General features: G+C 42.0%; 3 protein-coding genes across 4 annotated transcripts; 1 reads left to right on the forward strand and 2 right to left on the reverse strand.

Annotated features, from left to right (window-relative positions):
• Positions 1-1,723: 1,723 nt before the first annotated feature.
• SNAP29 (synaptosome associated protein 29) lies at positions 1,724-11,799 on the reverse strand. The gene is made up of 6 exons (XM_035340142.1): positions 11,691-11,799; positions 11,406-11,634; positions 9,852-10,048; positions 8,835-8,920; positions 7,659-7,763; positions 1,724-6,008 (listed from the first exon to the last, which is right to left on the reverse strand). Exons 2-6 carry the CDS (start codon positions 11,601-11,603, stop codon positions 5,851-5,853), a joined length of 744 nt encoding a protein of 247 aa, XP_035196033.1. The 5' UTR covers positions 11,604-11,634; positions 11,691-11,799; the 3' UTR covers positions 1,724-5,850.
• Positions 11,800-11,932: 133 nt separating this feature from the next.
• Positions 11,933-72,084, forward strand: PI4KA (phosphatidylinositol 4-kinase alpha). The gene is made up of 55 exons (XM_035340129.1): positions 11,933-12,194; positions 13,733-13,849; positions 15,373-15,466; positions 16,123-16,211; positions 16,716-16,788; positions 17,136-17,395; positions 18,103-18,169; positions 19,953-20,101; positions 20,689-20,754; positions 21,652-21,748; positions 22,050-22,241; positions 23,011-23,111; positions 23,824-23,953; positions 25,451-25,583; positions 26,226-26,321; positions 26,808-26,991; positions 27,634-27,737; positions 28,435-28,603; positions 31,363-31,413; positions 44,217-44,325; positions 44,768-44,904; positions 45,518-45,651; positions 46,739-46,821; positions 47,089-47,159; positions 47,259-47,383; positions 47,827-47,908; positions 48,648-48,731; positions 49,150-49,239; positions 50,378-50,497; positions 51,457-51,549; positions 51,898-52,054; positions 52,299-52,426; positions 53,561-53,719; positions 54,011-54,162; positions 54,673-54,780; positions 55,513-55,640; positions 55,721-55,840; positions 56,467-56,546; positions 56,693-56,886; positions 57,622-57,712; positions 58,492-58,659; positions 59,206-59,259; positions 60,494-60,614; positions 60,921-61,050; positions 62,662-62,732; positions 63,529-63,601; positions 63,714-63,784; positions 64,351-64,460; positions 65,110-65,214; positions 65,685-65,810; positions 66,114-66,234; positions 66,723-66,882; positions 68,211-68,300; positions 69,140-69,223; positions 71,331-72,084. Exons 1-55 carry the CDS (start codon positions 11,976-11,978, stop codon positions 71,380-71,382), a joined length of 6,372 nt encoding a protein of 2,123 aa, XP_035196020.1. The 5' UTR covers positions 11,933-11,975; the 3' UTR covers positions 71,383-72,084.
• On the reverse strand, positions 32,701-42,754 carry SERPIND1 (serpin family D member 1). 2 transcript variants are annotated; one of them, XM_035340138.1, is made up of 5 exons: positions 42,602-42,754; positions 39,762-40,649; positions 36,166-36,439; positions 35,094-35,238; positions 32,701-34,709 (listed from the first exon to the last, which is right to left on the reverse strand). In XM_035340138.1, exons 2-5 carry the CDS (start codon positions 40,615-40,617, stop codon positions 34,518-34,520), a joined length of 1,467 nt encoding a protein of 488 aa, XP_035196029.1. In that variant the 5' UTR covers positions 40,618-40,649; positions 42,602-42,754; the 3' UTR covers positions 32,701-34,517. The 2 variants fall into 2 exon arrangements, with proteins under 2 accessions (XP_035196029.1, XP_035196030.1); XM_035340139.1 differs by having other exon boundaries at positions 39,762-40,633; positions 42,602-42,732.
• Positions 72,085-143,110: the final 71,026 nt, after the last annotated feature.

The raw sequence follows: 143,110 nt of genomic DNA on the forward strand, positions 1-143,110 counted from the left end.
TATTATCTTTCTACACTGAAGGGTTAATGAATATGGCATGGCCTCACTGGCACTCTTCATACTCTCGCTGCCCTAGCTGGCCTTGGAAGGTTGTGAGACTGAAGCCAGGCAAAGGTTTCTTCTAAGCAATAGGAAATCTAGCAGTTTTTCAGAGTACTGATCTACAGGCAGAGCTTGTCTTTGGCAAATGACTGCTATCTGTTAGAAAGAACAGATTTACAATTAATATAGAGGAAAATGAAGGATCAACTAGAATCCAGATGCCAAGGAAGACAGTTATTTTCCCAAAGACATTCACAGAGAGAGCTGGAATGCCATTTTCTAGAAGGTTCTGCCTCACTAACAACAAAGTCACAATCCATCTAGACTTTTTATAGCTGAGGCAGGGCTCCAGGGTCACTCTATTTAGAAAACTCTGCCTGGCCCCCCTCCAGGGGTCTTCCCAATTTGGCAGACTGTTTATTGTGGGGGCACCTCCCTGCTTTCTTTCAAGTAAGCTTTATCAGCCCATCAGTTCTGGATCCACAGATCCCTGGATCTCAGAGATACATATTTAGAAGCAATGTACAATATACAATGTACAAAACCAAAATGCGAATTGTAGGACTCCCTCCTTTAAAACTAAACCAAACCAAGCTGCTTTTCAGATGCAGGGAAAAAAAAAAAAAGAGAGAGAGACAGAGACAGGCAGAAGCACAGCACCTGCTCTTCCCATTTTTTCATACTTGCACGAGCATCTTTTTTACCTCCCCCTTCCTCTCATTTCCCAGAAAGTCAGGGACTGCATTGTAAGAAAGGAAGTCCTTGAGAAAACACAAAAGGGTTGAAATGCCAGACCAGCCATAAACTAATTAGTGTGAAATACTCTCTTCTGACTGTCCGATTCTCCACGCAAGTAAAGCTAGCTAAGAGTATTTCTAGCAGAGACTCAGAATTCACTGCACCACTCCATTGTCTACCATCCTCCCCTGTACTGTTGGCATTGTTTTGATTTTTCTATATGCAACAATAAGGTGCAGAGATGGAAGAGCTCTCAGTTCCCGTCTGTTGCGGAACTCTCAGCACAAGGGCAGGAAAACAGTTCTTTGAATCTTAAAAACCTGTCAATCTCTCTAGCATTCTGACTGTCTCTTTTCAGAGCTTCTTGTAGTAGCACTTCTGTGGCTTCATGGTATCCAAGAAAATTATCTCTGTTATGAAGAAGAAAAAAGAAATTCAGAAGCCAAGTTCCTCTTCTCACATACAGATAAGAACCTAGCTAAAGGTCAAGACATTCTGAGGACTTAAACAGCAAATTTGGGACCACACTGTTGCTTTTAAGTTTCCAAGACTGTACAATTGTTTTTGCCTTATTCCCATCTTGCCTGCATTCTTCACGTATATATATCCAGTTTATGATATTCCAGATGATAACAAGCACTACGGCAAGATTACTTTTCAAGCAGCATCTCAGATTTTGTCTGCACAAGCTAAGGTTTTGCAGAAATGAATGCTTGTCTGCATTTCTTTCAGGATCTGGGAGAACCTACTTCAAGAGCCACCTAATAAGGTAATGCCTTTCATTTATTTCAAGAAAAATAAACGCACCAGCTGCAAACTATTTTCTATTTTGACACAAAATTAACAGAATATGCCCAGCATTTTAACAGATCTTATTATGGGACAGAAGCATCAATGAAATTGTAATAAAAGAATTATGGGAAATAAATGCAAGAACTCTCCATTAACAATAAGCACCTTTATTGACCATCTTACCATTCAACACTTACTTAATTTCCTAAATTGATGAAGTACAGTCCAGTTTAGCATTTAAATAAAAGAAAAAGCAAATGTTATACCTGGGTGGTATAGAACTAAAGTACTGTTAAAAAAAGCTGTAGACACAACTAACACTGCCTGTGATTCTAAAAATGAATCCCCACATATTTCAGAGTCAAACTTAATACATCTCCTCCACATGACGTTATGCCTCAAAAAATGCCAGTGAAAGTCTGTCTGTTTAGAAGGCAGAGTGGTTAGTAGGCATTTTCTATTTCACACATCATAAAAAATACTAGGCAGCCATATATTTCAGATAAGTTTTACAAATTAAAAAACAGAACAACAACTGTAAAACCTTCTTCAGGGAAAGGCCAGCTGATTACAGACAGCATTTGTTTATAAACCAAATAAAGGCAATAGTTTTTATTAGAAATTTTGGATGGCAGCCTTGCTATGTCCTCATAGGACACAATATAGCGTCCCAGTGATTTCAGTAAGACAAAAGAGTTCAGCACAGCAACAAATCTTTGCAGTACAGATGACAATTCAGCTATGCATCATTTGTTACAGTATGTAATTCAACACTCAAGCAATTTATAATCATATACACTGAGTAACCAAGTATCTGGTTATTCCCACTTTTTTCCCCTCTTTGTTTTTAGAACGTATCTTACTACGTTTCCAGTATTTAACACTTCTTCAAAATTTATTAGCAAATTTTGAGAAGCAAGAAAATACCCTTTTATAAAGAAGATTTAAAAGATTTTTTTGATCTCTCATGCTGACCTTAGTATTAAACTTCTACTCAAGCCAGTAAGCATAAAATTAATCAGAGCTATATGGCTGCAAGGACACATGAATGCCAACATGAATATTTAGACAAAACAATTTATTTAGCTTATCAAGTTAGCACTGGTGTCTTCTGAAAGTTCTAAACCCTACACAAGGTAAGTATCCAAGAAGAAATAAAATTGTATGTCTTATCAGGAACTTGTAAGAAAAGTCGCAAAAAGTCCTTCAAAACATATATAAAGTCAGTGACATTTCCTGGAAAGGAAAAGCTTTTTTTTTTTTTTTTTTTCCTCCTTTAAATCTCTCTTCCCTGCAGGATAGAAAGTTACTCTAATGAGAAAAAAAAAACAACGCTATTACAAGATAGAGTTGTCGCTTCACATCAATTAAACTTCTTTATCAGCAGAAAGTATAAAGCATCTTTATGAAAGTTGTGAAAGCAAATTCATTTTGTAGCAGATACCCATTTATACCCTTGCACAATCTTCCCCCCCCCCCCCCCCCCAATGAAAGCTCGATGTGGGAAACAGTCCTTTAAAACAAGGCTATTAAGCAAAACAAAAATAGATAGAGCAGGAAAGCCTAACTAGCAAGAAAACAAATGTTTTCTCAAACAAACAAATAAATAAATAGCACAGGAAAGCCTCCATAGCAAGAAAACAAAGACCTATGTTACTGAGACTGTGAATGGAACTGTTAGAAGAGATGAAATGTTAGGCCTCTAACCTCCACATGGCTGAGATCTTGGTTTTCTAGTCTGCTTGGATCATGAGGTTCTCAAAGCAGAAATAGGATTTATTGTTTTATTCCTCTTTTTTGCCTTTGTTTTCAAAGGCATCAAGAGATATCCAGAATGCAGGAAACATTTAGTAAGGCTGATACAAATAAACTGTTGACCAAAAAAATTGAGTCTGTTCCATGAAACAATTCAGAATGAAAGAAGGAAGAGCTTACGTCAGAAAGATAACATACTTTTAAATCAATTGAAATTTTTGCTTGGATTCAAGCTCCACATTTCTTATTACACATAACATAACTAGATCTTCCAGATACATTTTTCCTTCATTAACCATAACTTAGTGGAGAAAACCTCAGCCTACAACCTAGTTACCGAAGTCTAACTTTGGAAAAAATGTAATTGTGAAATAGCTGCATACAGATAAAGGCAGATTTCGAACTAAAACAAATGTTTTTAATTACTGTGCTTTTTTTTTTTTTTTTAATATCCTCTATTCTCAACAGACTTTTCATTTTAAGGTTCAAATATTACTATTAATTACTTTTAATAAAAAGGGGAGAGTCAAATACAAAATTAAAACAGGTACACTCAATTTCAATATTCCTTCACCCAGGTACTTAGAGATTGTGAAAACTAATGATTGGCACCATTTCCTAAATAAATCTATTGACCTTCCTGAGACATTAAATCATATGATTCTTGAATATTCTAACAGAGTAAAAGAAAATTAATTATGATATACACTCACAAAAGTAGATAAGTTGTCATTAATAAGGTTTTCCAAGCTTCCTCATAAATGTAAGTGACATGTAAAATGAAAGTTGAAAAGCAAATAAAGATGCTAATAGCTCACAAAGTTTTAAGTCTCTAGGAGGCATATATTTTTTAGGGACCAAAACCAATGACAGTAGTAAGTTAAAGGCTCACTTTCAATCTAATTCACAATTGTGCTTTGCTAGTAAGCGCAGGAATATATGCCTATTTTTTCATAATACTATGCTCAAGAAGTGTAGCTTTTTTTTAGTGATTTATTTTTCTACAAGTGAACTCTCAGGAGACACTGTACAACAAGAAAGGCTTCAGTTTTCCTGTGCTTCCTTAACAAACAAGGTACGCTTTATAGCAAGTCAGCTCAAGGTAACAATTCCTTTTACAAAAGAAAGGAGAAGCTGTGAATGTGATATTCATGAAGGATGCAAGCTTGACGGTCCTGAACATCAAGGTTTTAATTTACTTCATAACATGGTAGCAGCTCAAAGAAGTGACAGCGTCTTAGTCACTCATTGTCATTTGTGATATTTAAGTGCTGCAATGCTGACAGGGGTCTTCTCCAAACTGAAATAGCTTATTTGTTTTCAAGACATCTAGTTCTCCCTGTCATGTCTTCAGGTTGGAGTAGAGCTGTAATTATTTCATTCTACAGTGATACTTACTGTAACAAAGAACAAAACAAATTGGAAGGCTCAACATTTATCTGGAAGACTCAAACTTTTTAAACATTTCTTAATCTGCAGAAGCTTTTTAATACCTGCTAAGCCTATGTAGAAGTATGCCAATCATAGTTGTGCATCTTAAGACCAGTCACATTACCAAGGAGGTCACAGCACCTACTTGCTCCCTCATCACCTTTATCTGAACTAAAGGTTAAATTAAGGAATGATCTATGATCTGTTCGCACAGTATCAGACCAATTCTTAATTTCTGAAATGGAAACTACTTTCAAATAACCACCTACCTGAATAAGCTGAGAAAGGGAAGGAAAAAAAAAAAAAAAAAAAAAAAATCAGACGATGACAATATGTTACCCAAACCTTTTCGGTTTCTGTCAGTCAGTCAAGATTTTGTGTAAACCATAATATACCCCTGTAGTTCTTTACTGATAATAGCATAAAGGTGATAGCATTCACAGTCTCAGTCATAACCACTACTGTTCATCTACCTCTTGGGAAAAGTCATCTTTGGAAAGGGAAAAAGCAGAGGATTTTATCATTCCTGCATGACACCCTTGATAGTTAACAATTTACAACTTCCATGGAACAGTTTGTTCCTTAAGCCCCAGAAATGCCAGAGTCACTTACAATTATTTTTACAGCTGGAAATCAGCATTTTTTCAGCATTTTAAATAGCTGTAGGTAAACAGAATTAGCAACATTTGCTCTGAACAAAGAAGTACATTCTGTTCCCCCTGACCCCTCCCCAAAACAGAGGCAAAAATGTAGTTACTTTTCTCATCACAGCTTTCAGGCCAAGGACACTGAAGCTTTGTAGACTCCAAATTCCTTCACACATACAACTCACAGTAATGCAATTGAGAAAGGTATCCAGCACAAAAGAATTAACAGAGTGCTGAGAGATTTTACTCAGCGTGCACTTTTCCTATTTACATTATAAGGAAAATTAAGGTATTATGCTGCACTTAAGATTATGCAATTTTAATGGCAACAAAATCAATAACATACCAGAAAAAAATTAATAGATATTGTCCAAGTTTTTAAGAGATCTGTTCAGATAAGACATCCAAGAAGAACTAATGCTGGACAAAAATTTCTATAAGCTCTTTAAAGTTGTCGGATTTTTTTATCAGTGCTTTTAATATTGACATCCAGTGTCTCTACTTTTTTGGTTAGCCGATCCAGCATATCATCTTGCTCCTCTATTTCTGTCTGCAGACCAAGAGCTAGGTTTTTCAGACGACTCAACCCAGAAGACATCTCATCTGTCAACAGAGAGATTGACCATAAGGATTCAAAGCAGTATAAAGCACACTGTTGAAACAGATGCTACCAGGACTCCCTCTTCTCCAAAACCTGGAGTTAGGAAACATTAGTTAAGACTGCTCAAGTCCAAGTATTCTCTAATAGTGGAAGCAGCAATATTTTGACATGGCTACTGAATTACCATCAGAAAGTAATCACTTCCTTCCCATTAAAAGTTAAACACTTAAAACCAAATTGTATCCTTATAAAATGAGGTATCCTGCAATACAGTTTCCACTATTAAAAACATTTTGTAGAAGGCTGGGATACATCTTTTCTGAGGTCGATATACACAATATGCTCACTAACTTTTTTTTTCCCTTTTAAAACGATCTTCATGCAGAGTATCATCAATACACTGAAAATTTAAGATTTAAGCAGTTAATTATTTAACAGATGCAAAAAATCAATTTCCGCATTTCCTAATTTGGCTACAAGGAAACTATTGCATGATTGATTGGTACAAATGCTTCTGAGGCTAGTACGTTTTTGCATGGCTTGGGAGTACAACAAATGTGCTTCCACTAACTCTTATACTTGATTACTTCTCTTTGATCTATTCCTTTCTGATTTCCTTCCAATCTCTTCTTTCTAGGTCAGTTAAACAGTGACACATGTAAGCAAAGAGGCACTTTTTATGGAAGTTAAAAAAATGCAGCAAATTCACATGTGAAATATTTAGTGCCTTCTGATTGTTCTATTTTCTGCAATTTTTTTTCAAAGTTGCACACAGTTGTAAATTCTTTGGGTTCAAACTGATGTACAATTTAATATCTCGGTTTTAACTGTCAGTGAGATGTGTTGAATGCATCTCTCAAAACAGGTGGTAAGCTTTATATAATGAGTTAACAAGAATCCATACTGGTCTAATCTGGCTGTCAATATGAGGCATTATTTCCTTCTTAATATTACTAATATCTGTTTAATGATTTATTTTTTTTTCAGAATGTAAGAATTAGCCTGCCTGTCCCAGTTCCAGTCACTTACAGGATGATTCCAAGAAATATTTTCTTATCCTGAGTACGAGCGTTATGGGATACATCAGCACCATTTTCTCATTCAAGTAACAGAAACTTGCTAGCATATTCCCATTTAGTAAGACTGTTTTTCTTATGGTCAATCTATGATCGAAGAGGACTCATGCTTTGGCTGTAGTTTATTTCTCCCAGTTTCTCTGTTCAGGGGCAGTTCAAAATCTAATAGTTTTAAAGCGCAAGCATGTAGAATAGTTAAAATAATGATGCCAATAGGGTTTTGGTTTCCGTAAGAGATTTATACTATTCCAGGCATCCTACCCAGTTTGTTTCTAGCTGGTTTCATGTGAAAGGTATTTCTAACTCAGATTTGTTATTAGTATGTGCTGGTAGTTGACCCACAGACATCCCACAGCATAGAACTATTCAAATAACACATGCCTCAATGAAATGTTGGATTCTGTCATGGTTATAGTTCTGAAAGAGTCTACAGGTAAATGCTGTTATTCTCAAAGCTCGTATGTGAGCTATACAAAAAACAAAAGTGCTTCTTGAGAACATATTGCTTAGAAATTCTCTGTCTTGAGAACCAAAAATTAAAAATTTTATTACATCAGTTTCAATTTTCTCACTTACCTAAGTTGTTATCAATTTTCTGGTGGTAAGCTCGCAGATGTTGATTCTTTGGATAGGCATCCCGTTGCACTGAAGTAACTAAATCTATGTTGCTGAAATCACTGTCTGTCAAGAGTATAAAATACATAGTATTATATAATAGAAAGACAGAAAATTCAAGTTTTAGAAGGGCTATTAAAAATTAGTCAGACTACAGATGCCATGTAATCATATCACCTATTAGAGTATCAGGAGCAGTCCAACTTCTCTATCTATAGGACATGCTTAAGACTAACAGTTATTAAGCTATAATTACTCTCTTCTGAATTGCCTTTTGTAGTTCTGCTGGGTAGTTGAGAGAGAAAAAAACAAAAACCCCACAACCAACCAAACAGGCTTACCTGCTTTCTATCTGCATTTAGCCTTCCCTCAGGTAAACCCACCAGAGAGTTAGTTCTGCCCTCTGTTGGTCAGACAGAGTGGAATTATACGGAGTGGAATGGAGATTGATGTTACCAAAAAGCATTTCTTGCCTTACAGAGCTACAGCTATAAAGATAACCTGCAGCTTTCTCACTCTCACTAAACTAAATAATTAGACTTCACTTTAAGAAGTAACAGTTACTTTGTACATAAAGTAATCCGAAGTTAACTCCTAAGAATGGGGAACAAGATCAAACCCTGTATGCTTCCTTGTGTGAATGAAGGACTTCATTGTGAAGGGTTATAGTTCACATTGCAAATAACAAGGAGAACATGTACTTTGAGGTTCTTCTTAACCATGCTCTGCAATAGATTTTGTATAAGTCAACATTTTGGCAAATGTAGGACAAGGCTGGCTGTACGTTATGTGGATTCTTGGCCAAAGTCTCCTCCGTGCAGATGTAAGCACTAGATGTCTTTACACCTGTAGATGCACTACAGTCTTTACTACATATAGCATAAATCCCCTGCAGGAAGGGCTAGATAAAATCCACGTGCAAGTAAAAGTTTTCACGTCTTCAGGATGGGTATAAACAGACTTAGGGGCAGACAGTTCCCTAGAGTTGAAAGTCACAAACGCTGGGATACAATCTCCAGAAGTTGGGTAGCAATCCAAGTCAGCAGTTGGGCAGGCTAAAGGGTCTCTGCCTTCACCACTGTGCAAGTTCCATCCACTTTGATAACAGACATTCGGTATAAAATAAAGTTAACAAACCTGAATTATCTAGCCGCCTTAAATTTGGATGACTTTCCTGGTATTTTGACTCTTGTTCTTTACTAGACATCATTGCTTCTTTTAATCTGGTAATAAAGAGAATAAAATTAGAACACTTATGGACCACAGGCTTCATTCTATATCCATTAAACAAGAATGGGCATCAAAATTATCCAAGAAAATATTTCTTTAGATTTAATCCAACAAGTCCCTTTACAATAAATTATTGTATTCAGTGAAAGCAGAATTGGTTGAAAGCAGAATAGCGTAAGCTTTGATATTAAGAACAAAACCATATCTTCAGTCTTGGATGCAATCTGTTCATTCTCTCTAATGGAAGATGAGGCCAGGAAAGAAAAAAGATAGTAACAATTAAAAGTCCATGCAGCATTACCAGGCTTTACACAAATTTCTCAGTTGAAGAGAGACAAGTACTGTGAGACATGGTACTTTCACAGCAATTCATTTCTGTTTACAGCTTTTAATAAAACTACTGAAATATACAAAATATTTAAACTAGAAGCACTACAAATATAAAGGGATGCAAAAATATTTTTCTCAGAGTTAAAGAAAAAGGGAACCAGACACTACCTCAGGACTTTACAGAATCAACAGATCTGTAATTGATTTTCTGGTGACATTTCAGAGATGATGTGAGAAATGTCTCAGAAAAAAAAAAAAAGTTAAAAAGGTTAAATGGACTAGGTGAGGAGTTTAGGGGAAAGATATACGAGTGAAACTGGTGACACTGGGAGGAAACCCTCTCCCCAGGAGTCTGGTACTTGGAGGGACCAAGTAACAGAAGTGTGCATGCACACAGGAGGCATCCAAGACTCTGATAACAGAATAAACATTCACAAATTACTGTGGAGAAAAAGGTTGCACTTTAAGAATTACTTCAGGAAAACAGTTCTAGATCCAGAATCATCTTTCAGAACATTTCTGATGACAGACAGATCTCCTGTTTGAACCCAAGAAAGCACTATCATTCCCAAGCGAAACGTTTATTTTCCTTACCTACTGTTAGCATAATATTCAGGAGTTCCATTCTGCTCTGGCTTGCTCTCTGGAGGTTTGGGTTTGAAGTAGTTAACCAGCCCCCCAAAAACACTCTTAATGCTATTTATGTGTCTTTGACTGGTCTTCAAATCCTGGTCCATTTTATCTACCATCTGTTCTGTGCGCTTCAGTGACTCTCCTTGACGTACAAGCTCCTAATAGATATTGACAGATAAAAGGAAGCTAGTAAAGCCAAGATAAACTGAAACATCAAATACTTCTAACAGACATTTGAAGAAAAATAAGAATTCCTTCAATCTATGTAGATGACTTCTAAGGGAGTGCAGCCTTTTCACTCACTCCTGTTTCTTCAGGGCATTTCAATCAAGAGCTGCTAGTCAGCTGTAGCATTTACCAGCTATAAAATCCTCATCAACACGATGCCAGTTTCCTGACAGGTACTACAAGGGGGAGCCAGGAATGTTCTGTGTTGGCTGCTTGTCAGGTTGATGTTTATATCTGTTCTCCGTGGGCAAAGTAGTGAAAACGCAAAGGTTTGAGGCGGTGAAACGAGAACTACTACTCGTTGTGAATGACAACTTCGTTAACAAGGGAGGCTATTTTCACGTACTCGGGTGTTCCAGATAATTTATAAGCAGAATAACTGAAGAAAATAAACCCAACTAGAGTTTTCCCATACTGCAGGAATAATTTTTTTAGCTAGCAGTGGAAGGTTTAGAAATTCTGATATACACAGCTGTGTATTTTCTATTTCAGTGGCACAAATACTATTCCAAAGTAATCCAAATATTAATTTTGAGATAATTTTGGCAGATGAGTTGCCCACAGCCAACACTAGCTGCAAAACAAAGGACCTGTGTTCATAGTCTGTCCAAAGCTGGGGGAATTCTTGTTAAGTGTGCTTGTTTTCTCCCTCAAGAAGCAGCAAGCCCTCAGAATTTCTGTTTTACCATTACCCCTGCGTTAAGACGAAGTTCTCAATTCCTCATTTAGGCTGTTTTTAACAAGTCACGAGGCAGGGAGCTCCCCGAAGCGCTGAGCGCAGCCCTGACCGCTCGCAGCCGCTGCGCTCCCCCGGGCAGGTGACTCCAGGGCAGGACACAGCCCGTCCCGTCCTCCGGAACGAGCCCGTGAGCACGAAGGAAGTGATTAATCGGGATGAAACTGAGCGCCTGGTAAACAACTAAGCGAGTTCACGGCTCAATTAATTAGAGACCAGCTAAAAGTTTTCTAGTTAGATAGGCATAAATGCCACTAATAAGACTTGGTAAGGAGTTGAGCACAGCCGAGCTCTGCTCTCGGCGCTGTGGGGATAAAGGGGGACCCAAGGGAGGTTTTTGATGTAAAACCCGAGCCTCCTTCACCCACGAAGCCGCTCCTGGCTGACACACCGCCCTGAAACGCCGCCCAGCTGCCAGCCGGTGACAGCGCCGGGCCCGCGGGGCAGAACAGCAGGGGCTTCCCCGCCCTCACTGAAAGCCAAAACAAAACAAAACAAAACACCGGAAGGAAAATCGCCCCGCCGGTCACCCCCCGGCGCCCGGGACCCACCTCGGAGGCGGCCACGCCGATCCGCTCCGACTCGTAGAGGAGCGACAGGGAGCGGGCGGTGCTGTCGGCGGTGGCGGCGGAGCGCCGCAGGACCTCCCGCTGCAGGTAGCGCTGCCGGTCGGCGCCGCCCGCCTCCTCCTCCGCAACCTCCTCATCCTCCTCGGCGAAGGGGTTGTAGCTCCTCGGGGGGGCCGACATGGCGCCGCCGGGCGGCCTCGGGCACCGCCGCCGCCGCCGCCGCCGCTCCTCAGGCCCAGGCCCAGGCCCAGGCCCCGGCCGCGCAGCTCCTTCCCCACACAGGCACCGGGCGGCCCCGCCCCTCCCCGTCCCGCCCCTCCCCTCCCCGTCCCGCACCGGGCGCTGCGCTGAGGCGGGCGGTGGCTGGGACCGCCCACCGCCGGGGATAGGGGGAGCTGGGCGAGCCCATTGCTGAGGGGTCGGAGGTGTGTGTGTGGGGGGGGTGACTGGCAGTGAAGCCGCAGAGGGCGCCGCCATTTTGTTGACGCGCGGGGCGGTCCGAGGGAACGCCGTCCCGCGAGAGGGGCCCCGCCCGCGGGGCTCCCTCCCAACATGGCGGCCGCGGCGGTGGCGGCGGCAGCGGCGGCCGCAGCAACGGCGGCGGCGGCGGCCGCGGCGGGCACCTCCGCCACCACGCCGGCGGCTGCCGCGGCTCCCTCGGCGGGCACGGGGCGGGGGAGCAGCGCGGGCACCGCGCGCGGCTTCTACTTCAACACGGTGCTGTCGCTGGCGCGCTCGTTGGCGGTGCAGAACCCGGCGCCGCTGGAGAAGGTGAGTGAGGGGCTCGCCGTGACGGGAGGCTCCTCCCCGGAGTGCCGGCAGCTCTGAGGGGCCCCGTGGGGTCCTGAGGGGGTGTCCGGGTGCCCCGTGGGGCCCTGTCACGCGTGGCAGGCGGCGGGGCTCGGCCGTGTCCCCTCCGGGGGGTGCTGAGGGGAGCAGAAGGCCGAGGTCCGGCCCTGAAGCTTGTGAGGTGTAATTAGTGCCAGCCTAATGAGGGCTGGTTGATTTATCCCGTGTATCTGGTGAAATCAAAGTGACTGAATCAGCTCAAGGTTAAAAAAGCAGAATGAAAAAAAAAGGGAGAATTCGGTGAAGATAAGCACCTAGTGACTGTGTAATTAAATAGGAGAATTTTTGCCTTGCGAGGGTTTTCGCCGTGGGTCCCGCTGCTGGCGGGGGCCGGCTGGCTGTGTGAGTTCCCGTGGCTGATCCTCGTGTGTCAGTGCCTGTGCTGGAAGGGGCCGAGCTTTCGAATCGCTTCGTGCCTTAATGAGAAGTGACTAAATTGGTGAAAAGCACAGCTCTGCGTTGGCGAAAATCATAGCGTGTGACTTATTGTTGGCCAGCTGTTGCAGGTGTCTTTGCTTAGTTCTTGTTCTGGAAATCTGTCATTGCTCTGACAGCCCCCTGTAAATGTTTTCTTTAATGTCTTGCTGTTGGTTTGCTCTTATCCAGTGTTTATTTTTTTTTCTTTGAGAGAGTCCAAGTAGGAGTTAAATGATATCAACAGGTCATATCTAGCTACAATTACGTTATTCCACGTACCAATCTGATGTGGAACACATATTAGAAGTTATTTCAAAGTTCATGTTTCCTCTGCTGTATTTCACGCTAATCAAGAGGATTACTTGTGTCGTATTACAGGTCTTGTAGTTGTTTTAATCCTCTAGGAAAACAGTTTCTTAGTTTATAAATTTCAAGGTAGAATGTTTAAAGTTTGCTATGTAAATGGGAAGTAGCTTGACATTCAAACATAGGTGTTGTCCCTTTTTGCTACTCCTTATTAGCATCAAGAAGATCTATAGAGGTCCATCTGCTTGTTGCTTTTCCTTTTTTTTTTTTTTTTTTTTAATAACAGGTCTGTAGGCAAACAGCATTTCAGAGGCTTGAAATATTCTTTAGTTGTGCGTTTGCTGGGTATGCAGTGAACTGATAGGTAAGCTGTAGGGAAATAAGTTCTGGAAACTTAATGTGTTAGAAGAATCAGAGCAAAAGTCAAACTCAGCTAAGCAGCAGCATTCATTCAGGGCTGTTCATGAGGAGGGCACTGGTGCAGTTGTAACACTACTTCAAACACTGGAGGTCTGAATGAATCTTGAAAACCGCAGCCTGTCAGCTTGTTTCTCTGTTATGAACATATTTGCAGCTGCCTTAGTACTACCCAGGTCTATTACTTGGCATGCTCTAGGGCATGGACATGACGGCTACATCTATTCCTTAAACAAAAAGCTGGGACCTATTTGCATTGCTTTCCTTGTTTTGATGCTTTTGGTCTTGTTCTCCCATCCTTTCCCATCACTGTTTTTCAGGTACAAAAGCTGCTCTGTATGTGTCCAGTGGATTTCCATGGGATTTTCCAGTTAGATGAACGTCGAAGAGATGCTGTAATTGCTTTGGGAATCTTTCTAATTGAATCTGACCTTCAGGTATTTTTCCTCCCTTGGGATATTTTACTAGAAAGATGTTGGATTAGTTGTTCAGTGAGTGAAAAACTGGTATTTAATATTCATTTGAATTACTGTAACGTGGGGAAAATGAAATTTGTGAATGCTTTACACGTATGGTACCATATTCACGTCCTTGCTCTAAAGAGCTGACTAGATAAAAGATCAGACGTAACAGATGGATGCAGGCAGGGGAGCACAAGAAAACAAGGGCGGTACTGATGACAGAAATCGTGGTACTGCCACGACCAAGCTGCTGTCATGTTTCTTGGTCATTGCAGCTTAAGGAGGGACAGGAAAGCTTAAATTGTTTTACAGAGGTTTTTTTTGGGGTGGTAACCAACACAAAGGCACTTGTTTGTAGGTTTTTACAAGGTAGCTGATGGATTGGCCCTGTGGCATTGAATTTGAGGTAGTAAAGGAGGGAAGTGTTTTTTAAGAGGAAGCATGAAGTGTAGAAGTTTTATTGTTAGAGTATATGTTGGCTGAATGTGGAAGTGCAAGAAGTCTATATAGGTGTGGGCAAACTGTTTAGTGCAATTTGCTCAATGTGTCATTGCTTGTCCTGCCCTCACCAGCTTCTAAACAACAGGTATGTTTCAGGAGCAAACACGCTCCTGAATGTCAGGTTTGTAACAGCCTTTTTATGCCTGGGTATTAGCTAGGGTAAAAAGACAAACAGTGTGGATAGGTTGCATTGTATACAAATATCCCTTTTGTATCTGTCAGCTTGTTTCTGACAAGCTGGTTCTCTTCAAACTCTGGGGGTGGTATTGTTTCTTGCAGAAGAAAGGAAGGATATATGGAGTCCTGGTTTCAAAGACATTCACATCACTTCAAGTCTTTTACTGTTGCTGGGGTTTGGATTGAGCCTGGATTTCTTCCTCTTTGGTGCCTGTTTGCTATGATACAGCTTGCATACACAGTATTAACTACTTTGTCCTATTTGCATTTTGTTAGTATGAACTTTAAGGCAATTGTATTCATTTTTCTTCGCGTTTTTGTGAAGTTTTCAAAACCATCAGATTTAATTAATCCAGCTCTGTGGGGAAGGAAGATAATATCCTTGGTTTTGCAGGTTTAGCTAAGGTGTTAAATGGGTGTGCTAAGTGATTTGCTTAAGGCCTTGGGATGGATCTCTAACATTGAATTGGGTCTGGCATTTCTAAATATCTAGCTGCCTTAAAATTATTTTGTACTTTGGTGCAAACTGATAAATGAATTGGAGGAAAAAGATACAAAACTTTAATTAATCCCAAGTTTTATAGAGAATGAACAGTTGCCCAGAATGAAATGCTTGGGTTTATAGAACTGAGTTAACTTGTTTACTTTCCTTTGCCTGTGTTGAAATAAATTTTGCAATATTCAAGAAGCCAGTGGAGTAATCATTAGAAAAAGTGTGTTCTGTGTTTGTTTAATGTAGTGTTTCCATGCCTCTAAAATACCTTCAGCAGATATTTTTCGGCATTTTGCTTCCATTTTAAATAGAGTATTTTCCTCTTTAGCACAAAGATAATGTGGTTCCTTACCTTCTCCGGCTTCTGAAGGGACTTCCCAAAGTCCAGTGGATAGAAGAAAGCAACGCACGGAAAGGCAGAGGTGATGTTTGTTGTTGTGTGTGTCCTTATTATTCTCATAAAACGGTAGACAAGAAATAGAAAGAGCAAAGCCTATTCAGGATGTGGTATAAAGAGAGGTGGGAAAGGGCCTCTTAGGTCCTCAGCTCTTGACTTGACAGTGATTAATACTGCTTGCTCTTTAGAAGCAAAGAGGGAGTTGAATACCTCCCAGCTTTCCTGCTTGACATCTTTATGATAAATTGTACTTGCAAATAATTCTGTGATCAATCTATTTCAGGACTACATTGGAAAAGTTTGCATGGCAGTTAGATCAGGAGTGTGGAACCTGAGATTTTTATGATCTGCTTTTAGTTAGATACTTAGCTGCTATGAAACCACTTAATTTCTTGCTCCCTTAATACCACTTAAAATGAATATAAGAATACTTCTGTTTCACAAAGTGTATTACATTATATTATTTATTTATTTGAAAACCTGGAAAGGTTTTTACAAATTTAAAAATAGGCTTTTAACCCTTCACACTGAAATTATGATGGTTAGAAAGTACTTCTACGTTATGTATGTAGGACTATCCACAGTCCGTCTCAGAAGTGTACCGTATGTGAATCAGTTGTTTTCTTTATTATTATTTTCTCTGATGTACATCTCTAACAGTACTTCTCTCTTACTTTGCAGGGTTGCTTCCAGTAGCAGAGAACTTCAGCTTCTGCTTGGTAACATTGTTATCAGATGTTGCTTACAGGGATGCCTCTCTCAGGGAGCAGGTAGAGTTCAATTTTGTGCTTACCTTGTACCCGATTCTCCCGTGGTGTAACTGACAAATGCCTAGGCAAGAGTACATCACAGCTGCCTTCCTTCTTCCTTGACAAGGGATTGGTTGCTTTGACATGTATACTGCCGCGCTACTTTGCTTCAGTTAATGAAGTCAGGTACACAGAAGAAGTTCTTAAATCTGTTTTTGCTTCTGGATGTCAAGGCATGACAATCATTGAGTCCGGAGTTCTAGAATTCAAGCTTGGTACTAAGATCAGGGCTGCTGCAGTTTTATTCTGTTGTACACAGCAGTTAGCTGAAGGCTTTACAAAGGAAGCTCTGTAAGCTGGATGAGACCAATATACTTTTGTAGTCACACAGCATTAAAAACATCTTGTTTACAGAGATGCTTGCATTCATAAGTAAGTGTCATATGTGTTGTAGCGATCTTTATATATGATGATAAAACCTCTTTACCAACATCTGTTTTTGTATGTCTGTCGTGATTGCTTTAGATTTTGGATGCAATTCTACAAGTTATGCAGTTCCTGTTGGGAATGTGCCAGACCCCACAAATGCATGATAAAGGTACTTTTAAAATAACTCTTTATATTGTTACTGTATCCGAACTCATTCTCTGAAATTCTTGTATTTTCAAACTATCAGGATTGCTCCTGAGAAATGAGAAGCTTTTCTCTGACTTCTCTTAGCATGTGTTTACTCTGTTGCTGTAAATGAAATACAGAAGCTAGAGATGTATATTAATTTAAGATTACATTGTGATTTTTCCTCTGCTTTTGAACAAATCTTTGTAAAGCACTTTAGGCTGAAGCATTTTTTTGAACTGGTAGAACTACCCCACCTCAGTTTTGCTAAGTTACTGTTAATATATTCTTATATCCTTTTTTGTTTGTTTGTTTCCCCTCCCTCCCCAGAATATTTATGCAAGTATGCAGTGCCCTGCCTGATAGGAATTTCTCGAGCCTTTGGTCGCTACAGCAATTCAGAAGAGGCTCTCCTTTCAAAGCTTTTTCCAAAAATTCCCCCACATTCCCTGAGAGTTCCAGAAGAGCTTGAAGGAATTCGTCGACGATCCTTTAATGATTTCAGATCCATTCTTCCCAGTTCTCTGCTCACTGTTTGCCAAGAAGGAACACTAAAGAGAAAGGCTAGCAGTGTATCTAGCATCTCACAGGTCTGTATGACTTGCCATGTGTTGGAATCGGTGCTACAATGACATTGTGGTCTTGATGTGATTAAGGCAGCCTTAAGCCTGGATACGTAGACTGTCTCTTCACACGTTATTTGACCACATTCAGAAATCTTTATTTTGGTTCTGTGGCTGACCTTCAAAATGATTTTATAGCTTCTGAGCTACAAAATAATTAGTGACAGTTAAACTAATTACTGTACCAATAAATCCTGATAATAAATTGCTGCCCAGTTCTATTCATAATTTTGTATTATGTATCATGTTATTCTCATATATATATATATATAATGTTTATTGGAAAATTTGGGAAACTGTCAGTTGATGACTAGAGCTTTCAGAAGTGCTGAGCCTGTAGTACCTCTTGCTGGCTTTACTGGCAGCTGTGCATATTCATTGTCATAGGGGAAAAATGCGTTCAGGTGCCTTTTTGGAAACCATGGATTGTTATTAGCATAACTACGCGCAGTACAGGAGTTGTCATTCTGATCTGTTGCCTTTAACCAAAACTACTGAACTAGCCTTTTTTAACTTCCCATTTTTTGGTTGTAATTGAGCAGTTAGGCCTGTCAATACATTGTTCTGGTAGTTTCACTTGAAGCTGCGTTTCACTATAAAGTGTGTGAACACACTGATGAGTATTTCTCTTTAGTTTTCGAAAGTATGGTTTTAAAAAGTGTGTGATTTTTCAGGTTAGTCCTGAACGTGGAATTCCCCCACCCAGCTCTCCTGGAGGGTCTGCAATCCATTACTTTGAAGGTAAATTCTTTTGCAAATGAATAATGTGTGATTCTTTTATTTTTATTTCTCTTTAGAAAAAATTGAGAACCCAAATCCTTTTGACCTCTTTCTCTGCCTTCCGGGATCCTTACAGTAATTCTCAGGCACATGCCTGCTAGGTTTCTGAAAAGGTGTGGAGGGTGAAGACAGCAGGAAGTAGTCCTTATTAATGCTACTGATCTCCAGGGTCAGTTGTTCTGGCAGGCTTCTGAGAGACATGATTTCCCGATGCTAGGCAGTGCCTAGTACTGAAGGGCTTAATTCAACTAAGCCAAAAATATTTGGGAAGATTAGGCTGAGTCACTTTCAGAAACAAGTGTTAATACCAAACTTCACTAAACAAGTACATTGGTGGACTAGTGTCTAGCATGTACCACAAAGGTCTCAAAATTCTAGGATTCTAAAACAACAGCTCCATTTGAAGTAAATTTGGTACGGGTCACTGTTTAAGGACCTAGTAATTTGCTGAAGTGAAAAATAATAAAGGAGACACTGAAGTTGTCTCTTAGCCACTGGGTTTTGGTACAGCTCTAGCTTTGAGTTTTTGTGCAGTGACATGTAGAAGCAGGGCTTGAAAATAAACCGTATTTGCACAAGTTCGGTGGTAAATAATTCCGCATCTGAGGTGTTTTGGTGTCTTTGGTTTTGTCTGGGCCTTTGAAGTCTTTAATGGTTTGGACATTCTCAGTTTCTGTGTTCCTTCTGTCTCTGAAGCCCTGGTTTAAGATGATTTCTCCCATGCTACATTTTCTGTTTTCTTCATGTTACTATTTATAGAGGCATCTGTCTTCCTTCCTCATATCACTAGGATGTAGGGTAATTCATCATAAGCGGCCAAGTAAGAAAAATAAGCTGTCCTCTGTCTACTCTGTTGAACCACCCTATACAGTTCTTCAGCTTTAGGTTCTTGAAGTTTTGAGTGTTAAAAACAAAAAATCCCATCAGGTTAAAGAGACAATAACAAAATGCAAAGCATAATTAAAGCCTGTAGGTAAGCCTTATATTTTTTCTCATAGTATAGTTTGTGATAATCATATTTAGAAAATAAGACTAATGGTCTTGTTTTTTTTTCTGGCTAAGGGTTTAGGGGAAAAAAAAAAAGAATGATTTTTTTTATTGTTAGTAAACAGTGCTGCTTGGAAGTCTATTAATTGCAAGAACACTACTTTAGCACAGGCAGCTAAGTACTTTAAAAAGGCAAAGATGTAACTTCTAAACTGCAAGCAGTACCCAGAGCAGTATGATTTGCAGGCTATTTGCTTAATGGAATATTTGAATCTGAAAAAATAATTTTGTCTTTATCTTTGAATTGCAATAATGAATTGGCTCTTCTAAAATTAAAGCTAGGCCCCATGTTCTTTCGCTCTAATATAAGGAAAACTCTCACAAGATAGTTTTGACTTAGCCTGTTTTTTGTATCTCTGTGCTCAATACTAAAATGGCATTTACAGAAATAATTTCAGGTAAAGGGACATCAGTAGTATGGTAAGAGTTGTTGTCAGCAGTGTCTATGACATGAACATAAGCTAAAATCAATTCCTCACACAGGATTGTTGCTTTTTGATGAACAAATGTGTTTTTCATTGTAGTTTTGTCTTGATTTACCAGTAGATTAGCTGAATTGAGCCTCTTGATAACTTGGTAAAGACTGCACCCATATTGGAAATAACTCTTTAGTGGTGATTAAACATTACCATTAAACAAAATCTGTGTCCTTTCTCTCCCCAGAATTTTTTCTCATACTTCTTTATTTTTTGATCAGGTTCATATCTTCCTGATGGGAGTGCACTGGATCCTGATTATTACTTCACTACGATCAGCTCCAGCTTTTCAGTTTCTCCTCTCTTTAATGGCATTAATAATAAAGAGTTTAACATCCCACTGGAAATGCTTCGCCAGCTTTTGAACATGGTATGTGATAGATTGCTATGAAGGTTGCCGCAATTTCCATACTAGAGGAAGATGCAAATTATTTAAGCTTTTAGAAGTGCAAATAAAAAGACTGTGTTTCTTTCAAGCTTTGTGTAATGTTATTTTTATTGCATTTAACATCATGTTTCAATAGTCTTCCTGAAATGCAAAGTTGAAATGTGAATGTGATAAATTTCACAGTGAAGTTGGAATATCAAGTAAGTTTGTCAGATTCTTTCTTTTGATGTGTCTCAGACCACGTGGTTCTTGCGTATTGACAGTTGCTGAAGTAGAATGTTTTTTGCTGTGAGAATAAGGCCCTCTTCCAGAAGAGCGTTGTTGCTGTGAATTCATGCAGAGTGGTGGAGGCTACTGGCCGTGGCTGCTTCACGTACCAGCTATTTTGGAGTATTGCACAGAGGCTGAAATATATTAAATCTTGTTGCAACTAAAAATTCTTGTAGCATTAATTTCATCTTACACTTTGCAGTAGTGATGGGTGTTGTCCTTGCATGTGCAAAATTGTATCATCTTCCTATCTAGAGTCATGAACATAAACCATCCTTTTTTTCTTTTTTCCTCTGTAGGTAAAACAGATTGTTGGGGATTCTCTGCTAAAGACTTTAGATGCAGTTCTAGCTGAAGTTGCGGAGGTACGTTCTTAAAATCCCTTTCTCTTGACTTGAATGCTTTGTCTTAATACTTGTTAATTAGCTTTTTTTACTATCTAAGGTATGCCTTGTCTTCGTAAAATGAAACTCGTTTCATTTTTGATATGTTCTTTAAGTTTTTTAAATCTAGTCCTGGGCTGTGTTAAAAAGAGGGGAGAGAATATTTTTCACTAACAAAAAAGGAAGTAATTATTTTATTTAATTATTCAGCTACCTGAGCTCTGTTATTCTGCTAAATTACAGCATTGGTTGCCCAAACTGGTCTACTGTAGGCTCAGACTGTAGAATTGTTGCTTATTTCAGTAACACTCTTGTCTTTTTTTCATGTAGTTAAATGTGGTGTATTTTGTTTTTTCTCGTTTCTTCTGGCTTGGAAATCACTGCTGCTCTTGTAGGTATCATTTCAAGAAATGTCATAGTATTACAGTTCTTGGACCTTCACTTTCAGAGGTGGCATACATGTTCCTGTACCACATATTATGGAGTTAACCCCATTTCATTGGAGGTGTAAAGCTGTCATAAAAGGAGAATGTTCAGTTGTGTGGGAATACAAGTGCTGTTCTCTCCAGGCATCTTTCAAGTTCTGCCATATTTGAAATGCAGGCCTAAGTGGAGACAGCTTCAGTTACTCCTGTGCTGCCTCAGTAAAATGATCAATCTGATTTTTATTTATCATTATTAAAATACTGAGAACACGTATGAGCTTTTCAAATCAAAAGACTGGCTGAATCTTATTTAATGGTGGTTGTAAAGTTGTTAAAGTGCTTGGGCTTGTACAGTGTGGGGTAAAAACTGTGACTTGAATGAGAAGATGTATTTATTCATGTTATGGAAAATACTGCATTTTTAATCTGGATGGTTGTTTCTTTTCTTTTGCAGACAGGTGCTAACACAGATCTCTATTATAAAACATTCAGTGATCCTCTTTATCTTGCGCAATTTAAAATGCTGAGAGACACATTATACTATATGAAAGGTATAGTGTTTATTTGTTTATTTTTTGCCATGTAATTTCTGATGTATTTTGAAATGATTCCATGTAAAGGTGCTAGGGAAATAGAGAAAAAAAATTCTTATGACATCACTGAAATGATTAACAGAAGGCATTTTAATTGTCTGGTTACTGGTGGACTTTGCTACAAAATTTATCTTTCTAGGTAGGGCATAAACTTCATGAAATCATTCATGACATTGGCAATTAATTTCACAACTGCTTTCATTCTGATACACTGTCTCCCTTTCTTCTACTATAATGCTATTTCCTTTTATTTCTTTAGATCTTCCCAATTCATTTGTGAAGGAAATCCATGATTTTGTGCTTGAACAATTCAACACCAGTCAATCAGAACTTCAGAAGATACTTCATGATGTAGACCGACTGCACAATGAGCTGAGTCCTCTAAAACTGCGTTGTCAGGCTAATGCTGCCTGTGTGGATCTCATGGTGTGGGCTGTGAAAGATGAGCAAGGTGAAAAATGCTTTTCTGTCCCTGGAATGTCTGGTTTATATTTTATTTTTAACTTGTAGGAATACTTATAAGCTCTTTGAAAGCTCAGAGAAATATAAATAAACTAAAGTTGAATGCTTCCGGTTATTGGAATTCACACCTTGAACTTTCATCAAGAAGTTAATGAATTAGTTGGCCAGGTAGTTAGACATCTCTACAGAAATGAAATCAGAAACTTCCTATTGGCTCACTTAGAAGGGACAGTACAATTGCTGCATTTTGCTCTTTACTTCCTAGTTTGTTTTATGTTTTCAATTACTGCTTTTCGTGTCTTAAAAGTTTCTTAGTGATTCATTAAAGGAAATGTTTTTTCTTCATTGCTATCAGTATTGGTAAACTTTCTCACTCTTTCTCAAATTTCTTTCTTGCTTGTGTTATTCTTACACATCCTCTGGGTACACGTAGCATTTTTTTCCTTTGACTCTTGCAAAAATTCATTTCTGTCAGATGTGAGGTACCCTCAAAATCAACTTGAAGTACTGTCATTCTTTCCATCATAGTGTTAGACAGGGCTGGTTAGTGCAGATGCTATGATTTTGTGTTAACTCTAACACAACTTCTTTTTTTTTTTTTCTTCAGAAAAAGTACTAAATCTCTTTGAGGAATTGTAGTACAAAGGGAGTGAAGCTGATACATTTTTTTCATGTTTTAGGCACTCCAATAACATTGAGCTGCCTAATAACAAGTCTGACAAACTTATTTTTTTTTCTGTTGGATTTTTGGTATTAAGGTGCAGAAAACCTGTGCATCAAGTTATCAGAGAAGCTGCAGTCAAAAACTTCCAGCAAAGTCATCATTGCTCATTTGCCACTTCTAATTTGCTGTTTGCAGGTCTGTTTTTACTGTATTTGGCATGCCTATATTGGGGAGGGAGTTGCAGGTTGCTAGAAGAGCATTTTATATCTCCTGTTTGTATTACTTTCCATCAATGTGTTCTTCATTTGGATTTTAGAGATTTGGTCTTGCAAGTGGATCTGCATAAGAGTAATGCTTTCAAAATTTACTTAGCTCAGCTAAGTAAATTCTTGAAGAATAATACTGATGAATGTTTTTAACCCGTATTTCATTTCTGAAATATTTAATGTTATAGCCTATTACATGAACAGCTAAGCTGGGACTGGCAGATCACTGACATCGAAGACTAGAACTTGGTTATTCTAATTTTTGTCATCTTGTTGGACACAGTCTTACAGATGTGGTACTTTGCAAAATTAGGATACTAAATTATCAGGATTCTGTATGCATTGGAACTTGTCCAGTAAGTTCATTTTTAGACTGTGCAGTTCATTTCATATACCTCCTGTGAAATTAACTCTGAAGAAAACAGGAAGGCTTGAGTAGCATGCCAAATTGGAGGATAATCTAAAAGAATTAGAGCCTTTAAATGCCTTCAGTCGTACACTAAATATTGAGTCCCTCAGAACTATCTTTGGCTTTAGTGTTCAGATGAAGTTGCAAGCTTACAGTTGAATATAGCAGCATAGTTTTTATTTCAAATGATGCATGTTACCTAAATGATTTTTTTTCCTATTTTTGCTTTTAGGGTCTAGGTCGTTTATGTGAGAGGTTCCCTGTTGTGGTTCATTCTGTCAATCCATCTTTGAGAGACTTCCTTGTGATACCTTCCCCAGTGCTTGTGAAGCTTTACAAGTATCATAGCCAGTATCACACAGGTAACTGGGGGGTGGTGTCGTGTTCCAAAGGATATGCTAGCGGTCATTTTGCAGCTGTTGTGGCTTTTTGATGCTTTTAGATGTTCTGCGATGATGGATCTGTAGGGAGAAAATGGAGATGAATTTGAATTTTAGAGTGGAGAGGAGGAATGCAAATCAAGGTAGAAGTATATCTCTGTGCTAGAAGTGTATGTAGAGCTACGTTTTATTCTAGGAGCAATATTGCTGTGCTTGTATGCTGAAACTGAGATAGTCGTATCTCAAGCACTTTTCTCCTGAGTGAGATCACCAGCGACTGCAGTGTGATGCTGCGTTATTGAAGGTTTTATTATTTGTGTCTTACGACAAACTTACTGGCAATGTCAGCTTATTTAGCTTTAAGTAGAACTAACGTATGTTTTTCTAGTTCCAGAAAAGCGGGTGCTTTTTCCTTCAGGGAGTTGAAATAGTGTCCCATTGTGTAGAATGTGCAGCATGTGTGGATAAGTAGAGAATGGTTACTTTCAGTTTGCAGGTTGAATATTAGATTTATATTAGCATGTTACCAGGATAAGGTGGATGAAAAAGTGTGCTTTTTTTGTTTGCTTTATAAGGCAATTCTTACATGGGTTGGCAAACGGGTGGCTGCACTTTGGTACCTTTTGGCCACTCTTAGTGGGTCACCATCTGTGTGCAGAAGGGTGTGCTAACATGCACAATGGGGTGAGCAAGTGTTGTGAATCAACTTCCTAATCTTTAGAAATGCAAGCCTTAAAGCTTGTTTTCTGTCCAACGTTAATCTTGGAAAAAGTGGCTATCAGTATACTGTTCCTTTTTTATTTAGTGATTTCAGTTTGCCATGGAAAATTTTGGTTTTCCTGACTTGACAGCCTTGTAGAATCTTCTTGCTCAGGACAGCAAAGACAGAATGGTGGCATTAAAATTCTGCAAGAAAATTTTGTTAATAATGACCAATGTGGAGTAGAATTTCCTGCGCAGTGTGAAGGAAAGAAAATGAGTAGATAGGATATGCAGATTCAATGTGTTTAGGAGGCTTCATAATTTTACACTATACAATCTCTATTATATTATAGCTCAAATTTTACAACAGAGTTCTTCAGTCTTCTGTCTGTTTTGGTGTCACCCAGCAATTCTTTTGTTATTGTTTTTGAATTGTATTGTTGAGTTATGATTTCCCAAAAGAAAATGTTCCATGTAAATCACTTGCTAATGCAAAAGCAGTATCATAATGCTAAGGCAGAATAGAGAAAAATGAAAACTGTAGGTGACTAAATTTAGGAATAATTGTATTTAATTATTATTAATTTATAATTGTGTTAAGTGATATCTCACAAAAGTACTGACAACATAAGCAATTTCAAAGTTCTTCAGCTTAACTATCTGACCTGTAAGGTATCCTCTTTTACATTTGCCAGATGTAGCTCTGCCTGTGTACTCTCAACTTGGGGAGGGGGAAACGTTTTGAAAGGTGCTGATTTCTGTACTCTGTATTCTTAGTAGGTGGTAATGACATCAAGATCAGTGTAACCAATGAGCATTCAGAGTCCACTCTAAACGTAATGCCTGGCAAGAAAAGTCAGCCATCCATGTATGAACAGCTCCGTGACATTGCCATAGACAATATCTGCAGGTGAGAGATGTGTGGTAACAGAGGAGGCTTGCAGCATTGTGGAATCCATGTTCTGTTTCCCTAGCAGAAAAGTATTGTGACCATTTAGAAGGCGCTCCTCTGTGTTATAGAGGCTTTGTGCCTTTTTTATTTTGTGACCTTGTTTTTCTTCAGACAATCCCTTGGTTTTATGTCCTAGTCTTAAAATACTCATTTAGTTTAATTGTTTTTGCTTCCCACGTGGGTAATTCATGCTAGTCACATTTTGGTATGCAGCAGGTTTTATTTTTTTTATTATTATTATTATTTTTTTTGTAATGATTATTCTTCCCTTCTACAGCTCTGTGCAGCTGTCTAGGGAAGACAAATAGTTGGTGAGTAGAGGCAAGGAGTTAAGGCTTCTAAAGGAATGGATTCTAAACTTGACTTACTGCATATTCCCATCTTTAGTGTTGCTGGAAGAAGCAGCAGTAGAAACTTCACTTACTTTTTTAATACATCTGTGGTGTTCTAGGCAATTGGTTCTTAGACTTCAGTGTAAATTCTTTTTCCTTATACTTGGTGTGCATTTACGGTTGTACAATGTGAAATGTTTAATTCATGGGACTCTGTTGTGTTGTGTCTTTCCTTTGACTGTTCTAGCATGTTTTCTGTTCGTTCCAGGTGCTTGAAAGCTGGCTTGACGATAGATTCTGTGATTGTTGAGGCCTTTCTTGCCAGTTTGTCTAACCGTCTGTACATCTCACAGGAGAGTGATAAGTAAGCTGTTAATTGTGAAAACTCATTTTCCTTTGCTCAGTGAACATGAAGCTTATTCTAAAACTTAATTAGTGACAGCATTATTTCAGAACTAAATATCACTGAGATTAGTGAGGGGAAGTGCTACAGTAGCTGGCCAGACTGTTGTGTCAAGATTTTGCAGATCACATTTACTTCTTTCCACTGTTGTTTACAGAGCAGTTTGCACACAGATTAGCATGAGTTTCTTGGGCAGTGTGCTTGTGGGTTCTGGCTTCTATTTTGTTTTGCTTTTTTCTTTTTACCTATGCATGTACATCTCTAATGCTAATGTTTGGAGTAGATAGGTGTGTAGAGGGGCAATAGTAAAGTTTAGTGATACTTAAATTTAGTTGATGAATTGTTTCCTATGTGAAATGTAACATACTTTGAGGTTTTGTTAACTACTGTACAGTTAAATGTATTAAATGTATTTTGTTTTTTTTGTTTGTTTGTTTGTTTTAACAGGGAAGCTCATTTGATTCCTGACCACACAATTCGTGCTCTAGGGCACATCGCAGTGGCACTGAGGGACACCCCTAAAATGATGGAACCCATCCTACAGATCTTACAGCAGAAGTTCTGCCAGCCACCTTCTAATCTTGATGTACTCATCATTGACCAGCTGGGCTGCTTGGTCATCACTGGAAATGTAAGGAAAGAACTGTCCAAGAGATTTTCAGTTCATAACTTTTTTCCTTTTAGTTAAAAGGAAAGTCTGTATTTTAAAAACTGCATCTGCAGACTTTTTTTGAAGTATTTTACATATCTTACTTGTTCACACTCATACAATCCTTGTCTCAATGACATCAGAAAATAAAAGCTAATTAATAATGTGTAAAATGCTGTCCCCATAAAGGAGATTAGTCCCCACAGAAAATAATAAAAGTTTAGAAAACCAACCCCATGTTTTCAAAAGTTAAATAGTTCCTAAGCCTGGCCTGTATGCCCAAAAGATGTGCATTATCACTTTTTGTATCAGTAATCAGTTTAGAAGTCTTGTAGGTCCATATACTTAAAAGTAGAAGTTGCCTTGAATGATGCAAACATTGACTCTGCCTTTTCCAAATGTAACTTGTTTTTCTGAGCAAGCAATTAAGAATTGCCAGAAGTCAAAAACCTGGAGAAAAAGATGGATGAAAGCACTTCCACTGTGTGGTTCTTGGAAGCTGAAACTATAGCTCAGGGTACGAGTACATAGCTAAAGAACTCTCTAACAATTTATTTTATAAGGTCATTCTTCAGTGAAATAGTATTCAATAAACTCTATTTAGTGTGTTTGTTTTTTTCACAGCAATATATTTACCAGGAGGTGTGGAATCTATTTCAGCAAATCAGTGTTAAAGCAAGCTCAGTTGTTTACTCTGCCACAAAGGATTATAAGGATCATGGATACAGGTAAGATTTATCCATACACTTAAGGGACACCACTATTTTATTGAATATTCTTTAGTCTACATTGTGGATTTTTCTGTCTTTTCCAGTGCAGGTTTTCAAATGATGTTGTAAATAATGCTGTTCTTTTCTTAGTAAATGAAGTATAATTTTAACAGGGTCTGAAGTGCAAAGATAATCACTGACTTCATTAGTACTTGGGCTAAGCTGGGTATATTTTAATGTAGTATTTGAGTAACTATTAGGACTCTTCCTGTCTCTGTTTTTGCATACTCTGACCCAGTGTGATCCCAGCTTTAATAACAACTGATACTAGTTCTGATTCTTCTGCTCAAGACCTTTCCCATTCCAGAAACAAAGCCATTTGCTGTTCTTCTCTCTGTATCCATATCTGATACAGGAAAGTAATTTCCTCTTGGCAATGACAACATCATCAATAAAACATCATTCACCGGCAGAGTTGACAAATAATTTTTTACTTAAATATTGATTGCAATAAAAATTCAATTCTCGTTAAAAATGATTTATCAGTATTCATAGAAACAAAAAAAGTTCTGAGCGCAAACCCCCCCACGCCCCAAAAAACCTGATGTCAGCGACCCTGCTAAAAGCATTGCTGTTCAGCATTACTAGGAAAGGACTGAAGGCAGAAAAACTTCTGGTGAGGAATTGCTTATTCATCATTTTTTGTCTTTCTCAGGCACTGTTCCTTAGCTGTCATTAACGCCCTAGCTAACATCGCTGCTAACATTCAAGGAGAACACCTTGTGGATGAACTGCTGATGAACTTGCTGGAACTGTTTGTTCAGCTTGGGCTAGAAGGAAAGAGAGCTAGTGAGAGAGCGAGTGAAAAAGGACCAGCTCTGAAAGTAAGATATTAACTGTTTTTTGGTTTTAAATGCATGCAGCTTCACGTTTATATACATGGTATTACTAAGCATAGTCTGTATCCTTTTTTGAATCAAAACCAAATGTTTGCACACATTTCAAAAACCCCTGTATACTTAATAGAAATCTCCCCTGACTTGTAAGGGTGCTTTATTTAGGGAGAGAGTTTATTCAAAAAGCTTGCCTAAGAATGGCAAGACTTGTCTCTTTGATGAATTTGTATGATGGGAATATTTTGCAGAAGAGTAGATTTAAGCAGATTTGCTTTAAGATACAGAGTTCTTTCTGAATGTGTTTTTTTTTTTTTAATTGCCATTTGTAAAATTTAACACACATTGGCCTGTAAAAGTCAATGAGAAGGTCTGGAAGAGAAATGTATTTAAATGCTAATTGAATTTTTACAAGAGCAGTTTTTATGCAGTTACTTTATTCATTTAGAGTTCTGCTTTTTTATTATTGAAGCCTTTCACCTCACTTGATACTAGTTTTTATTCCTATTTCAGTGCAGTATCTGGAATTCTTGATATGCTTCTTCTATTTAAGAAGTATGTAACAATCTCAGCCTTTCCCACAGTACTTTCCTCTCTTCTTTGCTCTAAAATATGCTCATAAACATGCTGCTAACCTTGACTTCTGCAGTTGAGTTCTACCCTATCATTTGAAAAGCAAAATGTGTTTTCTTCCTACTCATCGAAAACGAGATCTTTCCTCCCTAGCATTTCAATACAGTAACTTCTTGGCATTCTATGCTGTTCCTTATCATAACTTTAAAAATCTCATGGTGTTTGATATGCTTTATTTATTTATTTATTTATTTTTATGAGATGTGCTTTAGAGAGCAGTTCTCTGCTACAATATTTGCTTTTGGTTAAGGCAGACAGGTAACATTTCCTTTTGAAATAGACACCTTGCCCTAGCAGTAAAAGGAATCTAAGATCTATGTGTTTGCTTTTTGTTTTTCCTCCTGCCTGTTGTGTGTATTGGTGCTCTCATCTGTAGCTCTTTGCAAGATGAGGAATGGTCTGTCTGTACATCCAGAACTCTAGTGATTCATGGGTTTTCAGGGAAGGGAAAATTACACATCATCATGTGGAATCAATGCTTTAGAAAGCTATGCAGGTTTTGATTGCCTTTCTTCTTTTGACTGTTATCTAGCAAGACAGTAGTTGAGCTTTACGATTAGTTTCTAAGATGTTAAATGGAGTTTTTTCAATAAAACACTTGAAAGTAAATGCCACTTGTCTGTGCAGTCTATTGCTGTATTACTCTGTATTTATTTGCATCCACTACTGGTATTTTTGAGAATATCGTACAGACAAAGTGTAAATTAAATTAATTGGTTTACTTGAGACCTGCTCCTGACTTATGCCACTAAAGGTGCAGTCTCTTCATTTTAATGGAACTTATTTATGGTCATTCATATCTGTGGGAATTCACAATGCACCTGTGAGTTGCATTGACCTGCATTGTAATTCCCCTTTTTTCCCTGTGAAGGTCAGGGAGGAGATGAATTCCACTTGAGTTTATTGATGCTTATACTTGAGTCTCAAAAACAAGCACAGTGGTACAAATGTTTTTTTTTTGTTGTTCAAATAATTCTTCCTTACATTTATATGGCTATTTATGGACTAGAGATTTCAAGTGTTAAAAGATAGTACTGACTTAAGTTGGAAATTATTATTTAAAGTGGTGTTAGTGTTATATACGTACTCCACTTAAGTATAATATTTGTTGATAAAATTTCACCAGTAACAAATTTGAAACACTTTTTTTGTGTTTTTCTTTTTGACCTCTTCCACCCTCCCTTTTGTGCATGCTACACTCTAATAGCATTAAGTTATTTCTTTATCCCTTTATGGAATGGGTGAACTCCTGGTGAATCCCTCAGAAATGAATGTTTGCTTTAAAGGTAGACTGCATTTGATCAGGGGTGCCAACTCTGCTTTTACAAAGCAACGAAGATATGTACAGAATTTGCTTTCCATGCAGTTTATATTGGAAAACATCTCTGCACAGCTCTCATAGATTCCTTTACTACAGATAAGCAAGCTGAAATGGTGAAATGGATTGTAAATATTGCACTACAATGATATTTTTAAATTAGGTTCCACCCTCCCCCTTTCCAGGGATATTGTTGTACTGCTATCTTTTTAAATTGCTATGGGAGACAAACTGCTGGTCTGCCTTAAGGCTGTCTGCATATGGAAGAATGTGACTGATTTAACCTGGATTTTGAGCTAGGAGGCAGTGTTTCTTTAGTTTGAAGATACTGCTAGCAGTTTTTACTAGAACACTATTTATTCAATGTAGAGTAAAAAGTTATGAAAGAAATTCTGAAGACTGGGTTACTTCATTTTCAAGAAGAAATGAAGTTGATAAGACACTGTACATGCTGTACTCCAAAACAAAAGCATTTTTTTCTTTGTTGGTTTTCAGTTTGCCCGTGTCCTCTGCCACTTTTATATGGAATTAAGTTGGCTTGCCAGCAATTAAAATGGCATTCCAGATACTTGTTTTAAACCAGATCTTTCAGCCATGTGGAGGTGGCTTTTGTGAGGGAAAGGATTTTCATTTTCCTATTGCTAGTAGTTAACATGTCTATTGAGTAGCCCAGGGATGGAAGCAATTGCATCCATTTGCAGAGACAGTAGGAATGTTTGATGCTTGAAATGTTACCTACTAAGTATTTTAGAACTGCTTTCGTAGATGTATTGATGATAACTTCCCTGTTCTTTTCCAGGCCTCCAGTAGTGCAGGGAATCTTGGTGTGCTTATTCCTGTCATTGCTGTGGTGAGTATCCAATGGTTGGTAGTTAGAAACATAATAATTTTTCTCACATGTATCAAATACGAGCGCTATTGCGGAGTCAAACGGTTTGATAAACAACTAGTGTAGAAGTAAGCATCCAAGATATAGTAGTATAGTAGTACTGTTAATCTTTCATTATTCACAGTTAAACTGTTGCTTGTCATGAATTCAGGAGATTCATGAACCAAATAATATCACAATGGATATTTCTTTGAATAATCTTTGGTGTGCAGTATATAACAAATGGAAAATACCTGAAGAAAAAGTGGCTTAAGAACAATTAAAAAACAAAAGTTAATAGAAACAGAGTTAAAAATCTTAGTTTGGCAGCACAGAGAATTCTGCTTCTTATAAAATGATTGAGAAAGGAAGAAGAAGAGGGAAAAGTATTGTGTATCTCCTGAAACTTGAACTGGCTATCATGCTAATGGCTTTTAAGGAAATGTACAAGGACACTGGCCATTCCATGGTCATTTGTTCTGATGTTTATCCGCTTTTGGACTTGGATGATGATTTCTTCTGGGGTCTAAACATTTTATTTATTTTTTAAATAAAATGTAACTACTAATCCAGTCAAAAATGGTGTGTGACCTTTATAGATTTCCCCTGCTGAAAACTTGATTATGTCCAAGCTGGGTTCCCAAGTCAGTAGGACTAGTCATCTAACTATTTCTACAGAACAATCATGTCTAGAAGACAAACTTACTGGAGGACAAAAACCATCAGATCACTTTGTCCCCTTCTGAAGCTATATTCTTCTGTGGCTTTTTTTTCTGCACAGCTAGTGGGACAAAAGGGGACAAAGTATTACATATTTGCAGTAAGCATGCCTATTTGTAACTTGATCATATTGCACATCCATTTACAAGAATAAAAAAATCATTAATTTCATACTCTGCTCTCATGAACCTCTTTACTGAAGCTTTTCAAAGAGAAGAGCCTTAAGTTAGCACTGAAGACTGCAGAACTGTTCCTTTCCTTCCCACGTCTTCCATCTGTTTCCAACATAAGCTCTTCTTGAATTCACCAACAATCATAGGGAACCAGGAATGTATTTATAAACATCTTGGCTTACTATTATTCAATAGCTGCCCAATTTTTGAATAAACTAGCTGGTCCTGTGTAGAGCGATACTCTAGTGGGTAGTATTTTTGAGGTGCAGTGAAGCTAGTGGTAATATCACTGATTAGAGTGCAAGATCATTCCTTGTGTATTTTTTTAAAAAATTAAAAAATGTTAGAGACATTAACGTAAAAGTTATGGAAGTAATTTTCTGTTTCAAATTTTTATTGATGATGTATTTGTTCTGAATAGTTGGTGATAACTATTTTTCTTAACTGATGTGACCTTTAAATAGTCATATAGTGCCAGAATCTGAAGCAAGAGTTAATGGTTACATTATGCTCGTTGAAGCAAATATTTGACTTTCTTGCACAATATATGAAGATCATGAGTTTCGAGCAGTACCTGATTTGCTTTTCTGCTTGACCTCTTTACCTTGAATAATTCTGGTTACCTGGGTCTCAAAAAAAAATCCATCTCATTTAATCTTTGAAATACTAATTAAATTGGCAACATGAAAATTTCATCATTTGAATATCCTGTTCTTTTTTAATTTAGATAAAACAAAATGGGTACATGAACGATAATGTTTTCTTTTGTGAAACTTCAGTACTGAAAATAATGTCGGCCATATGAACTTATGAGTAAGAACAGTATAAGCTAGGAATAGAGAAAAATCTGAACTTTTTATTTGATGTCAACTCTTCATCATTGTGTCATTTAATACCAATATTTCTTTGGCTATCATGTTAAAATGGCTCTGTGTATGGGACAAATAATTGTGGTAGATGCAAAATTACAAGTAGAAGCAAAATCAGTAAGTTGAATTTAACATTGAAAAATACCTTAAGAGAAGTCTTACTCCTTCAACTGTTGGTTGATAGCTTTTTGTATTTTTGCTAACATGAGACATTTATAATGCAAATATATTTAGAGCAATACAGTATTTGACACTGCAAATAAAAAAAATTCACTGGCTTGTGAGGCACATCTTTTAGAAGTTATGATGCAGTGGAAGATATAAGAGGTGAGTATGTTCATAGACTTTAATAACTCACATGTCAAGTCTAACTGTTCCTTGCACCACATTGGTAGGAATACACTACAGAATGCAGATAATTTTTTGCTTTTTCAGACGTGAAACAAGCTTGCGTACAGCATGCATATTGCTACCAGAATGAGTCAGAAAGTTTACAGTCTTAGTGTAAGCCTTGCAAGGATTTGTCCATTGAATGGTGTATGGAGAGTGCATTTGAATTCTTAACAAACATTGAAATTGCTGTAAATCACTTTGTAAAGAGGATTAGGTTTCCCTAGCTGCTTTCAATATATAAGGTATTCTAAGGTATTACCTGGTTGGCCTAACCCTGAAATTGCTTCTACTGATGAATGTTGGAGAACTGTATCAAAATCATTGAAGTTAGGCTGGGGAAAAGTAGTGGATCCATTAGTATTTCATTCTTCCAAGACATTTTTTTCTCCTCTTATTTGGTACATTGGTCCATAAAGCTTATGGTCTGTGGCAGTCTGCTGAATGTTAAATGATGCAAGCAAAAGCAAGAATGCAGGCCCCTACTCTAAATAGTGTTAGATTATATAAAATACCCAGGAGAGACAGGTTTCTAATGTCAGCTGGTTATTTAGGATTTCCCTATTCCTATTTATTATAAATAGGTGCCCTAGCACAAATTTAGAGCTGAACTTCATCAATCCAGTTAGTCTAAATATTTTATTGATTACATTTTATACAGTGAAGTAGAACACAAAGTATAAGTTACTTTGTGGTAATTTTTTAACACACTTGTATTTATATATGGCACTAACCACTGCAGACAAATCATCTACTTATTATGAGTCCATTCATGTGAAACTATTTCTAGGCACTTTATATATATATATATTTGTATACCAATGGCTTTTGTATTAACTAATATGACAAAGAAAATTGCCTTTTATGATACTGCTATATTAATGCATAATTATACAGCCTGTGTATGAAAGCATGTTGGAGGTCTTCTCTGCTTTTAAGACTTGGCAGGGTTGACAACTCTACCCATGAACAGGAGACAACTGGTACGATGTTCATAGATGAGAAACAAAAAGGGGCGATCGACAATAAAGCGAATCTGAGTAGAAAGAGGCATGAAACCGACGTTGGTTATTGCTCCTGCCTCTGTGCCTTCCTCGTTCACAGTTATTGTGCCTTGGTGATTGAACTGTGAAAAAAAAAATAAAGCAAGATCTATGCAGTATTCTCAAATGATGTCCTCACAGCCTTCCCCTTGCCCGCCAACCCATGTCCAGCATGTGCCTCCCTTGTGACGCTCCTGGTGGCAGCCCCCGCAGGCAGTAATCCTTTGGTTTTGAGTTCTAGGAAGGCCGACATTGCTAGTAATTTAGCATCTAATCAAACATATTCCTCTTTTTGTAAACAGACAATAAGGACATGCAGAAAAACCCACATCCCTCCAATATCCTTCAGCAAAGACTATAAAACAGTATTTTAGCTTATCAAACTGAATAACTTTTACTGCATTGCTTTGTTTTTGGATGATAAAGCTTAATCAGAAAGGAAATGAAAACAGGAGAGGAATAAATACCCTGTCAATGGTGACTTTCTCATCTGATATACCAGAGTAGTCGCCTTTTTCATTGAACAGTTCTTCTATTCCCATGGATGTCAGAAAACCAATCAAGTTGTAGCTCTTCTCCAGCTTAAATTTAGGCAGAACCACTTCTCTTGTTCTAATAAAAACAAAGATGAAAAAAAAATAATTAAGGAGATGCGTATCTGCATAACTCCTCTGCTTTACTTTTTTAAACACTTCAGCAAGCAGGACACAAATATACAGGAACTTGTACTGTACTTTTACTTTCAAAACTTGGGAATCATGAATTTTAAGCTGTGTTCTTTAATATTAATTCCTGTCCCCAAACTGTTGATTTGTCAATGCATAATTTAATTTATGACGCTTTACTTTAGTTGTGTGCATAGTGTATAGGGCTCTGAGCACTTCAGTACGTGTTTGGGTGTGCTTGTAATAAATATTGAACTGACAAATTTTCTGGAGTATTCAGGTGGGGATTTGTCACTTCAGTACAACAGAAATATGTGTTATGCAATTGGTCAACCTCAGAACAGCTCTTATCTTTTTCTCCAGACAGAGGAGAGACTACCATCCAGTCTGTCATATAGCCTGTCTTGGGCAAGATAATTTTTTACAGGAGAGAAATTGTAGTCCGCATAGTTGACTACTGAATGCGTGACTTCATGTAACTTGTTGAAATGGATACTGCTGAAGTGAGTGTAGGCTGCTTTCCTTATCGTCCAGATTATCCTCCATGAATAATCTGTTATTAAACTCTATTTCTTCATTTTATTTGTAAACTTTAAAGAAAACAAAGTTATTCCTGATAAATCTATAAAACTAAATACTTAGCAGCAAGAATGTCGGAGCTCCATTAGAATTTTTTACCACCACTGCCCTTGATTTCTGAACAGCCTTTTTTGAAGCTTGATTTTTTCTTAATTCAGTAAGTCCGTCTTTTTTTCTGGAAGCTCAGTGTTTTTAATCAAAATATCCTGTGTTATCTTCTATGCTATTTACCATTGCCAATATGATCAAGAAAGTATATTAAGACTTTAAACAAGGTGTAATTTTCAGCAGATACCTGTTTGTCATGCTTTTCTGCCATTTTTCCACCACTTGAGGGGTTATCTGCTTTTCTAGGGCTTTCATGCCAGAGAGCTTGTGAGGCAGTACAATCAGCATACTGATGTTACCCACAAACGGGAGCTGGATCACACCGCAATCTAGGTCAGGGTCTGCAGCAGCCAGGAAGTTCCCTTTAGTCTGCATCATAGGAACCTTTATTGTTTGCTTATCATTCAGTCGGAAACTTCTTTTGGTTGTCATTTCCACTGGAAACTTATTCTCCCATGTTCCTGTTAATACAGTGCAGAAGACAGATAAACAAAAAGCCCCAGGACATTATTTAGAAAAATATTCCCAGAATAACAACATATATTAAACTTCCTTTCATGTGAATTTGGATTTGCTGAAGGAGATTGTTAATTTTAATTAAGCCTGAATAAGAAGACAAGTTTTAAAGAAGCTTTCAAATTTCTGACTTTTTTTTTTTTTTTAACTTATTTGTCTTATTTGAATGTTCTGAATTACAAAAGAATGTAAACACAAACTGGAGATCCTAAACGGCTTCATGTGCGCTCCTTCTCCCTACAAGAAATCTAGAAATTGCAAAATAATTGACAGGGCTCGCACCTGGCAGAGCAACAGACACAGCTCTATGTTCTGAGAGATCTGATACTTGAAACCAGTACTGCAGTGGTCTGCTTCAAGCACGGTATTGGTACATCAGAGCTAGGTAATAGCCAGTTTCAGCCTTACGCTGAAGGCATTACTTTGACTTAACTTCATCTATGCTAATCAATGTACCATGTTAAGACCTCCTGATGAGTTTAGGTGCTGACTGCCTAACTCTGTGCTGATGTTTGATTTGATTTTAGCACGTTTGCATGTCATCTGGCAGGTTTATTCCCAAAGAATGTGATTCACCACGTTTTGCAGCTAAGAAAGCGTGATTCAAACCCTGATGATAAAGATGCGTGAAGATTCTTTGGGCATCCCCAGATATTTATTGTCTGTGAAAATTGAATGGGAGAAAAAAATACAACACTTTTTCAAAGCAAATTGCTATTGATTTTTTTCAGAACAGTATCTCTGGAACAACATCCCTCTTTCTTAATGGGCAAAGCTAGAATTTCATGGTGGAAATAAGGCTACTGGTATTTCCATTTAAACTCCAGACCATAGGTCACCGTTGGCAAGCAAACGCATGAGGAGTGTGGCTGTTACTATGTGGAGAGGCTACAGATTTAACTTTAATCTAACCTTCCAAAAAGTTGCAAATGATTCTGGGGCCTTTAATCTGACTTTTCTAAACTGACTGTGAAGTAACAAAATTAAAATAACAAAAAAATCCACAGAAATCCAACTTTCATTCTAATATTTTCTTGATGTGTCTGGTCTGTGAGAAGCAACAGAAGAAAATGCAGAGAAGCAAAAGAAGCCCATGCTTCTCTCTCAGAGAAGCAGTTTAGAACCTGATAAAATTTTTCAGTTATCAAAAGCTGCCATGGTCTATCATGGCTAAAATAACCAGCTTCTGCTTAATAGGAAGCTCATTCAAACCCTGGCAAACTGGAGAATAGGTCTCAGGTAGATGTGGAATGGATATCTGTGCAGGCTAAAACTTCCTTCTAACCAAGACTAAATACCTTCCGACGAATTCTTGATTGTATTTAGCGTAAAAGGACCCTAAGACTTAATGGTGTCTGCCAACTATACTGTTACTCAATATTTCTTGTGTTGAGCATCTCTCTGTACCTGAGAATACTCACAGGTTTCTTAGCTCTGAGGGCTAAACGCAGGTTCTCTGTAGTGACACAGTGTGACTGTTGTAAATGGAAAGATGTGGACAAAAATTAGGATGTCTTAAAGGAGTGGTAGGGACACTAAGAACACCAGGAGCAGAACCTGCTTTGGAAAAGTTGTTTGAGTTGAAGTGGAATTACCAGGAGATGTATGAATGGGAGGTACCGATATAGAATACATATTTTTTGGTTTTGAGGGTTAGAAATGATAGCCTTCAGCAGCAGACACTGAGGTAATTTGGAGTAACAGGACTTCATAAAGGAAAGAAAAACCCAGAAGTCTTTTTGGTCTTGATGACTTGAGAGTTTCAATTCTAAAGCTGTTTAACTTTGGGGGTGTTTTTTTTTTTTTTTTTTTTTTTTGAGATAGTGATTTCATTTTTGAGATAGTGATTTCATTTAATGATTTCAAAGTATGTATTCTAAAATAGGATGTATTTTAAATACAACCAAATCAGGAAAAAATAATGCATCTATTGCACATTGTGTAATGGTCAAATTGACAGTAAAGACATGTCTTTATTATGTCAAGGTATTATCACTGGAGATGTACTTAAGGATACAAATAAGTTGATTTTGGATGGCACTTCAAAATAGGGTATCATTGGATCTTGAGCTAATGACAGCTCCAGAACTTTTAATGAGAGAAGTAGCAGTGCTCAAGGAAGTAAGCCTTGCAAGTGAGTGAGAAAGGTAACGTTTTGGAAACTTGGAGGAACACTGTTGCAAAATCAAATGCTGACAATGCAGATTGCAAGAACGATCTCAAGCATCTGTTTCCTGGAAGCAGGGACATAAATAGGAAAAGGAACCTCCCTTTATAACTTATGGAAAGCAGTATGTTGTACTTCCTAACATTGCTATCCGATTTTGGTAATCTCTCTTTTCTTACTGACATATTATCTGATTTTGTTTTATACAGGCAGTAACAGATTTTGGTTTTGTCCTCAGTTCTTTCACTTGCACTTCCCACCTTGTGCTCATTTAATACTGTTTAAAAAATTGTTTAAACAAACAAACAAACTATCAACCTGAGGGAGATAACCAATGTTAAAAACCTCACTCCAGGCTACAAAATAAAATGTAAAGAGATTGAAAGTAAGAATTTTTAGTAACGGTATATATTTGTAGTGAAAGTATTTCAAGCCTGTTTAACTGTTCAGCCTATAGTGGAACATGTAGGAGCCTATAGCTGCAAGCTGCAGGCAGTCCATGCAGAATTACTGAAGTACTCCAAGTAGTGAATGCGGTTTTAGTTTTAGAAGAAAAATGTTTTGATTATTGTCTTCAGTCCCCTGGATTGACTTGTTGACAAGGATCACACGCTGATCATATAAAAATACATACTTTAAACTGAAATTCTATAGTCATTGCTGTGAATTGTAACTGAAATCAACCTTTACAATTTCAGTGAAGCCACTAACCTGAAGCAGGAATGAATCTGACCATTAACATGCACATAAAGTACTGCTTCACCATCTGAGACTCCTATGAAGTCCATGCTTTCTGAGGCTGTTACGCATGTGTATGTTATTTTTTAGTCTCAGTTTTAGACTATAAGCTTTAGGGCGTAATAAGTGTTTGTTGTCCCTGTACAATACCCACCAACTTCAGGGCATGACTAGAACATCAGTGTGCTATGGAAACATGCAAATTTTGGGTTAATAATAGAGATTCTTCTTAATGAGGAAATCAGTAGCCTATTTTGAACTGTAGAGTAGATTGAAGTTTAGTCCGGAGTTTCTATTAAAGTATACGCTGAAATGCAAAGTAAGAAAATCCACAGCTAAAAACTGAAATATCAGATACTTACCTTTAAAGTAAAGACAGTTAAGAATCATCATCAGTGTTGTAGGGTTTACGTTCACAAGAGCTTCCTTTATTAATCCTTTGGTCAGCTTCAGGATGCGTTCGTTGGTTTTAGTTATGAAGTTAGGATCTGAAAAATCAGCTGGTTGGGCATCAGCAAAGTAGTATGTTTTCATATTGTTTCTGAAATCATTCAGAATAGAAAAGTCCTTCTGAATATAAAGATCATTGACAGACCTCAGAGTATAACCAAAATTGCGCCTGAAGAGCCGATGAGTGAGTTTGCGGAAGAGATTATGAACAGTCATGAGCTCGTATTTGGTGCTTGCATTAATGAAGTCTTCAAAGCCAAGAACCGATAATACTTCCTGCTGAGTTTGACCCTTCAGACCCAGGGAAATCATAGCCATTGCAGTGGAAATACCAACAGGGGCCATGAGAATATTATCTGAAGAGTTGGCTTTGTCTGCCATACTCCGATAAAGGTTGAAGCCAAAGTTTGCATTAAGGATATTAAGGCGCTGGATTCTGGTTTTGCCTTGGAAAAGTTCAAGAATATTTCCTTGCTGAATTTCAGAAACAATGTACGGAGCAGCATCAATAATGTCACTGTAGTCATCTTCACCCAGTATCTTGTCAAGATCTAGATAGTCCTCTTCCTCCTCCTCTTCAGGAATCAAGTCATTAGTGATGGTGTTTTCTCTGTGGAACTCCAGTGGTAAGTTTGGCATATCATAGCTCACGTTTTCATTTGGATGTGCATCTTTGAGGCTTTCAAAATGCTCACTGAAGTCCTTGATTCCACAAAACGTGGAGGTTATGATGGCAACAAAAGCAAGCAAGTGAAACAGGAACTTCATTCTGGCAGGTCACAACCTGAAAGACAACAGAGCTGAGAGAGCATAGGGTAACTGAATTTTCGTTGTCTCTTCACTGACTTTAGGTCTACAATGAATTCTGTTAGAGCAGAAAGTCAGTAGTTACTTTATTCAGCAGCATTTTTTTTTAGTGGGACAGAGCATAATTAGATGGATAAATCAGTTTTACTGGTAATCATTTTGGTTTACATAATGCCTCCAGCCTGCCAAATGAATGGTTGAACTTCTCCCACAGAAGTAGTTATTGACATATTTCAGTGGTAACAAGCTCATTGCCTAAAATACATTGGACTCTTTATATATAAACCACTAACACTTAAAATGTTTACTAACTGTGTTACTAACGTGTGCTAAAAACACGGGGTGAAGATAAGCTGAAAGATTTGAGCTTGGCAGGAGGAGGGACTAGGCATCCACTGAAGGAGCATACCAGAAGGCTGAGATGTGTTGAAGAATTTGCAAAACAGACGTTGCATAGCTACAGGAAAAATGAGAGTTTTATGGGAGTATTTTTGGATGAGTGAAGCTGAAATTTGACGGAATAAAGGAGATTGGGGATGTAGCAACAAATCTGGGAAAAGGCATTTATTTGTACTAAATATTGTTAGTGGGGCTGTGCTGTGTGAAGTGTTAGGCATAGATGTACGTACTGGCATGCTCATCATCTTACTCAGGTGTTACTCCATGGTCACGTACACTTTCTGCAGCTGTGATATATGCATTTGTCTCTTTTGTTTGGGTTATCTTGATTCTGCTTTTTGTTTAGTTTCAGTTTACTTTTTGTGTAGCACTACAAAATATGTAGTGCTGTTTTCTTTATGAAGTGAAGTCTCTTAAGTTCCTATTTAGAACAGTTTCTCTAATCTTACTATTTTTCTGATCCTAGATTTCTAACTTCATTTATTTTAATTGAGAATATGTTCAAGCAGAACCTGTTTCTTCCAATGGGAAACTTGATCTCTTCTTCATCTATTATCAGACAGCTTTATTTTCTTTGTGATTTTATGATCAAAATCTAGTCTTAGATACATAAAATTTGAAGAGAATTCATAAGCCTTACTCATCTGTCACACACTAAGAAGAGGTGGGTCTGAGAGACTTCTCACCATAATACTGGCTTGCAATAGCTATAGTGATCTCAGATACGAAAAAGTGCAATTTCTTTCTGTGCCAGTGAAGACTAAAATAAAAATGTTTGATAACTATGTCAGCTGACACCATAAAATGGGTGTGTGAACACTACTCTTGATTTTTGATCGCACTTCAGAAAGTTGGTGACTGTATAAAGTCTGTCTCTTTTGATAGTAATTGTTCTGAGTTGTTTTTTAAAAGTATTATAATGTGGGGAAAAAACACTTGATAAGATAAAAACAAAAAATTATTAGTGTGTTGATAAAAATGTTTTGTGAATTAGCAAATAGTCCAAAGAGCTATTCTGTGGAAGTAAAATACACATCTGTAAATCACTGCTTGAGTCAAATATTTTCAAACATGTTGTAGGAGGGCTGAAGTAACTGAGCTAAAACTTTAATTTTCTAAACTCTCCCCTCAAGCTAATAAGCCTGGAATCTTAAAACAATTCAAGATGATTATCCCATATCAAAAACAAATTGTTTTACAATGATGAAGAATCACTGGAAGGTACATTTGAAAAGGTTTTACGTTGTGACTGAAGGTCTCGAGTCAATAGCACTTGATTCTTCATAAATTCATTATTTTTTTCCCCGCCCCCAGAAGTCAGGCCCTTTGGGCTGAGATTCTCTGTCCAGTAACCACTGGTAAATGTTTTCTGCTTTTGTCATGTAAGAGTTTGCTGTCTGTAGTTCCCAACGTAACATTCTAATCTTCACCAAAATTTAATTATCCTTCAGCTCCACAACGCAGGCAAAGCATTCCCCCACTCCGCAATATATATATATTTGGGTCAGATCTACCTGAAATAAGAGAAGATGTAAATGAAGCTTACCTTTAAGCCACTGTACGGAAAGGATGTGTTGAATAGCTCAAGTGAGGGGAATAGCAGGGTTTAAGTCTGAACTTTGACGCTAGTTTTTTTGTCTACCTCCCAAAGTAAACATTCTCTAAACCAAACACTGCTAAACTTACTTCGTCAGCCAAAATCCCTCCCTTGCCTAGTGATCTCTGCTGGATCGTTTGGTTTGTTGTTTGTTAAACTACTTTTATGGCTTTGCAGGTACTTGTTCACTTTTGAGGAAAATCTTTGAGCAAAAATTGGTGTGTATGTAAAGTTTCAAAGTCAAGCACACGCATAAACTTGGCTGTTTATGACTAGTACCAACCATACCGCTGGTGTTTTGTGCTGAGTTGGGGATATATTGCGATTTGTCACATCAACTGTATTTGAGGCTGCTGGGGTTGTGATGGTCAGGCTGCTTTAGTCAGTGTGCATATGTGCAGACATTTGCTGACAGCTCCACAGGGCTTATTCTCAAGTTAATTTTACCATTGTAAAGGATTTTTCAATAAACAAACTGCTTCATGATTTACAAATACGTCCCAAAGTGGATTTATGTAACATTTATTAAGTACTGTTGGTTTTCAGACCACAAGAGAATTATTATACAATTAGAGAAAATATCTTCAAGCTAGATTCAAATCTAACTTTTTTTTTTTTTAATAAAGTTTGCAGTAATAATATCTGGTCATACTGGATAAAGCTGACAGTTTAATGACCCTTTAAGTTTTTAAACACAGTCTGTGCTTGTAACAATTTCAGGGTAGCAGACTCTTAGATTTGTTTTAAAAATTTATCTGAAATTATGTATCATGTTGTTTGAGAGTATAAACTGTGCTCCAGCAGTAGCAGCTGTTTGTGAAAAAAGTATCAGAGGACTTTAAAAGATGTGTTGAAAATAATGCTCTTTTACTTGCTTGTTTAGATAGTAAATTCCCCAGGACTGATGTCATTATGTGCGTGGGTGCAAACAATGAAAGATCCCCAACTGGAGCCTCAATGTATTTCCACAAAGCCAATAAACAATAGCAACCAGAAGTATGTTTGACTAATACTTGTTTGGTTTTGAGTTCCTTTGTACTGAAGCAAAGCTGCATGGCATTGTCTTCAACACACAGTTTAAAGGACCACGGGATCCCTTTGCTGCAATTGATGTATAATAATATTACTTACTCTTTTCAGAAATTACTGTGTCAGTATGGTGGTATGTGTGTGAAACCAAGGAGGTTTACTTAGAGCATCTTGAATGTTAATATTTAAGCTATTCTAACAAAATCTACTTTTCTCCAGTATAACAATAGCAATGTAGTATTAGTTTCCAGAGGTGACAAAATATTATGTTTCTAAATCAGAGTAGATGAAGGTACATGAACTGATTCCTGTGCTGCCCAGGGAAGTCGTGGAGTCGCCATCCCTGGAGGTGTGTGAATGTGGCACTTAAAGATGTAGTTTACTGGTGGGCTTGGTAGTGTTACATGATGGTTGGGCTTCATGATCTTAGGAGTCTTTTCCAACCTAAATGATTCTGTGAGTCTATGATTCTACGTGGAATTGGGTTATTGTAACTGCCACTGATTCCTGATTTTGATATTTATTTATTTGTTAGCTCACTAGACGCTTACCACCCATCAAGGAGGCCAAGCCAAGGTTGCAGAAGCTGTTCCGTGACTTCTGGTTGTATTCAGTTCTCATGGGTTTTGCTGTGGAAGGATCAGGTAATGTAAATTTTAAGAGTATAACATTGCTGCTTGCATTTTAACTCTTGATGAGCAGAAGTACAACCGATCTGTTTTGCTATGAGATTCAGCACAATACAACTTATCCTTGGACTCTTTTTTTTCCTTAAGAAAAGATGGAACTTAGCCATGACTTAAGTATGAATTTTTATAGGCAAGTTCATGAAATGGAAGATGAGACTAGTGGTACAATGGAATAAAAAATAGAAACTTTTTATCCATTGAGAAGCTTCACTTAGAATTACCTGATAATGTGTGTTAGTTTTGGAACGTGAACCACTTGTGCTGAGTGTTTGTGCTTAAGTGCGTGAAAAACTGGGTCTAGGAAGTGGTACAAAGCTTGAAGATGCTGATTAACTTTGTGAATCTTAATATTGTTTTTCTACTCTGCCCCACTGTCCTCGTTATATTTGTGCTTCAGGTCTCTGGCCTGAGGAATGGTATGAAGGTGTATGTGAAATTGCCACCAAGTCTCCATTACTCACATTTCCAAGCAAAGAACCACTTCGATCTGTTCTTCAATATAACTCTGCCATGAAGAATGATACTGTGACTTCTGTAAGAATTAATTTCTTCTATTACCTTCTTCCGTAATGTCTGTCAGGTGTTACACAATGTACCAACAAAGAAATATTGCATATTTCATAGCACAATACTCTTTCAACCTTCCTCCTATAAGGGAAAAACAGCTCTTTTTACGCAACTCTTATGTTAGCAGTGTACATAAATGGCTTGGGTTTGGTTTTATTGTGTTTTAATACAAGCATTTAGGGTAATAGCTACATGTTTTTGATTAGCTGTGGAAACAAAATCTTTCTGGAGACAGAAGCCTTTTTAATAGTCAGTTTCATCTATTTTTTTTATCAGACAGACAAAACTTGAACTATGAAAAAGAAAAAGAATTTCCAAAATGTATTTCCTCATGGTATTACATGGAAACTAGTAGTTGCTTCAACAGGGAGCTTGATTCCAGTGTTTAATTCTGTTTCGATTCTGTATTTTAAGAATCCACCTTGCTAAGTTAGAGCAAGTTGCTCCTAGTCTGCATTCAGAGGGGGTCTAGCATATTGTTTGTGAACATTAAAAAGACTAATATCTGAAAGTAAATGTTTTCAGAACACAAACTAATATAGTCCTCCCACTTCAGATAACTGCATGTATTCATCTCTAGGCTGAATTAAATGAACTGCGGAGTACCATAATAAATCTCTTGGATCCTCCTCCAGAGGTGTCAGCATTGATCAATAAGTTGGACTTTGCCATGTCTACATACCTCCTTTCTGTTTACCGTCTGGAGTATATGAGGTACACACCTTTTTCCCTGTTTTTGTTGTTGTTGTTTCTTTAAGTTGTATGTGTTAAAGACAGAATTTCCAGGTGCTATGATAAACGAGGATCAGGATTTTGAGTCAAAATATGCCATTGAAGATTCTGAGATGGAGTATTCAACTGTACAGAAATGAGGATGGGTAAAAGGATGGAATAATATAGCAGGGCCCAAAAAATGGGAGCTCCTCTCTGTAGGATCTAATAAAGATGGGCAAAAGGGTTCTTGGGAGAATTGTCTTGCAAGTGTATATATCTTCTGTGCAGATTGAAGTCTTGTGCTTGCTCTTCAGAAGGATAAAATATCTGAAAGATAATCTCTTCTGTGAGATTAGTGTATTGTAGGAGCTGTGAAAAGGTTTATGTTTTTTTTTTCCCTCTCAGCAGTGTGTGTTAGGTTGTACTGTTCTAATTTATTGAATTCACATACTTTTTTTCTTTAGAAGTGTATTAATTACTGCTATGCAAAGAAGTATGTAGCTGAAAGCTAAGCTGAGGTGAAAGTCTAGCAGTAAGGAAAGTAGGTAGAAACTTCCCCCATCACATTTTTACTTTGTCAATAGCTAACTTGACAACAGTTTCCAGAAACATACCGGCTGTATTTTAGGAACAGTTTTTTAATAAGTGATATTTACATTGTGCAAATTCAATAGAAGCAAAGCCTACAGAAATGCCAAAGATTGTATGTGTATAAACATCACAATGTTTATGCCTTTGTGGTGATTGATCCAAAGCTTTTAGAAATGCCAAAGATTGTACTGTATTTATATGCTTGTGGTGATTGTATAAGTGATCTTCGTCAGATTTCTTGCTCCTGGGGTGTGAAAGTTACTCTCTCGGTGACAAACTGGTGTTTTTATCATCTGAGCCCAGTTAGCTGAATGTAGAAACATAGCAATATCACACTTAGTAGAACTTAAAATGAAGTGAATCGTTACTGGAAGTGTGGGGTTTGCAATGTGGGGTTAAAATACATAGATTTGTGTTGAAGGTGTTCTAATAAAAGGAAAAAAAAAAAAACACACCACCAACAAAAAAAACAACAGCAGAACTCTTCCTCTTCTAGGGTATTGCGTTCAACTGACCAAGATCGCTTCCAAGTCATGTTTTGCTATTTTGAAGATAAAGCAATTCAGAAAGACAAATCTGGTAAGTTCACTTATTTAGGTTATCTTGCAAGCTGAAATACTACAAAGTTATCTCCAGTCATGCAAGACTAGAACAAATCAGGCAACTAAATGATATAATGAGTCTCATTCATTAGAATGCTGTTGTCTTATTCTCGCCAAGAATGCTGTTTTCATTTTGAAACTGGTTGTTTCAATGCTGTCTTGGTAAACATAAAGAATTTGTAACTGTTAAGCATAAAGAAAACACAGTTCTTACGAAAACCTTTGGCTTCTCTCAATTCTTCAGGAATGATGCAGTGTGTGATAGCTGTTGCTGATAAGGTGTTTGAAGCTTTCCTGACAATGATGGCTGATAAAGTAGGTTACGTGACAACTAAAATTTAAAATTAATATACAAGTTCTCATTCAGTTTGTGAAAGTGTGCTTGGATTTATACTACTATAATATGTTTTTTAGCCTAAAACCAAGGAGAATGAAGAAGAGCTGGAGAGACATGCTCAGTTCTTACTGGTGAATTTTAACCACATTCACAAGAGGATCAGGAGGGTTGCAGACAAGTACTTATCTGGTCTGGTTGACAAGTAAGTATAGATTTCACTTTTCTTTTTTTTCACGTTGATTGCTTAGTGAATATTCATGCAATTGAGGAAAAGAGTCATGTGGATTTGGTGGCTGGTGCTTCTGAAACATGGTCTTGTAAAATGACATCCAACAGTATTTTTAATGCAGGCTCTGAAATCACTGCTTAAAATGTCTGTGTCCACATAGCATTCCCATGGATTGAGCAAAGGAAAGCACCCACTGGAGCTGACATTGCCTTTATTTAATGAAATAGCTCTACTTAGCTTGCTTTTTAGAGAGCTTTCAAATGTTTATTGAGCCAGTCTGTTGTGAGCCAAGGCAAGCTTTTTGATTTCTGTGCAGTATGAGATAGTTTTCTTTGAGCAGCTCCATTTCTTGATAAAATAATTCACTTCCTCAGTTCTCCATGGTTACTGTGTTTCTGAATCCTGTCTTGCTCTAGATTTCCTCACTTGCTGTGGAGTGGAACAGTGCTGAAGACTATGCTAGATATTCTGCAGACACTCTCACTGTCACTTAGTGCAGTAAGTGTCTTTTTTAGTGATGCTATTAAGAATATAAAGGGCATGTTTCCTTTTTTTTTCCCTTTCATAGAACTGATTTTTTTTGCTTTTTTTCTGCATTTGATATTTCCTTCTTTAGAGTTTTTCATTTGCTTTTGCTTTCATCATTCAGATTGTATCAATTTTAAGCAGTAAACTTCCATGACATAAAGAATAAATTTGCACTTCTGTTTTATAGGCAGTAAAATAGTGCTTGAAAGTTGTCAGATGTTCAGAAAATCAAATTTAGCGTTAAGAAAACATAGGATTACCCATTCTGAATTGTAACTAATGAATTCTTTTATTTTAAATAGAAAATTGATGATGATTGGTTTGTTTTTGTTTTTTGAATGATAATGGTTGTCAGATTATATTCTTTCCAGTCTGTGTATGTGCATCCATATCTCTTGGATTTAGCATATATTATTAATCTGTAATACTAGAAATATTACATATTAGTATTTTTGAAGGTGGAAATGCTTTATCAAGATTTATTTTCGTACTAAAGGTAGAGGAGAAGTCTTAGGATTTTTAGAATTACACAGAAAACTAAACTGGAATAAACCCCATCTCTTAGAATTATTCAGACTGACTTTGAAAGCAAATATGAACAAAATGTGTTAAATCATACATTTTATTCGGGGAGTGTGCTATCTGTATTGTTCATGTTCAGTGCTGATGAATTTTATTTTATTGAGAGTTGATAATTGTTTTTGTTTAGGACATTCACAAGGACCAACCATACTATGACATTCCTGATGCTCCATATAGAATAACTGTTCCTGACACACATGAAGCCAGAGAGGTAGGCAGTCCTGTCCTTCTTAATATATCGTATAGCAAATTAATGCCTGAATTTTATTCTTTTTTTTTTTTTTTGTCTCTGTAAGTAACTGTGGGCTACTCAAAATGGTCGTTTTCTAAAAAAAAAAAACAACCAAACAAAAAACCCAACTTAAAAAAAATGCTTACTTGTAGGTAAGGATTATTTAACACAATCTGACACTTGGCATCTATATTTTGAGTCATATTATTTCACTTGACTTGAAGTGTGATAGTTCTTTGCCTACCCAAATGAACTGTTCATTATTAGAGAAAATATTAACTGTATCATGTTGCTACATCCTGTCTTAATCCCTGTGCTGCTTATTACACCGTTAAAACCCATGCCTCCTGTTAAATATCCTGTATTTTACTGATGTATTGGTGCTTTGTTGTTTTAGAGTATTGTCAAGGATTTTGCTGCACGCTGTGGGATGATTCTGCAAGAAGCAATGAAGTGGGCTCCCTCTGTTACGAAATCTCATCTACAGGTGATGAGCCTGTTTCTGTGAAAGAATTTAATCCTTGTACATCTTCAAAATCAGAATTAAATTGTGTTGCTTTTTATTTTTTTTTAACTGTCCAAGCTTCATTTTTACTTTTTTTTTTTGTCACTCTAAGATTCCCTTTATATTATTGCCAGAGCAACATATTGTTGCTTTGATGTAGTCTAAATCTGAATATCTTTAATGACTGGTTTGTAAACAGTTGATCAGCCTGGACTTTATTCAGAAATCAGAATTTGGTATAATAGAAAGCTCTGCCTAGCAAAGTTTAATTATAGCTAGCTTAAAATACGAGGTGGACTGAAAAATGTAATTAGGTTGTAAAACTTGTTCCTTGTTTCCCTCTTGGGAGGATGTTTTTTTCCATCTATGCAGTTCATTTTTCAAATACAGAGAAATACTGTTATATATGAGACCACTGTGAACTACAGACTTTAATTAGAGCGTGAATGTAGAACATGCTCACATGTGGCAGAGTTCAGCAGAAACTGGTAAAAGGACTTAGCAAAGACGACAGAAGACTCTTTATGATGTTCCAATAAAATAAATACTATATGTACACAAGAAGTCTCACTACAATAAAATAGAGGTCTCTTTTTGTTAACCCTTTCAGTAGTTGAAGAAAGCATGTAATCCTATTTAGACCAGCATTCTGTATTCTTGAAGCTGATAACAGAGTTTCTGTGTAGGCTCAAGAACTATCATGGACACTGAAAATCTACTTGGTCTTTCCTAAAAACAAAATCCCAAGGGATTCTATCTTTATTTAAAATAATATTCTCATCTTCCATGGAGCCCAAAGCACATTTGTTTTTTAAGGTTCTTTTTGTGAAAAGTCTTTCTTCTTAGAGGACTTCGGCCTTAAAGCATTACCTTATTCACTTCAATCCCATTACAAAATGGAACAAGGCTTACTCTTTATGTATTTTGGATGGTGTTCAAAGTTTCTTACTGCCGGGGAGCAATGTCTAAAAGGGATGAATAGAGATGGTCTACTTGTTGTCAGAAGCATGTGTAATTAAGTTTTCTGGTAGTTTGTAATGTTGCAACACTTGCTTATGAGCTGCCTTGTTTTAAAAAACATAGTAATTTTCCAACAAATACATTTTTCTGTGTATATCAGGAATACCTAAACAAACATCAGAACTGGGTATCAGGTTTGTCCCAGCACACAGGACTGGCTATGGCTACAGAAAGTGTTCTGCACTTTGCTGGCTACAACAGACAGAACACCACTTTGGGCGTAAGTATTTGCTTGTGTAGCTGTCATGTTAATTTTATAACAAAATTAATTAACCAAATAATACAGATTTTCTAAACCATCTTTGTCGTACCGCTTGAAAATTACTCAGATACCTTACTTCTTTCCATCTCAAGTCAAAGGGTCTTCCAATCATGTTATTGTACTGTAAATTACTGAAAAGTAGGGCGGTAACAAGCAAGAAAGTAAAAACATATCTAATGTCTTTTAAGAATTGTTTAGAGATGATTTTTAGTGGTTTGAAGGTAGTATCTTTGTGTAAGGCTGAAACAAGCTGCTTTCTAGAATAGTAAGGTGAGCCACATCCATTTGCTCTAATTTTACATGGGTACACTCAAAATACACTTTTGCATTGCACATTTCACAGTTATATGCAGTTTGTTACATTTCCCCTTTTCTCATATGTGGTTGTAATTTCTGACTTCCTGAAGAAACATCCAGCAGAATATGTTGCACTGTCAGACAGCTTGTTTTCTAAAGAGACTGTGCTGCAAGAAACTTTAAAACTGGAAAGTAAATAAGAGAAACAACCTTCTCATTTTCCTAATGTGTTCACAGTACTTGTTTTGATTAGGGCCTTCCTGCATGCTAAGAGCTGTACTCAAAGAAATATGGCAGGGAAGTGACCAATCAAGTGACAAAAGCACTTTTAGAAAGCTGTCAGATTCTAGAATTTTACTACCTTTTTAATGCTCTTTTTGGTCTTTCAAAAGTGTGTGTATAAACCTTAAAAAATTTCAAACTGTATACATGGAACTAAGGCACATTTTCCTTATTTCATTTTCATCAGTCCTGCGACTGTTGTATCTAGTGGACCTGATACTATTCCAACGATAAGCACAAAGAAAACTAAGCTTAAAACATAGGTAAAGGTATAAATAGAAAAAAAAGATATGTGGTTGGATATGAACAGTGTAAACAGCTGTTTGGTCTGGTCATAGGCAACCCAGCTAACTGAAAGACCTACTTGTGTGAAGAAGGACTACTCCAACTTCATGGCTTCTCTAAATTTGCGCAACCGCTATGCAGGAGAGGTAGGTACATACTTTTTGAGTGTGTGGAGTGTTCACTAGCTCTAGCATAGCTTTTTAGGGGATGTTGTCCCTTCCAAACTAAACTGTTCTGTGATTCTATGTTCTTTTAAACGTGGACTCTAAAATCCTACAGGATAAAGGGTATCATTTTTGTATGTTATTAAGGAGCTCATTTTACTCTTGGTCTTGTACAGAATTTTTAGATTGCAGACAAAGTTATGTAGCATTAGCAACGTAGAAAGAAGAGAGATCTGTTCGTTGTGGATATCCTTACTCAGCACGTGACCAATACCAAAGCTTATTCCTAAAAATACTGTTCTTTGTTGAAAAACTCACTATATTTTACAGGTTTCTGGAATGATTCAGTTCTCAAACGCTACAGGACGAACATCTGACCTGAATAAACTGATGGTCAAAGAGCTGAATGATGCTCTTGAATTGGGTCAGACTGAATTCTACACCCAGGCAATGTTTAAATTGACTGCACTGTTAATAAGCAGCAAAGGTAATGAAAACCAAATGGAGTTCTGCTTTCTGGATGTGAATGCCAAGATTAATAAACTACAAAAACTACCTATATACAAACCCCATATGCATCAACTTGATGCAAAGCTGCATTTGGAGATTTTTCAGTCAGGCTTATATTAAGGAAAGGGTGCTTAAGCTAGAAGCTATTTATTACCTATTTTCTTGTTGACGATGCATTTATTTATTCTGCTGAAGAAATGTGTGTGAATGTTTGTTTTCAGATTGTGATCCCCAGCTACTTCATCATCTGTGTTGGGGTCCTCTGCGAATGTTCAATGAACATGGCATGGAAACAGCAATTGCTTGCTGGGAGTGGCTGCTTGCTGCCAAGAATGGAATAGAAGTGCCGGTAGGAAGCTATCTAACCACTCTTTCTCTGCCACCGCAAGAGGGGGGAAGAGAGAATACAGGGAGAGATTCACAGCTGTTGTGAATCTGTGTCAACCAAGGATATCAAATGCATTGCTAATTGCTTTAACCTGCCAGGAAATTTCTGCTTATGTATTGTTGGAAGTCTGAACACCCTCTCACTACGTGGAGTGTGGGAAATGGATCTTTCTCAGCAGCAGGGAAAGCTGTTGGGTTCTCAGCTGTTCTTTGCTGCTGAGATACCTGAGCTGCTCATGAATCGGGTCCTGAACTACCATGATTTATAGAACGCTGTTTTAAAGCAAATAGTAATTAATGTTTCTGCTCATCATTCAGAGCCTCTGGTATCTGGCATTGCTCCCTTGCATAAAAAATAGGCTTGCAAAAGTACTAATCCTGTAGCAGGCTAGACCAGCTGTATTTCTGATGTAAGGATGAATCTAATAGTAATAAAACAACTCAGAATGGTCAAGTGACAGTCCACACATGGCTGAGAAAGCTGCCTGGGGTAAGTGCTGCAGTTAGTGAGCACTAAATATTTAATTTGCTGGATATAATAATCTATCTAAAAATCTACATACATCAGTTCTGTGCATGTTTCAGTGTTTAGCTTTCTTAAGCAATAGTTTAATTTCTCCTTTTAGGCTTCTGGGAAATTTCTTTGTATCTTGTTGAGGAGATCAGATAGCCACCAATAGTTTCTTGGCCTCCTTTCTATTAGATGGTCCAGCAAAAGTGAATTTGTGTCATCTTTATGTTGCAAGTTGACCCAGTGTTAAAGGTGGTAACCTTTAGCAGAGGGAGAGAAAGGACAGCACTAGGTGATCTAACAGTTGTGCCTCCTCAACAAAATACAGCACTTGTCTGCTGTTCCCTCTACTCCTTCTGTTACTGGCTGAACTTCCCAAGGAGTCTTTCTTCCCTTTGTGATTTAGGATGTGAAAGACATTTTACTTCAGGTGGGGTTTATACACCTGTCTTTGTCTCTCCATTATTGCTGCAATGAATTTTAATTGAAGTAGTAGGTCATTGCGTGCCCTGTGGAGAAACAGTATGCTTCCCATACAAGAAGATGCTCTTGAAACAGGAAACGCTGTAACCTTTGTTTTTGCAGTTCATGCGGGAAATGGCAGGAGCCTGGCAAATGACAGTGGAGCAGAAAATTGGCCTGTTTTCTGCTGAGCAGAAAGAAGCAGATCCATTAGCAGCCTCAGAAGAGAGCCAGCCAAGGCCTTGTCCACCAGAGGTCACCCCACATTACATATGGATAGAGGTGTGTATTTCTTCTGGAATGTCCCACCTATGATGGTGTTGCAGTGATGCTGCGATTAAGCTACTTTGCACTGATTGTTCTTATGATTTGGAAAGATAGTGTAGTCATGATGGTAGTCCCTCTGTCACAAAGCCCCAGGGACACACTATTTTTAGAGTATAATAATTGGAAGGGAGAAAGGTGTTTGAAACAGAAGAGACTGGTTTATTCATGTGTTTTTGTTTGTGTGTGTTTTTTTTTTTGAGTTGAAAAAACATCAAAGAAAGCATAGCATGTCTGTCTCCTTTTCAGTTTTTGGTGCAGAGATTTGAAATAGCCAAGTACTGCAGTTCTGACCAAATAGAGATCTTCTCCAGCCTGCTCCAGCGGTCACTTTCATTGAACATTGGAGGGGCGAAGGGCAGTTTGAATCGGCATGTGGCAGCAATTGGACCCCGTTTCAAGTGAGCAGGGTTTTCTTCCTTCTTGAAAACGATGAGATTACATGGGAGAAAAGAACTAAACACTAAATAAATATATATCTCATCCTTGGCTTAAAGTGGTGAACATTCTTTTAAAAGACTGGAATTATAAAGAGTCTAAGCTCTATTTTCAAAGTAGAAGTAGCTAACTTTAGTGTGAAAGTCATTTTGGTGCTTCAGAAAACTTCATGGGATAATTTTGTACAGTCCAGATCATCGATCTAGTCAGTGCATCATTTGGGAATAATTTTGCTCTATCAATTATTTTCACATTTGTGGCTTGAGGGCTTTAACTTTCTATGGTTTGGTCATCACAGCCTTAGAACAGACTGATGACAAAACAGTTGCCAAGAGCTCAGAAACAGACACTTTTCAGTGAGCTAAATGGGGTTATACCTGTAGTATAGCTGTAACTGTGGTTTGTATGGTGTTGCATTGGTCACCATTTTGAGAATGCCAAAATTTTCATTCTGTAAATGTTTTGTATATTAGGTTGCTGACTCTGGGGTTGTCTTTGCTGCATGCTGATGTGGTTCCAAATGCAACTATTCGCAATGTTTTGAGGGAGAAGATTTATTCCACTGCCTTTGATTATTTCAGGTACTTTTTTTTTACTTGCAACTACTCACTAAAAGTGCGTGCGTGTCTGATTTTCTAAACCTTCCATGATAGTTCAAAGCACCAGCTGTCTTTCTGTTCCAGTGATTTCACTTCCTTTCATGTTTTTGCCCATTTTAACAAAGGCTTTTATTTTCCTTGTGCTTCAGTGTAGTGCATGAACCATCTTGATGAGGCTTAGGTGTAAGTTCCTTTTTTTATGTGTGGTTTATAAGGTAGTATCTTCAGGAATGTTTGTTCTTTTCTTCCTTACCTTATTTTGGTATCTTAATGCTCAAAACTGTACCTAGATTTATAAGATGTAAGAGGCTGCTATTGCAGAAGGTATGGCTGAAATGCAGTTTAACATTTTAAAATACACCCACATTGAATTTGGTTTCATGATTTGATGTGGACACAGCAGAAAATAATGTAGTTAATAGGAATGCCTGACAATGTAAGGAGGTTAGTCAGTCGTAACATTAAATGTCGAATCCAGGATGCTCACAGGCTGCCATGTTAATTTTCAGTTACAATAGGAAACTTCTGTTATAATAGGAAACTTAGGTATCATAGGAAGCTTCAGACAGAATGAAACAATGGGGATAAAATATAGTGATGTGTAGTCTCATCCTTGAAGACTGGTCAGAAGGAAAAAAAGGTTGTGATTAATTTGTGGCCCTCTTTTTTAATATAATATATTTGACTTCATATTATTTGTATGTTTTCTTTAAGTTGTCCTTCAAAGTTTCCTACGCAAGGGGAAAAGAGGCTTCGTGAGGATATCAGCATATTGATCAAGTTTTGGACAGCAATGTTCTCAGACAAAAAGTATCTGACAGCAAGCCAACTTGTGCCACCTGGTAAGTTCTTTTATTTGCAGTTTCAAAAGCCCGTTGTTTCTTTGGTTAAATTCTACATCAGATCTGTGTTCTGTTACTAGATAATCAAGACACCAGGAGCAACCTCGATATCAATGTTGGGTCTCGGCAGCAGGCTACACAAGGATGGATAAATACCTACCCTTTGTCCAGTGGCATGTCGACCATATCTAAAAAATCAGGTATCTTTTCAGTTCTAACCAGCCAATTTTACAGCATATTTTATATGCAGATGTTGCTTAAGGTCCGTATTTAACATTGGGCTTGTGTTCTCCTCCTGAAAGGGGGAGAACATACCAATGCCAGCTCTGGAAAGGAGGAAAAAAAAGGTCTCACTGACAGCAAGCAGCAAAGTTTTGAAATTACCTGTTTTATTTGATAGAATGTTAAATTCTCTAGTACAGAAGATGTAAGAATGGAGGTCAAGATGTACTGAAATCCATAGAAATTGCTTTCCACGGGCATGCCCCTAGTGCTTTTTTGGGGCCATCAGAGTGGCATTAAACTGGGAAGTGTGTTTTGTACTGTTATAAACTGTACTCTATAATAGGCTGTTGTGTTTCTAAAGTGAATGCAACATTGGCTAAACTAGTATCCCTGTAACCTGTTGTACTCCATGTATTCAGAGAACAACTGTACAATGAGCAGCTGCAGTGCTGACTGTAAGGTCACTCCAGTGTAAATTTACAGGTGTTCTACAGTGATTCAGTTCTTATATGTTGATGTTGCCAGGTGTAGGCAGATTGAAAGCAGCATTTAACATACAGAACGAAAGCCACTAAAAACTTTTTTTTAACCTTTTCTCAAGGAATGTCTAAGAAGACTAACAGAGGTACGCAGCTACACAAGTACTACATGAAGCGAAGGACGTTATTGCTCTCATTGCTGGTGAGTGTTTAGAAGAATGGGGAAACCGTATGAATTTATAAGTGTGCTGTCTTTGCAGGATGCATAGACTAAAGTATCTTGTGAGGGTGAAATGGGAGTATTTTTTCTTCTTCCAGAAAATATGTATTTTGTTCTGTTTCCCTCAGGCTACTGAGATTGAACGCTTAATCACATGGTACAATCCACTCTCCTCCCCTGAACTAGAGTTGGATCAAACTGGAGAGAGCAGCGTTGCAAACTGGAGGTCTAAGTATATCAGTCTTAGTGAGAAGCAGTGGAAGGATAATGTGAATCTGGCTTGGAGCATTTCTCCTCATCTTGCTGTACAACTCCCTACCAGGTGAGAAATTTCAAAAGAAAAATCTGATGTAATTCCTGCTGCCTTTCTTAGAAGTTGAGTGAATACTGACACTGTAAGTATTGATGCTGCTTGCTCCCATTTACAGCCTCCTTACATGCTTTCACAGCTGGTTGAGACCTTTCAAATATAAAGAAGTGGATTACTTTAAAAGATAGTGATTTGGCTTAAGCTCTAGCGGCATCTGGTTTTCATTCTTTCCATCCATTCTATGATAACAGTGTTTTGTTCAGCAAGAATTATGCTTGTTTTTTAATAGTGTTTAACCCATTAGCAGGCATAGCATATAAACAGTTCTAAAGTATCTTTGAATGAAATGTTCTAGCTATATATTGGCTTGCACTTTAATAAGTATGCTAGGAGAATTAGCACAGTTGGCTTTGGAAGGGAAAAGAAATTCTTTCCCCATTACAACAGTGATACTTTTTGCCAAATAGAATTCTGTGTGCAGGTTTCTGTAGAATCCCAGACATTATATTTCAGTCAAGAATTCAATAATGGGCTAAAACGCTAGTGGTTTGTACAAAGCACTGGATGAGGACCAGTTGTTCCTCAATCCCTTTTTGACAGCATATTGTTCCCTCAGTGTGCATTATTTCATAGTTGGACTATTTGTTTATTAAGCATATACATTTATGCCTTTTGTAGTTCACAGCATTATTAGAAGAGGCTTTCACAATTTTCTAATAGGAGTACTATATTCCTGGTTATACGTAGATTTAAGAACACTGAAGCTATTGGAACAGAAGTGACTCGTCTGGTTCGGTTGGACCCAGGAGCTGTTAGTGATGTTCCTGAAGCAATAAAGGTACTTGTGAATATTTATACTGTCACAGGGCCCCAGAATCCATTCAGTTACATTGAAGAATACAGTCTTTGATTAGCACAGTGTATGTCCTAGTGTTATTTCCATAGGAGAAAATGACAGAACAGCTTTGGAAGTAAGATGCTGAGGCAACAATCACAGGAATAAGAATAGGTGGCTACTTAGCTCTTGCTATCAGGCTTGTTGTCACCATACACAGAATGTCTCAAAACTCATCACTTGCAGTACAGCCACCATTTCTGTTCATTTTGTATAATGTATAAAAGGCCCCAGGACCAAGTCACGGTGAGCACTGCTGCTGAAGCTATTTCAAGCTTAACCCATTCTCTATCAAGAGGCTAAGCCTCTTAAAATGGAGAAGACTCATCATGTTGATCTGCAGTAAAGCATTCTAGTAATGTGAGGGGCAGTCTTGTCACTTGCAAAATAAACAAGAAGAAAACTGCACCTTCTTTGACTGTTGCAAAAGGGCTCATTTTTTCTTCTTTCTCCCCATGCTAGAACTCCTCTCTTGTGCTTTTAGTAATTTGACTCACTAATTTCATCTGGTGATCTGGGAGGTGAGGTGATTCCAACAGTTAGATTTCCATGGGAAAAATGCTTTAGATAAAATAGCCGTGATTTTGTAAAATAAAACGTAGTATATTTCATTTGGCTTGCTATAGTAAGCTAGATAATAGCATCACTGTCTGCTCTGCTGTGTATTACCCAGACGTTACTGGGTGCTGTAAACTCCTAATGTGTTTGACCTGCTTTTCCAGTACCTGGTTACCTGGCATACAATTGATGCTGATGCACCTGAGCTCAGCCATGTTCTGTGCTGGGCACCAACGGATCCACCAACTGGCCTTTCCTATTTTTCAAGCATGTACCCACCTCATCCTCTAACAGCTCAGTATGGGGTTAAAGTCCTGCGATCTTTTCCTCCGGTAAGATGAGTTCCAAGACAGCCTTAATGCTTCAAGTGTGGTTATGATCTTAATCATTGTGGCGGTTGGTTCTCGGTTTTTAATACCATGGAGAGACATGTATGTGCAATGGGCACACCACACTGGGGAGAGTGAATACATTGGGATGAAAATTTAAAGTTGATTGTCCCAAATAATACTGGCTTGTGTACTTCCAACTTGTTTGTCATAAATCGCACCAAGTTGAATTCTTCAGAGTGTTCCTCTCAAATAGTTCCTTTCAGATCTTTTCTTTTCTGTGGATAACTTTTAATACTTGTTAAAATTGTATTAGGACTATGAAATATGTGATTGTTAATGATATTTTTGAAGTCAGAAAAGGCAGAAAAAATCCTTTGATTTGAGAAGATAATGTGTGTGTATAGAATTTAAAATGAAGAGGCAGTGGTATTTGAAATTTTGTTCTGTCATGTAACTGAAGGAAGCTTTTCTGTGCATGGGACCTGTCTTCCATTCTTGAGTGCTAAAACAGTAACAATAAAAACTCTGATGTCTTTTCTTTTGCAGGATGCCATTTTATTCTACATTCCCCAGATTGTTCAGGCACTACGGTATGATAAGGTGAGGATATGAAACAGCTGTATATGAACCAAGCAAACTTCTAAAACAGCTTTCAGACTTAAAACTTCAAATTAGTCAAACTCTAAGGTTAAACTACTGCTGCTTATTATTATGTTATATCTAATATCTAAAAGACAAATGTCTGTAGAGGCCAACTTGCTTTGGATACACCTCTTTTATGAACAAGTAAACCTGAGATACCAGAGGCTATGAAGCTCATCTGTCAGGTGCAAAATTTTGGTATGGGAACCCTCAGCTGAGGACTCTGAATATGGCTTCTGAAGGTCTGCGTGAGACAAGCAGTAATGAAATTAAATTAAAATCACTATCCTTAAGCATTTTGCTGTGGAGTTCTCCAGAAAAAACATCTAGGGGTGTCTCACTGTTCCATCACCTACGTGTAGTCAGATTTTAGCTTTATCTTGCAGAAGTAAGGAGCAAAGCTTGAGGACCAAGTTCACAGCTCATTAATATGAGGTCATTGTTGCATGCCAAGAAGGTGTGTGAACTTTGGCTGGTGCATTAATTTCAGATGAAGACGTCCACAGACAGTAAAGTAGATGACTGTATATAGTTATTTTTTAAGAACTTTTTATAAAAAAATAACCTCTGCAATGCAGATCACGAACATCAGATGTCTTGTCAGTCAAACAGAGAAACCTCCACAGACTAAAGTAGCAGCTGCAAGCAGAGGAAAGGCAATGCTGTCCCTGGAATGAGTAGAATTCCCTTATACATTTCAAATTCATTTGTAAGTTTGTTCTTATTACCTAGAATTTCTGTGGAACTGTGTCAAGATGTGTTGTTCTTGACACCAAAACGTTCAGGCTGTATAATTCTGTCTACATTTCTGATATTACAGGAGCGTTTAGTGATGCCAAGCAAGACCAATGCATCTCTTGCATTTCCTGTGCATTGTACACATGCTAGGAGATGCCGAGATCTCAAGGAGATTTGAAATCCAAATAGAACATATGGTAAATGGCACAGAGGTGGGAAGTTAGAGTAGTGGAATAGGTCAGTAATAAAGCTGAAAACAGTTTAGGTCAATTCCCTACCTGTTAAAATACGCTGTCATTCTTAAATGGGTTTTTAACAATGTGAATTTGATTGCAGTGGTCTTGCTTTCATCCTTTAAATATTTTTGAGTTTGAAGAATTGCTGATAGAAACAATAAAACTTAATCTGTTTGAGTTGTAATGATCTTTGCTTACTGAAATGGATATGATTGCAGATGGGTTATGTTAGAGAATACATCCTGTGGGCAGCTGCTAAATCCCAGCTCTTGGCTCACCAATTCATCTGGAACATGAAAACTAATATCTACCTGGATGAAGAAGGACACCAAAAAGATCGTGAGTGCTATAAAATATAATCTAGTTTAACTCCTTGCCTTAGTTCAGAATAAATCTCCCTCCTGCTTTCGCTTTTGGCAGGAGGAATCCTTTTAACTGGGAATTTCTCTCATTTTTAAAGATAGGGTCCATGCCCATTCTATAGAAGTGTTCTGACTGACAGAATGTATCAAAAGAGATGCAGCAATGTTTGCATCAATACTTTTTTCTTTTGAATACTACCCATAGGTGGCTATTCCCGTCACCCATAATATTTAGCTTTTAAAAATAAGCTTCTTATGCAGATGCTTCCTTTTTCACGTGCAGCTGACATTGGGGAACTCCTGGAGCAGCTAGTAGAGGAGATAACTGGCTCATTATCTGGCCCAGCCAAGGAGTTCTATCAGCGGGAATTTGATTTCTTTAATAAAATCACCAATGTTTCAGCCATTATCAAGTAAGTGTTATACCGCAGTTGTGCTCTTCTGGGACTCGTAGTTCTGGAAATTCCCAGCGTCATGGTTAAAATGCTAAGGTGCTTTCAGTGCTTTTGAAGATAGTGTTTTCAGAAAATAAAATAAAAAAAAAAGAATTAATTACTCATATGATAAGAAATTGATTTTTTTTTTTTTAACAGTAACTTAAGAGTCATAATAGGATGCAAAGGCTCATTTTACATTGATATTTTATATTTGGTCTGATCTGTGTGCTTTGGAACAGCAGTTCTTCTGTCTGAAACATCCATAACACTTTTATAAGTATTTTTCCTTCCTTCCTAAATGGAAGGAAAAGAATTCCTGTGGTTATGGAGAAAGTTGTGGTTTCACAAGCACTGGATTGTATATCTTTAAAACTGAAAGTCTTGCTCACAGATTCTCACTGCTGACTGCAGCAAGGTATTTAATTTAACTTCATAAAGCTTGCCAGTGGATGGCAGCAGCTCAGCATGCAAGTTGTAAGTCTGTAAGTGTGGTTTTATTGCATATTTTTAAAACGTTCTCTGGTGTGTTCAAGTATTTGAAAGGCATTTAAAATGTATTTCCTGGAACGTACCTATTTTAAAATGAAGCTTTGCAAACTACCAGTACAAGGGCATTGGGCTAAAGGACACTTGTTTCGCAAAAACTATCAAATAATAAGTGTCTTTTATGCGTGTGTCAAAATGTTTTCATCCAGTAGGATGAGTAAAATGGGGCTTTAGGGTCTGAATATCTTGATATTTAGGATAAATATGTTAGTCATAATTAAGCGACTGTTTATAATTGTGCATTGCAAGCATTTTCTTTGCACCCCAGACTTAAAACACATCTGTTTTTTATGCATCTCCCATGTAAAGACAACACAGGGGAGGTACTATTTGCTTTGTAGATGGCATAAATGAACAAATGTATCATCTGTGATGATTTCATTATCTTAAGTGTTCTGTTACTGCCTCAGTAATCTGCTGTACCTCTTAAACCAGAGCATAAGCAATTCCTTTCAGTTACATGCTGCTACTCCAGGTGAGTGTGCAATTTGCAATTACATGACTAATTTCAATAGATGGTTAGCACAAGTGCCTGTGCAAATTGGGTAATTGCACATGCTAATCGTTAACCATGTTACCAATTATCTAGTTGACACCTGCAGTCATGCTAAGTATGTGAGCAAATTAGGCGTGTAATTGCATAGGCATTTTACTGGCTTGTCCTTTTCCAGTTAGCTTGTACCACTTCCAAAGCAATGTTCTTACTCTGGAGTAACGTCCGCAAAGGAAAATAATATCACTATAACTATAACACTGCTTGCAAAAGCATAATTATGCTTGAATTTCTCTACGAGGAAGAGTCTTCGTATTTCATTTACTGCAACCTGTTTGATTTTGTCAGCAACCTGTATATCAAGTCAGCGTTAGATCTGCAAAGCAAAGACTAAGTCTACAAAGTGAAGACTCATTAAGAAGAGGTGCAGTAAGAGATCTTTGTCATTACAGAAGGAAATGTATTTTGTGAAATTTTGTATAAATCTGAAACAAACTTCAGGGTAGTATATAATATGGAGGTAGATAAAATATCGTTTATCTTTCTAGGCCATTTCCTAAAGGAGATGAAAGAAAAAAAGCTTGTTTGAGTGCCTTGTCTGAGGTGAAAGTGCAGCCTGGTAAGAAGTGATTTAATAATGTAGTGGACTTTTTGCATTCAGTATGAGTACTGTATTTTCTGCAAGCAAATGGTGAAATGTCTGGCAAGTGGATGCTCACATTTTTGATGCTTGTGACTAGGTGACTGCTCTTCTGTTACAGTTAGATCGTTTATCTCTTGAAACAACTCAAATATTTTTATGCCACCAATAATTTCTACATGGTGCATCAAAACTTGCCCAAAAGTGCTTGCAGTCAAATTAGGTAACGCAGAGATAAAAATAGCTATGTAAATCTGAAAAGGGACAATAAATAAGCCTTCATTCTCCTTTTTATACCATCAGACATGCTCTTGTAACATCATTGTCTCAAGGTCCTTATATTTTTTAACATATTTTCCCTATCTGGATCTTCCCTTTAAAATGGACTTTGATGAAAGCTTGTCCTGACCTCTGTCTAACAAGTCTCAATTCTTGTACCATATCTTTGTTTCTAAGGGCCCTCCCTAGTACACTGGGACATGCTGCCACATCTTACTAAAGGCTGTTGTAAGAGAAGCCCTATCTTTACATTTCTGTGAGAAAGATTCTACAGTATTAGTTTTAAACTGCGTTCTTGTAGTTTTGCAGTTGCTGACTAATGGAAAAGGTACTGCACCCTTCTTGGCTCACAGACTGTACTCTCCAGTTTATCTTTAACATTTATTTAATTCAGAAGCATGTACTGAAGCTAGAGATGCTAACAGCAGTTATTCTCTGACTGTCACTGTCACACTGGCCAATGAGGTTGTTCTCAGCTGTCTGTTCCATTTTGCAGGCTGCTACTTGCCCAGCAATCCTGAAGCTATTGTTCTGGACATTGATTACAAATCAGGAACTCCTATGCAGAGGTAACATGCTCTGGTTGTATTCTTCCTTCAAGTTAATTCATGATATTTTTTCTATAAATTCTTGTTTGGCTAATGTGTGCTCATATTCATCTTTGTGTTTATCACAATTTAGTGCAGCAAAAGCACCCTACTTGGCCAAATTTAAAGTGAAGCGATGTGGAGTTAGTGAGCTTGAAAAAGAAGGTTAGTAAATGGGTCTTAATCATTGATGCTACTAATGAAGAGTCAGCAATTCCTCTAAAACCGTCTGCTTTTAGTGACCTGTGCTGCTGCAGTAAAAATATTTCCATATTGAACTTTATCTGCAGTGGTTCAGCTCAGAAACAAAACTGCATAAAATGGAGACTTTTTTAAAAAAGTCTCTGGAAGGAAGCCACTATACGTGTCCTGAAGAAATGTGAACAGTTACTTTAGACTAACATATAAATTAATTGCCTTTCTCTGGTCTTTAGAGTGTAACAAACTCCATGTTTTGGCACCTTTTTCTTGTAATAAATTTTGTGGGATACTCTAGCTGAGTAGCTTAATGTAATTCAGGCATTTATCAAGTAAATCACAAAGATTATTTTAATGTATATGTTCCAATTTCAGTATAGAATGGGAACTGCCTTGCAGAATTCACCTTGCAAAGCAGAAAATTCTGTAGTGGAACCTGCAGTGTGAAATGTTATGGTTTTTGAGTGCTACGGTTTTGTCATGATAGAAAGTTACTAATCAAAGTCTACATTTGCTTTGTACTCTTCTTGCAGGTCTGCGATGTCGTTCTGATTCCATAGATGAAAGTGCAGAAGAAGGGGTAGACAGTAAGAAAATCTGTTGGCAGGCAGCTATCTTCAAAGTGGGCGATGACTGCAGACAGGTACAAAGCTAACTAGGCTTTGCAGTTGTAGAAGACAGATTTATAAGTGACAGTATGTAAGAAGGAAATAATCTTAATGTGGAAATGTTTTCTTCTTTGGAATTTTGAGAATCTCAACCAGCTGTGGACTGAGGGAGAAAATTGATTTGTGCTTGAGGGAAGAGAACTGTGTTGTACCACTGTAGAAAAATCTGCTTTGGAAACAAAGGTCATTCTTTCAAAATAGTTCATCTAATGCAATGACTTATATTTTATTCTTTTTTAAAATTTATTTTTTCAGTTGAGCTGTTGGTAACATAAAGTACTTTCCAAGATGATACCTTGTATGTTGAAGTTTTTGGTTAAAGGGGAATACTTGCTATTATTTCTGGAGTTACTAGTAGTCCTCTTAATCAAAGAACAATGGAAAAGTTTTTCTTAATAGTTTGTCAGCAGTTAAATGTTCTGTGTTGCTTCTTACCCATTTAAATAACATTTATCTTCTCCTTTTTTGATTTCCCTCAGAGTCTCCGTGTATGCACAAGCACACATCTGCAGACCTTCTGGGGGAACTTGATGTTCACTTCAGAGTTCTTCACAGCTTTTTTGTAATATGACTTATGATCTGTAACCCCTGTAATGTTCATGCAATTTTTTTCTTCTCTAACAGGATATGTTGGCTTTACAAATCATCGATCTCTTCAAGAACATATTTCAGCTGGTAGGCCTGGATCTTTTTGTGTTTCCATACAGAGTAGTCGCTACAGCTCCTGGGGTAAGTGGGCCTTTAACTGTACTGCTGTAGAAAATAGTTCCTAATTAAAAAAAAATAATAACTTCTCTTCTAGCACACTTAAATTTCCATACTGCAAGGAAATACTGACAACACTGCTTATGCCAAATGTTTGGATTACCATTGACATGGAGACTCTTTCCTCTCCTGCTTCCTGTGTTTCTAAAGTTTTTGGCTCTGAAATTTTGCTGTTTGCGGTTATTCGTGGTTGTTGTTTGATTTTGGGGACTACATTGTGCAAGTCTATGGAAAGTAGCAGATCTTGTCCTATGTTGGATGGAAATTCTTGAAGTTTGGATATACTTTCTTTATGAATTAACTAGAAATTCTGTATTCGGTGATCTGTAGGCTTCCCCGCATTTCCTGGGGGACCTGCATGACTGCCAAGAGCCATGAACAAAATATATGTTGGGAGTGTGCTTTACAGACCTGTTTCCCTTCTTCCCCTTCAGTGTGGTGTTATTGAATGCATTCCTGACTGTACGTCCCGTGACCAGCTGGGCAGGCAGACAGACTTTGGGATGTATGATTACTTTACGAGGCAATATGGAGATGAGTCTACCCTTGCATTCCAGAAGGTAAAATATCAGTTGGCAGGCACAGCAAAATCTCAACTGAGAAACATTCTAGCTATAAGAAATAATGACAAATATTAGATAATGACTGCCATAATGCTGTATCTGGCTTCTGATGCAGATAATCCATTTTAGCTATGATTAAGTTAGAAGTTATTGCAGCTGTAGATATATGGAGAATATCATTGAACACTGCTTCAAGCTAATCATGAAAAAGAATAAAATGTTCAGCTGTATCTGCTTCTGGTATGGAGAGTTATTAAATTCTGTGTTCTTATGATTTGTTTCAACTTCTTATTTGTACAGGCTCGCTATAATTTTATCCGCAGTATGGCTGCATATAGCCTTCTCCTGTTTCTGCTCCAGATTAAAGACAGGCATAATGGCAACATCATGTTGGACAAAAAGGGACACATCATTCACATTGGTCAGTTGTAGTCGTCTTTCCTTCTGATGTAAATATTGCTCACAGAAGTTAATAAGCCATTTCCATTTGAGATTGATCTGGTTTCATGCTTTGTAAATATACATAGGACATTTTTCATGCCTGTTTAGTAGTATTTTGTGTGTATTTGTGTTGGCTGCTTCTGTGTAAATTTGGCTTTACAGGGTTTTAGCAGCTTCAGGAAAGCATAAACACGCGTGTATGGATTATGTGTGTATACATAAATATGCATGTATTCATATATATACAACTATATATATTTATAGATATATAAATGTATCTTTGGATTTCTTTCATCGGTGTATGGGTCTGAACTAAATTTGTCAAGTAAATTTATGTAATTACATGAGGCTGTAACTTCTGCTTTAGCTTTGCTTTTCTGGAACTGCACAGATGTTTCAGCATGAAGTTTATCTGATGGCATCATCCTTGAGTCGAAGTTTCTGAAGCAACTTATCTTTTGTGCACAGATTTTGGATTCATGTTTGAAAGCTCACCTGGTGGAAATCTGGGATGGGAGCCTGACATTAAGCTGACAGATGAGATGGTGATGATAATGGGAGGAAAAATGGAGGCAACTCCTTTCAAATGGTTTATGGAGATGTGTGTCAGAGGCTATCTGGCAGTCAGGTAAGGCATTCGTAACTGCTCAAGGGTGGATGCTCTTGCATGCCTAAAGCCAGATAGGAAGATAAATAATAAACACTAGTCTGTAGGGGGTCTGAATTTGTCAGACTTTTCTGTTACATCTTGCAATCTTTGAAACAACTTATGAATCCTGCAATTTTACAGCCTAACTTCATGGTTTTGTTTTTGTTTTTCTGTTTTTGTATGATGTATTTGAGAAGTTTGTGTATTATATTCAATTTATAAATGTGATGGTCTCTTCTCCTCACTCAAGTTAGTATTCTGATAAAACTTTGCATTAAGAAGCTCCAGGAGAATCATTATCTATCTTGTTTTCCCAAATGGGACAGTCATATTAATCATTGTTTCAGCTACAGAAAATTATGTAGGAAAAAGTGCTATGATTTCTGTTGTAAAATATGCAGGCGTTTTGTTAGCTCTGCTTTTCAGCTGTGATTGCCAGCCAGTCACAGTAGAGACTTGCAACTTTACCAAGCTCCATACCAAGCAAACAAGGTTTGCTTTAACATGCATGAGCACTACTAAATCTATATGGAGCAGATGTTGTATGTGGTTAGGAGAAGGACAGTATGACAGAGTCCAGATAAGGGATTGTTCTATTGTAAGAGTGAAGTATTATTGATGTTACCTTACAGAATAAAAGTTTCTTCAGCTAATAGCCCCAGAAGGAGCTATCTTGAAGTCAAGCAAAATTTGCTTCCTTGAAGGGAAACAATCTGGAGAAAATTCTGTGTCAAGCCAGAAATATTAGCAGAAAAATACTACAGTAACATTGTAAAATACTACTAGAGTAATACTAGAGCAACATACCACTACAGTAATATTGCTCTGCACCCAAGTAGTGGAGTAATAGTAGGTAACGTTCTGAGTGGGAGCAGAGGGGGGAGAAGGGAAGCCTGGCTGTTGTAGCAAATAATTACATAGAGTAATTAGGAAGTCGCAGATAATCTGTTACTGTGCTATTGCTGGTTTCAGCCCTCTGTACTGTTTTGATGCACTGATCTACTTTTCTGTTGCCAAAGAAGTGTTATTTCTGAAAGTATTGCTTTGTATAATTTCCCTTGAGGCTGTTCATCTTGCAGCATTCTGAGTATCTGGTAGTCCAACGTAAAGAACTGAGATTTAATTGAAGTGAGAGATTGCAAGCAATGGCGTAGTTCTACCAGCAAATGTAGAGAGGTTTACATGTGTTGATTTAATTACAGAAAAAGGTGTGACTCAGCTCGTTGAACTCCTCAACTTGTCTGCTTTGACTACTGAGGCTGCGGAAGTTTGTGTGCTGTAACCTTTTTGTCCTCTTTTTCCTCTAGGCCTTACATGGATGCTGTAGTCTCACTGGTTACATTAATGTTGGATACAGGGCTGCCCTGTTTCCGAGGGCAGACAATCAAGCTGCTAAAGTAAGTCAGCATTTATATAAACTGGAAAATGTTCATATGTTCTTTATAGCATGTGCACTGTCACAGCTTGTGCTGTAATCAAATATCTTAAATTTCTTACTGTTGCAAAAATAGTAACGTTTTGCTTAAAGAATATATCTCAAAGTAGGAATTTCAAAGGCCTTTTCATGTAATTAAGTTCAAGCTGTGCAGTGACTGTGTGAGTGCATGATTTCAGTTCTTAGCACTACGAAGGAAGCACTACTTAAAGGAAAGGTCTGCTTTAATGACAGGTAACGTGTTGCAGAGTTTACTGTCCTATGAAATGGTGTTGGAATCCAAGGAAGAGCAACTTGAATTTGTTCTGTGGATAATGCAGTAAGGAATGGGACTATGTTGTAACATTGTTTATGCAAACACAAATTATGATGTGATTTTTTTAAACAGCCCTTTGGGCTTATGCCTCCAGAGTTAACTCAGTATTTCCTGCACGTAACTTCCTACAATTTCCTAAACGTAAGCACAGTTTCATGAAGTATGATGGGCTGGAGCTCAAGGTCATTGCTGGGCACAAAGATAATTTAAAAGCATCAGCTGTCTAGAAAGAGGAATCTGCTGTTCCTATAGTTAACACTAAACTGATTAAAAGTTTATAGCCTCTGTCACCACTGTAAAAATAGAGGCAAGTGCTTTTAAAATATTACCTAGTTTGTACAAGGTAGTCTCACGGGAAGTAGATACTTGCAGCAAGTGAAACTGACAGCAGGCTGAGCTTTTTACAAAGACACGTTTGTGTCATGCTCAAAAGAAAGCACCCTAATTTGTACTCTCACTTTTTGTGATTTTTTTTTTGCATATAGACACAGGTTCAGCCCCAACATGACAGAACGGGAGGCTGCAACTTTCATCATCAAGATCATCCAGAATTGTTTCCTCAGCAACAGGTTTGCCATCTATGTATGTCTTGTCTCTACAACGAATGGAAAGGTGAACCCATAAGCTGGTGAATCTGAGCAGAGCTAAAAACTACAGTGTTTATCATTCAGACACCAAACGTTTAGTTAGTCTTGCGATAATAAGAGATAGGAGCTTTGCTTCTGAAAGCATTGTGTCTCCCCCCTCTTATGTTGGAAAGGTAGGCTTAAGTCTGGGCTGGTCAAACAGCAAGGCTGGCTAGTCCAAAGAATAGATTTTCTGCTAGAGTGAATCTTTGGTCTAAAAGTAAAGCATTTTGTCTTCTGTGTTGGGGTATGCCCAACTGTACTATTGAGGTGATATGTCTGCTTGTGTATCCCCGTTTGTGTAGGGTAGGTTCACCTATGAAGGGATAAATTGTAAAAAACAGGACTGGATGGCAACAGGAATAGCATGCTTTCTGGTCAGAATAAAGAGGGATTATCTTGAAGTTTGTCGTCCTTTATTTTGTAAGGAGAAGGTTTCTTAAAAAGAAATGTGCGTGACCCATTTGTCTGAGTATGAATGAAGCTGCAACAGGATTGCAGTGTCTTTTTAGAGTCTTTTCTGTAGTAGCTTGCAGGTATTAAGTTGCTTGAATATCCTTCTGAAATTCAAAGCCAGTATTCTTCGCAAAAATGTATTTGACTCTTCTTTATGAATGAGTTCCAGTCTTCCCACTAACTTTCTTGTGATTTGATATTAACATTAATCTGATAATAATTTTGCTAGACCATATGTTACTGACTGTATAATGTTGGATAGGGAAAAAATTCTCAAGTAGAGAGCACTGGCAATGCAGTGTTTTAATATCTGTGTAGCTGGGCCACATTCATTTGTGATCTGCTGTTCAGTATGCTGAATGGAATAATCAATTCTATCTAGATAATTAGCAATTTAAAAATAATCATAATGACAAGCTAGTCAATCAACTGTAGTATTTTTCCCTTTAGGTATCTTACAGTTTAGTGTAGTATCTACATAAATTCTTTAGTATCTTGTACTAAAAACATGAAAGGAAATTATGCATAAACTGTAATTTTGATGTAGTTAATATGTACAATAAATTTAATATTTAAATATCTTAAGTATGTTTTATCACCTTTGATAAGGGTTGCTATTGACAATTCTCCATCTGTAGCTTTTGCTTCTACTCCATCAGTGATATGAACCGTATCTAACTATTTATTATCGTTAAATACAACAGTCAGTTTTGTCACCTGACCTATACATAAATATGTATCCAAGTTAATGCAAATTTTGTGGGATATGCTGGGGAATCTAATACAACCTCTTGCGTAGCTGTGCACGTGTTCATTTTGGGAACAGTAAGGCTCATTGGCTCAGATACAGCCCTGTTAGAGCTCAATTGGATCAAGTGCCTGCTGGTGCATCTGCTATAAAACTCTAATACTGGGACTTGTGAACTCAGTCACACTGCTGTGTTCATCAGAGACAGCTTAGTAGTGGCAAGCTTGAGCTTCTCTGCTTGTGGCATGGACAGTCTGCGACCTGAGCAAACTCTGTCCATGGATTAATTGAGTTGTCTGTAACAAGGCTAAGATGTGTTTATTCAGTCACTGATCAGAGATGATGCTATTAATGCAGCTATTTCCCCTGCACTTTTTTTCATTATTAGCATTCTCCTTCCCCAAGGTTACTTTGATATCCACATGATCCTGGATCTGTACAGACCTGCATTGTTCATTATGCATTTCCTTCTCCTAAAACAAATGGCCGATGCAACATGAGGTGCTTCTGGTTTATCCAAACAGGATCCAAGCTGCAATTGCAGCACGAATGTGTTGTGTTCAGAACTGCACCGTCTTATGTCTCACTGTTTTTACCACAGTGAGAAGCACAGAAGTAGTTTTTTTAGCTAATTTAAACAAAAGCAGGACATTTTGTGCTGTCCATAACAACAAATGGGCCTTTACAATGCCTTCAAAGTGTGTAAGACTGGTTTTGATTATAAGCTAATTTGCTTCACCTATGTTTTATTTCTGTGGGATCTTGATGTTTGTTTTCGTGACAATGGATACTGTGTTCTGTTTTTTTCTAACTTTCATTTACCCTGGCTTTGCTTTTCTCCCCTAGGAGTAGAACATACGACATGATCCAGTACTACCAGAATGATATCCCATACTGAGAGAGTCTGAAGATTCACTGCTGAAGTGAAACACGTGGCCTACTGCCCTAGTGGCCTAGTGCCCTTGCTCCAGACTTGTAATAAATAGGAGATACTCAGTCACACCTTGCTATCTTCCACCTTTTGTGTACGTGTGTGAACATGTGGGTACATGTTTCCTAGATCGCAACAATCAGTCTGGTTCATTCCTTTCTCTTTATCAGGTTATATATATATTTATTTTTGTCCCTGGATTTTTGGAGTTGGGCTGCAATCACAATAAAAATTGTACTAGGATTATGAATGTGTGAAAGAGGTAAAGCTTGGGGAGTTTGATAATTTTTCATGCAATGCAAGAATTTTGTAATACCTTTAAAAAGTAAAACAAAAAAAACCTTCCTGCATGATTCCACAAAATGCTATGGAAGTAATGTGTATGGATTTATCTTTAGAAGCAGAAATGTTGCATTGTTCAATTTTTACTTAAAAACAAAACCAAAACCAAACCAAAACAAAAAAACTGATAATCGTCCAAGGTGGTGATATCTTGTGTAGCTATGTTCATACTTTGCACTGTACATGGTCCCTGCTACGTGGTCAGTATTTCATATGTACATGAAGAATGTATTTTTTCCTTTTTTGTGTTTTAAAAGAGACTCTACTGAAGATATATTTAATCTATAAAATGTAATAAAAGACCTTAGACTTTGTGTCTGTTGCAAATCTTTTGATGTGTACTGAGGTTTAGTTTATACACTACATCATTCTGCACATTTGCGTACTGGCTGCTGTTCATTATATTGTGACCTTTCTACTGGAGAAATGTGATATTTTTTTTTTCTTCAGCTTCTCATCCATCTTTAACGTCAGTTTTTATTCATGAAATAAATGTTTTGTCCAAGACTCGCAGCAGAAGGAGCTGAAATGTAGGAACAAATGCTTTCCAAATGCTTCTTGCTGGGTTGGGCCACAAGGTAAAATCTGCTTTTTAGCTGTTCTTTTTTTCATACGCTTTCTTGTGCAGTTTAGATGACAGTTGTGGCTTTCTGGTGTCAGTGGCCCGGGGGGAGCAGACAGTGCTGTGCGTGTTCTGTGGGGATGCCCCCCCGCAGAACATTTTGACTTGGAGCCTCCTCAGCAATCACCTCAGGCACCGCCGAGCCGCGGGAAGGCCTCGTGCCGCGAAGGCGGGAAACGGCGGGGCCGCGCCCGCCGCACCTGTGGTAAACTGAGGGCGAGCGGCCGAGAGGGGGCCCGGCGGGGCCGCGCCTTCCCTCAGCACCGAGGAGACGCCGCCCTGGGTGTGAAGGGGCTTAACCGGGCAGCGGGGCCGTGAGGCGGGCCGAGGGGTGAGGAGCGGCAGGGACGTGAGGGGGACCCGGGCCTGAGGCGGGTGGGGGGGGCTTCGTGAGGTGTGTCCGGCCCTGAGGTGGGGGTGGACGTGTGGGGAGCCTGAGGCGGGCCCGGCCGCAGGAGGAGGAGGTTGCAGCCGCTCACGCCGAGGCCCTCTTCTCCGTGAGAAGCTTCCCCTCGAGGAAAATGGCCCTGGGGCCCCGGAGCTCCACCGGGGGCCGGGGGAGACGCTGCGTGTGGAAGGGGGCCGGCCACTTGTCAGGGTCCCATTTGGAGCGCCTACGAGTTTCCCCCCACCGAATCCCCTGCTCACAGGGGAGAAGTAGTGTGTAAGTCTGTGATATGTGTTTATTTAGCTCAGTTTTAATAACGAGCAACTGGGATGTGGAGTAGTTTTTGTGCTCCAAGCTTGAAGCTGGTCGTACCTACTTAGGCTTCGTAGGAAAAGGAGCTGAACAACATTGCAAACGCAATGTGCTTACTCAGACTTTTCCTGAAACAGAGCGGGTGGGGATGTGAAGGCCTCTCCTCATTTCAGGGGAGGAGATGAGGAGTTCTAGTATTAAGCTAACTAAATCTAATGCATGTATTCTCCTGTCTTGCACCTAAAGGTAAGCACACCGTGCGAGCTGAAAACCCAGATGAATGTCTTAAGCAGCCTTATGATGAGAAGGTCAGTTAATAGCTAGCAGTAAATGGAGATGGCGTAAGAAGTTGCCATCTTGAATGAGTCCAGGATAAATGAAGACTAACAGTAGTAAACATCCTCACTAAAGCTGTCACAAAAACTTGTAGTAGTATTGTTAGGAAGATCTGGTTCCAGAAGTATCAGCTAGTGATTAATAACATTAGATATAATAATATTATGTGGAGCTATGCTCATGCTGGGATTGGGCTACAGAAAGTCGCTCCCAGTTGCAGATCTCAGCTTATGTATGCTGATTCTTCCTAAATAGATGTATTCTGAATCTTCCTCTAGGGAGGCTGAGGAGGGGATGAGAAGAAATTGCTAAGGTGCTCCGATAGATTGTATGCACTTTGGAGATACTGAATCAAGGCAGTTGGAGATGACGGGCTTATTTCACCTTCATCCTCCCACCCAGGAAGGATGCAAGTCCCTTGTGCAAGAAGTCTGGCAGGCTTTCAGAAGTCACTCAGGTAATTAGGATCAGATAAAATAAAGACCTACACAAAGGCGTTCTGAAGGTTTTTGTCCCTAAATGTTATATCAGCATATGTTGTAATGCCTCCACAGCCCTGGCAGAAAAGAAGCATCAAAAAGAGGGAGGGAAAAATGCTCTCTCTCTCTCAAAAAATCTCTCTCAGCAAAGATGCTCCCGTCATTTCTCCACTGTCAGAAATCCAGGTCACAGTGAGAGACAGATTTCCCTGTCCATACCTACTGCAGTTCTTTCTGCATTGGCTGTGAATATAAAGAGCTGTTAAGAAAGGAGCAAAATTTATAGTGGCTCATTTGCATCTGATGGACCCAGGGTTCAGTGCTACTGGTAACTTGATCAGCACTATTCAAATGCTAATCTCATTATGTGCGTCAGAGACTGAAGCACAGCAATCCAGCTCCATTAGTACGATGTGTCTGCGGTGTTCTGGCTGGTGCGCAGGGTCGTGGGACCCCCTGCGGACATCTAGCACATGCTGCATTGCGCTGGGGCTGATGTGGGCAGAGAACGAGAACAACTCAGTGGAGGAGCCAATGCAATGGTCAAACACGGGAAGAGGAGCTAGATTCCTCTTGGGGATGTGCTGGGAGGAGGGAGGCTTGGGAGGGAATGAAGGTTTGTTGCTGACAAAGCAATTTAGTTAAAACTTTTTTTTCTTTTTCACCATAAATATGCCCATTGGTTCCCCTTGGTTCCAAATGAACACTGTAAAAAAACAGTAAAATGATTTGTCTTGGATGCAGATACAGCTTAAAAGCATGATTAATAACTGGCCTTATGAAAAAGATCACCCTGTGCTGCCCAGTGTTAAGACGTGGCATTTCTGCTTGTTGTGTACCAGGTCTAAAATTGGTTGGGCAGCATGTGGCATGCTCAAGGAAAGCGTGTGTGGGATTGTTTCTAGGTAAAGGCTCTCTGCCAACCTTGTTACTGAAAGCAGATTGAAATCAAGTTTGGGGGTGCTGCGTCAGTATCCGAGCCTGGTGTAAAAGAGATCTACCCCAAGCTGTTACCTACCCTATGTCAGTGGTGGGCTTTTTTTTTTTGTTTGCTTGTTTTTGTTTTGTTTTTGTTTTGTCTGCTTTTGTCAGAATTCTGCATTTGGGAGGTCATGGGATTTGTAATAGTAAAGGAATTTGTAACATGATAAGGTATATTTATTAGATAAGCTACTTAGCTGGCAAAAGCAGATGAGCTGTGGTATATGCAGTACTGGCATCAACTGGTTTATTAAACAACACGACCTCCCCAAAGGGACTGTTTCTGATGGGCTATTGCAACTGCAGCAGCCTTATTGCTAGAGCTTTGTAGTTCTAGGTGATGCTTTTGTGTTTTGTTGTTGTTGTTTTTTTCATACAGTATCAATGGTAGTGTTTCTGTTACTCTTGTTATTCTAACCCATCAACTCAAGGTCAACACTGCTGTGGTTATCCTTGGTACTTGTTGTAGAAGCAGCAAAGTGAGCACCCACTTGTGTTAACGTTTATGAACACTGGTTCTGTTTGCTTGTTGCTTTCCTGGCTGTATGCCCCTGGCAGGAAGGAGCAGGACAGGGCTGTTGCAGAGCACAGTAAGGAGGATGACACTGTGACGTGGAGAAGCAATCTCAGTAGTCATGCACGCTGGCAATGTGCATGGCAACGATGGCTGGCAGGTCTCTGAAGGAGAGTTACCTACCTGGCTGCATTCAGGTATCTCTTCCCAAGGGAAGCCAGGGAACCAAAAGGGAATTGGGAATCTGGGTGTAAGTGCCCGTACCTTCTGTTACACACCCTGACAGCCCTTCACACCCCTTTGTGAATGAAAAATCCCTCACTGGTGACAGATAAACGTTTAGGGATATGTCCCCTTCTGTTCTTAAGCAAGTTGTCTCATCATTGCCATGGCGAGCCTGGCCAAATTGTGCCTTTGCTGTGGGGAAAAAATGTCTAAACTTAGCAAATCTAGGAGACAGTCCTAGTTGCATGTACTGCTTAGGAGTGGATGCATGGGGTGGTAACCACGATCCTGACATGAGAAGGGGTGAGTCTACAGCTCTCTGAAGAGTTTCATCCTTGTAGTGGTATCAGAGTGATGCCTCAGAAATATGTCTCTGGAAAACAGAAGAGAGAAAATCCTGTATTGGTATCGTGAAGTTCCCTTCCTCTGTGTGACACTTGGTTTCAGTTGTTGCACCTAAGCTTTTTAAGATGCTTGTTGAAAGCTGTGTGCATTTTTGCACGCACACATGTGAACTCTTTTCCTTTACAGAGAGCGTTGCATTTCTTTGGCACACAGATTTAATTGCTTCACAACACCCATCTTTCTTGCACAGCGAATCCTGTACATACTGCAAGGCTGTTCCTTGCACAGGGCAGTGTGGTGCATGCGTGGTAGCCAAGCGTACACGAGTGAGCGATCTTACAGTAATCTGTGGGTGCTGGGCTTGAAAGAACTTTATGAATTTAGGTAAGTAACAGATTTGCAGGAACATCTTTATCCTGAATGCTTTATATTCTGGCACTGAGGGTCAGAAACTAATCTTAGAGTCAGGCCTGGCTGCCTGTACCAGCTTGAACATGTTGCTCCCCTTACACAAGGCAGAAAGATTATTGGTAAGGGTGGGGTGAGGATTCTTGGAGCTGTCAGGATACTTGACTGACTAAACTGCTTCACCAAGTAGTAGAGGTGGTAAGTCAGTAGAAACCTGGAATATCTGATCTCTTACCATCTAGATAGAAACTTCCCATGCAGTTCTCAGAGGACCCCCGCTACCAAAAGGAATCCTGGCTCCGGGTCTTGTGCCAGGACAGGATGAAAGTCAGCTGTCCTGTTTTCTCTGGGAGATGGGAGTTACACTTTACTCAGATGACGTCGGCTGAGTAGCAGCGAAGAATAAAGCTGTCAGCTGTGGCTGCAAAGGAGGGATCCCAGCCGTGCTAGTACAAGGGGCATCTGCTGTCTTTTCTATCCCAGATAGGAGCAATCAGAACAGGGCAAGAGCTTTGGGAGGTGTGGGTTGTGAGCTGAGGTACAATTTGCCCACAAACTGAGCACAGACCTGAAAGTCAATCGTCTGTGCACCCTGCCATGTGGCAGTGCTTTCTGAACCCGCTGCATTTAGAGCTCTGGCAGGGACCAGATGCTGAGCTTGGATCTCAGCACTAGGATGGGTACTCTGAGCTGACGAAGCTGCGTGGTGCTGAGTGCCGTCTGTCCTCACGAAGATGCCGCTGATTTTCTCTGGCCACGTTACCTATAGCCTCACAGCCGTGTGGGCTGGGCGGTAGAGGGCACTGTGAAACAAGCGATAGTACCTGGGACACATGGACCAAACAATTGATGAGAGAAACAAATCTTCTGCCTTTCCTGTAAGGCGAGGAAGTCTGGCAGGGAAAACCTTGCCGTGACCTTTAGTGGTGACATATCTGTCACGGCAGGCACCGAGTGGTAGAGCTAGTGAGGTACCTGAATATCAGATATGAAATCGCTCAAGAGCCTGGCAGTTTGTATTCTGGCATATTCAGCTGGGGACGTTTTTGACCTTCCAAGGGACATAAAGGAAATTCATGCTGCTGACTCTGCATTGTTGTCACAGGTGAAGCCTTTAAATATATGAGTCTCTTTCCTATAGCAAGCATGCAGAAACCCATGGTGCATTTACCAAAAAACAGAGGTTTGCCGTGGATGCCATGGCTCGTGTTATTATCGCACTGTGTTGGATAAGCAGCAGCTGTATTCAGCTCCAGAGGTTCTTTCCGTGGTTCTGTGCGTGTGCATTTTTGGAAAGCTGCTTTTTTCCCATTTTTTGGAAGACACTCTGTATGCAGACCCAGATGTAAGTTGTCCCATATTTTGGTTAAGATTCGAGAGTACATATATAAAAAATTACCTCCTTAGGTAACCCTAGTTTAACTTCATCTCTTACTTTGAGTAATTCACCTTGCGCTTCACCTTCACAGCAGACATAGGCTAAACATTTCACAGTGGCAAGCCTCACAGAGTAAACAACACAAATGGTAGGACGGGGAAATAAACCAGGTCCAAGAGAAGAAAACACAGAAACAGTTCAGCTATAAAGAACTCAGAGAGTATGAATAATTGCTGTGGTCATTTGGAATCCAGGCAAGTACTAGTCAGTAGTCTTCCCCTTGCTGTTTGTGCCAAAGGTGGAATCCTGTGCCATGAAGATAGCCCTGGCCTGTGCTGTTAGCAGGCTTTAAAAAAAAAAGCTGTCTAGGTATGGATCCCAACTGAAACCTGGGCTCTGAAAAGTTATTTCTCCCGTTTACCCCACATGGAAACTGAGATTTGAATTTCAGTGCTTTCAGCATCAAGCCTTGCCTTTAGGCCGCAACCCATCAGTGAAGAGAGAAGTAACTCCAGCTGCAGCTGTGGTTGTGTCACAGATCAGAGCTCAGAGAGGGGCAAACAAGTATGTAGTAATTTCAAGCTCATTAGCTTGCAGACAGGCTGACTAGATCAGAGGAAGGGATTAACTCTAGGTAAGAAGACAAACCTGCTAAAGAAACACCTGAGCTTGATCCATGGTGAAGCTTTGCAAAGACCTCAGAAACCTGAAAACCCAGTTGGTTTCCAGGACAATGCTGAAATTATTTCCCCCCACTTCTTTGCTGATACTGTGATCCTTCTTCCAATTTGAAGAGTTGTCTTTCCTTTGAGATGTAGCTCTTATCGTGTTGGGGGAAAAGTGACTCAGCGCAGTGCCCGAGGCTATGGGAACAGGTCTGATGGTGACTGAGTTCCTACTCATTAGCTGAGCCTGGATAACCAACCGTGTTTGTGTTCCTGTTTCCTCTCAGGTGAGAGGTAAAACTCTTGCACTTAAATCTCACTGAAAGTTCCTTAAAACCAGAGCAGCCTTTAGAGCAGATACATCAGTTCACAACTTCACTGAGGAGCAGGAATTCCTGTTGCCGTAGCCCCATCACATGGGATGTGTGATGAGCTAAATCCCTTTAGAAATGCTTGAAGCGAGACATAAGGAGCTCAATTTTTCACAAACACTGTGCTTTAAATTTGGCTGCTCAGTACTTAGGAAAATTGAAGCCAATGGGATATCCATGGGGGATCCAAAAATCAGCAACTGCTTCTTGAGAACTGAGTGCATTTGTATGGCTGTGTAGGGGAGCTCAAGGTACGACGTGAAATCGGAGTCCTTTTTCCTCTAGTGGCTGTCACTGGGATGTTTTGGCGTTAGTGGTAACAGTAGGGTAAAAGTGAAATTTCAGCTGATGCGAGTTTTATGCTGAGAATGACTTGAGCTTAAAACTGGTTTGTGACTGAGCCTGTGGATTGCTGTCCCTCAGAGTTACTGTGGTTTGCTCTTTTCCCAGGAGCTCGTTTGCTTGTTGCGTAGGAGTGACAGGATAAGCAGAGCTTGTTTTTCCCTTTATTTGGGACCCTTTGTAAAAAAAAAAAAAAAATCTCTTCTAAGCGTGAATGGCTTTGGCTGAAATAGCGTGGCTGGTTTGCCTCTCGAAGAGTGGATGCAAAGCAAGTTTGGAATTACACTACACTGCTCAGAGGATGTTTGGCAGGTAGAGGTGGGTGCTGTGTGCGCGCTCATACAAGCTGCCACCACTAGGTGACACCATGACTCTGGCAACGAGGTCCAGATCAACCTTAAAACCAAGGGCATTTGGTGTGCTTTGGAGGTTTTGCTACAAACTCAGAACATGAGTTGGATTTGCAAACCTTTCCGTGAACCAGGTTCAGGTTTCTCCCCAAATGCAGGTTGGAGCAGAACGGGATTGGCTCCAGGTGACAGGGTGGGATTTATGGCTTGGGGTGGAAACCATGTGAATGTTTGACTTGCAACCAGGCTGATCTTGGCTGTTGGTTATGCGTGGAGGGCCCACATGTATTTGAAACAAAATCTCAGACCCAGCTTCAGGAAACATGAGCCTGCCTGAGCCACAGCCAGAAGGGGTTTGCACGACCCTGCCGTGAACCGCTGTAAGAAGGTTTCATGTGCCTTCATTGCTCGCCTGAGGTAGACCCTGGCATGAACCCAAAAGCAGTATCCAGACACGGTCAGCGGTAGCCCCACTTCTCTTTTAACCTGTTGTCACCGTGGGTGGTGGGTAACTGGATGCTAGCAGGGAGCACACCTTGCCGCACCACTGCCAGTCACCGTAGCATCGTGGTGGCTCAGCGAGGGGTATGCAGGCAGCCTTGTCTCCAGGAGCACTTTGCTTTCTGACGGACTGACTGGCTCCTTGCGTACCAGCAGAAGGTACCTGTTTCTCCTGGAGAGTCTTTCTGGGCACTCAGTCTTTAAATTGCGCAGTTGAGCAGTTACAACTATGTGACTGTTCCTGGAGCAGTGGCTGTTGCGTGGTATTTCGTTATCTGGTGTGTTTTGTGTTTTTTTTTTGGTAGAGGAAATGCTTAGCTATTGCCTACCCTGAAAAAGCTCCTTTCTCCTGTAGTTACTGTATATGTACACCTACTAAAGCCACTCTTCCATTGTTTGTTTGTTTTTTCCCATTGCTTTTTTTTCCATCCCTTTCAATGAGACTCAGAAGATGTTCACATGAAACATGTTCCTAAACCAACCTGCGTGTCTTTGACTCTTGCAAAGGGTATTTCTGTTTAGCAGAGTGTGGCAACTATCGTGTAATTACGTGGCTCCAAGGATAGATCCAGGGAACTGATAATCTAAGAGATGTTTATACAGTGCTCTGTCATCTTTGAAATTCATGTCTTTCCACTACCACCTCAGCAACGATCCTCGCATGCAAACTGGTTAAATGTCTTTTAGCAAGAAGTCAGCACGGAGTGAGGTAGATATTCCCCTAATGAGCACGTTGTGTGTGAGCAGCCCCAAACGCCTGATGCCCTAGTGTCTGCCACGCTAGTCGTGGCCTAGAGGAATCCTGGCAATTCGAGAGACAAGTCTTTTCAGAAATACTGTGCCTCTCAAAAGAACGTGGAGATTTGGTTTGTATTTTGGAAACTTTGTAGTGCACGGGAGTTTCCTGAATTACTGACTTCACAGATCTATATTTCCATACGATGCTCAGATGACCAGCAAAACCAAACTGGCCATATTAATACAGTTCTGTTATTCTGTGTGTAGAAGTAATTTTCAAAATAACATTCATAAAAGCTTCATTACTATTGTACATTTAAGCATCACAGAAATCCGCACTATAAATATTTTGGTTTATTGTTTGTTTCTGTAGACAAAACAGCACAGTGTTTACCTTGGATCATCACGAAAGCATTGCTCTGCTTGGAATGTTTCTATGGAAGCACGTGGCTAGTGCTTCATGATACTGTCGTTTATTTGCTATATTCACTGAAGCAGTCAGAGAACTCTAATGGATTAGTAAAATGGGATTTTCCTCTACAGACATTCTGTCCATGCCCATCATGGAAAAGCAGTATCATTATTCCTATTTTAAATTAACAACTAAATGAATTTACCAGCATACAGCCTTTGAGTCTGCAGCTCTCCAGAGAACCCTAAGGGCCTTTTTGAAATACAGGTACCACACTTGTTACCGTGAGGGGCTGCAACACAGGAGCTAATTTAATGAGATTGCATATTTTCATTCCCAGTTAAAACACTTTGTTCTTACGAACCTTTATGTGATTAGATGTTGTTTGGTGGGAGAGTCAGGACTACAGGAAGGAGAAATAAGAGGCAAACTCTTTCCTTTCTACACTGTGGTAGTTAAGCCCAATGTCCTCTACTACAGGTTTTGCATAAAGCTGACACCATGACAGATCAGAGCAGGCAACAGGTATGGGTAAGTAGTAGATGTAACACAAATGGCTACTGATGGACTAGAATGCCAAGAGTAGTATGGATGTGCTGGGCTGCATCGGGTTGTTCCAGTCCCAGTCTGGATCGGGGGCATGGTATTCAGCTGCTGTGGCCAGATCATCAAATGGGCAAATAGGAGCCTGGTCAACTAGTCTCACTCCCAGCAGAGTGTCAGGTAACTTTCATCCCTGATAAGCCTTCCAAAATCTGTTGCAATTTTTTCCTCCCCCCACTCCCCACAGCGTTTATTGCTTAAAGAAAATTACTGCTTTCTGGGCAGTGTCTCATCTTGCAGACATTTCTGGCTGTGTTGGAAGACAAAAGATAGAGCTACATCTAGCAACCAGCGCTATGTAGTCTACACTTATGCTACTGTTAATGTTCTGCTCAAGTCCTGTGTGAACTTTTGTTCCAGAGGGCCAATATACTACAGGCACAACTTCTTTCCTTCTCCTGTGAAGCACCTCTGGATCAGATGCCCCAGGGAGCTGAGTGGAGCTGCCAAAGGCACCCTCCAGGGCTCTGTGCAGCTCTGACTGCTCCAGAATTAATGGGCCAAGGTCTCTGTGAATGTTAAGACCATTCTTAGCAGCTGTTCATTCTCACCTTTAACCCTTCTCTACTGCCATATACAGAGCAGGCGTAGGGAAAAGAATAATGCTTGTATCTTTTTCCCCCCTCCCTACCCACTCTGCCAAGCTTATAGTATTCAAGGTAGCTTCCTCCAGTGGTAGAGGATTGATGGCCTCTAGCACAGAATCTGGAGTGAGGAGACTCCAAACCTGTGTGCTGGGAGTACCGTACAACTTGAGCAATGAAAGACCTTATGCCTTGCAGGAAAGAGCAATGTTACTGAAACATCAGTGCTTGTAAGTGCGGTTTTCTAATTTATTCTGTGACTGACTTCTGTTTAAGGGGCTGGACTCCTGAAAGGCTGACTGTCATGCAAAATGTCTGTGAGGCTGAATGGAACTCTTTAACAGGATGAAATGTCACTGCAGCAAGCCTCTTTGGTGCGGATTCCTATAATGCTTGTAGCTTTCTGCTTGGCTGGGGGTGGGGAATCTCTTGCCTGAGAACTGACACTCTGCAGGTCAGTGCTTGCTGCCTGCTCACTTTCTGCATGCTGATGTGAAAGAGAAGCAACCCAGCAAGCTGATGTACAGTCAGAGAAATGTAGTTTGGAGAAGAGGGCAGGTGCTTGGGAGAATCAGCACAGTCTTCCCTCTGTTCTGCTACCTGTCCTGGTCATTTGTTACCACATTTACACACATGATAGCAAAGTGGGTAACAGCTTGGCCTAGTGCTAGGGCCTTCACATAAAATCTGAAATCAGAAGTGTTGTCTTTGCTAGCCAAATTTCACTGCCTCTGCTTAACGCTCTGCTGTGTCCACTCTCCAACAAGCTTCTGCAAGCTTCCTGTATGGATGCCAGAGTCCTGCAAAGTTATTTGTGCAGGTAACCAAAATGATGTGAGTGCACAGAGCTGACAGTGAGAAGCCCTGCTTGATGGGCTGTGCTATTCTGGGAAGGTCAGCCAAATGGCCTGGGTCTGTGTGCCAGTCTGTAACACTGGGTAATGTGAAGAACCTGCTATCGAAACTGCTCTGTGACCCCTGGACTGAAAGTGCCAAGCCTTGGTGCTTCATCAGAAGAACTGTTAGGCTCCTAGAGTTACTTCTATTCATAGGGTCTGCTGAGACCCTGGTGGGGAAGGATTTAATCTTCTCTATTACAGCTGGGAAAACAGAGGAAAATAGGCTTGAGTCAGTGATAGACTCCCACGTACCCAACTTTAGCCAAGAGCTGTGGTTGCCCATCATGGAGAGATCTCAAAACTGAAGAGCTGAAGCAGTACACTGAAGCCTTCCCTACAAACTAAGCGAAAGGCAGAGGGCTCTGGGACCCCAACCAGTGAGCTGTCAGCAGGTCATGGCAGTAGACTCCCTGCTCCTTTAGGGGATGAGAGTGTAACTGCAGGGAGTGAAGAAGTAAGTGCTGCTTCTTGCTTGAAGTCTTGCCTGTAGAAAAGGAGCTCCAGCAAAGGCTATCGCTCTCCCATTTGCACCCTCTTGGTCTCTCTCATTCTCCCATCTCCCTTTCTGGCCATTTGTGCTGCCTGCCAGTTTGTTTGTTGGCTGAGTGCCTGCTGAATTATTTACCAGCCTGGCTGAATTAAGCAGCAGCAAAAGCAAGCAAGTGAATCCCACCTGAGACTCTTCCAGGGAGGAGGGTGGAGAAGTAGTGTTTGTGTGTGTGTGGTTGTGGGGGGTTGATACACAGTGCTTAATTAAATGCACTAGTCCCTTCCAGGCAAAACCGTGCGGGAAGAGAAACTTCTTTCTTGCCCTGCGAATGCACTGAAGAAAGCTGAGCGCACGGCTGACAGCTGCCCAGGTGGCAGCACGCCCCATCTCCAAGCCGGGAGGGTCCTGCCGCTGGGAGCTGCCTTCAGGTCAGCACGCTGGGAGTACACCACATAGGTGCTCAACACACGGTTGTTTGTGATGGTTGTTGTGCTGGGTAGGGTTAATGAGAGCATTGTTCATTATTAGAGGCTGAATCAGCCAATTATGCTAATTAATGTGTCTCCCAAAGTGCAACAGTTAGTGAAGATGTTTAAAAGTACAGGGGTCCTCCCAACACCCACTAGACCAAAGCTGAGTATCTGGGCAGCAGAGGACCTCTACAAATCGTGGTGCACCAGGTGTCTGAGGTACAGTAATGTCTCCTTGTTGAAAAGGAAGCTCGAGCTTAGCACACAGTCTTTAGCTCATGCAGGTCCTATCCACTCTGCATTTCCCAGCTGTAAAATCTTACAGATGGGTAAACTAAGACACGGATCGTTCTGTGATACATCTGGTTTGCTAGGCGTGCTGCAGTCTGCTTTGCTTTCCTTGTGCAATTCCTCCCTACCTTGTGGTTGTCACAGCCCTGTGACTCTGGGGTGTGCCTCCATCGCAGTCCTTCAGACCAGCAATTGGTTCAACTGCCAAACGTCTTCCCAAGGCTCTGTCCTCCTTCCTGGTGTGTTTTGTCAGTAAGTGCTCTGCCTGTTCTGAAAAGTGCCTGTGGTCAAACAGGTCACTGTTTGCCAACGTACAGAAGCAGATTCTGATCTGTAGCTGTCAGACTGGGCTGCTCTGTAGGTTGCATCGCTTTGTCAGGTAGTTACTCTTGTCGTGCCACTGTAACCGTGCAATCCTGGCTCTCTGAGTATGTAGGTCTCCCAGGAAAAAGTAACCGAAGGAAGCCTTTGTCACCTGAAACTAGCCTTTGAACATTGTTTCTGGATTTTTAGCAGTTGCAAACTAAAGCAGTAAAGGGTTTTAGAAGAGATATCTCCCCTGCTTCCAGGGGCTCATGTGCAGTGCTCACTGCGATGGCTGCTGGCTTCAGGGAGAGCAGAATGGAGGCAGATAACTGGGGAATGCCACACTGAGCTCCAGGTCGTCTTCAGTGCTCATCTGAAAGGTGCCTGTTCAAAGACAGTTCTGTTACTCCTTAGGTCTAGCCATGCTCGTGCAGTATAGCTATAGGCTTGGGGGGAATTCAGACTACAGAATTTGTGGCGGCTGGGGCCTGGCACAGAAATTGATGTACCTTTTAAATCTGTTTTCTCTCATACTGTCTTTTCCCTGAAAGAATTTTCATCTTACCCGATTTATCAGGGAACACCATCCTTTTAGTAAGGTACGTGTGATCCTGGGAGTGCTGTAGTTCCATACAGTACGGAAATCTTTGTTTTAGGCCAGCTGATGGAGAACTGGTCACTGTCAGTTGTTCCCTATGACACACGCTGAGACACACGCTGAGTATGTTAGGGGAGACTTAACCCCCTCAGTCAGCCTGCTTGCACTAAGATCTCCCAGACTTGCGGCTTATTTCCTTTCCGGAGCACAGCATGTCAGAAGAGGCAACTGTTGCAGGCTGGTCCTTATTATCCGTAGTACCCATTTACCATCTGAGATAGAAAACTGCCTCTGGAAGCTGGCTAAGGAGGGAGCTGAAAACGGCAAGACATGAGAAGAGCACTGTGCGATCAAAAGCACATGCCTCATGAATTTATCATGAACTAACTCTGGGACTCTTGCTACATAAATCAACTGATAACACCATGTAAAAGATCATATACAGCAATTCACCATTTCCTTCCCATTTCTATTTCTATATTCCCATTTCTGAAATTCACTGTACAATTGGTGTGAAGGTGCTCGCACACGGCTCTGTTGCAGCTGGATGTATGTGGCACATCAACGTAATGGATTTTTCTTGAATAACCTATGCAAGTACTGTCATGTTTTGCATCAACAGTAAGTGATTTCATATTGCATGAAGCAAGGAGTTTAAAAGAGTTGATGACCCCTTCTGGCTTTATTCCATATGGGGGTCATGTGTCTGGGTTACTGCCCAACCTTTTCCAATAAGTTAATTCCCCTTCTTAGAATTGTAATGGCTGCATTGAGCTGTGCTCCCCTCTGTAATGATTACTTAAAGAGAAGATAAAGTGCTTTTTCACCAGACTTCAGAATTCTTCATCATGCCTTGCCACGGTTTTGTGCAAGTGCTTCACTTTCCACTGCTGTGAAAACAGAGGCATCAGGTGTGAAAATGCTGCTGGCACGAGCACGCGTGTGACATCCTAGGGCTAGGCAGCAACACTCAAGTCAACCAGTTCTATGCTGTCTTCATGCGTTCAACTAATCTCGTGTGTTTCTGTAATAAGAAAACTTGGTTGTCTTGGATCATCATCGGACGTGATCTGGATAGATTCAAGCAAAGCACTGCATAAGGAATATTATTTTTTTAGGCAGAGAAAAGAGGAATTAGCACATGCGTTGTATGGTAGAAGGAGGCCTAGTGTCAGGAGACTGCACAGAAAGGAAAAGTCATAGAGGGTGGAATTCTATCACCACAAGGTTGATGTATTTATGAACTTTAGTTCAACTGCTTATGTACAGATCGCTGAACAATATTAAGATCCCCCAGAAGCATCTGTATAAACAAACGTGTCAGAGGAGCCGAGGGCCCTCTTCCTTTGGCTTTGTACCCATGGAGCAGTACTTCCTCGCACTAGTTTCTGCCAGAAGAAATGACCCTTTCTGGTGCTATCATCCCCTGCTGTGTTTCGTGGAGATTTAGGGCTCTCTGCTCACTGACTGCAGCGGGGAGACTTGTATAAAAGTAAGTACTTAAGGGATGTATGTCAGCAAATCTTGGTCTCCCTGATCACTGAAGTTAGTCTGGGCATGGGCTTTCTGTCAAAGAAAGGGTTGTAAGTCTGGATCTGCCCTCCTCAGGCTAGGACAGAGCTTCCCCTGCATTTGCTCCTGTCTACTTGTGTGAGCTTGGAAGGAGAAAGGGACAGTCGTACCTAGGGCGTCGAAGGAGAAAGCGTTCCTGGCTGCTGCCAATGCCAGTGTCCAGGAGAGATGCTCTGTTTGTGGCGTCTGTAACCGAGCAGGTAGCTGTACGTGAGCATCAGGGTCATTCTGCCTCACACTCATAATACTCTGTGCAGCTGCTGCTGTACGATGGCAATGTAAAGGTCATTTGCCTTCTTGGCAGGCTTGTCAGGGAGATGATGGAAGAGATGCACCTAGGGGAGCAGAAACAACTGAGGGAGCCCCAGACAGAACAAGAGGGAGAGATTCAGAAATGGTGAGCGAGACTGGGGAGACGGGAAGGAAGAGAATAAGGAAGAAGATGATGAAAACAGGGTGTGGAGGAGTATTTTGGGAGGATACAAACAGGGACTAACCTCGGCAGCAGTCTTGAAGAGGATGTTTTTCTTCTTTTCCTTTTCTCTTTCCCAGCCTCTTTCTCATCTTTCTCACATGCATATCTTAACCAGCTTCCACCATGGCAAGCCATGTCCAGTGCGCATTCTACACTGCTCTGCTATCAACAAGGTGCTGTTCTGCCTTTTCTGTGTGCCTTTTTTTGTGTGTGTGCCAATTTGATGCCAAGAGCAAACCTGTAGATCTGCCGAGCAGGAGGTGACATGTTAGCATGAGGAAGGGAAGGAAGGTGTCAGTGCCTAGGACCTCAGAGCCCTTTCCTCTCCCATCCACGGATGTTCACTAAAGAGGTGTTTTGGTGTAACTGTAGCTTATTGGATTATATGATCGTGGAATTTGAATTCTTTATTAGATCTTTTCTATTTTAGTCTCTAGGGTAGAGAGGGACTTGTTTTCTGGCCTTTGAAGTGCTTGAAAAGTCAGGCTATCTGTATCACTGTCCCTTGGCTTTGATTCTTTGACTCCTCTGGGGAGCATTTTCATGTGCAGAGCTCAGCTTTGTGTGCACCTACTGTATGGGATGTCTTTGTGGTTTGTTTTTGCTATGGTCACAAGTCACCCCTCCTGCTTCCTTCTTCGCAAGTTGCCTTAAAAGCAGACTACTGCTGACTGGTTCTGTTGAAAAGCTCGTATTTGCTGAAATCTATACAGAAAATTTGGTATTTAATGGGGGGAACAATACCTTTACTCAGAAGGGATGGGTGGCATTGCAGCAAACTGGAATTGCGCTGTACATTTCCAAAGTGTGGGCTTGGTCTAGGTCACTGGTCAACAAGCTGCCTACCAGTAATACAGCACTATAGCAGTGTTCTGATTTTCCCCCGTCCCCTTTCTTCTGTGTCTAATCTGATTGTAAATTCTGATTGTTACAGTTTGGTTATCAAAAGAATATTCCCCCCCATTCTGCCAAATTTGCTCTCTCCTGATGATTTTGACTGATGTGCCAGGAGAGGACTGCTAAAGCCCCAGTTGGAAGTGAGAAACTTCTACTCCAGTGCTTAGCCACAAAGCGGCACCCCGTGAGCAGAATATCAGAGAAGGGAAATTTGCTTAGCCTGCAAGAAAAGGTCAGTCCCAGCCCGGTAAACCCTGCCAAGAAGGGTCAGTGTGGTGAACCAACTTACACTTCATTTGTCACCTGTCAGGGCTGAGCGCGCTACACTTAATAGCATGGTAGTGCAAAGGACAAAGGGGATTTCTGATGGGGAGAAGTGAGGTAAGCCATAATTAACTAGAACATGGAAGGAAAAGCTCCATCTTGGAACTGCTGGGTTTCTCTTGTGAGCTCAGACGTTTTTCACATGCGCTCAGCCACACCCACGTGTCCTTCACACCCACCCAGGGTCACATTTTCTGAGTGTGACAGATCAGCAAATGAGACAGTAAATAAAGGGGTGACTGAGCCTTTGTGGGCATCGCTAATGGATGTAGTATGGAGATCGTGATGCTGAGCATCCCTGCCGGTGCAGGGCACAGGCTCACTCGGAAGCTCTGCCTGTGGCAGCAGAGAGGAGCCTCCCGTGCTTCTGCTAATTGTGGAGTTAACCTCCTCACCCAGCATCAGTGACAAAGGGGCTCACGGGCCTCTGAGGAGGATAGAGTTGATGTTAACAATCACCCCTGGCAAGAAGAAGCAAGAGGTTTCCTCTAACACTTCCTTTTCCTATAGCTTGAGTTTAATGCCTGTATCTGAGGTGGCTGGTTTGTGTAAAATGCCATCTTTGCTGCATGAATGGTTACTGCTGTATTCCTGCTTTTCCTGAGATGTAAAACATGCATGTGTTCTTTTGTTCCTGAGCAGCTTCCAGCCGGTGCCATGTCCCCGTGTAATGTACCTCAGTGTACTGCATGACCTAGGCTTCTTGAATCTTGAAGCACATGCGAGTTGGAAACAAGTGGATCGGTGACCTCTTGTGGTGGTTTTACTCGGGTGGGCGGCTGAGCTTCACCACAACCGCTCTCTCTCTCCCCCTTCCCAAAGAGGAGCGGGGAGAAAATACAATGAAAAGGGCTCCAGGGTTGAGATAAGGACAGGGAGATCGCGCAGTAATTATTGTGACAGGCAGAACAGACTCAGCATAGGGAGATAGTGAGATTTATTGCCTATTACTAACGAGCTAGAGAAGTGAGAAACAAAGGAAAGAAACCAAAAGCACCTTCCCCCATCCACCCTCTTCCACCTTGTCCCCCCGAACGGTGCAGGGGAATGGGGGTTATGGTCAGTCTATAGCATTTCTCTGCCGCTCCTTCTCGGTCACTCTCGTCCCCTGTGCTGTGGGCTCCCTCCCACGGGATGCAGTCCTTGCTGAACTGATCCGGTGTGGGCTGCCCACAGGCAGCAGCTCTTCAAGAACTGCTCCAGATATGGGTCTGTACCACGGGGTCCATCCCTCGGGAGCAAACTGCTCCAACCTGGGTCCCCCACGGGCAGCAGCTCCTGCAAGGTCACCTGCTCCTGCGTGGTCTTCTCTCCACGGGCTGCAGGTCTGGCCCGGAATCTGCTCCGGCAGGGCTCTTCCACAGGCTGCAGCCTCCGTCGGTGCAGGTCCACCTGCTCCACCGTGGTACTCCATGGGCTGCAGGGGGACAGCCTGCTTCACCACGGGCCTCACCACAGGCCGCAGGGGACTTCTGCTCTGGCGCCTGGAGCACCTCTTCCCCTCCTTCTTCACTGACCTTGGTGCCTGCAAGGCTGCTCCTCACTCCTCTCACTCTCCCAGCTGCTGTGTGACGCAGCGTTTTGTTTTTGTTTTTGTTTTTGTTTTCCTGTCTTAAATCTGCTCTCACAGAGGCACAAACAACATCACTAATTGGCTTGTCTCTGGTCAGCAGTGGGGCCCTTACCTAACGTGGGGAAGCTTCTAGATCGTTCTCACAGAAGGATCCACCCCTATGGCCCCCTGCTACCAAAACCTTGCCATGTAAACCCACTACACCTCTTTGCATGTTTTGGAAACAGCTCTGCAAGAACTGCTAGTGCCCCATCAGTGATTTGGTTCCCACCTCCTGCTCATCCTGTGTGAGAGCTGCTCGTGTTTTGTGTGCAGACAGCTGGCAGAGCAGGCTGTGAAGGGTGGACGCAGGTTCTGCCTCACCCCCCAGTATTGTAATTTAAATGGCACTGAGCTATTTTTAAAGGAAACCTTTCAAGTGTAGGTAACAACAAAGTCATAATGGCGGCCTCTGCAGCTGGAAAACATCTGCAAACACTTGGGACAGGTACCAGTTTGATGAGACCAAAGTTGTATCAGACTGCTCGTGGGGATAAACAGCCATAGCTGCTGGGGTTAGCAAGGCCTCTGGTTTGGTTTGGAACCACTGTGTTCAGGAAATGTTGGTAAACCCCAGCACCTCCTTGCTTCTTGAAGGTGTCGGGATGTAGAATACCAAACAGAAATGTAATTTACCTTACAAATGTAGCCCTGCTCCTTATATGGATTTTTCTTCTTGCATTTGCTCATTAGTCAACATTTGTCAGATTTCTGTGGCATTTTGGATTGTTGTAGGCTTTCTTTGAAACAGCTTCCTGCACTCGGTAACTGTGTTGGCTGTCAGTGGTTAAATGACTAATGTTTTACATTCCCTAACCTTAAAAATAGCTATAGTGAAGATTTTGCTGAGATTCGTTTTGTTAACCTGTTTCTCTAAAGACTTAGGCAAGTGCCTTTCAAAGATGCTTTCCGTGATTGTCTGCATCAGCAGAAGTTATTCACACGGCATGAACTCAGCAATGGTTAAAAGAGTGATTCATATGTCCAAATGAATATCCATTAGGATTTTTATTTTATTTTTTGTTTGCTCTGAAGACTGTCTGGATGGTCAGGATGCCGTAATTTTTATGTTCCCAATCTTTTAGCTTGAGATTTATGTGGTGATAGGGAGACTCTAAGTGAGAACCGCACCACATGGTGAATACAGCAAAAAGACAGAGTTGTGTTCTGTGTCCTCTCCGCCTACCGCCCCAGCATTGCCATTGTCTTCAAGAACAGTTTAATATTTTTTACCCCTTTAATAGAAATGCCAGGGGAAATAGATTTGGAGATCCAGGTCTTTTTTTGTTCATTGTGGAGCCATTAAACAACACCGCTGTCTCCTCGTACGTGATAGTATTTTTGATGTCACAAAAGCCAGGAGATCTTTTTTGTCCTTTAATAATAAGACACACTTCTCATTTGAAGGAGGCACAATCAGAGCAGGGCAAAACTAAATACAAAAAAAGAAGACAAAGCTTCATTGTTGCAGCTACAGCACATGGTGTTGGCTGGACCTCTGTGATGCCGTTTGGCAGAGCAGTTCCAGCTGCTGCTAGGTAAGAGGTCTAATAGAGAAACTCTAGTTTTATGGGGCTCTCAATTTTCTGAGATAATGTTTATGCAGAGTAAGTGATGTGAAAAGGCCTTATTGGGAACACCATGACACTCAGCACATGTTGGAGACCCTATTGTTGAGTCAAGGTTTACCAAGAGGACTTCTCAGTGTTTGCGGAGGGAAGGGGTTTGAGTTTTTAAACTTAAAGGGAGAAATTCAGTTTAAATACTTTCTTCCAGTTCCAAACCTGATTTAAGATGACCTAAGAGAGCAATAGACTTTGTCTTCCTTACCATATCATTTCCTAGGTTTCCTGTAAGTACCTGGTAATACTCTAAGTAGCCACTTTATTGTCACCATATATATCATCATGGATTAATCCATGAGGAGGCTTGTCTGTGGGATGTCCAACTGACCTCACTTTGAGCATTTTGGGGAGTGCAGCAATGAGGCATGTGTCTTCCAACAAAACAGGGTCTTCAAAACTTGATCTACGCACCACATTTGTATCTGCATACATTCTGTTGGTGAGGAGTGGGGTTCTTCAGCTAGTTAGGGTTCTGTTGGTAAGGAGTGGTGTCAAAAGCACTGGGACAGCCTCGACGCTATATAAAATTATGCAGATATAAGGGCATATTAACAAACACAGATGTTTATTCCTTAATGTTATTCTCTTCCCCTAACGAAAATGCTTGCATCACAGATTAGTGAGAAGCATTGTCTGCAGCCTCAGCTGTGCCAGTTAAAGATGTTACCATCACCAACTGACATTACTCTCCGCTGATCACTGGAAGAGCCCCTGGCAAAGCTTTGTGTCTTAAGCTGGCCACTTCAACTGGCCAGAGCAAACCTCTTGGCTCTGCCTGAATAAAATTAGGGAGTGCTTACTGGAAGTGCTCCTTTGGCAAATCAGTGGAAACAACCTCCGTAGGGGGGATGAAAGAGATGGGAGAAGTAGGCAAGCAGCTGGAGGAGGTAGTGGGGATGACTGGTCATGTCACTAAACATCTTTGTACCACTGGAGTGATAGCAGAAAACTGTCTGAATGTAGACATGCCTTTTGTTTGTTTCAGTGGGTCTGAGGCAACTCCTTTACCTGTCATAAAAAGGCACAGTATTGTACTTACTATTTTTATGTATTTTTAAGGTACTTCTGCAAGATTGTGTTCAGTAAGTGACAGTGACAGACCTAGAAACAAAAGGCAGGACTCCAGTGTTCGTAGCTATCTTCACTAACCATTAGATGATACTTCCTCCAGATGTTTCTGTAAGGGGTGCTATAAAAAGTTCTTGACGTTGCTGTTCCAATTCCTCAGTTCCAAAGGGCTGCCTGCCTTCATGGTTTTAATATCATTGCTTTGAAGCACCATAGCTAGAAGTGACAGTGCCAGAAATAATAATAACAATAATAATCTGCATAGCACAACAAGTATTTTACCAGCATGTAGGAAGACAAAGGTCTCTGTGTGTTTCATATTAGCACACTGGAAAAGTCTTATTGAGTCTATCAGGAATTCATAGGTGGGAACCTTAACCCCTCATATGCTGAGGAGAAAATTGTATGCAGACCTGAGGGCTGAATTAAGTGAACAAAAGGGCACATGAGCTTCATTCCTTTGGCAGTGGGAGGTCTTTCTGGACCATATGGCTTGACAGCCTCGTTCAGGCTTATATATATCTAATATCCATGTGACACCAGGGTAGTTAATTTACAAGTATTTTTCCAGTTTCTTCAGTCATATTTAATTATTCTTTACCATAGACCAGAAAAGAGAGGAAAGGGAAAAGCTAACCCAAACGACTAAAAGCTAACCCAAATCTGTGTTTTTTCCTCTGTGAATTCCATCCTTATTTCAACCATGGCCCATGTTCAAAACCAAACAATAAAGCATACAGCTGTGACATAGGGGAATTGTCCAAAAAGGACGATGTCTAAAGGTTTATGATTAGGTTTTATATTCCCTCTGTCTATAGAGCAGCACTTCCTGAATGTTTCTGTGGTGGGAAAAGCATCCCAGCCATTTCCCCTTATGGATGATGGTGTAATTAGAGCTGTAAAGAAAGAACCCATGACACTAAAAGGCTATAAGTGCTGCAGATTTAGGACAACAGGTTACTATGGAAACTGAAGTGAAAATAGGACCTTAAATGGGTGAATAACAATAATATAGAGTTCTCAGTTTGGATCAGTCTGTAAGTTGCACTGAAATACAGACTGCTTTTCTGGCAGTTATTTGCATAACCTTTTCCATAGTGCTCTCAACAAAACCTTGCTACTTCCCACATCGACTCTTCCTTTCTATACAGAAACATTTCCTTTCAAAAAGAAAGAAGGATGCTCAATTTGCAATGGGTACACATATAATATCAAAATAAGTTGAACTTCATGTAGGGAGATATTCAGCGTACTAAGCTATGACATCTGCTGTCATCACTAGTGCTACTGCAATGGAGTCCTTGGAGGCAGCTAAAACTTCCTGCGCATCAGATGAAGTCCTTTTGTATTCAGGTTTAGCACTGGTGCACTGGAAAGCTGCGGCAATGCCAGTGATGCCTTTGTGTAATTCATTGTGTGCTGGATTTGTCGGTTCTTGACAACGAATTGTCTCCTGGAGCCTGCTGGCACTAATGTCTGGTGTTGTGAAGCTAGTTCTCTTGTCTGCGGTGGAAGATCCTTTCCTTTGGCTCCCCAGTTTCTGAGGAAATTCTCTACCAGTACAAGATGGTTCTCAATCTTTCAAGGATTTTCAGTAGAATAATGGTGTCTTGCACTGGTTGTGCTGTGCTTTAAGCAACATCTAAGAAATGGCAGTACTATAAATGTTCCAGGAAAGAACAAAGAGGGGCTCAGCATTCTTTGCACCATGATTTTTCTTTTGAGCATTTAACAGAAGTGGAAGAAAGGAAACTGTGGGGAGGGAAAGATTGAATTGCTAGTGTCAGAAACACGCATGTGGTTCTGTTTGTTTCTGTAGAAGCAGCTGTGCAAACTTTGTAGTAATAAATATAACAACTCAGGGATGTTTAGGAAAGAATACTGTAGATGATGGACTTGGCTGCAACTAACTCGTATAGGCTAAATATATAGAAACATGAATGTGGAATTATCACTGAAATCAGTGGCAACTGAACTGGTACACATCTGTGCAATAATTGACCCTAAAAGCTTATTGTCATCCTGGCACTCTCAATGGTTCATGTTCTCTACAGCCTGAAACATGAATTAATTTTGCAAGCAGTGGGCTAAAAGTAACGTGAGCCACAACTTAACTCTTCGCAAACCCTCCCAGTAGAAGAGCCAGCCTCACACTGCTGGGTCTCTTTCTCCGCCTGCACTGGCATAGTTCCCAGAAAACCACCATTCCAAATGGGAACCTCTTAAACCAGTCAGTTGCCAGTCATCAAGAGTGAGTCAAGGTCCCGATTTGTGAGAATGGGGTTTACACCAACACACCGAGCCCGAATGCCAGCGATTTCTGGTCTGAAACTGGTGTCCTGTGGTTTTAGTGCAATAAGATGGGCTTCCCTGACTCTCCAGCTTTATGTGTGAGAGAAATTGTTTCTTTGTGCATGTGTCCAGAAGCTCTTGTTACATGGCAAGCCAGGCAAATTTCATGATTCTGGATGCTCTGCTTGTGTAGGCTGAGGGCAGCATCCAGATGCTGATGTGCTGGCTCCAGACAGCCTCCCCACAGAATAAATGCTGTTAAATTCTTGATCTGATTGGCAGCCTTGGGAATTCAATTCAGGTCCCTGGGAGAGGCAGGAGACGGTTTCTTTTCTCTGTGGCTATTGTCATGAAAATGAATAAATCCTCCTCCCTTCCCCCCATCCTCAGGTTGTAATTGGCCTAGATTAATTTTGTGTACATTTTTCATACTCCTACCCTTCATCTTGAGGAGGGAATTGCCCAGTTCACTGTCTACGTGCAAAGCAAAGCCAAGCAACTTGGCAGGTTGGGAAGTAAGAGATCTGGCTGAAGCCCCCGTGCCTGAGTGCGCTGTGAGCACCTGGTGCTGGGTCCTGGTACCCCAGGAGAGGCTCACCATGCTGCTGGGAACGGGGCCGGTCACTCTCTTGCCTTTGGCACAGCTCGTCATTCTCTCCTTAAGTTATTCCGGGATGATTTGCCCATGGTTTTACCCATTCTTCTAGGCGAATGTAAGTTATTCAGGGCTGGGCTGGCCCTAGTTTGCTCCCATTGTCTGCCTCCTATTCATCTGTGACATCTAACATGGGATAGCAGCTCAGCGCTCACCAGTGAGGAGAGCAAGCCCCTGCAACGCAGCGCGGCTTAGGTCAGGCACAAATGAACTGGAGGTGAGCAGCAGCTGGGACCCAGCACCGGGGCTGGGCTGCGGCGCTGGGCAGTCACCGAGTGCCTTGGGCACCGGGTGCTGGAGGCGGCAGGGTCAGGAGCAGAGGCTGCAGGGCCCAGCCCTAACCTGCCTGCCGAGGGAGCCCTGTCGGGCCTTTGTTTGAGCACGGTATTTAGGTACAGGTAAACCTCAGGTTCATGGAAGAGCTTGCAGAGGAAAAATGGAAAGATAGATTTTTGCACTGAATTTTAATACACAGAAAATCACACTGTCTCCTCCCTTTTGAAGGGAAAAATGAAATTTAGTTTTGGGGAAGAATTTTACAGTTTTGAAAATGTACATTTAATGGTTAGCAAAACAAAATATTTTAAAGGAAATGGAAAAACTCTTCCAGAATTTTCTTTAGAGAAGTAACAAGCATTTCTTAACCAGCTTGATTTATGTGTTTTAAATTATATGTTTAAGAATCTTGCTGAGTCAGAACTTTAAAAGGAAAATCTTATCCTATCTCAGCTTCGGCATCCATTTTAACTTACGTGGGGCATTAACTATGATAGTTCTGTGCTCTCTCTTTTATCTCTTAATTACAGGTCTTTAAAAAACTTTTTTTTCTTTTGAAGTGTCTCTACTTATTATATAGGTTGGAGATCTTACCTTTAAATGTCAGGTATTTGCATAAAAAAATAAATACATTAATGCTAAGCAGGGCCATAGGAAAGGAAACGATTTCTCTAAACTCCCTGCTCCAAAACAGGACTCCAGTGTCAGATGGCAGGCTGAAAACACAGACCATTCCAGCTGTGCTCCCCACATCTTTTTGCAGTTGCCTAATGCTGTGGTGTTTCCGAGGGTGACTGTTCTGTCAGGCTGGTGCTGATGCGCGTGTTGCCGCGCTGTGGTGCTAACACCTTGGTGAGCTGCGTGAGGAACTTGCACCTCTTCTTAAGGCCATTGATTTAGTGATTTATGATCCGTGCTCTGGAGGCTCTTTTAAGCGTGACTAAGGAAAGTGAGCCTCTTGTCAGCGTGCTTAGAGTTGCTATGCAAAGCATGGGACATTCCCTGGAAAATATTTAGAATCTGGAGCATGGAAAGGGTTGATAACTTGATTTTAGACTGTCAGCAGTCTCAGCAGCCAGAGCTGCTCCTGGTTAAGATGTGGAACGTTTCCTCTCCAGCATCAGATGCAGTGTACATGCAGTGTACCTTTTCACCTGGGAGTCTGGATCTTTTCTCAGTCACTCTGAGTGCAAAAAAAGCATTACAAAACAGAAAGTGTTCAGGGATAAGTGATTGTTCCTAGAAACATGAGGCAGCCTCCACACAATAAGTTTATTTAATTTGAAGAGTGAGGGAATGATGGAGAGTTATCGCAGAAGCAAGTGAAACGAAGACTAACATGATGATGGTAAGGAGCTCCCCTTTATAGTAGAAGAGGAAGGAGATGTTTGATAACTTTGAAAGGAAAAAAAATGTCTAAAGAAAATGGTCTGTTACCTGCTTCAGGACATCCCACCAAATGTAGCACTGGGCCAGGAGTTTAGCAGAACTTAGAAAAGAATTGAAAAGAATTGAAAAGAATTATCCAAGGCAGAAACCGCTGCTGCTCGTGTGAGTGGAGCGGTGCTCATCTGGCCACCTGCCTGAAGCCATCCCACCTGGTGCTTGGCAGGGCTGAATTTGGAATGGGAAGGAAAACTGACTCTGCTTTAAGGGGAAGTTATTCTTTTGAACTTGTTTGAATGTTGATGTTAATTTATCAGGTTTTATAATAAATACCTAAGTAGCTGGAAGCTTTTATCCAATAGTTAGTGCAACAAATCTGCACTGGCACAGAGCAGCCTTCCCCAGCACTTAAATCTATAGAAGGATTTCTTTCAGAATGCAGGCCTCTCACGTACAGCCTGAATGAGCATCATCTCGTTGAGGAAGTAATTCATTTATAGCAAGCAAGGGCTGAAAATGAGACAGTTACAAAGAAGTTACTCTAGCCATGTAGTAGCAGCATTTAGGGACAACTTGTGGAGCTACAGATACGTAACACTGCTACAGTGTTATCATTATGCTTGTCCATGTAAAACAAGGATGACACACATAGGCTAGCGCGTGGAAGGAAACCACGCTATTTTCTTTGAGACATGCCTTTGTTCTATTTTAAGATGGCATCATTTTCTAATGGTGTCAGAGACAAGCTTGCTGTGGTCTGTAAGCCTTTAACTCAGCAGCAGTCCAGGATGGAAAAAGAGCCCACCTACCTGCAAAAAAGTCGTCCCCCTGCATCGTGCTTGCCGTTTGAATACCAGAAAAGCAGAGCTTTTAAAGCCAAATTAATATGTAAAAGCTGAGCTATATCCAATTGTGAGACATCTAAGGCAATTTTAGCGTCAGTCTTTGGGATTATGATTTACACCACGTATGCCTTTTGGCTGTGGCACAGAATAGCTTTAAAGTATGTTCTGATTGAACATGTGCTGCTGCTGTCTTTGGCCTGGAATGGGCACAGTCAGAATCCACAGGTATCTAGAGCAGAGCTTAGTGTCTTTAGAAGAATGTACTTTAAAAAAAGAAAAAAAAGTTGTGGCTTTGATATACATTTTTTTTCCTCTCTGATTCATGATGCAAAAAAGGACTCCAGTTTTTGACAAATATTTTTTTTTTTTTTTTGTGGAAAAAGGCAAGAAAGTGTTGTCTGTAGTCATTATAAAAAATTGTTTTGGCACAGATGAGGCCTATATATATTAAATGAACATTTCAGAAAGCTCATCATTTAACATTAGTAGAAAGAGGGCTAAAAGGTAGAAGACTATTTTCCACAACTTCCATTCATATTAGCAGATCTGGTTCTGCAGTCGTGGACACGAGTATGATCCAGAAGGGCCTCTCAGCAAGGGAGAAGTGAGCGTGCCATCATGCTTATACCTGAGATGAGAAGAACAGAGTTGGGTCCAGTGAATATTGAGAGTCAGGCAGAGTAAAGCTGGTAGTATATTGCAAGGGGGCTATCTGGAGCTTGCAGCTTCAGTTGTCACATACAGATAATACTGCAGCGTTTTGGTGCATGTTGTATTTTATAGAGGATAGTGCTTGCCTTGGATATAAGCATTAATTGCTCTGCATTTGATGGTTATACTGATGTGCTAGATGCCGAGTAGTTCCAGCACACTACGCCAGTGGCACCTGAACAGATTAGTAGGACCTGCATTTTGCTGCAGGGCAGCAACCCATGTGATAGGGATTAGAGGTCAAATTCTGCTCTCCTGTATACTGTTGTAAATATCAATAATCCAATTGATTTTATCAGAGTGACTCTGGGTTTAAACTGGTGTGATTAACGGCATCTGACCTTGTTTTGTTGTGTTTGTTACTACATCCAGTACGCTCTACCAGCTGTCGTCGGACAGGAGAGGAATCCATAGATTCCCAGAGGTTGCTGAGATTTTTGAAGGAGTCTAAACAACTGTAATGTGAGCCTTTCATTAACTTCAGTGGTCCAGTGTTTCAGTGTTTAAAAATGTCAGCCACGCAATAGAATATGGAAATTATAGTGCAGTTTTATGCAACATCCTCCTAAGTGAATGCCCTCATTTCAGTCTGAGCTGTTAGGAAGAGCAATGTGCTGCAAGATGTTGCAGTGGCAGCATGATCAGGAGATGGGTAATGCTGATCATACGACATGAACAGGCAAGTGGATGCAAACAACGTAAGTGGTTACTTATGGATTTAGGACTTGATCTTATTACCACCAAAGCCTGTAACAAAACTTCCTTCAGCTCTAGGGAGAAAAATCAAACCCTGCTGTTCCTCTAGTCCAGCACAGCCTTGTTGTATGTGCTGCAGAGAGAAGAGTGCATCGTGATGGAGGACTGCCTTGGTTTGCTGCATCATCAGGGAATCTTCTGGTGGTGTGTGTTCTGTGATAGAAACGTGACCTAGCCTGCCTGCTTTTATAAATCAGTGTAGTTATTTTAGCATTGCTCTTGTTAAATTCACAGGTGCTAAAACAGCTCTGAGTGGCAGGGGTGAGCCAGCTTCATCTGCAGCCATCCTGGCAGGGATTTTGTTGCTTGTTCCTCCAAGGAAGAACAGCAGCTTTGTTCTCACACCACCTATCTGATCTTGCAGTTCTCTCCAGAGCAAATATTGCATGGAGCCTCATGAGTGGGGTGTGGGACTGATGGATTTTTCAAGGGGAAATAATTTTGGCCTCTGTTGCAACTCTGCCACTTGCTTTGCCTCCCTGAGTGGAGGCAGCCAAGGGCTAGTGCCTCTCTTGACCTCTCAGGTTTCTACCAGGCTTGGAAATGGTCACCACTGCTAGAAGTGTGAGTGGCTGCATGGGGGGCTGGGGGTCACAGAACAGAAAGCAAAGCTGGCTGCTAAACCTGGGTCCGGGGTCCTGTCACCTTCCCAGAGTGACGCATGGGCTTTGCGTGTCCTGGTGCATCCTGTTTGGGGACATTTGCACTGTGGGTAGGCCTGGGTGGCCAGCAGCCACTGACTTACTAATGATCCCATAAGTAATGCATATGTTAGATTTTAATTGAATGGATACTGGGCCCTGTGTGTGACCTCCAACAGAGAGTCTTTCTTCGAGCCTTTTGATTGTTTGCTCTTTTGATTTCAGAGTCACATCAGCTGCCAATTCTTCCTTGGAGTTTGGTTCTTCTGTAGGTGACCAGCTATGGAAAAGCTCAACACAAGCCTGAAAACTGGTACTCTTTTTTTTCCTGGTGCTTCATACAGGAGATGACTTGCCCCCTTTTCTGGTTTGCTAGAGGCACTCACTGACAAAACACAGTCTGGACTGGCTGGAGGCAGCAGTGACAATACAGTCTTAACTTTGTGCTCTGCAAGACAAAATGTGGGTAAGGCAGTGGTAGTGTGCTGTCTTGGTGAAACCTGGAGACACAAGAGACTCGAGGTCTTTCCAAGGTCCTTTCCTGGTCTGTTTTATTGACTTTAGCACCTCAACTGTATGCCTTGTTCCCCGCCTGTCTGGTGAAATTTCAAGATTTCAGAGCCCAGAAGTGTAGTACGTCAGTGTGACATCTATAGGCGGTAGGGCTTTAGTCTCTGACTGCAGTTTTTAGGGCAGGTGAAAACGTGGTTGGTGCCTGATGCCCTATCTGGTGTGTTTAAAAACGCTGTAGCCTGGCAGGGTATGAGTCCAAATCTCTTGCAGTGCCGAGCACCACAGCAGGTGGTTCTCTAATGTGGCTGTAGAAGTTGTCATACAAACAACAAATAGGTCCCATGGATGAACTCTGCAGAAGGACTGCAGAAAGGGTCCTTGTCAATCTGAGGGTGTAGAGAACAGGAAAACTGCTTAAAATGCAAAACGCTCTCGTTTTATTCATTGCCTTGTCTCCTTTTCCGTCTCCTTCTGTTCCACCCACCTGTTGCGCCTGTCATTAAACTCAGACTGTGATCAGTTCAGGGCAGGGTCACAGTCCTGTGGTAACGTAGACCAAGGGATCTTCTATTAACGGGAGTGATGCACCGGTAGTAGAGCCAGAGCTCAACACGTGCCTGCATTTGCCTCACCAACTGTTCGTGTTCTTGGTCTAAAAATTGAGTGGTTTTGCACTCAGGTTTGTGTATGACAGCTACTTGGAGTCCTGTGCTGTTGATTTTAACTGAGCAGCAGCAGGCTCCAAAGGAAGTTCTGAGCTTTGAACTTCATTGAAAGGAATGCTATTCTGTGTGCAGTGCAAGGATGATACCAAATCTGACTTAGTTTGTAGATCTGAGAAGTTTCTCTGTTACAAGTACACCCATTCATGAAAACAAAATCCCATTCCTTTTTTTTTTTTTTTTTGTATTAAATTCTAAGCCTCTGTGTGTTAGAGGGAATTTAACCCATGGCATTCAGAATAGGAATTTTGAAGCAGTATTTGCTTCCCTGACTGCCCCATCACGTCACCCCAACTAGCAGCGATGTATTGACCTACCTAGGACTGTTAGCCCTCGGTGCATTAGTTTATTCCCCTGTTTTCTGCCCCCAAAAGTTAGACAAGGGAGGTTAGAAAATCTGTGCAAGTGTTAAAGGGATTTATGCAGCTTTGACACAGCCAGAATCACTGGTACTCAGCCCTGTCATTATTACTATAACAGCTTAATTATTTGATTTCCAGTTGCTATTGTATTGTTGCTGTAGGCACTGTATAAACATACAAAAAAATGATGGCCTCTGCCCTGAAGCAATTGCAGTTTTGAGTACACAATGAGAGACAGCAGACTGATGCAACAAACGCATTGCCAGCCAATTAAAAGTATAAAGCAACAGTTGGGTTTTACCCTTAGGTCCTCATGGCTGTCAGGTGCTGGTCTTGTGGTTAGGTTTAAGTCTGCTGTTGCTGGGATGGAATGGGGCAGGCTTGCTTGTGTATTGGTTTATGTGAGTGTATACACTCTGGTTTGTCTTTAAACAATGTAAATCATCATTTTAGCGCACAGCTTCAATGAGACAAGAAGCCTGAGTTAACGAGTGGGAGGACTGTTGTGTACCAGATAGAGCTCAAAGGCTGCTGACAAAAGCCACCGGTGGATAATTGATGGTTTTCACTGCTCTGTCTCAGTTTCAGTGCAGAATTCGGCATATGCTATCAGAACATCATCCCCACGATGTCTCTGACTTCCTCTGTTGGCTTTCCCTGGGTGCTCTAACACAGTCTAATTTATAGAGGTGTTGGGGAAAAGGGACCCTTGCAGATAATTGTGTTAACTCTGGATATATGCAAGTAGTAATGTTGAAACACTCAGCAGCTACTTTGAAGGCTGATTTTTATTTGAGGAGGCATCTAGGCAAGCAGCAAAGACAGAAATATGATTTATACAATTAGACACAAGTGTTCCAACACAGAACACTCAAAGTCAACAGTTGCAGCAAGCTGTTTGCAAATATTCCAGATAAGTAAGGTATTCCAGGAAGTATTGGAGCTCTACTGGCGTGGAGTATGTTTGCATAAACCATCAGATAAGGATGTGTTACGCTGTTAAAACACTGATTGTGGAAGTATCTATTTCTGGGTTTCTTTTAAATAGCTTGACTTACACCTGGCTTGAAACTTTAATAATTTATCTAAAATTGGTTAGACTATGAAATTCTTGCATGGTTGCAGGGGTAAAAGTTGTAGTATAAAGGTAGGTACGGTGATAGGTACTTTGTTAGTAGGCAGTTTTCCAAGCTGGGCAATAGGAAATGAGGATGCTGTCTGAGCTCAGGAAGAGCCAGGGGGATTGCCTTGCAGGAGGCAAGATTCAGCCATCAGCTGCTGCAGTGAGCAGCCACTCTCAGCTCCTGCCTCTAGGCACTGACCTGCAGCTGCTGGGTGGTGTTCTGCTGCTGTGAGACCGCAGCCCCTGCAAGCTCCTTCCAGGTATTTGGCGTGCGGCTGTTTGGCTGAAAAGGCAAGGGGAGGGGCAGCGTGGTAGCAAAGAAGGGAAAAAGAAGCATCGTGTGCCTCTGCATAGCAGTGCCTCTGGGCAGTGCTGCCAGAGGTGACCGTCCCATTTTCCGTACAAGAACAGCAAAATCTGCACAGAATGCTTTTAAAGACAAGGTCTGCCTGGCTGGGGAAGTTTGTAGGTGCCTTGCTCTAACAAAGCAGCCAAGCTTTCTAGTGCAGACCGAGCCCCGGGCAAAGCCTGGGACAAGAGCAGTAGTGTTACTGCTTGACGTTGGGTGACTTGCTTTTAGAGATGTGGGGAACCACAAGCCATGTGGGCATGTACTTCCTTCATAAACCCTAACGTGCTCTGTGTGACACCAATGAGTAGGGTTAAGCGTTTCTGGGAGGTACCTGTGCATATGTCAGTACCTCAGGGCACTGAAATCCACTGAGAAGTTGCTCTGATCATTGTCTGATCATTGTCTTTTAGTGTCACTGCTGGAGTCTGACAGGTCGTAGTTTTAGAAAACTGATCTGAACAGGAATTGCCTTCCTAAGCTTGTTTTCAGCTCTTCTTGAAAATCAGTTTTTGTTGTTGTTGTTGTTGTTTTTTTTAATCCGTTTGTTTAATTGCTGGTCAAAACAGGGTGTCTTCAAATGCAGGGTGTCTCCTGCATTGGCATCCAGTCTTCTTGGCTGCTCTTCATTTTGCAGAAGTTAATTTTTATTGCTGGTTTGCAGGATCTGACTTGTCATCCGTATGTAACTAGTAACTGATAAATTCAGGTTCTCCCCACGTAAAGCACGTAGAATCTCATCATCTTTGGAAGTTGAGGCCTACCGAAAGGCTTCCGTGAGCACTGTTTCATGGGAGACTTTGGTGAGGTGCGTGTTGGGTTAGGGTAATTCTTACGGTTAGGGTTCGGAGAGAATCAAAGTGCAGAGTGCTGTTGTGAGTAGTGTTACAGCACTGTGGCAGTCCTTAGGATCATTTCAGTGTTTTCCATGCTACGCTGGGATTTCTTGAGCATCTCTAGGGCACACTGGGTGCCTTTAGTTCTCGCTGAAGTGCACTGGGAGTCCCTGGTTTGTCCGTACAATATCCCATAGCAATCTGGGTCGTGCTGAGAGGCATTTGGAAGTATTAGAGGGCACTGGGAGGCCCTGCGAGACATCCAGGGGACACTAGAGTGCACTGCAAGATCTCAGGATGCTTGTAGGCTGCACTGGGAGGCCTCTAGTGGATGCTAGATTACTCTAGGGGCCATTCTGAGGCTTTCGGGAGTGCTGGAGCAGACTGGAGGCCCTTGTAGACATGCACAGTCTCTAGGTCAGATTGGAGATTGATGGAAGGCATGCAGTGAGCACTGGAAGGCCTTTAGGGCACTCTGGAGGACACTGGAGAGCCTTGCAAGGCCGCTAGCTGGTGCTAGACCACAAGGTGGGGCCCTGGGAGTCCTGGAGCATGCCCTAGAATGCACTGGGGAGCACTGGGAGGCCTCTAGGATGCACGTGGAGGCTCCTAGGGCATCCGAGAGTGCACTCGGTGGCCCTGTGGAGGGTCTAGAGTGGAGTGGAGGGCGACTGGCGGCCTCTAGTGTGAACTGGGGGGCATTTACTGCGCCCTAGAGAGCAGTGGAGAGCCCTATGAGGCCTCTAGCTTGTGCTTGAGTGCTCTGGGAGGCCTCTTGTGTGCCCTCGAGCACACTGGAGAGCTCTTTGAGGTCTCCGGGTGGCATTGAAGTTCACCTGGGGGCACTGGGAGACTTTCAGGTTCTGCTAGACTGCACCAGGAGGCCCTGGAAGACTCCAGGTTGCACTGGGAGCCCTCCAGTGCTCTCCGGAGTGCAGTGGGGCTCCTGGGGAGCCTACAGGTGATACCAGAGGCACTGGGGATGCTGGGAGGCCTCTGCAGAGCCTTGCAAAGTTTCTTGGGGGTACTAGAACTCACTGGAGAGCCCTGTAAGGTCTCCCCGGGGGCAGTAAATTACAGGGGGAGGCCCTTGGGGTCTGGAGGGAGCTCTGGGAGGCCTCTGGTGCCCCCTAGAGTGCCCTGGGGGGCAGCTGCTGCAAATGGGGTGCAGAGGCACGGACCTGGTGAAGGAGCAAGACCGCCGAGTGGAATAATGGGACAGTGAATTCTAGAGAGAGGCAGACTTGTTCTTCCATAAAACATAGCCATCTGTATAAATTAATGAACCTTGCTGGAAGGCAGCGTGCAATGAGCAAAACGTGCATTTAGCAGTACTTCCACCCAGCTCTAATAATGTGAAGCGCTGCACAGAGACTCAAGCAGTGGTGTTGCTCTGGGGCTCCAGTTCTGCAGGAACATTTGCTGGAGCTCACTGACCTGACAGCCCGTGGAGGGGCTGTGCTGTCCTGCAGAGTGCTGCTGTGGCAGTGACAGGGCCAGGGCATCTGTGGTGTGATTCTGCCTGTGGTGCTCTGTCCAGGTCAGTCTTTACCCCGTGTCTTTGCTGCAGAATTCATGGCATCCTTTTTCTTAGCATCCTCCTTGGCTGTTCTAGATCACTGCACCGCAGAACTGCATCTGAGCTAACGGTGCTGCGCTGCTCCCCATCGTCCACACTGCGAGGATCTCTGCGTCCGCAGCTCCCTGTGCCGCAGTAAGATGAATACTCCTCCGTACGTACACCTCCCAACGAGTCTGTCTGTCCTAACGTGTATGGAAATATTAGAGAGCTATCAGTGCTTGAGTGAGTGAGTGGATTGGAGTTACCAAAGCGAGCACACCTGTAATATTGCTTACCCTGCAGGACTCCACAGCAGCACGTTGCTGCAGTCATTGTGGGGCTGCTCTTGGCAGACTTGCGGTGTGCTGGTGGCGAGGCAATCTTATCCCGATGCTAGGTGCAGGGCCTTAACAGACTTGTCAAATCCTTAAGTGAAAGATTTGTGCTACTGATTCTTCCCTCTTCTCCCCTGCAGCTGGGACATCGCTCACGTATTTACATCATATTGCTGTGGTCCCCCTCCTGCTCTGTGATCTGTGCCCCAAATGGTTGTCACCAGGGTCCTCCCACCAGCAGGTAACTGGGTGCTGTTTCACATGTTAATGAGGGCACTTCAAAGGTTCCTATGCCTCTGTGGAGTGGCACAAGGGTGGAAGTAAGAGATGGAGTCAGCCTCCTGTCTTTTGCCAGTGGTGTGCTGTTGGTTAAATAGCAAGAAGGATCTCAAATACCGTGATGTTAACAACTACATAAATACGTAACTAGAGCTTGACTGTTTTTCTAGTGCCTTGAACTGGGCACAGCTGTAAGTGTTCTGTATTAACCTTACTGCTGCCTGCAAGAACCTTTCAGTGTGGTAACTATGTAAAAATCCAGCTCTAAATATCTGCGGAGCCTGGGGAATGCTGATCTCAAGGCATGGGCCTGGGCAGCTCTGCAGAAGCCAGGCTTTAAGCGCCAACATCACATTCCCCTAAAATTCTGCATCCTTCCAGAAGTGGGCTTCAACTCTGTGGCCCTTCCACAGAATGTTTTCAGTCAGTTTTCCTTTGCCAGTTTCAGTATGCTGTTATTCCCCCTGCGGGGCTGTACCAGGCTCCCTGTGGTGGGTAATTAAACATGCTGGAAATTCTTGTGCTTTTATTTTTGACCAAAGACCCTAGGCTGACTGGCACAAAGGGATAAGGTTTGCTGACTTTGGTGTAGGAAGCCCTGAGTTCAGATTCTCTTCCCTTTCTCAGCACTTTTCTCTTTCTAATGAAAACAATAAAAAGAAGAGATATGTGATCACAAAGCACTTAACAAGTACAAAAATATTGGAAATGGGATGTTTGCTGCAAAAATGGGATGAAGTTAGTACAAGCAGAGCCTCGGAATGGGCCAAGTTAAATAAGCAGCAAGTCTTGATAACTTGGCCCCTTTTTTCTAAGGTTCATACGCCTACATATGGGATCTCAAAAGGGTGAGCCAATGTAACCCTAATTGTGTCTTATTTATCTTGGCTGTTTAAACAGCTCACCATGCTGTAACTTGGCCCCTTCTACAGTGATTGCATCTTTATACAGTTGACCTTTTCTTCCCCCTCCAGTTTTTTTTTTTTGTATGTGCTACAAGTTTTCATGTCAGATATAATTATCTGAACCCCTGTAGGCTATAAGGATAAGGTTTCAGCCATTTTTGGCAATGGGGTTCTTTCCCAGGGCTGCAGATGGGTTAGGTGAACCAGATGTACTCAGATAAGTTTGTTGCAATTTCTGTGGGTTTTTGGGTTGTGCTTCAAAGGATGGCCCTTGTGCTTAGGGGTTAGTTGCCTTATAAATTGTAACTTACATTTTTGCCTTTGTGATGAGCGCATTTTTCATTTCGTTGAAACCTGGCATAAACTATCCTGTTTTTGCATGTTTGTTTCTAGAACTAGGGATGTGACAGTTGTGTGCATTTGCTTGTAGGCAAGTGCTTGGGCTAAAGTTGAAAAATAAATTATTAGAAGATGTTTGGGAACCCAGAGGTAGCTCTGCTGCTGCGGTACTGTCACCTGCAGCAAGCTCTGCGTAGGGGGGGGCCGCGCTGTACTGGCACCAGCTTTACCTGGGAGGTGAAGATGCTGCCCGGGTATCAAAGCCATGCAGGCAGCCCTCCCCATCACCACCTGGCTTCTCCTGCAACTGCATCCGAGTCTGGTTCATACAGATTATTGATGGACTGAAAAGTAGACAGATTGGTGAGCTGGTTAATTAATTCTGTTTGATTATTACTGTTTATACTGAGAGACTACAAAGAGCTCAAAGAGCTGTCTGAGGTCAGGCACCCCCCACCACCCCCCCTCACTAAGCACTTAAAAAGCACGTGGGCAGGACACTTTCTACTTTGATTTGGTTTCTATCTCACTAGAAAAGGGTGGGGAAAAATGACGTGTTGTGACCCTGGTTTTGCACAGGGCTAAGTGGGAAAGGGGAGAGGCTAAGAGACGTGGCCAAGGCCGTACAGAGACCCCGGCTAAGCCAGAAAGTAACGTCATCTCTCCCAGACTCCTGTGCAGGGCCCTTATCAGAAGGCATCCTTGGTTTTTGCTGAAGCCTTCTATTTTTAAATTTCTCCATCTTAATATTTCCACGATAAGTTACAACATCCTTTCTTTGCTCCCTGTCTCTCATTCTCTCACCCCATCTCCGTGGACTCAGAGCCACAATACCACCATCTGCCAGGAAGAGCATTATTTTGGAAGCAGAACACAACGTGTTTTAAAGACAGCCCTGTTCAGCTAAACCACTTGTAAGGAGCAGAAGGGAAATGTGAAGAGCTCACCGGCTTCTTTTTATTAGCGAGTTGCTGTTTTTTCTGTTTTCTGCAGATGCCACTGAGGAGCACCCCCCAGTTTGTGTTAAAACCCCGTTCCCTGACAGACCACGAGCCACAAGCTGCGCTGGTGAGCCCCAGCTGCACTGAATGAAGGCGGTCAGAGCCCATAGTGCTCAGACCCCTCAGGAATTGGCTCTTTTTTTTTTTTTTTTTTTTCCTCCAATTTCATGTTTTTGTCTATTTGGGAGGTGACCAGTGGCACTTAATGTGGGTCAAGCCTGGCAAACTGATCTCCATGGCAACCCTTAATGAATGCCATTGGCTCAGTGGTTCCATCCCTGCATCTCATTAAATTTCAATGACTTTCATGGGGCTCGGACATGTAATTAATATCAAACACATGGTATTCAGCAGGGTAAGGTTTAACAGCAGGCAACGTGTGCACGAGCGGGAGACTGACGTGGGGGGGCAGGGGGAACGTTTGGGCTCTGTCCCCAAACGCCGCAGGAACAAACAGCCCATGAAAAAGAAGCAGAAGGCAGAGCCTGGTGGTTGCTGCTCGCAGCCCGGCAGAGACGTAGATGGGCTCTTTATCCCCGTTCGCTTTGGAGAAGATCGGGAAGCAGTCCTGTGACGGGGCTGATGCCCGCGTGTCAGAGTGGTTCTCGTTGCTTTGTGACCAGTAGCCATCTTGCTGAAGTAGTTCCATTGTTGTAGGAAATAAGGAATGGGGGCACATGTGCTGGCTAAAGGGAACTCCCCAAAGGCCCAGAAGAGTGGAGGAGGCGGCACGAGGCAGGAAGGAACCTTCAATTGCGTACTTCGATTTATTTTGGTCATGTAGAGGTACAGCCTCATCTGTGGCTTCTGTGGCACAAAGGAATCTCTCCCCATCCCCTGCGCAGCAGCACCACAGAGCAGCTTCCAATGTCTTCGCGAGAAACCACTGTGGGCTTGGAAGCGTCTTGTGCTTATCATGAGGCTCGAGTGAATCACAGCTCTTCAGAAGTGGGCAGCGCAGCCCAAGTGCAGGGCCGCCTGAGATGGTGGCGCAGGGACCGCCTGACCCTCACACCATCCAGCTGCACAGTAGGCCCAGGGGAGGCTTGTTCTCTAGGGGAAGGGACAGATGCCAAAGTACAGGGGGGAGTGGCTTTTGTTGTTTGCCAAATTGAATTTGGATTTCCTAGGGTTTGCCTGCCTCTAGTGAAGATCCCAATCATTTCAGCTGTATTAAAATCTTACAGCGTCTTATCTCCCATGGACTAATGTTATCAGACATGAAATGAAGCAAAAAGGGGGGAAGGAGGGGGGAGGAAATAACCTCTGCTAATTACTAATGCAAAATGAGTAATGAGATGAAGAAATGATGTGCTATCAGATACAATCCTGGGGTTTTTAAAACGAATTATTTCATCTTCGGCTGCATTGCTGCTATTCCCCAGGGAATAATATACAATTCCCACAAGGATATGAGGGTATAATTCAGTGGCAGCTCTGGTGAAGTTATATTCAGTTTAATGAACGTTGGTGGGAAGCTAAGATTGAATTATTGCCTGAGTGCTCTGTCAGGTTGCCTCATGTTGTTATGCAGGATATAAAGAAAATTATTATTGACAATACTAAGGAGATTCATTTTGTCTGAGTGAAGGAGGGAAAGGAGGTGTATTGAATATGTGACGTAGTGGGAGAAGGTTAATCATGACTGTAATGTGGGATGGGGAGATCGATCATGCGTGGATCATGGGGATGGCTATTTAATGTGTGTGTGACACAGCGAGGGAAGTTTTACTGGCTAGGATGCGTGGAAGGGACAGGGCTGGAGGCAATAACGATGACTTACTACATGAATAGTAAACAGTGGTGTGGGGAGGGTGGTATTCAGGGATCCATGATGCACTTGAAGGTGCATCGGTGGGTGGAGAGTGAATGGGATTTCCTATGGAGTTAAGATGAATTCAAGGCTTCTCCAGGTCTGCAAAACCCAGACCTTTGCCAAGTGTTGCAAATGGTCGTTGGCATTTCACCCAGCTGCTGCTCGTCCTGTCTTGCCATTAGGTGGCAGCATCTTGATGTTGAAAAAAATGCTCCTTGAGCATTTACGGGGCCATTTCACTCCAGGAGTCCCCCCAAAGGCATCTCCAGAGGTTTTTGAGTTTGGGCTCACATCCGTAACTCCAACCAGGACACGCTGTACCCAGGTGCTTTGTGGGGAGTCTGGAGGGCAGTGTTTCAGGATTACAGCACGGAGCTGGGAGCGGGGTGTGGTGGAACTGGCACCTAAAACTCTGTCTCTATTGGTCCCAAGCTGCATCTCTGTTTTCTGCTTGTTACGGCTGGAGACTCCAGTCACTTGCCAGGAGGCCACCTCTGAAGGGTGGGTGGTGTTGGGACACAGTGACAGCTGTCAGACAAACGATGACAGAGGCTCTCAAGGTTTCCCAATGCTGTACAGACAGATGAACCTTGGAAACTTTCTGGCACAAACAGGGGACGGCAACAAACACCCTGGCCTTGCACTTGCTCTGCACTTCACATTCTGCACTGAAATAAGCTCCCTGGCCAGCAGCTGTGGTTGCACATAGCATGAGGGAGTGCTTTTATTCGGTTGCCTCTCTAAACACCTTGACTGTTCTATTTCCCCCTTTCTGCTCTTTCTTTCCTTTGCCCAACCCACTTTACTTCCTACAGAAGTATAGACAAATTGAGTTGGAAGGGACTTCAAAAGATAAAGTTATTCTTCTCAGTCAGGGGGGCTCTTCTGTCCTGGTGTCCACTCCTAGATGTCCAGCCTGTTCTTAAGGATCTCCAGTGCTGGAGCTACTGCACCCTTCCAGACATCTGCTTCGTTATTCCTTACGATAAGAAGTGGCCTCTTGTTGTCTTGCCTGGACCATCCTGGGTTCATTTTGCAACTGTTTTTATTACATCTGCCATGGACATAGAGAATACATTGCCTCCTCCCACTGCCATGTCCTTTTCTGTGTTTGAGGACTTCTGTTATACTTCTTCATGGAGTTTTCTTATTCCTCAAGAGCCTAAACTAAACAGCTGCAGAACAATTTTTGCTTGCAGAACATTTTTTTTAAGCTGTTATCATTCTCACTGCTCTCTTCTGAGCTGATTAGTAGAGGACGATGGACATCAGAAGTTTGATTAGTAAGTGACATTTGCATCAGAAGTTAGCTAGCCTCCCTGTCTCGACAAAGAGTAGCGGACTGTCAGTCCTACCAGTTGTAGGCATTTCTTGGACAGTCTCAACTTGAATCAGAAAAAAGATTTTTGCAAAAAGAGCAATTTGTGCAAAACAATGCAGAATTAGCAAAGCTAGTTCTTGCTAAAACCAGATCCGAGTATCTCTGAGATCTTTACATGTCAAATTTGGTTGACTTTGGCCAATGAATTACAACTGGTAGACAATCTGTAGTATAGGGGTATTAATAAATAGCCCAGTTATTAATGGGGAGACTTGCACAAGCATGTAATAGAGCAGGATTGCACAAGATTTGTTTTCTCAGGAAAGCAGCCTGTAAGTAACGGATGGCTTGGAAAAAAGTATCTGAACTTTTTCAAACTTCCAATAAATGTTTGCTCAAAAATAAACATTAAAATGCTTTTTGAAAACTCCTATCAAATATCTTTCTTATCTTGGCCATTCGTACACAGGAAGTTCGTGATTTATTTTTAAGGATTCTAACCAAGATCTCAGTTGCACGCACTCAGAAGGTAGAGGTCACTGACTTGAGGGTTTTGTTTGATTCTTCATACTTTCCATGCTGAAAAATGTAGCCTCCAGTTTGGAGTACCATTAGGGTAAGGGGATGTTTGGATCTGGAGCACTGGCTTAGCTCCATCTTTAGTACGGAATAGAGTCAGTAGCTATTAGAAGGAAATGAATGTATTGGAATCCAGAGCAAAATACTATAAGCAAAGCAGCTGGTGGTCTTGTTTCAGCAAATTCCACTAGTTTGCAGAATAGGGGATCTGTCCAGAAATTATTTTCACGTTTATTCTTGCCATCCACAAACAACTTCAAAAGCAGATTAATTTCAGTCTCCTTGGACCTGTCCACCACATTTCACTTTCATATTTTCTTGGAGAAAAAAATCATACAACAAAATATGGAGATGATTGTTTCATTTTCTTAACCTGTCACTCACAGTGTTTGATCTGCCTGTTCAAAGTGCAGTCACTTGCAGTCAGCATGTTTCCATTAGAGGCAGGAAGAGTGCCTGGTCCAGACTATCTAGCGCTTCTCCAGTGGAGGGATTGAGAGCAACATGGAATATTTTACTGGTTTCTGTTCTGTTGAGATGCGAAGACTGGTAGGAGGAGAAATAGACAAATTCTCTAGTGGTCAAAATATGAGATACTCTCATAAATCATTAATGTGGGTTGGAAGAGACCATCTTGTCCAATCTTCTGCTCAAATTCCTCATCAAATACTGAATTTTGATATTGTAGACCTCAGTGTCGCATTCATACGCTGCCTTTTCTAAAAAGTCCCATGGATTTCTTCCTTCTAAGTGCATTTCTGCATGGAGCATCTTTTCTTCTTGATATTTCTATTGCAAATAGGAGTAGGCAGTCCTCAGATGCAGAATTTGAATCTGCACTCAGAATCACAGTCACAGGGAAAGTCTGCGTTAAAACGGAGCTGAAGCTGGGATACCCATCAGAGACTGAAGGGTAAAACATTGCAAGGGTCTGTTGTACGTATCACCCCGGTGGGCATTACCTGGCCAGGGAGTTCAGAATCGAGATAAAACTTTAAAATAATCTGAATAAAATCAGGAATGGAAAACCATCCAAAAATAGCTAACTGTCCTCTTCAGTCATACAAATTTGTTACTATGATAGAAATGTCGTAGTGCTTCTGGTGAAAATTAAACAGATTTTAAGGTACATTAGATTTTATCCATTATTGCTGTTATTCTTTTTTCCTATGTATTCAGTTAGCATCACTTGGAACATGATAGGGAACGTATCACATTTCTTCATGGACCCGAATTTTAATTTATCTGTATGAGCCATGCAGTGACATCTATTTATAAATCCCCCAGTAATTCCTGTTGTGAAAGCAGAAGTTGAAGTTTTTACTCTGAGAAAATACCAGACCTCTCCATAGAAAACAAAGATGCCTTGTTTGTAGGGAAGTCTGTTTAACAATGGACTGTGCTCTGAACTTGCATACCTAGCACCTGAACGGGGTGCATGTGGATTGTGGAGAGAAGCCCAAACGCAGTGGTGCGATGTGTCATTTTGCAAGTGTAATGGCCACAGCCCCTGTGAGAACCTGGCAGTACCTTACTCCTAACTGAAAATAGACAAAGAGTCATCACACCTTATTTTTTCATGGCAGAACGTGAGTCACAAGCAGGACGTGCCCACAGGGTCCAGAACTGCCTCGTTTGAGACTCCCCGCTCTTCCCAGTCTCCAGCTGTAGTCAGGAAGGTTGCTCCTATAGGTGTGCTGTGGGGGTTTGGTTTGGTTTGGTTGGTTTTTTGAGGGTGGAAGATGAGATCTGCAGAAGTGGTGCTTCCAAGCCTTCTGGGGTAAAAGAGAGCTGCTGCCATCACCCCGGGCTCCATTTTGACTACTGCAGAGGAAAGGTGCTCGCCTAATTCAGCGGCTGCCTGCCGGAAGCCGAGGGTATGCCAGCTAAGACAGATGCGTTAGGAATGCTAAAGCTGCATTCTCTTGCAAAAGGCTACTGGAGCTAAATGTGCAAAAGCAGCGAGGCTGGGGAAGCTGCTGGGACTGAAAAGGGGAACTGTAATGGGAAGATGCAACCTGTAAAGGTCCATTACCCTTCCTTCTAGCCTCAGGTCAGCAGTGAATGAGATTTTAATTCTCCCATGGCTGCTGCAGGGCGCTTGTTCTTTGGTCACATTACCAGAGCATTACATTATGCCTCGCGCAGAAGCTGCTTCCTGACAGAGGATGCTGCACTTGTTTCCCATTTTTCCTGAGAGCATTGGTGGAGGCAAACTCTGAAACTCAAATCCTCCTGCCCTGAGTCTCACACTCAGCATCCATGCCATTTTTCTCTGATGGGGAAAGTGACCCTCTCTGGCTCGGTTGAAAATCAAGTCTGAGGAAGAGGCACAGGTTAGCACAGCTTTGTCTAGGTACTAAGCAGTCAGGAGGGAACCACGTGCAGTGAGGCTCAGGGAGGAGATTTCCTTCAGCTTTGTTTCCTGTTCAGGGGCCTAAATCTGCTGAGGGCTTGGCATGGGTGGGGAGCTGTAGTCATTAAAAGAACTCAGAAGGTCCAGTTCCCCAGTTTGGGGTTACAGTTCAACACCAGGGACTCCATCGGAGCTGCTGGTAGCATGGAATGAAAAGCTGAAAGCCCAGGATTTCTCAGGGCTTATGCCAGGTAACTGTTTTGGCAGGTGAAGCCTTAGCACTGAAGTACAATTCCAGCCTTGTGTTTGGAAAGATGGCAAGGCCCTTTTGTGGATGTGTGGATTCCTTGATAGTGGATAGCTTCCTTCACTTCGACTTTCCATCTTCCTTCCTTTCTCTCTCTCTCTCAGTTATTATCCAGTCAGCGTGTTTGGGAGCTCTATGCATTAAATAGATTTATGTGTTTAATAATTATTAGTTTCAAAGATTTACAGTGCCCTGCTGCTGTTGCTGTGACTCTGCTTCCCTGGGGGGTTGAGAAAGTGAAAATCCTTCATCAAGGGAAAGGAAAAAATTAGAAACTTTAAATCTTTCATCATTTGGAAAGTAGTTTGAGCAAAGAGTAAAGGCACATTCTCTGGATGTCACTGTGCTAGGTGGGTGCATGCGTATGTTTTGGGGTTGCACATGATGTCATAGCTGTTCTGACACTCTTGTGCAGTGATGATTTCACAGAAAGAAGAAGCCTTGATTTGTAAAAAAAGAAGTAGGATTTACCAAGAAGATACAGCTACTTCTAATACAGCATCACTGTTTTGTGTCATCTTTGAAGCTGTCTCTTGGTCTGCGCTTGGATCATCTCCAAAGCTGTCTCATGGCAGAGCAAGTCTCATCGTGCAAAATGGGCATTTCAGTCTCCTTTTCATGTACAGTGATTGTAGTTACTACAAAAGCAAAGGGAGCACAACGAGGAATCTGAGACCTGAAATGTTTTTACTTAATGCTTACTAACATATTCCTGACTGGATATGGTGCAAAATCAGTGCAGATCAATTACACAATCCTAGGGGAGTAAGGAGTTAGGAACACAACTTAAAAAAAAAAAAAAAAAAAAAAAAAAAAGAATTTAAATGACCCATATTGAAATGGAAAGAAGAAAATCTTTTGGGGTGACATTTATAATAGTGAAAGAGTTCATGAATTGTGTGCTTATTCCGGTTAACTTAGGCTGTAATGCAAAAAGTTAGAGGTTGCATGATAGAACTTAAGTAGCCCTGAACTGGAAAGTGTGTGATGCTTCTGGGAAGAGACAGTTTAGGGAAACCGTGTATTGCAAAAGGTTGGAATTATATGCTAAAGGATTAGGTTTCCAGAGTTTCCTGACACCTTGGCATTTCCAGGGTCCCAGAACGATGCAAGACGTGTAAGAAACACCAAAGTTCCTGCCATCAAACCAGTGCTGGAATCTCAGGAATATTGGAGTTGTGTGGTGAACATTGTAAAAGAAAGCCCAAGGACACCTCTTCCTTCTGATACAGGGAGGACCTCGTTATGCAGGACACAAAAGTGGTTTTTAATTTGGAACTAGCATTAGTGAGTGACGACGAGGAGGAAGAGCTATGTGGTGAATGACGGTTCTTAGAGGCTGGCAAGGTTTGTCATTTGAACATTGATCTGTGGACACCCACTTATGCCAGCTGCCCCCTCCGGTCATGAGACGTCTCTGTCCTCTCCATCTGTGACCTGGGCAGCTCCAGTGGCCCTGAGAGCGAGAACGGAGCTCTCTGGTCTGGTTTGTACACCTAGGTGTGCAGACTGCAGCCTCGCTACCCGGCACACATTAAGGGATCTGCGGAAGAGAGGTTTATCCTGAAATTTGGCAGCGCAGAGAAGTAGATAATATTTGAACAAAGCTATGAAGAACTTGCCAAGAAGCCCTCAGGGCCTTAGCAAATTGCGGCTTTTGAAGGACTAAGCTGCATTTCTTGCTCATGATTTAATTTGAAGAAACTTGTGGAAAAATCCCTCTGTAATTGGCCTTGCAACCTTAATTTGCTAATTCAGATCTGAGCAGCGTGGTGAGGACAGACTCCCGAACTCTTGTTCACGGGCAGCCCTGACCATCTGGCTGTAGGAACACACAACAAACGGCCTGCAAAGCAGACGCTTCGTGTAGATACAACATGGCATGCTTCAAAAGCACGGGTGCTGGTGACGGGCACCTCTGCAGCAGCTTCTGGCTGGCAGGAACCAGCACCAGGAGCGGCCAGTCTGGGCTCTGGCTGGCGGCTGCAGGGGCTGGCCCGCTCTGAGCACCGACAGGCAAAGAAATTCCCCTGCGGGAGCAGTCCCTGCTCCTGGTACTGATGAAAAAAGCCCTTATGAATGCTCCAGTCTCTGCGATGAGTTCGCTGCCTTGAGGAGGGTCTTTAGCAGGCTGTGTAAAAAGGTTGCATATGGTGCAAGTGGTTTGCAGGGTTCAGCGCTTTGCGAGCTCTGGTTACAGAAGAAAGCTGCCCTTATGCCTGATGGATGAAGAATTGGGAGGGCTGCTTCTAAGCCTCAAGTCCTCTGTAGCCTGTTTTGAGACAGTTTGCTTTTCTGCTCCAGATGCAGCCATGGGGCCTCGCACTTAGATAGCCAAAGCAAGTTGGTGCCATTGTACTGCTAAAACACGGCATGTTCTGTGTGTAATTACAGAGTGACAAGGTTTCCCACACTGCTATTCTCTTGCTTGCGACTGCGGGGTTTCGCAGGTCTGGAAAGCCTCTTTCTCTCCTTCACCAGCTTTTGCAAGTGTCAGTGCCCATCTTGCATGTGTTACATTTTAACGGCTTTAAGTAGAAAAACATCAGGCTGTAGGTGGTTGCTGTGGCCTGGAATGGCCATTTGCTAAGCTCTATTTGCAATCCTAAGAAGAGCAACAAAGAGAAAAAGACAAATGGAGATGGTTTCCTACTAATGCGAGGGGCGGTACGCATGTGTGTGGCTGTGGAGATGCACGTGTGCACAGACGTGCTTGGGGGTCTCTGTGTCTGGTTGAATATTCGTATTTATTAAGCTAAAGCTACTCATTTAGTTCCTCCTGCTGCTGTTGGCTCTACTTGCTTTCTGTGCATGCCCTATGACATGAAAACTGCCTGGTGATGTCAAGTAGTACACGGATACCTTTACGTGCCTACAACCTGCAAGGGAAGTTGTGAGGACATGGAGCTTTTCTGTACCCTACGATCAGGCTTTTTTTCTTTTTTCCCTATAAAGAAGAAAATGACATCTTTTTTTCCTTTTTTTTTTAAAAAAAAAAAGTTTTTTTTTTTTAAAAAAAAAAGAAATGTTTAGTACTTACTGGCCAAAGGTGTCTCAGCCCTGTGTAGGTGTAGAGCAACTTCAGCTCAGAGCAGATGTGTAGATGTGTTCAGGACAGTGGGGAGGCAGATAAATGGCTGCCTGGCCATCGTGCTGCAGTCCGTATCCCTTCCCTGGCCCCAGATGAGTAATGGACAGACTGATTTTGATTTCCAAATGCTCCCTGTTCCTTAAAACGCTGGGAGGAGAGATGCTTCCCATCATGGTATTATCCGAGATAAGCAGATACTGAATTAGCTCCTTCTCTTGTATTTTCACACCTCTCCTTGATCTCAGTTCAGAGGTGCTGTATCTTTGCTGGGCGCTCAGTTCCCTGCTGGCCAAGAGCATGGGGGCAGCTTGGAGCAGCCCCTCTCAGTAACCCTAACAGCCTGCTGTCTCCCAGGTGTGGTACATTTAGAAGAGTGGTACACTCTTGTGGTACGTTTAGAAGAGTGGGCAGGTGTCACATTTCTGCAGATCAGGCTGGAAGATGATTGGGATTGTCCTTAACTCCAGCTCATCTGAGAGATGCGTGCAGGACCTCATCTCAGTAAGACCTGGATTAAAAACCTGGCGTTGTTGAAGTCGGTGGGATTGTTTCAGCTGAGTTACTTAATTACTTAAGCGCGTCTCTGGTGAACACTGAAGATTTATAGATGTCTTTTCAGCAACACTGAAGATTTATAGCTGTCTTTTCAGCATACCCTTAATGCATTTGCAATGCACTTGTAATAGGACTACTGTTTTACTATTATCGTTTTATAGTCAGTACGGTTGTTCTACTTTTAAGATAAAAAGCTATGAGTTAATATTTTTGAATGGGTTCAACTAAATTTGGGACTAGTGTTGTAGGCATTAGATCAAGATATACTGAAAAAAATGTACCTGCATTTGTACATTGCTACAGGTGAAAGTAACTTCATTTTTTCAGTCCCAAATGAGAACGTGTAAGGCACACAAGGACAAACAATAACATCTCGTGAGAATGGAGATCTGTAGTGCGTTTTGCAGCAGGCTCTTCTGACTTGAGAACAAGGCAGTCGCTGTTTATGCAGAAAGTTTATTCATCGAAATGTAAAAGCACAATGCCTAGCAAAGGAAGGGAGCAGTGACAAGCTGTCTGTGCCGCTTAGGTGCTGCTGAATGAGCTCCTGCATCCTCAGCTTGTATGAGAAGGGGGGATCTCTGGCACTTGCCATTTACAGCAGCAGCTTGCACAGCGACCTTCGTGACTCAGTGCTGGAAGAGAGCACTCAGAACATTGAGAAGATCTTCCTTGGCTTCTTCCACCTTTCTTTGATCACTTTGCATGGAAAAGCGTATACCTGAGGAGGATTAACCTGCTGTGTTTCTGCAGGGTTATTATTTTGTCACTCTAGGCAGAGAATTGCATGCCAGCAGTTTACTGAATTCTTCTGTGGGGCCATTGTGACATTGTTAAAAAGTAGGTCATTTGAATGCATTGCTGATAACAGTAATGGATTCACACATCAGCTGGCTGCTCTGTGCACATGTAACCCCTGCCCAATGTCACCTCCGCAGTGGTTCACTCCCCTCGCAGTGGAATGTGCCATTTCGCTAATGCACATACACGTAGTTTGTATTTCAAGCGAAGGAGAGCCAGGGGCATACAAAATCCTATTTATGGCTATTCCATCCCAAAATCTCAGACCTGGGCTCTATCACCAGCCATGGTTGGGATATATGAAGCGGTCTCAGGATTAGAACTTGCTTAAAATGCTACATGTTGCAGGAGAGCTGTTTAAAATTAATCAATTAACACACACACACACACACCCCTTCCCATCTTCCTGGAGCACACAACAGTGCATGTTCAATAGAGTCTGTGGGCTACTCAGTCTGTGCAGCATCCTCTGAAAATTCTCTCTGCTTGCCCGGCCATGCTGCAGCGTGCACTGGTGTGCAGCGTGCTGCTGGCGCTGACCCAGCTCCACGGTCAGCGCACCGCTGGGAGCACGCAGTGCTGAGGGAGCTGCAGGCTCTGTAATCAGCAGCTCTGCACCAATTTGCATAAGCAGTTGTTCCTTCCTATTTCCAGGACAGGTGAATCTAACTTCTAAAGGATGAAATCTTAATTACTGTGCTTCTACCGTCCCCCCAAAGCCCTGAAGTGTTGGCAACAACCAGGTGCAGAAGTTTTGGCTAGCCAGAAGCTTTGGGTTACTTTTGCATGCTCTGTTCTGGCTGTAGGTGAGGCACACAAAGCAACAATAAGCCTCTGCCTTCCCCGTGGCAGCTCTCAACAAGCAGCACTGAGTTAGGGAGCAACTGGAATTGTATTTACGCTAGCAGATCAGACAGGCAGTGGCAGGGCTTGCACCAGGGCATTAGCATCGCCATTTGTCTGCTGCGTGCAGACCAAGAGGTGGGAGCAGAGCCTCAGAGAGGCGTTGCAGGCCACTGGAGCCATCCTCTGATGAAGCAGGCTTCAGTTCCATGGAGAGGATAATTCACTCATGAAGCAAAACCCATAAGCCCTACATGGTCTTACCTAAGAGAGTCAGGGTAATTTTGTGCTCGCCACCCAAAATGAAGTTAACTATGGAAACAGTGCAGAAAGCATTTGCTTTTAAAGTGGAAAAGAAAATAAAGCAAGTCCAATTGCTTCTTAGAACCCACTTGTTTGTGTAAAACACTGGCACTGGGTTAGATGTACTAAGTGCAAGGTAGGAAAGCCCAAGAGGTGAGCTGAAAATGCTGGCAGATGCACAAAACAATGAGTTAACTCTTTGATAGTTGACTGTGCCATCAAAGGATTACTCGTCTGTAAAAAGTGTCGTTCAGTTGTCTCATTGTTCATGGCATGCTGGACAGTACAAAATTGTGCTTGGTGGGTAAAAGTAAACCGGTTAAGGTCACCTTTGCTTTTTCCCCCAGTTAATAGGTATAGTTCTGCTACAGTCAAGAATCGTGTGTGTCTCTTAGCTGCTTTAAAATATTTTATTGTTGGTTTCACTTTTCTTGTGTAGATTCAGGAATTGCTGATGAGACCAAAACCTGCAACTTTAGAGAGAATGTATCTGAAGAGTCAGCAGCGATATGCTACCACAGGCTGTTTGTGTGTGTGCCTGTGGTAGGAGGTTAGCTTTTCCAGCGCAGCATAATGCAGCGAGTTGATGGAAAGCCGAGTGAGATGCGGGCTTGGCTAATTGGAGCACTCCTGGGAGGATGTGAATTGCACAGTTTCCATAATGAGTAGAGAGAAAAGATAGTTTACATCCCCTAATGTAGCAGCGTCAGGACAAGATTAATAGCAGGACCGCAGCAGCGGTGTCTATCAGGCACTTCATTATTAAAGGGACTGAGTTTTGCTAATGATATTTTGCTGGCGATGGGTGCTGTGAGTCAGTAGGCAAAATCCCTTCCCTGGGTCTCCCCCAACTTTCTTATCACCAAAGCCCAAGCTTAAAAAGGACGCAAGAACAGAGGTTTATACTGTTAGGAGATGCAATTAAATTGTGGTTCAGCTCCAGAACTAAGCTGGAAATGGAGTCATCTAAATGCACAATAGTTCATGGATCTTTGCTGCTGCTTTATACAGGGCCATCTGAGGAGAGTTAATGAAGAGTCATTAATTTGAGTCTAGGGAAATGGACTAGGTTTGTGTCAACACACCATTTTCCTTCATGTTTTGAGTGCCCTATACAGTCTGGCCAGGTTCACAGGGTACTAAGTTATGTCTCAGCCCTAGAGAATACTTGTGCATTCAGATGGGACAACAAAAATTTGGAAACAATTCTCCTTTGGTAACTGTTGTCCAGGAATGGGCTAGCAGAGGATGCTGCAAATCAGCATGCACACACCAAATTTGACTGGGAAACCTTAGCCCCGAGAAGCATTTTCAGATCAGAAACAGAAAAGGTAATTTTGCCATTACCCATAGCAGCACTGGGGCTTGATCCACAGATTTTTATTTTTTATTTTTATTTTATGCTCACAGGGACCAAAATCCCAAGAGACTGCAAGTCATTCTGGTGTCTCTCTCTTCGGTTGTTTATTAGAGTACAAGCTGTGGCATCGTTTGTGGCCGTGGAGGGAAAAGACATTTGAATCCCCACTGCTCTAAAAAAGGTATATGTACGATTGCTGCAAGTTTTGGGGAACATCCCAATTGGCCATTTCTTAGGATGAGTGCTGGCAGAAAGGCTCTGTATTTTTCAGCAATCCATTTGCAGGAAGTGCCTTTTTCACACAAACACCATTTGGGTTAGCACTAGATAAGTGTCTCTAATCCCAGCAAACGCTAGCTAAAACCTTGTTACAGACCTAATCCCATACTGGTGAAGTGAAATTTTTAGAGCAGAATGAGATGAGATTTGTATGTAAATCTGTATCCCCTTCCTGGACAGATTTGTGTATCTGTTGGCAAGCGTATCCTCAGCTTGTGCCAGACATGGCAGCACCGCAGGCCCAGACTCAAGGCACGCGCTGTGCCAGCAGAACTTGGCCATTTCCAGTGGTCGCGATGGCGATAACTCTGAGGAGCCCGGAGGCCCCATTTTACTCTGTCCTGTTATTATAGAGGCTTGATGTGCTCCAGGCTTAGCTTGAAGCAGGAGGCGAATTTAAGATGCAATAACTGTTCTGAATAAATCCCCGTAGATATGCTGTCATTGTTCGTAGAGAACTCAGTGGCAGTTCTGTCTCCAGCAACTGTGAGAGGGGAAACTTTTGAGGCCAAAATTACAAAAAGTCCTGACTCTGCCACAACCACAATGTGTGCAGTTGTCTACAGATTTTTTTTGCTCCAGTCCCAGAGATTACACACCTATAGAGCAAAGAAAGTGAGACTCGGGGGCTGCTTCGGGCATACGTACATCTTTCCAATTGGCACTCGGTGTGTGCATCCGAAGGTGGTCGTTTAACCACCTGCCTGGGCTGGGCTGTTCTTCTGAGTGAGTTTGCTTCTCACTGGAATTGCCCGGGTCATCTCAGACTGTTAGTAAACTGAGCACGTTTCCTTCTCTCTCTTTTTTCTTTTTTTTTTTTTTGAAAGGAGTCAACCACAACTCAATATTTATATCATTCAAGCTCAATTAAAAGCACACACACAAAAGTTCATGAATAGTCTGCTTCTAATGAAGAGACGTACTTTCATAACAGCCCGTGTTCAAAGATACTTTTAACAACAAGAGCGAAGGATTTACGATATAAGTGTTTTAGTCATTAGAAAATTGGAATTGTTTCTTTGGAGAAAACAAACAGGCTCTGGGCTCTTCCTAAGAGCAGTATGAACTCAGCGGCTGGCAGCTAGTTAGCCCCCCTGCTGTATGAATTAATGATAAAACTGCTTTCGTTCAGAAGGGAATTTTATTGGGCAGGATGCCGGGTACCAACACAATGAGGTCTCCAGGCGCCCCTCCCTCTAGGGGTCTTCAATTACACTTCGTAATGAGCACTGTTTCATTAGTGAGGAAAGCAAAAGTCGGCACTAATTAAAATTAAATTAGGACACACTGAAGTTGTGTCGCACAGTGTGCTGAGATATTAATAAAAAAGAAGCTGCCTTGAACAAGCATGGACTAAAGGGTCAAGTGATAACAATTAAAACATTGGATGTGATGTCAATGCTGAATTTTTAACACTCCAGTTTTGGCTTTGTGTATGGAAAGATGATGTCTGGGCTGGTTTCTGTAAGTTGGAAGAGGCGTTGCATCTACATCTGTCAACATAATGTCTGACAGAACATTTTCCTAAAGCTTGCTTTCCTGCCAGAGTATTTCACAAGAACGCATGCATGTGCACATGTGTCTGCAATCTGGTGTTCATACAGGCTGCTGAGCTGACGTGTGAAAATAAGATGTACATTTCATGTGAGGAGCCTGCATAAAGTCCTGCTGACATGCAAAATGTGTCTTGCACGAGCACTCGTGTGGAGAAGGAGGGTATCTGCGCTGTACATACGCATACCATGAGATGAGCGTGTATGGTGTGTGTGTGTCTCACGTGAAGGCAGTGTCTTCTGACAATAACTGGGTTCCAGCCCCAGCCCTTAGGAACCTTCCTGGGAACACCAATCCTCTGCCGTAACGCAATGTGGTGCTCTCAACAGTGGCGCGCAGACATTTTGTAGACGAGCTGCGCTTAGGTTTAGAGCAGTGCTAAACTCCCTCGTTGGTTCACTTTCTTTATTTCCAGCTCCCACTTTTCCCTGCGTCACGCTCTGCCTCGGGGCCTTCTGCTGTTGCTGTGTCACCAGTTGTGCCGCGCGGTGCCAGGAGTGCAGCGCCGGCACCCAGGCGGATCTGCTGAGAGGCAGCACGGGCACCCAGCTCCAGGCCTCCAGCGGGATCGGTCTAAGCCTGTAGCTAATTGTTCAGGCTGGTTGCTGTAAGCATTTTTGAGGGAACCCTACTGCCCAATTTAACTGTGGTGTTTAATTAAGTTGGTTCCAAAGGCATTTGCAGAAATATTAAAATGTGTTTGACCTTCAAAATGGATTAAATAGACACGATGTTCACTGAGGCAAATTACAGCGAACATCTGTACGGTCTGTGTTTACACACACGTGGAGCTTGCTGGGCTGGTGAATGTACATGGAATATTCAGCACATAGATTGTAATCTGGAAAATCATTTTTTCTTCTTAGTGAATATGTTCTTGCACATTAGTAAAATTCTAGCCAAGTCACTTCACGCAGTATACATCTGTTTGCCTGTACAATAATTATTAACGCTTGTTGTGGTACATCAGTGCATCATGCATTAGCCTTGGGTGGAAGACAGTGTAAACACTTTCCTCACGTTACAGAAGACATTCTGTGGACACTCAGGCTACGAGGCCAGCGGCCTACCCAAACGTCCACGTCTGCGTAAATGTATTTCAGAGAATGCAGTAGGCTTCCTCCCTGGGCAGTATGGCTTTTTGTGTGTAAGTCCTCTTTCCTAACCATTAAGACAATTGGCTTTTTGAAGCTTGCTGCTTGCTTAAATTACTCCTGCACTCTCTGGGTATTTCCTATAGCAGCAACTACAAACAAAGCTCCACATCCTGTGCAGCCTGTGCCTGTTTATCTGAGGTAGAGCTGGCAAATATTTGAGGCCCAGCACTGAAAGTTGACTGCTTACATTTCCTTAATATGTATTTACAGGACAGATCACGAAGCCTGTAAATATGTGTTACAACAAAACCATCCCTAACGTGTAACTGAGCGCTGTGCCGTAACCATTCCGCACGGGCTGCTGCTCGCTGTGAGGGCAACAGCCTGCGTTGCTCTGATTTCCTAACGTGTGGCTTAACAAAGAGCCCGACTTCGCTAGGTCCTGATTTACAATTCTATAAATGCTCGACCTCTTTAGTGCAGTCAAAACGTGCATTTGCAGATCTTGTGGGTTTTTGTTTCTTTGCTGGTTGTATTTGATTATAACGACGTACGCTTATAGCATGCCTTCCATCCAGGAGGCAGAGATGGATCTCAGATAAAAGGTGTGTGACTTCACCGACACAAGTTGCTCAGAGGTAGAGTGCTGCATCCACTGAATGCTGCACACAGACTAGATTAAAGAGTTCTAAAAGCCGCTTAAAACCTCGTGTCTTGCACAGAAAATCTCAGCTGACAATCTCAGAGTTGTTGGAAATGAGCATTAACTCCGCTAAGCAGAATGTTGATCCCCTAGGGAAAGATGTGAAGGGAGAAAGTTATCAAACAGACCACCAGAAAGCATTCTTTAGCACCTTAGCTTTCTAGGTATCTCCGGTTGTATGAAACCTATTTCTGATTAGCCTTGAGGCAGGACGGTCTGTGAGGGTAAAGGTTTCCCTTAGTGAAGCTGTTATTTAGCTCCTGTAAATCTGTACAGCCTTAGAGTCAAGTACCAGCCCCACCGCTTCTCCACTGAGTCGCGGGCCGCAGATAATGAGCGTTACGATGTAAAAACCAACAATCCTAGCCAAAAGTAGTTAGCAATAAGAAGCCACAGAGACCTCAGCGTGGTTGGTCACCTTTAAAGGAAGCAAACTGGGAAAGCCTCAGACCTCCACATCCCCAAAGCTGAGGGGGGGGCCGGTGTCAGGAGATGCCCCGGAGGGGAGCTCAGCCGCCCCAGAGGGACCCATGGGAGGGAAGACGCACACACCTCCCACAGCAGGCAGCACGCGGGCTCCATGTCTCTAGAGCTGACAGTCCAGCACTAAAGCTACCAGAAAAACCAACCATAAGCCACCGTGCCAAAGCACATTTCTAGTCCCAGTGTCTCCCTGTGTTGCTGATCTCCGCTGGGTGAAGGTGTGGGCAGGCCCTGGGTGGCTGGGGGAGCAGGCAGGCCGCTGACATGCGCACGCAGCACTGCCGCACTGGCATACCTCGAACAGGCATTTGCTTGCTGGTCCTTCTGCCTCTCGCTGAACTTGCTGGGAACTGCAAAGGAACACTTCAGTGTTTGCTTACATGGGATTACTGGGTGCTGCAGATCTTTGCTCTGTTACCAAAGGCTGCCTGGTCCCGTGCGGTAGCAAGGGCATTTCTTGCTGTTGTACAGGGGTACTTGCTCTTGCCTGCTGCAGACCTTTCTTAATGGTGAATGGAGATTGTGTGTGTGCGCGCGTTACAAATCCCTTACACACACCCCTTTGGCAACCTCTTTTATGAAATTTTTATTAGTATGTTCAGCAATGTGCATGTCCTCAGGAATAACAAACAGCACAGAGAATATATAGCCACTCAAATGGTCCAGGGGCTTCAGGAGGGAGGTGAACAATGGTACTTTAAATATTGCAGGATGGTTTACAACCCTGAGGGAGGAGGTGTGGGGGAGGAGGGAGGAAGAGCAGATGGGCACAGTGTCCATTTAAGGTGGTCTGGCACAGTTATTGGTCAGCAACAATGGGATTTTTATTTGGAGGCTCTTTCCAGTCCCCGTTTTCTCCTGAGTTTACATGCGTGTCTGTCCCTGCAAATGTTGCCCTGGGTTTCATGGGGTTTTCCAGCTGGGCTGTGCCATGGTGATTAGCTTTAAAGATGGGTTGACCATTTTGGTGATCGATTTCTTTAGACCAGAGGGATGTACGACATGGCTGACATACCCGTGTTAGGGGGCTAACATGGCAGGTCGTGCTGCCCACCTTAGCCGTGGTAAGCCCGTCTCAAATCACAAGGAAATGTGTGCCTGCTACTGGGATCTGTTGGGCGCAAAACCTCTGGCAGGGTCTGGAAACCATTCAGAAAAATCACTGGCCATTATGCCAGACAGGAGGCTGGCTCCAGGCCGTGTGACATGGGGAATGAAAAAAATGTGTTATTCTGGGCTTTCAGCTCCGGGGACATCAGAATAACACAAGATCCTTGGCTTAATTCAAAGCCTCAGTGTCAGAGTAATCCGTAACAAAGAGTTGAATACAGCAAGGTTCTCAGTTTGCATGGTTTCCACCCAAATTAGTAGAGTTGAAGGTGCTTCTTCATCAGGGTTGGAGCTAGGGAGGTTATGCTGATTCTGGCAGCCTCAGCTTGGAAAGAAATCACCAGACTGTGCTGTTTGTGTATCCCCAAATCGTATCTGCATGTTCCTCGCTCCTTTCTGAATACAGATCCCTGAATGCTGGGGGGCACAGAGCTGTTAGATTCCATGGGAGGAAAAGGACCTTTTATCTATAGCAATGTATCTGTCTACAGTTAGGGCCTGGTTTATCTGCTAGTTAAGTTTTACTGAATAGGATTGTATTTGTGTTTCCCAATTTTCCTCCCCAGGTGACCCATTAAATAACATTACTCTGTCCACTCCAGTCTATTCACCTACTAAAATCCATGTCTTCCTGTAGCTTGCTTCTCATCATCAACCCATTCACCAGTGCTCCCAGCTGGGGTGGAGGAAATTCAGCCTGGTGTTCAGCAAGGGGAGGTTCCAGACTAGCAGCAGGTACCTGCTCTTGGTGCAGCTTTCACTCTGCGTGATCCCCTGAAAAGCCACCTCTGACTTCTTGCCTCTGTTTCCCCACCTGCAGAATTGTTTGTCACATTGCAAGCGGTGTAAGGCTTAGTGCAGTAAGCTCCTTGGGGAAGCTGATTTATCAAGGCGAAGAAAGAACATTTCTCCTCACATGGACCTTGATATCGATAACAAAATGAGCCTCATTCCCCTACTTTTTCTACCAACAGTGGTATCAGGCTCCATAATAAACTAAAACCGTCTGTGTAAGAGTTCTAGTTTATGTTTGCAGTAGGATTATTCTGTTGATCCGCATGGCAGCATGATGCAATATCCCATAGGGGAATTGGGAATGAGCTGTTTTCTTAACTTCAGCATCTTCAGGCGTGTGCATGTGAAGAGGCAGGCAATGATCCTTTAATGGCACGTGGAAGGACCAGTATTTGTATTCCTTTAAGTGGGAGATGATCATGTACTATTAAGGATTCAGCTCTTCATGATGCTACAAGAACAAAGCGAAAGGAACGTGATCTCGTGCTAAACAGAGCCTGAACTCTTTGGGGCAGGAACCGTCGCTTTCCATAATGTGTGCACTGTCTCTAGCATGACAGGCGGTGTGCTGGGAGGTGATTAAGCATTCCATCAGAAAAAATGTCGTTGTCACCACTGACTGCTTGTGTGATGAGATTTGCAAAGAATGAACTGGTATTTTAGGGGTATACCTGCAAAACATTAAACATTGGCTGTCTGCTGCTTGGAAGCTTGATTCCATCCTTACGCATTGACCTCTCGGGACTCCCTCAGCTGTTCTGGGTTCCGGGGCTGTGACAGCAGGGGCTGTGTGACAACCTCACTCAATTTTCTGCTGTCTGGAGTATAGCCACGATTAGCCCACTGGAGTGTAAGGGTAAGGGCAGGCATGTACAGTACCCAGGCACTAGAGCAGCCAGAATGGGCGTGACCCAACAGGAGGCTGGAAAACCGCCTGACACACTTGGCAGGTGATGTAATGCTCCATTCTCAGGAGGAAATTCTTTATTGAACCCCTCTAGCAATGAACTTTTGGCCTGAAGCTGGAGTTTAGATTGCACAAGCTCAATAAATGTGTAATTATAAATACCAGAGACACACCAAGCCCCCGTACAAGTAGGACCTGTTTCAGGAGTCGGGAAGAAGCAAACATCTAGGCAGTGAACCCGCTGCAGGAGCCAGCTGCTCTGAAGGAGGGCAGGCTCTGATCAGGGTGTGGGCCCTGCAGGAGATGGCTCCTGCCCAAGAAAGTGTCATCGGTCATCCTGGGCATCATGGCAGCCAATCAAGCCAGCAAAGCCATCAAACTTTCAGCCTCCTCCTCAGGTCTGGCTGCTTTGAATTGGCTGCTTGACAAGTGTGTGGTAATTCTGCTTTTACCTGAAGTCATTGCCTAATTTAGAGTTTGTTTGCAGCTTTGCCACAGAGGAGCCAGAGCTGGATGGGAAGCCCACGGCTACTGGGCTTTCTCTCATGTGGCAGATGGTATCACGCAGAGGGGGAGAATCTCAGCTTTCATAAAACACCAGCCCCCGATCTTTTTTTTCCTCTTCTTAAATCAGAGTGACTAAAACACAGTGCGGAGATACCAGAACCACTTTGGTGGTGGTTCTGCCTGTCTGCAGCACCTTGAAGCGCAGCGCTGGTAGATCTGTCCTGCTCCCTTCACTCCAAAGGATGGATGCAGAGTCCATGCTCCACTGACACTGCCACACCTGTAACAGCGCCGTGAATGCAGCAGAAAGCTGTCATTCGGGCATGAGAGCTTGCTGGGTGATTTCAGGGCAGCCTGTGCTTGTGATATTCCAGGCTAAGTGTGTAAGTGCACACCAGTTCCCATACAGACCCCCCACTTTCACATTCTTGTGACATGAACTAGCAGCGTTTCACGTGCTTCTATTCAGAACAGGGAGAGGCTAGGATGGATGAGAATTGTTTACAATTTTGGGTCACCTGTGACAGTGTGGTATGGTAGAGGAAGAGTCATCACTGCTTGAAAGGTCGGAGATGCTGGCTTTATGGGGCTGACCAAAACCACGTTAACTGTAGCTCTGCCTGTATGTAAAACTGCACAACCCCCTGCTAGTTTGCATGATGGTTGCTGAGCCTTTCATGTCTTGGGTGGATCCACCGCTGAAATAGGCAAATGAAAAGGCTGTTCAGGGAAGGGTTAGGAGCGGAACCAAGAGATGGCATATTCTGTCCTTTCTGAAGGCCAGGAAGACCTGTCCAGCCTGCTCACTGCAACTATTAGGTTACCATAAACATTCAACACCATTTTGAAGTCTGCTGTACGTATAACTGCAAACAATAAAACTGACTGTCACTGAACAAAATCAGGCAGGGGTAAAAGCCAAAAAACTATGACTCTTACCTTAGGCTGGAGAGTAGAAAAAGGAATCCTAAAGCATTGAGAGCAATCACCCCAAAGCTCTGAGGCACTGTACAGCAGCACCGTGTTGGGAAAGCATTACGATGAAGTAGGGTGTGTGTGCACGTTTGTGTGTGCGCGTGCATGCATTTTGAGGTTAGCAAATGGAAATGTTTTCATTTCTACCTGAATATGGATTTGTCTTCCTGCTTTCAGGTATCTACCACATCACTGTTTCTAAACTGTACAGCTGTTGGCAGTTCAGAAGCACCATTAGTAATTGCTATCAATCAAGACACCTGAATGATGATCTAGGTGTAAGAGACTTTTATTTATGGCTCTGTAAACTTTCTCACCAGGCTTCTTGAAGCACCAAATGACGTTAGAAGTGGTTGAGCAATAGTCTGAACATCTCTCCGCAGGATATGGCAGACCATAGACCAGCTCCGACGTTTCTTGCTCTTAGAGCAGGAGCAGCAGCATAGTTCTGGTTTGGATGTTTACTTACTGAGTTCTTCAGATGTATATGCATTAAACAAATATGACCAAATAGTTTGTCACTGCACACGTGCAGTTTATTTTGTTACTCCTATAATAGTAAATGGAAATCAAATGTTTCTGTGACCATTTAAAGCGTGTTGCTCTGTAACCTCCCCAGCGTTCCCTTCCTTCAGGTTCTGTGATTCCTTTTGCCAGGTACCACCCTTGCCAGCCTTTTCCCTTTTTCTTTGTGAAGCATGCTGGTCTCATAACTTTCTGTTTCCTTTTGTTCTGCCTGTGGACTTCAATTTGTTTTGGCATTCTCTGCAGTTGTGAAACTTGAAATTAAGCTAAGATTCTTCTATGTGCTAAAGCAGTTGCCTTAGGTGTGGCTGAGGAGAAGAATGTGAAAGTGTCATGCACACAGTTCAACATAATATTTGTTTTAGCTGTAATCACAGTACACTATTAAAATATCATGGTAGATTATAGTTTATTGTGGTACTTTACTGCAGCTAGCAAACAATGCTATCCAGTCTAATTGTTATATCAATATGACTGTTTCAGGGATCTACCAATGTTTGTACTAGAAAACAAGGTTTCAAGGGTTTATAATTCATCCGTTATATATTGCCTGAAGGTGGAACTTACCATAATATGTACCAATATTGGGGAAATCCCTGCTCTCTTTGTACTATCCACTGAATTGAGGCCTATCAGGCTTGGAGGAAGATCTAACCTCCTAGAGCTAAGGCTGTGGAGGCTTATCTTAATGGGTAGGAATCTGTGCCAATCCCTGCAATAGAAGATAGATATTTACTCTATCCAGCTTCTCATAAACATATCTTCCTTTTCTTGTTTTGCTAACCAGTTGACTCATTTTACACTTAGGGGAAGAACTGAGTGATAGAGAAAGAAAGGGGAAAATGTTTAAGACATAAATTGATCTGCCAGTCAGCAAAGAGATGAAAGTCAGAAACACCTGGAGACCGAATCCCAGTCCCAAAGTGCTGGCAACTCCCTGCCAGTCAATGCTTCTTCCTTAATTTCCAGAGAGAAGGAGGTACGATGTGCTTGAGTTAGTCATACTCCTATCTGCCTTACCCAGGGTGTATTCTGGGGAACCTTTTCCTGCCTGAACCCCAGGGAACCTAAATGGTCTGTCCATTGGAGCTTTGGAGTTTTCTTTCCAAAGATTGCTCCCTAGAACTCTTGTCCTTCACTTGTCCTTCTTAGACCCTAGTCTTTCTTTAGCTGAGGATGAGGCTCTGGATACCAGCATCAATCTTTGTCCCTTGCTAAGGCACCTCAAACCCCCTCTTCCCTTCTTGAAGCCTACCAGCATGACAAAGCCAGGTAGAGGTTTGGAGTATTAGAGCCTGGAGAGCATGGGTGTGTACGTTTTGGTGTACGTTTATGGATTCATTACTGGAGGTACAAAGAGCCAGGTGAGAATAGATGGTCTGTCACAGAAGACGTCCGCGAGGAATGAGACTCCTGATGCCAGGTGCTGATGTTGGTGCTGTGAATGCCCTGAGATGGAGGCAGCGTGCTGCGTGCACACAGCAGCTCACTGCTCTATCTACAGCTTGGCCTAGAGCTGTGTCTGAGTTCAGAAGGGAACTCCGAGCTGTTTGCGCAGAGGCACTAGAGGTGAGGTTTGAGATCTACTGGATCCGAGTTAGCATCGGCGTGTCCTGCAAACACGTTAAGATAGTAACAGTAGTAATTAGACAGAACAGAATTAAAATCAGAATAATTTCATGGAAGGACTGCTAGGATTTTTATTTATTTATTTATTTTTCTCTTGTTGCATGTAGTGTATGTGCAAAAAGGAGTGCAATGAGAATGAGGTCCCAGAACGGAGGCAAAGCCAAGGAGCCTTTCTGGCCTGTGGTGGCTCCTTGTGAGTGCGGGAGTAGCGAGGACCAGTACGCGTAGGGGTGAGCTGAAACCAGCTGCTCTCAGGTCGATTCAGGGGAATCTTCTCATGGCTCTCCTTTTACCCATCCTCCCTTCCCACAGGTTTCACGTGGGAGGGTGAAACCCAGCTTTGCAATCAGAACATTGTCAAATTAGCAGTAACTGGCAATGCAGTAAATAACGTGCAGCGACAGGAACAAGTGCTAGGGGGAGCAGAAGAGCTGTCGGCAGGACACCCGTCAATTAAACAGTAGGTGCTGCTGGTGGCTTGCTGCAGTGCTTAGGAAAAGTCTTTAAATCTGCAAATAATCAGCGCTAAATGTGGTTAAGAGAAATATGAATGTGTTTTTAAAGTTTCCTGGGTGATTCCCAGAGTTGCAGTTAATCAGCTGCACTTACCTTAAGTTATAATGGGCTAAGGTCTTGTTGGGCACCGTTCTCTCTGTAGGAAGCATCACAGTGGAACAGATTAACTCCGAGAGCTGCTCACTCTCTAGTCTGATGCAGCTGCTCTGGGATGAAATACCAAAGCTAGTTAACCAACAGGACTTCACAGCAGAGTTTGGGAGGGACACAAAATACGAGATTTTTGTATCAGCTGCCCTGGTGAAATCTGGAATAATTCCCTCAACTGTCAGAGGAATTGTTTGATTTATACCCGTGTACAAAATGTAGGCTTAAAAATGTCTCCAGTTGAAACTACTTCAAAATGTGGGCAGTCATTTAGCCAGAAAATACACTCTAAGGCAATATTTGCTGGGAATGCTGTTTGCAGAGATGTACTTAAGCCAGCTGCATACACTGGCTTGGGTTCACACGTGTACTTCTGGGTTGCACTCACAGCAGAGAGGACAGTGTGCATCTAAGCTATTGTGCTATAGTAAAAAGCAGTATGGAACCTAAAGGCAGACAGGACAAAGCCTTCCTATCTCATCCCACCATCATGTGAGACTTGCGTGTACTCACCCAAGAGGCATTCCCCCCTGCTGGTCTGGCTGGTTTTACCACAACGGGGTTATGATACCTGCAATTTGATTATGGTGCAAGTGAGAGGATATTAAGGATTTAAGTTTGCTGTGGTATAATTTTATGATTCCATGTGCAGAATTACTCTGGTATTACCAGAACTGTCTGAAAAGAAATTTTAGTATAAAAATTTTGGCAACATTTGCTTTTTCCTCTTCTGTAGGAAAAGTTTGTTCTGCTGCCATCCACCATTGGTTTGTTGCCTGGGGGCCTGCAGAAGAGCAGTACTAGGTCTCTCCGCATGTCTGGAAGTTAATTCTTCATTCTGCCAAGTGCCTTTTCTTTTCTCTTTCAAACGGCTCTCAGTACCATCCACCTTGTTCTTCTGTTGCCTTCTGTGTGCTAAACCTACCTGTTGCTCCAGTAATCACTACTGTTTTGATAGCACTTCATGGATTTATCTTCCTGAGTGTTTATTCTGTTGCAGAGCACTCTGCATAGTAATAGAGCATTCATTCATCTGATGAATGTATTAGGTGCCTCTTCAGTGCCACGCTAAAAGGACAGTGCTAATGCAAAAGCAAAGCTCCCCGCTCAGGCATCGAAACTGGACAAATACCAACCAATCTATAGCAAAAGCAAACGTGGAACCTATTAGATAAATCTCCCCTCCATAAAAAGTTTAGTCTGGCAAAGCGCAAGGCTGAGAGAAATTCTATAAATACACCAGGACAGGAGGAAAACAGGAGGCAAATGCCAAGGAGGGAGAGCAACTGCTTCAACTAAAGGCAACACTGGCACAGGAACAGATGGGTGTCATCTAGCCACTGGTAACTTTAGGCTGGAAATTAGAAGGTTCCCAACCATCAGAGGAGAGAGATTCTGGAACAAACTCCCAAGAAGAAGTGATGCTTTTTGTTGTGTTTTGGTTTTTTTCACCCCTCTTGCTTGGAAATGAGTTTAAGATAGAGCTTGGTAAGCTGTCACAGGGGTTGTGTCTGATGTACTGGCAGTGTTTGCACGTGTCCTCCCTCCATCCTGGGTCCCCACAGTCCTCAGCAGAAGGGGTGGAGGAGAGAATAGCATGCGAGTAAACCTCAGCATATATGCAGTGTGAGTTCATCGAGAGGGTTTTCATCATTCCCGTCTTGGAGGATGAGAGAGGAAATGGCCAAGAGCTCTCCTTTGTGCCCTTGTGGCACAGACGATCGGTCCCAGAACAGAGCTTCCTGGTGCAAAGGCCTAAAGATACAAGGAGGCAGCAAAACTCACCCTGGGGAGCCTGCCCCTCTACAAGGGCCCTCCTTAGCGCTAGAGGAGACAGGCCTGGACCAGAACGTGAGGTCTGAGCAACTATTGGGTGTGCAGCTCGTCAGCTCCACATCTGAGGTTTGCAGCATGAGCTTATCTCCAATGACATCTCATTGATTCTGAATTACTTCTCCTGCTGCTAACGCACAACAGGCAGATGTGTATTCTCACCCCCACTGCTCACCTGCTTTTCTGTTTTTCGCTTTAGTAATTGTGAGAGTCACCTGATAATTCAGCTAAAAGCCCTTACGAGACATTACATAATGTCCTCGGAGAAACCCTGTCTGCTGTAACATTGGATAGATTATTATGTAAAACTTTCTCTCTTTTTCTCAGTTGTTTGTTTTTGGGTGGGGAGTCAGGCTGGATTTCCACTTGGCTGAACCTAAAAGGTTTTGGGTTTACTCTGGATTGCTCCACTCTTTTATTAATCTCTGGAGACTCTGCTGGAATTGGCCTTAGCATCACAAGTGAAATGAGTTTGGCAGGGCTCTCTGGAGGCTAGGCAGCACACCTGGCCGTGCTCTGAGGTGCGATTCAGCTCAAGTGGCAACACTTACTCAAGAAAGCGCCCAGCTCTAATGTGATGATTTAATTAGCATCACTGGACCAGCTCCATGGGATAAAACCTTCTCCCTGTGCTCCCTCAGGAGCGCTGTGCTTTCTGCATGCTGAAAGGATCGTGCATTGCCTGCAAACGTGGGCAGGAGAGCTGTGAGCAGGCCCCTGCTGAGGAGAAGGAGTACAAAGAGACAGATCGCAGCTTACTTGCTGAACTCTCTGCCTGTGGCTTCTGTCTCTTGAGCGACTACCAGAGGCTTGAGGAGCACTGGCCCACTGTCTCCTCCCTGTTTTGGTCAAGACCCTGAGGCCCTGCCAGCCCTGGGGTAACAAACTGCCTGCGGACGACACCAAGCTCCCACGCAGGTTTGAAGAAAGGTTAAAGTTTAACAAGTAAAAGAGCGGCGAGGCACCTAGCCATCCCTGAGCATCCTCTGTGTCTTGAAACTCTCCGACACCAGCTACAAGGGCGGATGGAAGGCTGACCTCTGCTCACAGTTTCCCTGCAGGTGAAGCAGCAGCAGACAGCTGCCCAGGCATCAAGAGCAGCCGTCACCACCACCTCGTTTTGGGAGGGCTGGAGGACCTGATTCATTGCCGTGGGGCTGCAGCCTTGCGCTGCTGTCTGCTGTCCTGCCTGGCATCCAGCGCAGCGTCGTTCATTGCCTGCCCCTCGCAGAGACACCAGGAGCTTGTCAGGGCTCTGCTTTAGGCAGCATTCTGTTACAGAACTGGAAACGGGAGCTTTGAGGTGATGTCCTGGGCAGAGGCTGTTCCTCGAAGCCCCACAGCTGGGTGCCCACACATGGGGAGGGCAGAGCTGTGAGCCTCAGAGGCTGTGAGCCTCTAGCAGAACTAGAGGAGAACCATTTTCCCATCCAGAAGTTCTGAATGGAAGTATTTCCTCTGAAACACTTCTTCTGCCTGGATGCCATGTTTCAAGGCTGAATGAAAAACTTTGTTTCAGTTCATAGAGTTCTCTTTGAACTGGGGTTTTGAGAGAACCTTTTCCTCTTGAAAACCAAGTTTAAAGAAAGGCATCAACTGCAGAAGAATTTCTGTTGAGAAATATATCAAAAAATGCAAAATGTTAATTTTTAAAAAAATCCCGTATGTTGTGGGGGGGGGATGACAACAATTCCTTTTAACAGCTGTGCTTCTCAAAGGGAATTTTTTCCAATCGGAAAAACATCAAACAGCTCTATCAAAATTGTGTTTCCTCCTGCTTGTTCACTTCTCTTTTCTCCCTTATTTGGGACGTCCTGTAACAACTCAGAATCCAGAAAGTCTTTTTTTCCCCAAAGATTTGCAAACCTCCTCGATGAACAAGCTTCAGGCTTGTCATGAAACCTGAGTCCAAGGAAGGTTTCCTGGCTTCAGCTTTCAGTCTGATGTTGCACATGGCTCTGGCTCAGAGGATCGCTTTAGTCTTGGAGCAGGGATGGGAAATCCACTTGTGCGGAGGAAAAAAAGATGGAAAGTGTATGGGCTGTAGTGTGGAAAATCCAGCTGCGGGACAGCCTCTCCGTCCCTGCTACTAAGCCCTGGGCTGGTGTGGTGCTGCAGTTCTCACCATCTTTGGCAGCGGGGCTGGATTGCTGTGGACCACCTTAAATGTTTTCCATGCCAGCTGAGCACAGAAAGCTGCTGCAATGGGTCTCTGCTGTGCAGTGCGCACTCTCTCTTAGCAATGCCCTCATGGTGACTCAGTCCCATTCCCCGCTTCTTTTAACCCACAGCAGGTCAAGAGTTTAACAAAGTGACTAGGGCTGGGAGCCAAGTCCCCAGAGTTGCAATCTGCAGCCAGCATGCCAGCATCTGGAAAGCGTTTGTGACCAATAAAAAATGAATGTGCAGACTCCGCCAAAGCAGCAATCATTTGGCATCTCAAGCCCAGATCTTTACAAGATGATTCTTCTGAGGCTTGGAAAGGCTTGCCTTAGTGTTTTCTAATAAAAACAGTTTTGGGCTGGGCCAATAGTCGGGTGAATAGTGCTGTGCGTCGCCACATGGGAGACAGCCAGCCGGGGATGGGAAGACGTTGCTGGAGCCTAACCTCTGGGCTGGCTGATGCCGGATGCCTCGTGTCGGTGATGCTCTCACTCGGGCCAGGGCCAGGGCACTATGGGTGTTCCAACAGCTGCCTTTCAAATGTGCTTCGACCTTGGGCTGGTTTATCTGGTGCTGCAGGACTCCGGGGGAAGGCCACGTGGAGGAACAGAGGGTAGAGGAGTGCCCAGCTATTGGGGGCAAGAAGTTCTCGGTCTTGTTAGACTGCCTCAGTCTCACCCCTGGAAAAAGTGGCCTCCAGCATTCAGCAGTTACCTTTCCAGCTGGTGCAGCTGTCTCTGTAGGGTACAGAAGCTTTCCCATCTGTCTGTCAGTTCCTGACTGCACAAAAGCAGTGGGATTCACTTAGAGGCAACACGGTGGGGCCATAACTAGGCTTGATACCTTCAAGTGGCAGAGACCTGCTGTGAGTGTTCAGGAAAGGGGAAAGAGAAGCATAATATGTGAGTGCTGCCAGTGAGGGTCCTTGCCAATAGCTAGCTCGTACCGCTGTTGTCGAGCGCATCCAAGAGTCCTTCCTATTGCTTCCGGACTCCGTCCCTAAGGATGCATTGAACTCGGCACCCTGCTCCTCCTTGCAGTGCTCAGCAGGATGGGTTTGTCCGTACGAATGTTCCTTCCCACAGCTGGATTCCTTCGTTCTCATTGCTTTATCACTCTTCTCTGGAGTGGCCATGGCTGGCAGTCATGTGCAAGCCTCTAGGGCTTTGGACTCCACCACCACATACCCTGGATTCCTCTGTGAGGAAACAAACACAAATGGAAGCTTAGTAATTATCTTGCAAGTTGCCAGGATACTTCTTGCTGGAGCTATGTGGATGTTGTTCTTACGGTGTCATCCTTCTAACTACAGCATCAATACAGTGCCGTGGCTGGAGCGGTACGGCTGGGGTGCAAGAAACCCCATGGCTAACCCCTGGTTTAACTCTGAAATAATGAAGAGAAACTCATGGTTGCTTGATGGTTTCAGAGAATGACTCTGCAGAGGGCCTTCTACCACAGAAAAGGAAGCTGGCATCTCAACTGCAGGATTAGAGCCCGGTTACAGCACAGATGCCCTAGTTTTGTACATTTGTTCTTGCCTTTGAGGGGCATCAAAGCTGAAAGATTGGGTTAGAAGGATGTGGAATCCTGGAGGTGAAGAAATTTTATTTTTTACATGTCAAACCGTGGGTATTTGAAGTGAGGCCCTCTGGGACTGCTAGGGCTGTGCATAGCGCTGCTGCTTTGCTAAGTTTGGTTTTGACTCAGCATTGTTTGTTCTCACCTGGGTTCTGCATGCAGTGGGAAGATGGGGTAGAGTTAGGCTGTACCAGCTTCTGCACGGCAGCATGATTTCTGTATGTGCACAAAGGGTGGGTTAGGGTACCTGACCCACGGTAGGTAAAAACAGCATTGTTTGAAGAGAGGTTAGTGGGTTTGGTCAACCTATAGTGTTGCTAAAATCCCCCCTTGTGAGCCTAACCCTGGCAAAATTAATGAAACAAAACTAACTCCCCCCAGAAAAACTTCTTGCTTTGAATTTGTGTCACACGTGCAAAATCCCTCCCTCCGAAGGAAACTCAGCCAGATCCACTTTATTTGCTCTGCTTTGGAAAGTTTAGGTTGGGCCAGGTTGGCTTTAAAAGTTGAGTGACTCTTGGCCAAAACCAGCCTGAGTTTAAAACTCAAAACAAGGAGAAATCCAGATACTTTCTAACTTTTGCTTCGGGACGTTTCTTGGAGCCCTGAAGTTACTGTCAGTTTGAAATCCATCCCTGGGAGATGGCTGGTGCACATGGCCCATGGTCTCCAGAAGTGGCAATTCTTTTTCCTTCTGTTATTTTTCATACTTCTGTGGGAGGTGCCCTATTAGCCCTAGTAAGAGATTATTTAGAGCTTGCAAAATATGTCTTGTGACTACTCAGCACTTTCCATGCATCCCTGAACACTGCTTCTATTTCCTCTTGATGGAGATGGGGCCCGGTCTCTTTGCCTCTTGTCGTCCACGCAGCAGTTTCCTCACAGCATTAAAAATGTTCCACTTCCTACAGATGCTGAGATACGCCGCACAGGGGATGCGTTAACCCTAGCACTGCTGCTGCACTGATGTGAGCCTCCCACTGGTAGCTCCCCAAGGGGCCGATGCCCAGCCGCCCCTGGAGGTAGTGGGGTGCTAGGGGGGCAGATCCGTAATAAAAAGCAAGGAGGTGTTGGGCTGTGGCATGTCCCGGACACCTAGGCAGTGCAGCTAGCGTTGGTTTGGATGCTTCGTATTTAGGACGGCAGCGGGAAGGGTGGAGGCCTGGAGGCAGATGACAGCGTAGGCAGCAGTGGGCTGCAGGGCAGCGGGTGCCCAGTGTACGTGTTGGTGAGGCACAGGCAGGCAGTGCACCCACACGGCAAAGTGACAGCGGTGTGTCCATGAGGCATTTCATCCTGCGATGAGCCCGGGGCTGGACAGACGTCTTTCACCATTTGGATTTCTGGTGACTTCCTGCTGTAGCTTAAGATCATTAATGCTCTTGCACACAGCGGGCTGCTGCCTGCCTGCAGGGTCGCAGAATACCTCTCCTTAAACACGTCCCAACAAAGGTTGCTGTGTTACATCCAAGCATTCTCTGTGGTTGCTGCACCACTTTCCTCTACCCTGCTTCTCTGACCATGAAGGGTTAAAGCCGACTTTTCCCACGTGCCTGCTGATGAGCTGTGCATATGCAGCTAGGACCTGTTTTCACACATATGTCCCTTTCTATAATCCAATCTTCTTCTCCGCTGTGGCACAGACCTGGAGGCTCTTCTGCAGCATAGTGTGGCAGGTCTGCTACCATGGGATAAGATGCAGTAGGTTGATTTACATAATCACATATGCAAATACGTCAAATCTGGGTCCTTTCTTTCAGCTTTGGTGTTAAGGGGACTGTGTCCATGGGCTTGAGAGCAAAGGGATTTGAAAGGATGGTTTCTTCTCTTGAACTCTTGCAAAACAGAGCAGAGCCTCTGCAATGTATTGCAGTTACCAGCCCTGTGCAGCCCACTGGGCATATATGATTAACTGTGCAAAAACACCTGATAACCTGTCCCATGCAAATACACTCTTACCCTCTAGGCCTACATCATCTGTTCCCTCCACTGGAAGTGTGGACTGCATCCTTATGCAGGAAATGAAAGAAACTGCATCTCTGAGGAACAAAGGGAATTCATCTCTTCATCTGGTGGAGCATTTAAAAGCTGTTAAGAGCAGCAACAGCCTCACACCTGTGGCATAGCAGATGAGCACTGGTGGAGACACGTGGGGAGGTCATTTTAATGTGTGCCCTTAAAAAGGCGATAGAGAATAAATCAGAGCACGGCTGTGTCTGTCAGCACTCTGAATGAGGATTCCAAACATTTGTGCTCCTACTTGGTTCAGTTTCTTTTAGTCCTCTGTGTTACCTCTGTCCTGCAGTGATTCTGGCCAGCCTGGTCCGGGCTTCAGGGAAACTCCCAAAGTTTGAGAAGAGAGCAACATGAACCATCCACGATGAATTAATCGTTCAGTTCAGTGTTTCCAGTAGTGCACCTTGTAGGAATTCCCAAGGAATACTCCAAAACAACTGAGCCTAACAAGGTAACAGTTTGGTAAGGCAGTACGTAGTCTGGACTAGAGTGACTAGGACAGGTACCAGCAGTATCACATGCTCTAGCCTGGCTGCTAAAAAATAAAAATTAGCAAGCTATTCAGCTTTTCCTTGCAGCAGTGAGACCAGAGGTAAATTGTATGTGCATGAAAAATCATGACCTCTTGTCAATTTCAAATGCTTTTCCTTTAGAGTTCCACTGACTTCAAGGGAATGTGCATCTTGCTCTGCTCTTCTGCCTGCATGGCCAGCTCTTGCTTGAACATATGTGGAACTTCCAACTTGGTTTAAAGCTTTTAGCTGAGAGAAACATGGCCAGGTGCCGTAGCTAAATGCCACGGTTAAAGCACAAAAAAGCAAGAGATGCAGTAACTGGGTGCTGTTGACTCTTGTCCATTACAGATTCTGATGGCATGAAGCATAACGCTGGGCATTCAGAGGTAGGTAAAGCTGTGTCTTTAGCTGTGGGCAGTCTCCTCGGTGAGGGAAAATATTTTGCTCTAAGTCTGCTAAGCAGCTTCATCATCCTGGAGTTGCAAGGTACAGGCTCTAGGCTGCTGTAGGTGTGCAGCTCAGCGCAGTGGCACTTATATCTTCCTACCCAGGGGCTGGCAGAGCTCTGTAAACAGCTACTGTCATATCCACTATGCCAAGGGCAGAAGGAATGAAAAACTGCCAAATGGATTGCTTGGTGTAGTAGGAGATTCCCTCTGGCATATAGTTTAGTCACTTCTGCAGTCTCTTTATCCCTGGAGCGGCACAAAGTTACCATAGATAGGATCAGAGTTGCTTCATTAGAAGTGTGTAAACTGCTCCTGCCCAGTTCTGCCTTCCTTGCACGCTCCACTGCACCCAGGAGACTTCTTCTAAGTCAGCACTTATTGCAAAGGACCAAGAGCAGCATCTATGCTAGCAGGACATCTCAGAAGAGCAAAGAACCAAAGATGCTGTGGTTCTACGAATCAGCTAATCCCAAAGAAAAGAGAAGAACATCTCTTCAGTCCTGGGAACACTGCTGTCATGGATAGTAAGGAAGCTGTGTCCATGTTCTGCAGCTGTAAGGCTCATACGCTGGCAGTGTGGAGGACATTGTGCATTCTCTGAGGCTTAATCCCACAATGAAGCTGAGTACGCTGTTACTGGTAGGAAACAGCGCTAATGGTAAGGCTTGATCTGAGTCCTGACTTGGTGCCTCAGAGTGATGTCCGTGCTACCGAGATGTGTTCAATTGGTGTTAGGTTTTGCAGCACCAGTGCACACCAGGTAGAACTAGTTAGGTGAATTGGTGTATCACAGACAAGAACCAGAACAATCTCTTCTTGAATGAGTGGATTGACAGCATAGCTACTGCCACCACCACTTCAGCAAGCCTGTTAGCAGCTGAGGCAAGAAGGGTAGGGTGCTGAAGGATGACTGGAGACTATTTTCCTTGAAAGGTGAGCTTTTGAAAGCTACGCCGAGCTTGCCCATCAGGCAGAAGCTGGGTGTGCCTCTCCTGTGGTCTCATGCAGAATCTGGGTCTGGAAGGCTGAGGCTGCAGCAGCCTTTAAAAGTGCTCATCCGTGTAATCTGATTCGGTGCTTAGTATCTACAGTCGGTTTGGTTGTCCTTGCCATCTCATGAGCCTTATCCTAATGAGAAGCTGACCTGGCCCATGATTGCCACCCAGCAT

Source organism: Oxyura jamaicensis, chromosome 15, assembly GCF_011077185.1.
Source record: "Oxyura jamaicensis isolate SHBP4307 breed ruddy duck chromosome 15, BPBGC_Ojam_1.0, whole genome shotgun sequence".
NCBI lineage: Eukaryota > Metazoa > Chordata > Aves > Anseriformes > Anatidae > Oxyura > Oxyura jamaicensis.

Bases quoted from the DNA above. Each gene is read 5' to 3' on its own strand.
- SNAP29 (XM_035340142.1), bottom strand. From the start codon at position 11,603: ATGTCGGCCCCCCCGAGGAGCTACAACCCCTTCGCCGAGGAGGATGAG. The intron at 8,921-9,851 runs GTAAGGAAAATA...CTTTATTACCAG, and splicing joins GAATATTATGCTAACAGTAG to ATTAAAAGAAGCAATGATGT. The intron at 6,009-7,658 runs GTAAGTGAGAAA...CTCTGTTGACAG, and splicing joins GAAAATTGATAACAACTTAG to ATGAGATGTCTTCTGGGTTG.
- PI4KA (XM_035340129.1), top strand. From the start codon at position 11,976: ATGGCGGCCGCGGCGGTGGCGGCGGCAGCGGCGGCCGCAGCAACGGCG. The intron at 17,396-18,102 runs GTCTGTATGACT...GTGATTTTTCAG, and splicing joins GTGTATCTAGCATCTCACAG to GTTAGTCCTGAACGTGGAAT. The intron at 22,242-23,010 runs GTGAAAAATGCT...TTTGGTATTAAG, and splicing joins GGCTGTGAAAGATGAGCAAG to GTGCAGAAAACCTGTGCATC.
- SERPIND1 (XM_035340138.1), bottom strand. From the start codon at position 40,617: ATGAAGTTCCTGTTTCACTTGCTTGCTTTTGTTGCCATCATAACCTCC. The intron at 36,440-39,761 runs GTAAGTATCTGA...CTGTATTAACAG, and splicing joins TAACTGTCTTTACTTTAAAG to GAACATGGGAGAATAAGTTT. The intron at 34,710-35,093 runs GTATTTATTCCT...TTTTTTTCACAG, and splicing joins AGAAAGTCACCATTGACAGG to TTCAATCACCAAGGCACAAT.